The sequence below is a fragment of the Acipenser ruthenus genome, chromosome 6 (genome assembly GCF_902713425.1).
Source record: "Acipenser ruthenus chromosome 6, fAciRut3.2 maternal haplotype, whole genome shotgun sequence".
Classification (NCBI taxonomy): domain Eukaryota; kingdom Metazoa; phylum Chordata; class Actinopteri; order Acipenseriformes; family Acipenseridae; genus Acipenser; species Acipenser ruthenus.
Genome location: NC_081194.1, coordinates 34,198,087 through 34,342,265, shown reverse-complemented (window position 1 = coordinate 34,342,265; position 144,179 = coordinate 34,198,087). Strand labels below are relative to the sequence as shown.

The 144,179-nt window shown below is 39.9% G+C and overlaps 2 protein-coding genes across 2 annotated transcripts; one reads left to right on the top strand and one right to left on the bottom strand.

Annotated features, from left to right (window-relative positions):
• Positions 1-35,591: 35,591 nt before the first annotated feature.
• lin9 (lin-9 DREAM MuvB core complex component) lies at positions 35,592-107,705 on the top strand. Its single transcript, XM_059025953.1, has 15 exons — positions 35,592-35,718; positions 36,784-36,816; positions 50,679-50,770; positions 70,173-70,277; positions 77,720-77,850; positions 78,313-78,438; positions 79,124-79,281; positions 86,866-86,999; positions 87,191-87,316; positions 99,325-99,426; positions 99,517-99,597; positions 100,572-100,697; positions 104,647-104,829; positions 105,185-105,282; positions 105,770-107,705. The coding sequence occupies exons 1-15, from the start codon at positions 35,592-35,594 to the stop codon at positions 105,873-105,875; spliced, it is 1,728 nt and encodes a 575-aa protein (XP_058881936.1). The 3' UTR covers positions 105,876-107,705.
• Positions 107,706-116,629: 8,924 nt separating this feature from the next.
• On the bottom strand, positions 116,630-119,274 carry mixl1 (Mix paired-like homeobox). Its single transcript, XM_034910705.2, has 3 exons — positions 118,774-119,274; positions 118,363-118,580; positions 116,630-117,547 (listed from the first exon to the last, which is right to left on the bottom strand). The coding sequence occupies exons 1-3, from the start codon at positions 118,874-118,876 to the stop codon at positions 116,825-116,827; spliced, it is 1,044 nt and encodes a 347-aa protein (XP_034766596.2). The 5' UTR covers positions 118,877-119,274; the 3' UTR covers positions 116,630-116,824.
• Between the last annotated feature and the right edge of the window lie 24,905 nt (positions 119,275-144,179).

Genomic DNA, 144,179 nt, shown 5'->3' with positions numbered 1-144,179 from the left:
ACAATACTTAGTTTATCATATGAAAAATAAAGGAAATATAGACATATGGACTTAAGTTTTTTAATGTATTTCTATAATAAAACCAAACAAACATCTGGTGTTTTGGAAGATTAAAAAAAAAATGTATTGCTCTGACAACAGGTCAAACATAACAGGTTAATCAATCATATAAATTAATACAATACCTAAGCTAAAGTACATTACTAACATATTTAAGTTAAATTAATACAAAAAATATTTTCACTTTCCTGTTCCAATCACATGCTGCACAATTCCCAGCTAAATCTTACAAAATTAAAGCAATTTCCAATATTATTTATCCTAAAATAAACTGTAACATTCCAGAATAGGTTATGAAGGCTTTACTTTGCTCCACTGAATTGACTATAAAGCAGAGGATGTCAAACTTAAAATTACACTCTTCACGTGTGTATTTCAGGCAGAAACAGTACATAAGTAGACATTGCTTTTTTTTTCTTTTTCATTTATTTTTTTATCCCTGCCATTGTAGTTTCTTTGCAATAAACAAAGTGGCAAATTACACATTTTCATGAAGTAATAGCATTACTGTTTTTTTTTTAAGCTGTGCATGCAAGTGAAAACTGTCAAATTTAACTTAAATTCTTCAAAAAATATATGTGGAAAAGGGGGCGTTGTACAAAGAAAAAAAAACACCATTTTTATTTTTGTTTATTATTCTCCTCATAACAGAAAACAGGATCAAAACAAAACGTTGATCACTATACGTAGCATTTACCTTGCTAGCCTGGCCTATCTGGAAAGTGTGAAGCACTTTTGAGTGATGTGCATTACCTGCAGCTGTATCCCCCGATTCTGACTCGCTTGCCAAATCTGAAGCATCACTTTGTTGTTGGTGGTTTTTATGTTAATCCCACACATCACTTGCCATTTTAGACACAGATGTCGATTTTTGGCTTCGAATTAATGTGCAGCATGTTTGTAAGAATATTCAGATAGTTTCACTGCACTAAAGAAAATAATACTACTACCGCTATTTTTATATTGCACGAAGCCTTCTCTCATTGCTCAACCAATGAGGCACTAAAACTAAGCAAATGGGCGGAGATTTGTGACGCATGCCAAAATGATAGCACATCAGAAATAAAGCTTGGCCAGTCAGCTGACTTGTTCTTGTATTCGGCTGCCAAAAAAAAAAAAAAAAACGCTTGTTAGGGGAAGCAAATACCCTGTAGATTACAGTGATTTTATAATCTTGCGTATCAGCAATTTCAGTTTTTGTAATGAAGAACAGCTGACGCTTGACGGGCCGCCTATTGAAGAACCCTGCCATAGAACATCGGTCCCTCAGTGACTGTGTGATGAAAGCCTGATTAGGAGACAGCAAAACACAATCCAAATATTTAGCACTAAAATCATGTATCACATTATCCAGCAATGTATGTCAATAATGATTGATTGAACAATATTTAGTATAACTGTTAGACAGGCTGATCAACATAAAGGGCCTTATTTTCCCCATGTGCAAACTGCCCATCTAATTAATTTGCTTGGAGTAGGCAGTTTGCACACAGGGGAAAATCAAGCTCAGAGTTGAACTGAAGTTGTCCAGATATCATGAAGGCCTAGATATTTACAGTTTATATTCAAACATGGCAGAACTACCATTTTCAGAGTATAGAGGTAAGTATCCTTACCACAAATAAATTAAAGAATGCATGCAAAGCTACTAACTTTAGGCTGCACACATACCTGACTTAGCAATGAACTCCAGCTTTGGTATCTTTAACTACCAAACACTGCCTGTACTTATATTAATTAAAACATACCAAGGATTCTGAGGGTCTGGTCCAGTCAGGCTTCTCATCAGATTGTTGTAATAAAGGCAAGGCCACTGCTCTAACCAGAGATGAAAGGCCTTGTCTTGGAGATGGTGGTGAATCCCTGCTTCCTCCACTGTTTAGCTTCATTAAGTAGGGCCTCCAAAGTGGAGATAGACTCTGGTAAGCCTGAAACATTAATTTGTGACTTTGAACACTTTGAATATATAATCTATTGTTCATGAGTCATTCCATCTGTACTGCATGTCTTACGTGATATGCCCATGCTTAGCCATATTATTTCATATTCTAAATTAATGTTAGAAAGCCAAATAATATCAAATGAATGCTCTTATTGGTATAATATTTTTTTTAATTATTCAAGCTACCTTTCAGCATGTGCAGAGCATGTCTGAGTGAGGCACTTTCTTCTTCCAGATGCTGAATTCTCCTGTCTTTCTCTGTGTCTTGTCCCCCTTCTTTATGGCTGCTCTTTTACTTTATAATATCAACAAAATATATTTGTTAAAAATAATGCAGTTGAATTTTTCTTACCTAGATAATTTTTTAACAAGCCCAGAATGAAGGTGTTTTCATAAGCCTTTGTATAAAGAAGGTAGTGCCGTTATTAAGTCATATGAAACATATTCATAGGAAACAAATTCCATTAGTTGTATGACATAGCTAGCAAGGTTGTACCACCACTGTCAAATGAGCATTAACTAACACTACATACATTTACTATCATACCTGATTGTTCTGTGCATTTTTATACCTCGCCAAGATGTTTTTACTGGAAGTGAAAGCACAATTGGTCACAGTCGTCGTCTTCTTCTTCTTTGGTCTTATCTGTATAAAAATAATGAATATCTTACACAGTATACAGTATATGTGATATGCATACACAATCATCCATATCATGTAGCTGGGCACGATACCTCAGGTAGGTGTATAATTTGCCCGGTGCCTATATTTTGATAAATACCCTGCAATATCTGTTAATCACTTAAAATAGTTTAGTTATAAAGAAAAAATGATTTTACATTGTTTACCTGCTCTTCAAGCTCCTCCTCCCTTGAGTCCATGTTTTTTGTAATTTTCCATCTCTGCCATTTTCCCATTTTCTCATTTGAGACACTGATGTTTTCACCCCTTATGGCCTTTTCTCTCATCGCGACAAGCTGTTCCCTGTCATCTGCAATGAAAATAATGTTTTAATAACCACATATTGCATAATGTAAAAACATTGACAATAGGCCTAAATTGCTATTATTTAATTGCCAATAAAATTGATAACATTTTTCAACAAACCAAATCTATGAATTTTCCCCAAATGGTCCGTCAGAGTACAGATCTTTTGTGAAGGGAAAAATGATGAGTCAAGTCAAACTAATTTTATGCTAATTTTCAAATACATTCTCTCAAGAAAATTCCTCAATCAATTAAAATACATATGTTTTCCATTATGTATTAAATTAAAATAAGCGTACTCTTTAATTTTGAGGCAAATGAGTAGCCTAATTACATGTACTTAGTAATTACTTGTACATTTTAATAATAACAATATTAATCTAGGTTTTAAGTTTTTTTTTCCCGTTTTCTAATAGTGATAGTGCCCTGTCAATGACATTTCTTAACACGATAGATCCCATGTTGTTATAAACTGTCTAGACCAAATGTCTGTATATCCCCCTGAGGAAGATGTTTTATGGTCGTCGAAATTACTCTAACGGTATTGGAATGTATGTCTGCGCGTGGTCTTCCCGCCACCAAAGTCACCAAAGCTCACCTTTCTCGAGGTCACTATCTGACAGAAGGGTAGACTGATGGAGAATAATGGCGAGAAATATTCCAACTTCATACAAACGTATTTATCTGACGATACAAAATATGTACCTAGAACAACCGAACTATATCGCAAGTGCCCTAAGATTTGACAGAGAAACGGAGAAGACTGGGAACAGCATGAGTTGTTCTCAGCCCATGGATGAAGACCGTCGCAGGGACAACCTCTGCCAGGAAAATGGCAAGAACAAGTAAGTGAATTCCTTGTATAACAGTTTTCCACTTTCCCGAGAGTAATTGTTCAGACCTGCAGACTAATAGTTTACAAAGTACAAATAAGTACAAATAAGTTTAAATGAAGACGTGCAGACTGTCATGGGCAGCATGTGTGAGTAAAAGTGGGGATGTACAGGCCCGAATTAAGGTATTTGGAGGCCCAGGGCTATTGACATTTCAGGGGCCCCCTTGGAGACCCCCCCAATAATAGTGTACAAGCAGCTGATAGTCCGCGCTCTGCGCTCATGCACAATCTCATACAATACCAACACAACCATCAATCATGTCATTCGAATAGGCAGTGGACAGCGTTACCACTCACATCAAGTAGCTATGGCATGCAAAATATTATGGTAGTCGGCACTACCACTAGCACTCATTACCGACCGCATCGTTATGAATTAAATCAACGCTAGTTGTAGTCGGTGGGACCACGTTATCAGGCACTGCAGCATGATATGACATTAGACAAAAACATAGTGTAGTCAGCGCTACACTAATCGTGTGGCCTACAGTAGGCAAGTAGTTGGTGCTATTCTCAAGTCTCCTTAACATTACAAAGTATAAAGACACATTTGACTTACCATTGCTAGATTTTATGCTTTCTTGCCTTCAAACTTGAGAATTCCTTAGTAATGTCCGTGAAGTCCAGTTGGCGAAGCAGGTCATGTTCAATTGACATGAGACTTAACTGATTGAGTCTCTGTTGCCCCGTAGTGGACCTAAGCTGGTGCTTAATCAGTGCCAACTTTGAAAACGACCGCTCACCCCCCGTGTTTGTGACCGGTAAGGTGAGGAAAATCCTCAGTGCAATATCCACATTTGGAAATACAAATTGCAGCTGTTTCTTCCGCAGCATTTGGAGCAAGTTCCTTGGAGATGTGTCAATTGTGTCCTTTGAGAAATGAATGAACTGTATCAATTCATCAACAAAGTCCTCCTGTAGATCATGGAGGCTGTGTGTTCCAGTGGTTAAAGAAAAGGGCTTCTAACCAGGAGATCCCCGGTTCAAATCCCACCTCAGCCACTGACTCATTGTGTGACCCTGAGCAAGTCACTTAACCTCCTTGTGCTCCGTCTTTCAGGTGAGACGTAGTTGTAAGTGACTCTGCAGCTGATGCATAGTTCACACACCCTAGTCTCTGTAAGTCGCCTTGGATAACGGCGTCTGCTAAATAAACAAATAAAAAATAATAATCATTGTGATACCTCACTTGTAATTTGCGGGCAGCCGTGCCTAGTTCATCATTAAACAGATACATTAGATTTGTCAAAAAACTGAAGTGGGCGCATGTTTCTTTGTATGCGTCGTGCCTGTGTTTTAATTGGTGTTCAATTTGTCAATCATTGCAAAAAACACCTCAACATGAAATTTGTCTCTTACTGACAAAATGTGGTCTGGCTCCACTGACTCATCTGATTGACATTTTCTCTCAATATTGTCGACTCTTCTCGCCCTTGAACTCTTGTGACACGTTATCTGACATGTCCTTTGCTTTTTCCTCAGATGTGTCAAACTGCATACGCAGGTCCTCAACAAAATCAATGAGGAAGCTTACTAAGTTCACTGCTGTTACCAGGTCTAGATCTACAGCCTGGAGGGCAACGCTAGTGGACTGAAAGCACTGAAGTACTGTATTCCAAAATATGCATAGAAAGGCCGTTTCTAGCTTTGTCATTTTATTGAAAAGGGACTACTCATCAGCGCGTGTGCTAGAATTCTGTGTTGTATCCTCTGAAAGGTTTTTCAAGGACTCCTGAATATTTGCATAATTCAGACAGGTCTTTGAGTGTCTCCACACGCTTGTTTTCGTTTGGGTCAAGTCCATCTTTGATCAATTTCCAGTGGCGGGGTGACGCAGAGCAGAAGTTGAAGGTGACTGAATAACACGGAAAAAATTGTTTGCCTCCATGCAGCAATCCACACTGCTCATTCCCACTAAATTAAGAGAGTGAGCTGCACAGGGAACCCAGTCTGCTAGAGGATTCACCTCTTGTATGCACAATCTCAATCCCTTATACGTTCTGGACATGTTACTGACATTGTCAAAACACTGTCCTCTACAGTTCTGAAGATCAATGTTCATGCTCTCTAAAACATTTGTGACTGACTGAAAAAGTGATTCACCCGTGTGGCTAAGGATTGGTAGAAATTTCAGGAAATGTTCGTAAATCTGGCCCTCCTGTGACACGTCGTGAATAACAAACGTCAACTGAATGGAAAAATACTTCGCCTTTTGCACCTGAAGTATTATTTCAGCTAGTACCCTCTGTCCCATTAAAGCAACGAATTCCTCGCAGATAGTGGATGATAAATATGAGGGTCCCCCTTCCCTTATTCACATACTTCCTCATGTGTTCAGCTAGAAAAGGATCGAACTGACTAATTCCAAAATTCCAAGATAATTGCCATTATTGGGGTAACCGAAGAGTTCATTGTCTCCTCTAAAGGCGAGGACGTGCTCTGCCAGAAACTTGATCATAGAAACACCCCGCCTGAGTACCTCACTCCAGTATGCCTGTTCCTCTTGACACTGTGTTTTAAGCACAGCATCTATACCATTGATCTGAGTACGTGCAATCCATGTTAGCATTGCAGTTCGGTGGGAGCTACTAGCCTCATGCTCCTCTACACCAGCATTTGCATGTTTCCAATCACTGAGCCCCGAATCGATAAATGCTGATGAACGTGTCCCCTCTTGAAATAGCCGACAAACGAAACAATACACATTGCCGGTGGAGGGTGAGTAAAGGAGCGACTTTTGTGGCACTCCCCGTTTTTGAGGGTTAATGTGAATAAAGTTTTTGAGAGGCATCTGCGTTGAGTTTTGTAAATTCTCTCTGAGGTGGAAAAATTACTGTCTTTATTCTGGCAAATAAGGGGGCCCTTGCTCACCCAGTGCGATCTCACCTCCTCAGTTATCGGACCCCAACATGCCGTATCGGAGCTAGCAATAGCATTATCTGTTTCGTCAGTTTCTCCCGCCTTTCTCTTGCAGTTCAATGGCTCGCTCTCATTTTTCTCTGCTGTTGTGGCTGTGCACTCAGCGCTAACCGACTCAGTGCTCTCTGCTTGCTCCTTTGACTCATGTGGCTCTTCCTCACTTTCATTCTTCTGACACTGACTTTTAAAGAATGTAGTTAGTTTTGGGGTATTATTTATAAACTCCTCGGCTTTAGCTAGTTTGAGTTTAGAGACTTTTTTTCGCACCGCTCTCGTATTTCCGTGACATGTTTGCCGCTAGCTACTCGGCTTATTTTAGTTGAACACCAGTGGGTATAGCTAGCATAAGATTTTTTTTATTGCGTCAAATAACTACGGCATGCCAAAAGGACACAAAATGTTTTTAAAAATAGACAAATTGTTTAGTTTAGTCCATGCTTTTTTATTAGCCAACCGTTATCAGTTTGACTTTACGGGGATGGCGGGGCCCCCCTAGGAGGCGGGGCCCTGGGCTTCAGCTCATGTAGCCCATTGGCTTAACACGGCCCTGGGGATGTACGGTAGGAACTTTAAAGCATCTTTTTATGTCCATCTGTCTTTTTAGATCCCGCCTCCCTCTTCTTATTTTATGTATCTTTCTTTTGAGAGGGAGGCCTAATTAATTTTGTAGCGATCTGACAGGATATTTGATACTTTGTAGCTGGTCTGCTTAGCTTATTTTAAAGTTGAACTGGCTACAAAAATAATCATGAAAAAGAACAATTGTCTATAATGCTGTAAATTCTGTTATAACATATTGTGTAGCGCCCTCAAGTGGTAAAGTTAAGTTAAGGTTATGACCAGATGTGCGCACTTGAATGAGGAAGTATTGCAATGTAAGCTACAGAATAAACCGGTTGAGTTATGTTCCAGTAACAAGGTCTCTGTGAACTTATTTCCCTACACTAACCCACGCATCAGTATATTACAGTCCTTTTGTGCGTTAATTATGAAAGAATATTGTATTTCCCAGCTCCTGTATCCCTCCTATTGGTGCTACTACATTAGCTGTAAGCAGTGCTGCTGCTCAAGAGGATGGATCATCAGGAGAGGATCTGGAACTTACTGATGAAGAAGATGCCATACAAGAACTTAGTTATGCAGAATTCCCAGACTACAATGACCCTGTAAGGAATTAAGTATATATTTGACCTTTTTTGCCAAACATGATGCTAAGTGCCAATCTCTTTTGGATGCTAGGATTAATCTGAGGGGTTTCTCTACATGTTTAGGTTGGAAGAGATGACTATGATGTGCCTATGACACATGAGGATGAAGATACTAACCACATGGAACCAAATGAAGCCATGGAGGTAGTGCTGCCATTTATAATGTATATACATTTTCTAGAATGTAAGATTATTATCACTAGTTCTGTGTTACAAGATGTAAATGTTATACCTGCAGGAAAGCATTGCGATATTAGCAAGGGCTGATTTTGGATATAATTCATAGCATTTATTTCTTGCATAGCACAATGATGTATGGAGCATAAGTAGTAAGTCCCTGAGAAAAAGCACAATCCATAAAGAATATCTGCCTTTTTTTTTGGTAGCGTACCAAGTGATCCCCTTCACTTAACACAGGTTATATATATATATATATATATATATATATATATATATATATATATATATATATATATATATATACACAGTGCCTTGCATAAGTATTCACCCCCCTTGGACTTTTCCACATTTTGTAGTGTTACAACCTGGAATTAAAATGGATTTAATTAGGATTTTCTGTCACTGATCTACACAAAATAGTCCATTATGTCGAAGTGGGGGAAAAAATCTACATATTTTTCAAAATTATTTACAAATAAAAAACTGAAAAGTCTTGATTGCATAAGTATTCACCCCCTTTTGCAGGATCCAGATGTGCAAAGCTGGTAGAGACTTACCCAAAAAGACTCACAGTTGTAATTGCTGCCAAAGGTGCTTCTACCAAGTATTGACTTAGGGGGGTGAATACTTATGCAACCAACAAATGTCTTTTTTTTGTTTAACTTTTGTGTCACAATAAAAAATATTTTGCACCTTCAAAGTGTTAAGTATATTGTGTAAATCAAATGGTAAAAATCCCAATTAAATCCATTTTAATTCCAGGTTGTAACACTACAAAATGTGGAAAAGTCCAAGGGGGGTGAATACTTATGCAAGGCACTCTATATATATATATATATATATATATAATTTATTTTGCAGGAAGACCTGTTTGATGAAACGACTTTTGATGCCAACAGCCCCGTGTACAATGGACCAGACTTGTCGAAGGGACAACTTCTGGCACTGCTGATGGCGTTTTCATACTTGACATACTTGATTTATTCAATACTGTAGCACCAAGATGTGTACCAAAAAAAATGCTTTTTTGGATAAGGCATTTTTTAACCTGACTGATAAAGCAGTAGTCCACTTTTATGCCTAGAGTGTTTAGGATATCTTAGTTGAGATCCAGAGAACGACTGTCAAGCCTGTAATTGCACTGTGAATAAACAGGAACTAGTCAAATCAGCAAACTACTTTTTGGTTATACCATTAGCTCCACAGCTTAAAATATCTTGCGCCAAACATCGCTAAGGTCTCATTTTCGACCTGATGCTGACATATGTGACATAAATACCGGAAATCTGTACAAAGAGCAGGGAGAGTTTGTTGAAAATCAAGACAACATCACTTTTTCATTTAACTGTGATAGTAGCCCTGGGTTCAAATCTTCACAGTACTCAATATGGCCTATTTTGTGCACAGTGAATGAGTTGACATTGAAAAACAGACGTAGTAATGTTGTGTTGCATACATTGTGGTTTGGAAGACAAAAGCCATGCACTGACACATATCTTACTGTTTTCAAGAAGTTACTAGCAACCCAAGAATATGGAGTAAGTTACAACAGGAATAATTCTGTCATAGCTACACAACATTCCTATGGGTTAATATCTTCTTTTGTGGTGGTCCCAATAGCATGTCAATGTTTAGAAGAATGCTCTTGTTCAGAGCTGCTAATATTTTACCAGAAGTTAGCCAAGGTGCAGAATCAGTTCACTATTTATGATTCTGTGTGGCAAAGTGGTGAGTGAATACAGGTGAGTGCAATGCAGAGTGGATACAAAACAGACAATGATTTCCAGGTGCAAGGTTGTTTACTGATTTAATTAACAATGTCCAGAGCCTTATGGCAAACACCTGTAAATAATAATGATGGAGTGATACAGCGGCGTGTATCACTCGGTATTTGTAAATCCCCGGGTTTGACCTGTAACCAAAAGTCCAGTTTTACACACCAACACTAAACACAAAACACAAACACAGTTCCTAGTGATAGTGAATGAGTGCAAGTGATGTATTACAGTTCTCTGTGAAATGCAGGGATGAAAGTGATGTCTGGGTTTATGCTGGCTTTCGCTATAGTTCTGGATTGTGCTACTGGTTGTCTATTAAAAAACAGAAGACAGTTAACAAATACTAACAAACACAAGACAAAACTCACGGTTCATGATACAGCAACACAGACTCCTTATAGGTTTAAAACACTAACCATTTACCAAGGAACTCGCTCATGACCCCTAGGTTAAAAAGCACATACGCTCCTCCAATCCTTGGATGCTACACCGTTTACCATCTCGGTCATTGAGTTTGGATACCGTAGCTCCGCCCCTTACCTAAATGACCAACTTCCACCTACCCTATGGAATAAATTGTCGTGCCATATAGTTAAGGGTACTCTGTTCCTTTTACACAGTGGCCTCACAGGTAGGGAGGGAGATCTAACACCAAGAATCAAAAGTTCTTGGTTCAGGTTCAGAACACTCATGTACATCAAAAGAAATGGAGGCAAAATGCATGCTTTTACAACATGACAAACTTCTCCACATTGTTAAGATGCTGTTTGTTGTTTGAAATGGACTAGAGATGGGTGACCTCTGAATAAGGATTTAGCTTTTTACCAGTGACATGCGGTGAACATTAACCGAAATTGAAATGATTTGCTTTTGCTTTATTTCAGATTTGTTGTGTCTTCTGTGCCTGGTGAATTGAAACTGGTGACTGTGTTTCTTGCGGATAAAAAAAATACACTTAATTTATAATTTAAGTCCCCTTTATTATAAGAAAGTTGCTTGATCTATATATATACTCACATATAGGGCAAATAAACTGTAGTCTTTACCCTATAATTCACAGAGAAGGTATATATTTCAGATTTAAAGAAAATGGGTTTCACAATATCAATGATTAGCCTGAAATCAATTAACATAATTAACATCTTGTTTGTTTGGCAATTAACGGATTATTGACAAGTATTAACTGTTTTAAGCGATCTGTTGGTCTGTAAAAGTTTAAAGGGTTGAAATTTGACGATCCCCTGAATGCCTACCTTGTTAATGTTCACGGCACGTCACTGCTGTTTACAGTGGATAATGTACCAAGGTTAATACTGTGTGCCATTGGAACTGTTTTTACATAGGGTATAAACAACACACAAGAGTACTAATGGACACATTAGTTATGTATGTTGGAGTTCATGCACCAAGCTCTCTTGTTGAAGAATATTCTCCCTTCAGCTGTGACTGCCTATTACACTTCCCTTTCTATGATGTGTAATGTAATATACATGTTTTTTCCATACCTAAATTATTACTTTTGTGTCTTCTGTACTGATTATATTTTTATGTTTCTTTTTTGTTCTGGACATTTTTTATAAAAAAATAAAACTGTGGGCAATGAGTGAGTTGTGTCAGCTGTTTAGGTCTAACATAAATGCTGAACTGATGCTTATACCGTACAACTTGTCTTAATAATTCACAAAGATTCTAGATATTCTCTGTTCAACCTGTGCTTACGAAGATATGCCAAGTCTAAACATGTTTTGTATTTTACTGGATAGTATCTTCTTTATATAGCCTCTGAATTGAAGCTGTGTGGGGTTGTAATGTTGTAATGTATCCATATTTGTATCCATATTACCTTGGCAAGCAATTCGTCAAATTAAAGATACTCTACAAACAGCCCAGAAATGACTTGCTTGATTTGTATTAATCTGGTTTATTAATGGAATTACCACCCTCCTTTTGAGTGCATAACGTTAAAAAATGAGACATGCTATATAAACATTATTCTGTTGAGTGTTATTTTATTTTTTTCCAAAAGATGCAGTTAATAGTATAAATAATATGCTGTGTGGCAATAATTTTTTTGTAGGAAATTGGTATACATGCAGGCTTTAAAATTATAGTATATATATATATATATATATATATATATATATATATATATATATATATATATATATATATATATATATATATAAATATAATCTGTGCGTGTGAGAGTGTGTATAATGTATCCACTGTGCACAGGAGTGTTCTTGTGCAACTAACTAGCACCGGTAATCATAATTTATACACAGGCATATCAATTTCTTATCTTTTAATGAATGGCGCTGGTGGAGAACTGTAGTGTACTGTAAACTTCCCTGTGATCGGTTTGTCCTCTCTATTAATAATATATATGTGGAAAATTTAAACAAAGCATTATTAATATTATTTTTATTCCGTCGTCTGATACCAGCTGCAGTATATAAAAGTTGTAGGCTTGTCGACCACCAAAACAAACAAAAAAAAGGTTCTACCTATTGCTAAGGTGGCCACATATTTTTTTAGATTTCAACAACAAACAAAAAAAATAGGTTATTATTAACAGTTTTTACCTAACTTAAACATATCGAAAATTAAAATATATAAAAAATGATTTAAAACGTGTAGAAATGCTTTTTTATGCACCAAATCCTGCTACCCTTTCCTTCTCGGCGGCCATCTTGGATTTAAGTGTTGCACTCTACTGACTTTAGCTTTCTGAATTAAAAAAAATAAAATAAAAAAAATCTAAAAAAAAAAAAAAATTAAAGAAAAAGTTTACGCTAAGCTTGGTCGTGTTTTTCAATTGAAAGTTAGTTTTTCTTTTAATGCAACAACCTGCCCCTAAAAACGCACCTCACCCAAGTGTCAGGACTGCCCAGAAGGCGTGGCACCTACAGACACGTGTCTGTGCAGTAAATCTGTACTGAAAAAAATGGGTTAGGTGTCATTTTTAAATGCAAGGGTTTTGTTTATAATGTATCGCAACATAACATATTATAGCTTGTTTAAAAGCGTTTTTATTTGTCTGTTAAGAAATTATAACTATTCCAGTTTTGCAATATGTGTTATAGTGTTTGTTTAAGGTTCAAAAGTCATCATAACAATGTTTTACATGTTAAGAATTTGTAAAGAGTGCATTTGCCACTGAAAAGGCAGGTAATGTGATTATTTGTATATAAATAAAGTGTTTAGCATTTTTAACTTATTAATATATTAATCTAATTTAAATTTGTGTAAATTGTTACACAATTGCAACTTTGTAATTTCTATAAAGTTGATATATTTAAAGCATAATATATAATTTGGTATCATATTTGTTGCCGTTGTGTAGTTTAAAACAACAATGGTTAAAATAAATAAAACAATTATTTAATTAATATTCAAATGACCACTTTGTGACGTTTTGTTACATGTTTAAACTACCGAGCCTAAAAATATTCAACCTACACAGGAGATATGAGCTCAAACGGCAGTCTAATGACAGACACACACACAAGCATATGTCAGATCTATGTTATATCCCCATTATCTATAGTTTTTAACTGTTTGCCTATCAACTACTGTACTAGCGTATTTTAAATGACCGCGGCACTGTTTCACCCCCCCGTACAACGATAGGCAGTTTGTCTAAGCTTAATTTCACGCATTTTATTTCTATTTTAAATTAATTCCCTTACGTTCTAGACCATTTTTGTTTAAAATTTAAGTTCTTGATTTTTTAAATTAAGGATGAAGTAGTGATTAAAATATCACAAAACGCATATTTCAGGGGTCGATCATTTTGTCTAGAAACGGCAAATACATATTTCGTGTATAACTCCATTGCTCAAAATCTGTACATATAAATTATCATTTACATTTTTATAATTTAATAACTTTAATAAATGTAATAACTCTATTCCTAATTCCGTACAATAAAGTATTGCTCTGCTGCGTCCGAATAGTACTCGCTGATGGAACGTTGGGAGCTCCTCTCCCCATCAAAACAAAGACTCTACTGAGCTGTTTAAAAAATTACAAGCTGGCGAGGAAGTGCGTACAATGTTAACGCCTTAATATCTAAAATGTCGACCATGATTGGCTCTTGATTTAAATTACGTTTTATTATAGACACCTTCAACAACCAATAGTTTAAGTGTCAGCTCGGCCCTGATTGGTTTAGGTGTTGAGATCATCGCGTAAAGGAAAAAAAACGGAAAAAAACGCCCTTCTGTATGACGTACATTTTAGGGCCTACACTGACAAAAAGTTTAGACTGTCTACTTTTAATTTATTACACAAACATGAACCAAAATCGACCAGGACTCATCAACCGTGAGTTTAAAAAAGTGTAGAAAAATAAAACTCGGTGCCGCGGACCCGTTCGAAATGCATATTTTGCACTATCAAGACAACAGGTGGTGCCCTGGTGCGTTGTTTTGAGATCACTACAAGAAAGCACTACGAGCAAAAATAAATTACATTGCACATGTTATGTCTTCTTCAGTTACTATACTATACTGAAAATGTGTGTTTTAGGTTTAATTTAATGTTTTTATTCATTTTCTACCAGTTTGAATATGCTTGAGACCGTATTATTTTCAGAAATGGCAGTTTTTAAAGGGAAATAAAACAAAAACCGTCAAAGTATGAGTATGATGAATGTTATTTATGTTTACCGGAGTATTTATACTTCTACAAAATACAGAAAGATGGTGCTTAACTGATTTGTATTTAATTGTACAACGAGTTGAAAACTGCCAAGTTCATGAGTATCAGACAGCGCTCTGAGCAGTGTGGCCATATAGAGGCAGAATTGCCAGGTGCATCTTTGAGCCACTCTACTATTGCATATACTATCAACAGCTACAAAATATATTTAACATCCTGTTGTGTCTGCTGTTCGCTTTGAGTTTCCTCTGCATTCTCGAAAAGTGCCCTGATCACATTAACTGGATTTGCGCAGTGTCTGTGCCCCCAAGCGCAGCATCTGTTTAGTAGCTGTCACTCCTAGAATTGTAAAGTTAACAATTCCTTAACTTCTTCCGGTCTCAATTGCTACCTTGTTCTTGATCAACCATTGTTTTTGAAAACAATGAAAGCGTGTAACACCGACAACAAAATACCCCACACTTCCTATACAGTCACGTGGGATGTTGACTTTCAATCCACGCCCACTATAGCTCTTCAGTGCCGGTGTCGTAACCGATAGTGCCTCCCGGAGGTAATAGATAGCTGGCTTAAACCGTGAACTCTGCCTTTTCTTCCGTCCCTGTCGAATCGGTGCATCATGGGAATCCAAAGAGTTCCGGTAGCGACTTATCCCCTGTATAATAAGAAGATGTGCATTTACATCTCTTTTTAAAATGATCAGCTTGTACTTCTTAGCTGTATCAATAGTTGTTAATGTGTTTTATGTATGTTTTACTTATATCCTCTTAAACTTTATATTTGATTTACGGATATCAAAAGATCATCCCGCAGATAAATGAAACGGGAGAGATTATTTTTTTCAATACCTTTTACAATTTTTAATGCCTCGTAGTCTTCTTTGTTCAAGACCGAATAGATTCAGTTATTTTATCCTGTCTGCATAGGACATGCCTTTTATACCCGGAATAATTCTGGTATAAAAATACTATTTTTTTCAATATTACCACAACCTCCGAGGCATACTAGTTATTGTCTATCCTTGACAACCAAACCACACCCCAGTCTTGACTGCTCATGAATATGCATGACAGTGGCAATTTCTGACAGCACTTCGGCGATAAAGAGCTCTTGTCAGGCCAGGTGAAAGCATCGATCGTAGAAATAACACGTATGTGTTAAGGAGGGGTGTCTCTAAATAAATCTAGGTGAATCGTGTTTAAAAACGCAAAAGAGAAGGCTTGGAATAGGAAATGAGGCAGATTTTACATTACGGTAAATCGATAGGGAAAAGTCGCTACCGGAACTCTTTGGATTCCCATGATGCATCGCCTAGGCACGGACGGAAGTTGCAATGTTAAAGACTCGCCAACAAAAGAGAGTTCGGTCCGCCATCTTGGATGCTTATAGGTCTGCCGCTGAGAGCGCTGTAACCAATGTAAACAGGCAGATGCAGGCAGCTTTTTTCGGGGTTTTATTTATTTAGCTTCAATAAAATTGTATTTTTAAACGTGTATATGAAACTATTAAATTATTCTCCAACTGTCGCTATGTCTAGTTAATTTATCTATTTAGTTGCAAAAGCAAAAATCAAGATATACACATAGCCTACGAGACATAGCCCCCCTAGGATAATGTAGCTATGGTTGTTACTCTTTGATGTCTTTCTCTTTCTATCTACAGACAGAATTCCTCAATGATGTAATAAATCTCCTTTTGTTTATAAATTTTATATAATTAAACCGGACATTTCGAGACAGGACAGGATTTTAAATGAAATAAACATTGTTAATCCTTATCAGTTTCTAAATGAAATCGCGGATATTTGACAACGAGTGAAGCTTTAAATTAAGTTTTATTAAGAATGCTTTCCAGTGTTCATTTATAGCCTATATATTCTAATGTTACATAATTACATTACAAATATATATATATATATATATATATATATATATATAAATATAAACAACAGCTCTGAAACAGTTCAAATTACTGTTTGCAATAACACTATTAAAAATGCATTAAAAATATGTTGTTAATTGCAGCACATTTCTAAACCAGACACAGAAATGAATGCTTGCTGAAATCATACATTTTTATGTAATTACATACATGAAATGAATGTAACTGTTTATTTCTAATAGTACAACATAACAGAAGCAGTGTTTACAACATATATATATATATATATATATAACATAAGTACTCAAACTAATTATCAATGTACACATGACCCACCCTTACGAGAAAAAAAAATATATAGCATTCCTATAAGATCCTATAGGATTTCTATAGTACCTTATAGTATTCTTATAATATCCTATAGGATTTCTATAGTATTGTCATTTGTATTACATTGTTCTGTAGTATTGTATAATACTTACTATAGAAATCTATAGTAGTTTATAATACCACTGTAGAATCTTATAGTACTTTGGGAGTAACCTATAGTACTACTAGTAATATTATATAGTACTATTGGCAAGTGCTCTAGTTTTATAGTAGGCCTAATATTATTACTCTACAGATACATGTAGTTGTACTCAATTAATGTTCAAAAACAGATTCCTGTAACCTAGTACTTAGTCTACTTAGCTGTAGCCTACTACTAGGCCTATATTCAAAGTACTGAAATACAGTAACAATCATTTTTATATTTATTCAAATATATGAATAATCATTTTTTTTATTTATTCAAATATATGAATAATAGTTACTCTGAAATGTTTTACAGCATTTATATTTTTTAAATAATATAATATGTTATACAATAATAACTTCAGGATGTGCGTATGGTCTCTTGTTGTTCCATGTTCTGTTCTAAAAACTGCAAACTGATAGAAATGCCTCTCACTACTGTCTCAATACTAAGAAAAAACAGTTCTGTTTGAATAACTTTTACAATATTTATTTTTACAGATTACAGACGTTTAAAAATTTAAAAAGTTACATTAAATTGTCATCCATCAGTAGTAAAAAAGTACAATACAAAGCACAAACAAAACACACAATGCATGAGAAGCTACAATTGATAATTAATAAATGGTTTGGTAACGTATACATTCTCTCACACTGTTTTTCTATACAATAGATTCTTACCAATGCTTTATCTGTTGTGAAGAACTAAAATGTGCAACTTCAGAGCGAGTAAATTTAAGAGGTAACATGGAGAAGTCTACCTTTGCCAAATAATAAACAGGACCTAGAGCAGAAACTTGTAATGATTGATTAGATGCCTTAATAGGTTCAAGCACTGCATGATGTCCAAGGACATGCTACTAGATAATGGAGATCCCTAACAAAGAAATTCAGAATAGGATTCAATTGGATTCTATGGGATTTTGTTACAAGATCACCTATTTGGTTGGTTGGTGCAGCGATTGTGTTTCAGAATATACCCAGATATTTAGTGAGAAAACCATGCTCGGGCGATAAATTGAGCAATAAAGACATGACCCCACTGTGCACTTTATCCATTGTGAAAGTTGACTAAATAAGGGTTGTTCACAATTAGGGGTTCATTTTATTGCAACTTATGCACTGTGTAAGCTTCTATATGCATGAGTTTTTCTCTTATGACAAAAAATATATTTTAAAAATGTGTATTTATAAAGGTCCAAAAAGTCCTGAACACCCAAAATTAATCCAGTTCACATGTATTTGGAAGTGGCTGCAACCAAACATCTGCCTGTACACATTTAATTTGTATTTCAGACAAGAAGTGTGCTGATGTTCTTCCTGTTTTTTCAACCTTGTTTAAGAATTTTTTTGATGTCAAGCCTAGCCTTCTATTAACATAAGGTACATCAGAAAGTACTTTATAGGGCTTTACAATGACAAAAGGCATGAGCTGGCATTCACAGTCAATATCACACATACAATTTGGTTTGCACAGCAAAAGCAAATGTATTTCACAAAATTCTCCACTAATTAATAGCACATTAGAATTGCATCTTTTCTCTGCTCTTGTGTATTGTGTGGTGTTGTGTACAGCATTGTTGTAAATAAATCTGTCAAATGATTCTGCATTCTTGTTAGCAACTGTTTGTTGCAGAAGTTCTTCTATGGCAGCTTGAACAGAAGCAGTCATACAGAGCGATGTTGCTTTGCCTAACGTTAAAAGGCCGTCTTGACTTTTTTCTCTCATCAGTCTCCTGTCAGTGAGTTTAGATAAGAAATTTCCAAATTCAGAATTTGGCTCATAACCGGCAGCACTGAGACGATGAGGTATATCCCTCCAAAGAAGAAAAATGTGAACGATTTGTTACGGAACAAACTGTGTACCTTTGTACAATGACTTCAGTGTGCCATTGTTATTTTCGAAATTAGAGGAAGATGTTGCCCACAGAGGTCCCACAGTGATATATGTGCTGACTTGATCTCTTGCTGTGAAATTCGTTCTTGAAGAAGAATATGCAGGTTGTATACCAAAATGAAGAAGTGGTCAAGAAAAAGTGGTGGAAGAATGCCAGGAAGAATAACTAATGCATAAAATAAAAGAAATGATCTCCATTCCGAAGCTTTCCAATATTTCCGCGATGCAAGTGAACGTGGTGTTCTAGTAATTTCGTGTGGGGGCTTTATTTGCAATAATTTGGAATCTAATTGCCTGATCTGCCTTCCGATGTACCATGTCTGCATGCAATTTTGTGGGTCTAACCACAAACTGACAAACTGCCTGGTGACACCGAATAGAACTGAATGCATATAATCTGGGACAAATCCAGATATTATATTAAACACTGGCATTAAAAGAAGTGTGCTTACTCCTTTCACACCTTTTACTGGGGAATTTGATTGGAGAGCCTCAACAGCATTGTTCTTGAACTGTTCCGCTGTTCTTGGAACTTGTAATTCCTCTTTATAAGGGTATATGCGTACATAACCCCTTCCCTTTTCTACTACTTCACCTGGATGCAAGCACCAATCACATCCATATTCTCCATTAAATTGTTTTGTGTTACGCAGTAGTGGCCTGGCAACAGCATCAGAGGAACACACAAGACAAAAAACCTTGGACTGATGAGAGTTACCAAAATTATCTTGCCACTGTATGGGAGTGCTAGCAAGATCACAGCACTCCTCAACAAACGGCTTCAAAAACGTGTCCAAACGTGGCTTTTGTAAACCAAACCACAAAGCTGCAATCATTACATTTTATTTTCTTTGTTTTGGTGTCAGTTCATTCACTGTGAACTGAAGAGGCCATATGGAGTAAGTAGAGGACTTAAAAATAGGCAGACCATCACAGTTCCACATTAAGGTTAAATCTTCCTTACCCAAATTGTGTTCTTTCACTAATTTTTGATACATTTTACCATCTACAATATCGTGAACATAACCATCTGGCCGTCTTCGACTTTTATCTAACAAGGTGACCCCATGATTTTCTAATGTATCAAACAGTAGATCTTTGACCCCAATTACCAAAAAGAAATTTCCAAATTTAACACTTGCTTCTTTATTGAAAGGGTTTCCACAGTGTTCACAAGCAACATCTGTGGGTTCTTGTCCCTTGTAATGCAAACACTCTGGACAGTAGTAATGTGCAACACATGACAAAGCTGGATTTCCAAAGAACTTTTGGAAGAGGTATTTAGATGCTGGAGCTAGATGAGGAACATGTAAATTTAGTAGAGACAATAAGTCTTCTAAACCAGCCCCTGTTAAACGATGACGTAGCATGTACAGCATTACTGCCAGCAGACTCTGGCCTTTTGTGATGGATGCCCCAGGGTAAATTGGTTCATCATTCTGTTGAAATCTGCTCTGCAGTGCTCAGAGCTGCTCACGGAGAGCGGAACTGAGTACACCGTTAAGTGTATTGCTCTACCGAGCAGCTCTACTGTTTGCAGGCAATAATAATAATAATAAAATACAATAATTTGTTAAAATAATGTAATTTGTTAGAGCACTGTATAATTATAAGTGAATTATATTATATAGTCTATATTTATAACTATGCTTAATATATTTATATGATTTATGTAATGAAATGTACAAAAATGTCCTCCGCAGCAGAACAAAAATGTATCATTTTGTACATTTCAAAAATCAGTTTTTGTTATGGTGTAATTTAGTCTCTGTAACACTCTCGTTTCTATAAAGGGCAGTACTGGTAGAGCAAGCTAAGAAGAATGTGTACTGTACTAATAAAGGAAAAGAAAGGAAAACAAAACTAGGAAGAGGTCAGGAGAGAAAGCAAGTGCATACTCAGGTAATTTCAATGACAAAAACAATTGGATATGTATGTGCTTGTGTGTTTCTGTCTGGGGGGGGGGGGTACAATTAAATATTTAAAAACATACATATATTTCTTTACAGGCTAAACAAAACAAAAAAATTAAAATCATAAGCCATTCAGAAAAGGAAACAGGAAAATAATTGTGTAAGAAGTTGTGTAGTTTGAACACACCAACCAAGGTACTGTATCCCAACACGGTCCTTTAGCTACATTGGATCAAACTGAAAGTCCAGTAACAAGACATATCAAGTTCAATATGTTTTTTCAATTCTCTTATAGAAGCAAACACAATACTTTGGCGATGTATCCTCATATGAGAGTTGTAGTGACGAAGAACTGTTAACTTATAAAACAAAGTCCCTCCAGAATCAACTTGATGTGGCAAAGGCCCAAATACAGGACCTTAAGAGGGAAAACCAAACACTGAGGACTACCCTATCCCTTATTGATGGTAAGCATATAAATGATATCAAGTCTATGTGTAAGGTAAATGTAATGAATAATTGGTGTTATTAGTTAATAACTATATGTGTATTTGTGCTTGTTATACAGAACTCCCATCCCTCCTTGAAAGGGTGAAAGAAATAAAAATGTTAAATCCCACCCAAAGGTGTACTTCAGAGCAAAGTAAGTATGATTAAAACATATTAATTTGTTAACTCCAGTTGATTGTGCACTATGATAAGATAATAAAATCCTTGTGTTTTACATGGTTTTTTGCTAAATACAATTGACTAGATTGTGATAGTACTTTTTAATTTTTCAACTTAAAGCTTAAAACATGCCCTGTGATGTATTAGTAAGTTTCAAAATTAAAACCTGGAATCCTGTTGTCTGTTACATTGAAAGTGATTTTTCACTTATGTCCATATACTATTTCTCCACAGCAAAACACTGAATCTAGACTTTTAAAAGTATAATGTTTTATGTGGTTTTTTGGGGGGTAAAATTTAGTCCAAATATGGAAAGCCCATGCAGTTTTCAACAGATGGCAAGTCCCTGCTGCCCTCAACCAAGGATGTACAACCCCCACATGATGTACACAAAGTAAAAAACCACAGTGATCCAAATGCAATGGTAAAAATGTTACTACTTGGTATTTCAGAATGACTTTGCTTGGCATTTATGACAAATCTCTAAGAGCATGTATGCAAATACTTTAGAAACACTGAAAAAAAATCTTATAGCCTGTGTATTGCTTTGGCTTAACGTGTTAAGATCTCATGAAGACATAACAACTAATCCTAAACCATGAAAGCCAGCTTTTTTTTATGAATTTGACAATAACAACATGTATTATAGAATATTTAAACATACAAGGGCGACAATCTACTCTAGCAGATGTAGGTTGTGGGCTACAAAAAATGCGCCACCATAAACTATTAGTATTAAAGATGCTACATCATTCCATTTACTGACAACAGTGTTTTTTTTTTAGTTTTGTTTTTTCTAATCTTTTGATTTTTACTTTCTACATAGGTCGAACTAGAAGAAGGGTCGGGGGTCTTTCTAACTAATGCAATAATAACAAGGCTTACAAGGGACCCAAAGAAAATGACACAAGAACTGATGACTGCACTATTTTCCAGAGAAATAATGGCTAAATCTTCCATTACTGGAAAGCAAGCAAACTCTTTTAAAACACTGGATCCAAAACCGCAGCTCAATCCAGCAATAGTGTCAGCAATTTGCTGTAAATTGAAAGGTTTTAATGTAGTCAGTCACAATTTATTTCTTAGTTCTAGTAAAAATCTTGTATACTGGTTATCAAACCAGACACACTACCTGGAATTCTTTTAGTCACAGTTCATGTATATTCATTTGGTTTTTTTTTAAGAACATTGATGAAAGATAGGAATCAAACCAGTTCTGTTGCAGCAAAAAACAAAACTCAATAGCTACATTTGAGTATTTTATTTACTCAGTTTAAAGTTCAAAATACATTATCTGCAATATTTATTGGCTTTCCTTGTTTGTTTTTTTAGTAAAATGTTTAATGTAAAATACAATATATATGTGGTTATAGTTCTCATATCAGCAATTCAATAGAAAATGTAGTTATAAAAAAAGAAAACTGTAGTTAACATATACGGTCCAGTGGTTAAAGAAAAGGGCTTGTAACCAGGAGGTCCCCGGTTCAAATCCCACCTCAGCCACTGACTCATTGTGTGACCCTGAGCAAGTCACTTAACCTCCTTGTGCTCCGTCTTTCGGGTGAGACGTAGTTGTAAGTGACTCTGCAGCTGATGCATAGTTCACACACCCTAGTCTCTGTAAGTCGCCTTGGGTAAAGGCGTCTGCTAAATAAACAAATAATAATATACCTCAGTTATTGCAAATATTTTCTGCATAGTCTTGTAAAGTTATTAAAACACCTTATAATCTATGATTAATAGAATGATTCATAGTTATAGTAATGTTGTTCAAAAACTATAAGAATATTTTAATAATCCTGCTATAGCTATAAACTTTCATACTGCTAAGAAATAAAAATAAATAATAGTAATGCTATAGTACATACATAGTAGAACACTAATACATCCCTATAGGATCTTTACTATAAGATTCCTATAAGATTTTTACTATAAGATTCCTATAGGACTTTTACTATAAGATTCCTATAGTATGTCCCAATTAACTATAAGATTCCTATAGGATTTTTACTATAAGATTCCTATAATAATCCTATAGGAATTCTATAATATTCCTATAAGAATTCTATAGTATTTTTCTATAGTATGTCCCAATTAACTATAGAATTTTACTATAAGATTCCTATAGTAATACTATAGAATTGTTTTCATAAGGGCATAGTGCTTGCTGAACCCCTAAAGATGGTATCACCAACCCCCTCTGATTCTTTAGCTGAAGTCATCGATATGATTGATCATACTCACTGGTGGTCTAGAAGTGATAAAGGAATCTTTACATGTACTAGCACATCTGATGACTTTGCACACTTTACGTACAATCCAGCCTGCAATGTATTATTGTAATGTACTGAATCACGTTGGTTCTATTTGTTTTCCAGAACATATGATTTAAAAAAAAAAACTTAAAAAAAAAACAAAAAAAAAACTATGAAGCAGGTTAAATATTAATATTAATATATTAACATATGTGTTAAACTATGTGTCGCTGTACTCTCTCGTGTGGAACTGTATTTAACGACACTGCCCCAAGTCAGAGATTCACCATAAACCTACCTTTAGGAAGCCACGTTAGTTTTATACCTCTAAAATAACTATCACAACGCTTCCAAATCTGCTGTTTTCATTTCAAAATGTAATCTGACAAACTAATAGGCCTCAACCTTCTTTTTAGCACTGAATAATATGAGGTCGTCTGGTTATCTGTGTTTTCGTCGTGTTTAACTACTTTCCTTTTAAAATGACTCTGAGCACTGTTTAATGTGCTTTGGTTTCTGAGTTAAAACTGAGAAATGTGTTAAATGTGAAATTAATTCGTAAAGGAGAGGCGAAAAGTCGGATGAAAACACAAAACCAGAAGCCCTGATGTAAGGTATGTAACTCGACACGGAGAGGAAGAAGGTATCTCTGAGAAAACTAGAGGTAGTTCGTTTTTATTTATTTATTTTTTCATGTAAAAAAAAACAACCTTCCAACTGAATGTACATTTAAAAAAATACAAAAGCAGCACACTTCTAAAAATCAGTCCATTCATTTTCCCGAAAAACACTACAATACTGTCTCCACTGCTCTGCGCATGTATTCAAAGTTCTGCGCATTCGCAGTTAGCAAAAAGACACTGTCATACGGGGAGGTATTGGTTACGAGACCGGCTCCATGCTGAGATTCCCGTCTTCAGGGCTTCCAAATAGAGTAGTGTTTTCAGCATTTGGGGTTGTTTTAAAGTTCAGACTTCTATAAATATGTTTATGTATTGTGTAAGGAGCACGGGTGAATTGTAAAATAAGTTACTGAGAAACAACTGTTGTGTACTGCTTTATTGTAATGTTGAATCTTTCACTTTAAGAATTAACTAATTGTAATAATCGCTACTAACTAGATGTAATTAATTTTGTTTGAATACACTGAGGAAGGCATCGGGCCTCAACATATATGTGCTTGCCTGTCTGCTGTTTTAAAAAAATAATTTAAAATGAAGAAATAGTCATCTTTTTAAAAATTATGTAGTATATGCAATTTCACTGTATAGTGTATGTGATTTCACAATGTAGTTAATGAGGTTTCAGTATGTACTGTATGCGGTTTAACTATGTAGTGCGTGAGGTTTCAGTATGTAGTGTATGAGGTTTCCGTATGTAGTTTCACAGTGTAGTGTATGAGGTTTCACAGTGTAGTGTATGAGGTTTCAGTATGTAGTGTATGAGGTTTCCGTATGTAGTGTATGAGGTTTCAGTATGTAGTGTATGAGGTTTCCGTATGTAGTGTATGAGGTTTCACAGTGTAGTGTATGAGGTTTCACAGTGTAGTGTATGAGGTTTCAGTATGTAGTTTATGAGGTGTCAATTTGAATTATGCCTGCTTTTGACTGTGCCTGTCATAGTAGTGTCAGGAGAGAGAAGCTTTTTATTATTTTTTTGCCTGAACATAAAATTAATCAAAAATGATTTACTATCTACAATGTCACATGAATGTTTGACAGGACGGGACAGATATTGATTGTGCACCAGATTTGCATAAAACTGGATTATTCAGGTATAATTGCACTTTGCTGCTGCGAAAGCACGAAAGGTTAATTTTTAATTCTGTGAGTGTTTTTTTGCGATTTCTGTAGTAAAATGCAATACATTTTATAGTGTTGTTGTTACCCTGTTTCAAGTTATGGTATTGTAGCGTAGTATTACTGGTAAGAATAGGGAATAAGAATTGAGCTTTGCATGGGGCCAACGCAGGACAGACGCTGCCACTGCACATGACTGTAATCTGATCACATTTTTCAGTAACTGTAAAGGTTCCTTTTTCAGACAAGTAATGGAATGTGGTAATGGATTACACTTTATGTGAAAAAAATAAGTTACTTTTAGTTGCATTTTTTTTTAAAGAAGGACTATGGCTAATACATAACATAGAAATCAGAAAGTGCTTAAATGTTGCAAGTCAAACCTTAAATGTCACATGAACGTGCTTTTCATATCATCTTGCTAGAAAATGGTGTCAAAACAGGCGAAAAACAAACTATTCCTTCCTGATAATGTAGTGCTTAATAGGAGAGATGACAATTATTTTAAAACCTTATACTCTTTTAACAGGTCATTTTTTAAATTTAGACAACAATCCATTGTAATATTTTGCAGTGTAGCACTTTCATATTTTTGTGAACATAAACCATTTCTTGGATCAGTATTACAATTACTTGAATCAACATTTAGGAGAATGATAGCTGGTTTTTGGTGGAATTTCAACCAGGGGAATACTTAATCCACTAACAACCAAACATGTGACATTGTAACAGAGTCAAGTGAAGGGGTGCCAAGTAGTCAGAATACACTGCAATACCAAAAACAAATAAAAAAAAAAATTCAAAGAAAACAAACGATACATAAAGTAAGTCTGGCCTGCTAATTAGGGCAATTAACCAGTGGCAATTAAGCATTCAAGGCAAATAATGCAATATATACTGAGAATCAAAAGAAACATATCACTTATATTTGAGCATCAAAAGAAACTTATCACTTATATTTGGATACAATTCACTAGATGTGATCGAAAAATGACAAACTCTGTTTTAGAGCAGGTGCAGTGACTTTTTATAGTGCGGATTAACAATTGACATCACGAAGATGCTGAAAAATGATCTGTTGATCTTGGGCAGGTGTTGTGACTCTTGGTCTCCCAGTTCGTGGCCTGTCATTGACAGAGTGTGTCTGGTTATACCATCTCGCCAGGTTTGAAATTGCTGGCTGTGAGCACCCAAGACGGCGAGCCACTGGGAGCACAGGATGAGTACCACAGCTTGGATGGCGCCAGTTCACGTACAGGCTGTGCAAAGAGGCCAAACTTTGCTGGGGACACTGAGGGGAGCGTCACATTGGCTTGGACACTCCCGGGGTGGAAAGCAGGCAGGGATTGCTTCTCATCGCACAACAGCGAACCCTACTGGCCAGACACCGAGCACCTTCAGAGTGGATAAGAGGCACTGCTGGTCTCTTTTCTCCAGGATCGGTAGCCCGCCCACCTCTGCTCTGGATTGCTCGGCGTAAAAAAGTGATTCTGGTTTTAGGCTTGTGAGATGAGAGGATGCTCACAAACCCTCAGAACGTCTGTGCTGTGTGGCGACTCGCAGCGATGAGGAGAAAAAACATCATTGGACATTCCAAATTGGGGGAAAATAAATACAAATAAAAATAGTATTTGGTCACTCTAAATTAAAAAAAAATAAAATAAAAAAATAAACCAAAGTGGTACTGTAGCCCACTGCGCATGACTAAACATGTAATATATCAGATCGTAATTTCTTTGGTCTATAGATTTGATACTGAGAGGCATGGTGAAATATTCTAATCACTCTATATATTTTGTCCTCTAAAATAGTAAAGACCCTTTACTCTTGTTCAGACAATATATCACCTTCTTCACTTTTTTCGAGAAGGGTCTGGTAAATAGCTTGTGCTCCAGGGCCTTCCCTTTGTGTTTTCCAAACATCTTCATCTGTATAACAGAATGGGTTATACTTTTTTCCTGCCTTGTTTGTGGCACTGGCACCCCTAAGAAAACTATTTCTGTACTCACGGAGCACGTGACAGAGCATCTTGGGCTTTGTTTAATTTACCCTTCCGAAACTCTATAGTGAAATTAAATTCCTGTAGGTGTAAAGCTCACCGTATGTGTTGAGAGTTAGGGTTTGTGGTATTAAAAACCCACAACATAGCTGAGTGATCAGTGACCACTTTAAATGGTTTGCTTTCAAGATATTGCCCCTGTGGAAGGGTGTGGGAAATCACTGACACAGGAGACAGAAAATTGGGTTTCTAAACACCACTTGGGTGCACGATTTATTTACTGCCACAAGGTGGCACTGTGATACTATTGTTACCAACGATGGTAAAAGTATTCCACCGCTCACCTATGGCGCACATGCAGGTGCATTAAATAATAGACAAAACAGAAGGCACAAAGAAAAATGAAAATAACCACTATTAATCAAAATCTACAAAATAAAGGTGCTGCTACCCGCACGGCCCGGGTCTCTGTCCTACACTCAGAATTTTCCCTTACTTCCCTATACAATCCCTGGGGTCTGCCCATTCATTTCCCCACTACGCAATATTCTTTTCTCTCTTTTTGGTATTTTCTTTTTAATTATTTGGCGGCTCTCTTCCAGCCCCGCTCAGTCCGTCCGTAGCGCCTCCGCTGGACCGTTCATCTAAAAAGGGCAGACCTGAGGGAACAACAAAGTATTTGTTTATTGGCCGAGCAATCCCTTTGATGCCACCCCCAGCCACTTAGAGAGAGGGAAAGCCCACACACCCTCTTCCCCACCTCTCTGTGTCACTGCATTGACTGACAGGCGGATTCCACGGGACTGCCGCCCTCTTCCTGCAGCATCGTGCATACGTCAGACGTACAGTCCCGGTCTCCCGTTACACATCCACCGGTCCATTTGAAATCCTACACCCCCATGCCTTCCCGAGAGAAAAAATCAGCATTTGATGCAGCTTTCCTGCTCGGTGGACAACCCTGAAGGCATATGGCTGCAGAGCCAAGTACCACCGGGTGATTCTGGCGTTGTTATTTTTCATCCGGTGAAGCCACGCTAAGGGGGCATGATCTGTCACCAGGGTGAAGTGTCGTCCCAGGAGGTAGTACTGGAGTGACTCGACTGCCTATTTTACTGCGAGACACTCCTTCTCGATGGTACTATAGTTTTTCTCGCAGGGAAGGAGTTTCCTGCTGATGTACAGGACCGGGTGCTCGCTTCCCAGCACCTCCTGAGACAACACTGCCCCGAGACCTGTCTCTGACGCATCCGTCTGCAGGGTGAAGCTCTTGCCGAAATCAGGACTGCACAGCACTGGCTTGCTACACAACCTTCGCTTCAGAGCAAGAAAGGCCCTCTGGCACGGCTCTGTCCACTGAACCGTATTTGGGGCAGCCTTCCGGGTGAGGTCTGTCAAAGGCGTAGCGAAGCTCGGAATGAACTTCCTATAATAGCCTGCTAGACCCAAGAAAGAGCGCACTTGGGTTTTAGTTGTAGGGACCGGCCAGTCAGCCAAGGCTTTCACCTTAGCAATCAGCGGTCTGTTCTGACCGCTCCCTACTCGATACCCCAAATACTCAGACTCACTCTTCCCAATGGCACATTTCTTTGAGTTAGCAGTGAGCCCAGCCTCCCGCAAAGATCGCAGCATCGCCGCTACCTTACCCAGATGACCCGGCCAATCCTCACTGTGGATAACCACGTCATCTATGTAAGCAGCGGCATACTGCTGATGGGACCGCAAAATGCGATCCATCATCCACTGGAACGTGGCTGGTGCTCCGTGCAACCCAAAGGGCATGGTATAACCCGAAGGGAGTCGAAAACACCATCCTCTCTCTGGATTCTGGAGTCAAGGGTATCTGCCAGTACCCCTTCGTTAAATCCAGTGTCGTCATAAAATGAGCCGTGCCTAGACACTCCAGCAACTCATCTACCCGGGGCATGGGATAAGCATCGAACTTCGATTTTTCATTAACTCGCCTGAAGCCAATACAAAACCGAGCTGACCCGTCCGGCTTATCCACTAAAACAATAGGACTGTTCCAGTCACTTTGGAACTCTTCTATCACCCCCAGTCTCAGCAACTCATCAATCTCCGTTTTTATTACCTGTCTTTTACGTTCAGGTATACGGTATGGCCTCTGGTGAACTGGCGCCCCCAGCTCAACTTAAATGTGATGATGGGCTACTCGAGTCTGCCCTGGGATGGGAGGAAACACATCAGGAAATTCCGTCACCAGAGCCCGAGCCTGACATTTCTGTGTTGGTGTCAGATTATCTGCAATCTGTACCGACCTTATTATCGCCAACACAGAAAGATCCGGTCCCAGGTCTGTGACGTCATCTGCCTGTGCCACTACAAATGCCTCCTGTTGCAACCAGGGCTTCAAGAGGTTAACATGATAAATGTGTTTTTCTCTCAGTCGCCCTGGCTGGCAGATCTCATAATCCACCATCCCAATCCGGCGTGTAACCTCAAAAGGTCCTTGCCACTTAGCCAGAAGTTTCGACTCAGAACTAGGTAATAATAGAAGCACCTTATCTCCCGGCTGAAATGTGCGTAACTGAGCTCCTCTGTTGTACTGTGTCTCCTGTCTGTGCTGAGCCTGCTGCAAATTGTCATGTGCCCACTTTCCGACAGACTCAAGACGTTTGCGCAGGTCCAACACATACCAGATGTTATTGGTCGAATTATCCTGCTGCTCCTCCCACATCTCTCTGACCAGATCGAGCACACCCCCGGGTCTCCGCCCATACAGCAGCTCGAATGACTAAAATCCTGTAGACGCCTGAGGTACCTCTCTTATAGCAAAGAGAAAGGGAGGAATCAGCTGGTCCCAGTAACGCACATCACTATCAATAAATCTACGCAACATGTTCTTAAGGGTCTTATTAAAACGCTCCACCAGACCATCGGTTTGAGGATGAAACACCAATGTCCTAATGGTCTTAATTCCCAAAAGTTTACATGTTCCGCGGATTAGTCGGGACATAAAGTTGGTGCCTTGATCGGTTAGTATTTCTTTGGGGATCCCGACTCGGGAAAAGACCTTCACCAGCTTGTTGGCAACAGATTTGGCTGAGGCGGAGCAAAGGGGAATGGCCTCGGGATAATGCGTAGCGTAATCCAGAATTACCAATAGGTGTGTGTATCCCGCCGCACTCCTCTCCAGCGGCCCAACCAAATCCATTCCAATACGCTCAAATGGAGCTTCCATTAGTGGCAACGGCACCAATGGAGCTCGTGGGGAGGCTCTAGGACTAGCCTTCTGACACTCCCCACAACGTTCGCAAAAACGTCTGATATCACCGTCCATCCCCATCCAGTAGAACCGTGACACAAGCCTCGCTTTGGTCTTATCCCTTCCCAAATGCTCTGACAGGGGAATAGCATGAGTCAATCGCAGCAAATCCTCCTTAAAGGGCTGGGGAATGAGCAACTGGTGACGCACTTTCCCAGTCTGGGGCAATTTCTCAACACGATACAGGAGATCTCAAGCGATTTCAAAGTGAGGGTACGTGCCGACGCGTCTAGGCTCGACCACCCGACCATTAACCACCACTGCTTGGTCAAAGAGCCTGCCCAGCACGTCGTCACATCCTTGCTCGAGTCGGAAGTCACGAGAGTGAGTTAAAAAATCAGCTCCCATGGCTTCCAGCTCGGGATCAGGTCAGTCCAGAGCGGAGGCAACCGAACCAGACCCCTGCGCTAGCTCCGCGGCCTCCTCCCCAATTGCCCCCGCCTGAAACTTCTCGGACCCCCTCCATTGCCAGCCCCCGGCGCTCCCGTTTAGTTTTACGAGGTTTAAATTTATGACAAAACCACTCCGGGTCACGAAAGGGAAAGATCTCTCCAATCACTTCCTCTTTCTTAGCCAATAGGGAGGACGGGGCCGTCAGGGCAGCCAACCAACTCTTGAACTGCCCACAGTCCCATCCCAGAACTAACAGTACTGGCAATCAAGGAAACAACCCCATCTGCACCTGCGTCACCTGCTGGCCAATTTTCACAGTTATGCTAACCTTAGGATAAGACCGGACATCCCCATGAATACACTTAATATGCACCCATCCCAAGATTTGTTTATGCCCCGGTGAGATTAGGCTCTCCTGTACTAGGGACTGACCACACCAAGTCCAAGAGAGCCTGGGTTTTTGTACCATCCACGGACACAGGAATAACAAAAGCCATTTGCTGAAGTGACTGATGTAATTGAACATGCTTACCTGGTCGGCCGAGGTCACAATCCATCACGGGCAATCCTGAGCGATGTGGCCCACCTCCCTGCACGTCCAACACCTCGGTGAACTGGTTTCCCACCCTGGAGCTTCGACAAGAGGAGGAAAGACTGGAGCCATCAAAGAGGCTCGACAATAAGGTGGCCGTGCGAGACCCCAGTCCGACACCACAGCAGCCCGTGGGTCACCCCACCCTGCCCTGGTTCCCGGGCTGGGAACTCCCGCCGACACCCCCCATCCAAGACCCTGTCTACCCCTTCCCCCCAGTCCCTTCGCCCTCTCCGGGGCCAGTAGAGGGGATGGTCCAGTAGCCACACTTCGTCCAGGCAGTCTCGCTGGCGTTGGCTCCACTGCCTGGTACTGCTCCGCCAACTCGACCGCCCGGTCCAAAGTGGCAGGTGCCTGCCGCTGTACCCATAGCTGAGGTCCCGGAGCCAAACACTCCAGAAACCGCTCCTGTCAGTCTGGACATTCACTTTCTACTGCACCACACCATTCACCATGTCACAGTTGGTGTTCAGAAGAGGGATTTGGGATGGACGCCGCTGCATTGGGAGTGATATTGGAAGCACAGGAGCGAAGACACCAGGAGGGAATGGCGACCATGATGGAGCGGATGCATGCCATGTTCCTGGAAGCCAATCAGGGGGGACCGGCGACAGAACCAACGCCACCCTTACCGAAGATAAGGGTGGTAAAAATGTCGCTGGAGGATGATCCCGAGGCCTATTTGGTAGCCTTTGAGAGGCAGGCAATGGCAGCGCAGTAGCCTCGGGATTGGTGGGCTACCCAGTTGGGGCCCAATTTGATTGGGGAGGCCTAGGCAGCCTACCAAGCCTTAACCAATGAAGAGACCCTCAACTATGATAGAGTGAGGCAGGCCATTCTCCAGCGACTCGACATCACGGAGGAAACCCACCGTCGCCGGTTCCGGGAATACCAGTGACCCCCAGGACTGCGACCCCACGTGGTGGCACAACAGCTGGTGGACCACGTGACCCGGTGGCTCTGCCCCGGCACCAATAGTGCAGAGCAAGTCACCGAGCTCATTGCCATCGAGCAATTCGTGAAGGTGCTGGGGCCAGACACGAGGAACTGGGTCAGTCGCCACCGTCCCACCACGCTGGAGGCAGCGGTCAGATTGGCTGAAGGGTTTGAGGACGCTCTACCTGTCGCTCCAGTGGTTGCCCCACCTGCTCCTGCCTCCAATAGACTGCGAGCGGCAACACCACCACCACCACCCCGTGTCACCCCCACTGCCCACGGACCAGCACTGCAACGTCACCCCGTGGGCGGCCTCCCTCCAACACAGTGGAGAGCGAGGGCGACCCCCAGCGGGGTAAGAGCAGAGTACCCCTCCCCGCTGCCAAACTGGCAACGGGACACGCAGGCTCCGTGGGCACCCTTTTGCCCCACATGTTACCGGTACCAGGAGGTCGGTCACCAGGCGTGGAATTGTCCAGCGGCCATGGAGTGTGGGGTGACCTCCCATTACGTCCTGACAGCACCAGGTAAGTCCAGGGGTAATGATTGGGAGGGGCCTTGTGTTGTTAATGTACGGGTTGGTGAGGTGAGCACCCACGCATTAGTGGACTCAGGATGTGGGCAGACTTTAATTAGACAAGCTCTATTAAAGGGGGTACCTTGGTGGTCACGAGGGGTCGTGGTCATTTCCTGTATTCATGGGGATAACAAGGACTACCTCCTCACTAAATTAGATTTGACAGTTGGATGTCATGCCTGCCGCGTAATCGTGGCTGTGGCAGAGAAGCTGCCATATCCAGTTATTTTAGGTCGAGACTGGCCGCATTTTGACAGCATGATTAATAAAACGGTAAAGCCAGTCTCCGGTAAGACCATGGGAGCAGTGGGGGAAACTATTGGTAACACCGTGTAACAATTTTTTATTTTTTTTTGGTTCCTGGGTAGTAAGTGTTATTTCCTAATTGCTTATGCCTCAAAAGTATAGAAAATGGCTACTATTCCCCACAAACTTTGCTTTTGTGACCAGGACAGTGATATTTTGAAATTTACCTATTTCCAATGAGAAAACGGCTGCTCCAAAAATAGTTAAATGGACAAGGCAGTGTCAGGAGGCATTTGATTTGATTAAGAAGCGACTCTGTCAAGCTCCCGCTCTGATTTCACCAGATTTCAGCAAAGAGTTCATCCTGCAGACCGATGCCTCCCACATTGGTCTGGGGGCGATCCTGTCCCAACAAGTTGACGGGGTAGAACACCCTGTTATTTATTTAAGCAAAAAAATGGCTCCTAGGGAGATTAACTACTCTGTCATTGAGAAGGAGTGTTTAGCCATCAAATGGGCTACTCATGCTCTTCGCTATTACTTGTTGGGGCGTTCTTTCTCTCTCATCACTGATCATGCTCCTTTAAGGTGGTTACACACGATGAAGGACAATAACGCTCGGATAACTCAGTGGTATCTGGCGCTGCAACCCTTCCACTACACTGTGAAGCATTGTGCGGGTAAGGAGCATCAAAACGCAGATTTTTTTTCAAGGGAGGGGGGACCATTGGGGAATGTAGAGTTGGCCTAGTGTTCCTTCGGCATCACTTTGAGGGGTGAGATATGTGATAGAGAGAGAAAGGATCGATGCTGTAAATCTCCCTCCTGATTAAAAAGGGCGCTGTGTAAGGGGGAAGGTATGCTGCCTCCTAGATCTACCACCTCGGTGGTAGGTGTAAACCGGAAGGTGACCATATTAGGAGGGGCGCGTAGCTGTGAGTACTCCGGACGATTCCAGTGCAGTCAGCTGCAGGTCAGCCCTCTATTGGAGAAACCAGGCGACGTGTTGACTGCAGGGAGGAGTTTGCTGGGTAAAAAGGGGAAGCAGCTACGTCAAAACCTCCCCTTGCGCTGAGTTAAAAAGCGATCGGCCGGAGCCGATGTTTGTTTTTTGTGATTACGTGTTTTGTGTTTGTGTGTTAACAGAGGAGCAGGAGGACGGGAGGCTGTAGCCAGCGAGCCAGCACATACCCCAGACCACGACCCTCATCGCACAGCACTTCACAGCACAGCGCACGCACCACAAACCCTGGAAGAGAAGAGCACATTTTCGTGCATGGAGGACTGTGGTTATTGGAGTGTGTTTTTGTTGCTTTTGTTTTAGCTGGATGCTGCTGAGTTTTGCCCCATTACCATCGCTGGTACTGGGGCTTATTATTTATTATTATTATTATTATTATTACTTATTTTTCCAAGTGGATTTATTTTATGATCTTTTTGTTTGTTAATTATTAAACCCTTTTTGTTTTTGGGAGAATTCAGTCTGGACATTCACTTTCTACTGCACCACACCATTCACCGTGTCACAACCCCCTAAAAAGTAGACCAAAAAAATACTCCAAAATTAAGTTGTGCCACTCTTGGTGCCCCCATGTGCTAATTTCCAGAATCACCACCAAGCTTTTGGCTCATACAGATGTGGCAAACCTAGTATGGGGCCACGTTGGTTCAGAGTGAAGAGTCTGCAGTGTTTAATATTGGAGGTGTTTAGTTTTTCTGTAAGCCTGTTTGTTTAATATTGGAGGTGTTTAGTTTTTCTGTAAGCCTGCTTATCAAACTATGATTTTAAAAAAGCTCTCGTTCTGCTTCTAGTTCTGAAATTCAGCAACTGCTTTTACTGTTAAACTTGGACTGAAATGTTTAATTTTCTTCTGAAATCCTTGTGATTGCTAGTTACTGTATATAATAATGCGATTCTACCACACTGAAATGCAGAAAAACGTGGTACAGTTAATACGTGTCTTGAAAACAAATACACAATTCGGGTAATAATAATAACAATGTGTGTCACCATTCGAACAGCCCTCTTCTGCAGTCTTTGTCCCACAATTCACTGCGACCAGCAGCCTTTGAAAAAGCGGCGCGGCTCATTCAAGATGGCGGAGCTGGAGCAGCTGCTGGATGAGAGTAAGTGAACAAAACACAGGTTTTTAAATATAAGAAATACTAGTAGATAGCGTTTTCAGTTATAAAAAGCAGACGACGAAAGTACACTGTTTCTTAAAACCGCCCTTGAAATGAAATATTCACGAGAACAGTATTTTGTGATGTGTATGTGTGTTGTTCAGCTGTTCTAGCATAATATAACAAAACAGAGTAAGATTTTTTAATACACAAAATGTAAACATGTTATTACAAAGAAATATGGACATCGAATTAAAAAATAACAACGCTATCAAAGATGACAGGTAAATCCCCTTATCCAGACGGCTCCCAATTCATTACCTCCCAGTAATCGTGAAAACGGATGAACATATTAACATATTTTAAATACACATAATATGCCGGTACATACAATCCTTTGTTTGCTAAATAATCCAGAAGTGTACCTGTCATAAAGTCCTTTGACTGAAAATGTTTACCTAAACCACTTTTTGTTTTAAAAAAAAATCGGTTTGGCTACTGTTTACCTACCTCACTGACTGTCTGTGTCGGTGTAAGAACTAGTAAGATTGTTAATTGCCGTACATGTTGTGTGATTTATTAATCCATGACTTAACAGAAGTTAAACCAGAGTGCTTGTCCTGAAAATATAGCCCGTAATTTTATTGAGTACATCTAGAATTTTTGGTTGAGGTTATTTTTAAGTAAAATAAGTTGGTGACCTCAATTAAGATTTATTTTGTGTTATTTGAGATACTGTCTGTAAGTTATCTATTTTTTAATGTCTAGACTAAGGGTCCCGGAGGGCCATTCCACTAGTGTTTAATTTGTAAACACATAACTACTTCAGGGTCTGGGAAGGTTTCATTGGTTACATTAAACAATTTAGAACAGGGTTGCAACAAAGACTGCAAGGGCCGACTTTGGACATCCCAGGTCAATTGCAACCAACTTGTAGATTTAGTACGGAGGTACGTAGTAAGCTGTGGACTAGCTAATACGGTACTATACCAGGATCATCTTCAGCTGTATACTAATGTACTACCAATTGCAACGAAACATAAAACAAACTTTTTTTTTTTTTTTCAGGCACTTCAGCAAAAGCGCTCGTCAGCCTGAAAGGTAAGGGATATTGACACCGTTATAATGTAGGTTTTGCTTCTTGAACTACTGTATTGTAAACGTTTAAATAGTTAACAATGACTTCTGGTAGTGCTTTACTAATGTTTTACAGACAATTTTAGTAATGTTATTGCACCACATCACAGAACTTTTGCGTGTGGAGTACCACCTATACTAAAACTTACAGTGCCCATTGGAGGCCTTCTAACTTACATTTCACCCTTATTTTACTATATCTTGAAAAAGACATTATGTTGACCATAGTTGCTTTATTTTCATTAGTCATTTTCTTGGATTGGTTGAACAGACATTTAAGAAAAAACGAGTAACTGCTTTATTTTCTTTAAAAACCAAGCCTTATGTTTTATTTAGGAGTGGGATTTGATCTTGTAAGCTAGTTCTTTCTGAATATTTTGAATACATATACTGTAACTCACTGATGGGTGCTAGGCAAATAACATTACTGTGGCCTGTGGTTAGGTCCAGTTCATTGCTTTGTTTCAGTCTTTTCCTGACCTGGAATTTTTTGAACTTTGAGAAAATGGCAGTATCTATTTACCTTAAATCTGGGATGCTTATTGAAGCGGAGATGAAAAGATCTCTGCCTATTGACAGTTTTGTGCTTTTAGTCAGTCCCCCGGCGCTATTGATGTGATCAATGCAGATCTAGGGGGGTGTCCCCATGTTTGTATATCTTTTGTTTTTTAAGCTATTATATTTAACACATTTGTGACAGTTGGTGAGGTTGGTATTATTATTATTATTATTATTATTATTATTATTATTATTAGTATTATTATTATTTACATAAAACAAACAACAAAAAAACTGCAACTAAGGCACAGTTTAATTAACACTTGTTTTTACGTTACGTAACCCCATTGCATTGATGCTTGCAGACGGCTGTCTTGGCAAGTTGCTATTTCATTGGTCCACAAACAAGTACAGTACTGTGAATTAAACCGTATGGTGCAGTTCTACAGTTCACATTGCAGAAAATGGGGGAAACTAATGGAATGAAAGGAAAGTGCTGGCGAAAGCCATATTGGAAAGCCATATTCTGTGCAGAAAACATGTACACATAATAAATATTCATTGCAGTAACTTCTGCATTTTCTTTGACCTAATGTTGATGGAGAAACATGGTGATCCAGCGAATTATAAAATACCACCTGTATTTAAACAAGCATCTTTTGAAAAACAAGAAGTTGCCAGTAGGGCAGGGATGATAGTGGTTTTTTACTATTGATATATCATTTTCATAAAGACCTGATGCATCATTTTTTCATAATGCAAAATAAACAGTGTGTACAGTTGTATGCAAAAGTTTGGGCACCCCTGGAAAAAATGTATGTTACAATAAATCTTTCAGCTAACAGAAGTTGACCTCACCTGTACATGGTACAAAGTTAAACATGACACCTTTCTGCAAATTAATACAGGATTACTATTTATTTTATTACAGATTCAAAATAATAAACAAAGGTGAACATGGCGCGTGCAAAAGTTTGGGCACCCTTTTGGACCATTCTTAATTACTTCTTAAAAAGAGGATTACTAAGGCCCAGAAAGGTTAATTTACTAGTTAGGGCTTCAATTAGTCAGGTGAAGTCAATTCCAGTGTTGAACTATTACTCCTGAGGTAACTTAATACCTTCTAATCTGTCAGACTGTGATGGTTGTTCTGCCTGGTTTCAACAACCATGGGCTCCTCTAAGCAGATGTCTGAGGACTTAAAAATGAAGATAATTGACTTTCACAAAACAGGAGAAGGCTATAAAAAAAAAAAAAAAAAAAAACTCTCAATGCTTCCAGCTAGCAATTTCAACTGTCAGAAACATTGTCAAGAAATGGAAGTTAAATGGAACGGTTAAAGACAAGGCAAGATCTGGAAGACCCAGAAAAATATCACACAGACTTGCCTGAAAACTGGTCAGATCTGCACAACAGAACCCATGGGTCACTGCAAAGGACCTTCAGAACAGTTTAGCTGACACTGTAGTTGTTCACAGGTCCACAGTACAGCGTACCTTACACAGCAAGGATCTGCATGGGAGAGTTGTCAGAAGGAAGCCTCTTCTACGACCTCATCACAAGTCAGCGTCTAAAGTATGCAAAAGAAAACCTTGACAAGCCTGAAGCTTTTTGGAACAATGTGCTTTGGACTGATGAAACGAAAATTGAACTGTTTGGCCACAACCAAAGAAGGTACATTTGGAGAAAAAAGGGTGAAGCATTTCAAGAAAAGAACACCTTGCCAACTGTTAAGCACGGGGGTGGCGCTATTATGCTTTGGGGTTGTGTGGTAGCCAGTGGAACTGGAAATATTGTGCGGGTGAAAGGAAGAATGGATTCAACTAAATATCAACAAATCCTAGAAGCTAATGTCCTAAAGTCAGTCAGGACACTGAAGCTGAAAAGAGGTTGGATATTTCAGCAAGACAATGATCCAAAAACATACCTCAAAATCAACCATGAAATATTTACAAGAAAGGAGGTTTTGGAATGGCTGTCACAGTCCCCAGACTTGAATATTATTGAAAATCTGTGGGGAGATCTCAAACATGCAGTGCATGCAAGGAGACCTAAGAATCTTTCTGAGCTGGAAGAGTGGGGGAAAAAATTCCAAAGGCAAGAATAGAAAGACTTAGCTGGCTACAAGAAACGTTTGGAAGCAGTTATATCTACCAAAGGAGGTGTTACCAAGTACTAAGCGACAGGGTGCCCAAAGTTTTGCATGTGCCATGTTCACTTTTGTTAATTATTTTGAATCTGTAATAAATGCAAATAAATAGTAATCCTGTATTAAAATTTGCAGAAAGGTGTCATGTTTAATTTTGTACCATGTAGAGGTCAGGTCAACTTCTGTTCACTGAAAGATTCATTGTAACATACATTTTTTCCAGGGGTGCCTAAACTTTTGCATACAACTGTAAGTACACATATTTTCATCAACTCTAATCACAAAAAGTAAATGTTTCTCCAGTTGAACTTAAAACTACAGATTTCTAATTTGTCTAGTCACACTGTCGGCGAGGTTCCCCACAAAAAGCTAATAAAACATTAAAAATACTACTGTCTTACCTTAAGGTGTCTTGACAGCAACCGGATTAGAGGGTAAAAAAACTCCCAACGGGGAACAGAAAAATAACTATTTACAAGTCCAACGTAACAAAGTCTGTGTTCTCTCCAGAGCTTATTCTGTTTTTATTCAGAAATATTATGCCATCCACATTCTCCGGTTTCAAAGAACAGAGTTTGTTCACAAGCATCCTTGCTTTGCTGAACACACACACGCTCGCTCGGGACCGATGTTGCAGGGAGACTTAAAGCGTGTCTGGTTATTTTTTCAACCAAATCAGGGGATCTTTGATGTTTAATGGAGTTTCAGAAGCATAAATAGTCATCTCTTGTTGGATTAAGGTTGCTTTTGGTTTTCTTTTTAACAGGTAAGTCCTCTGTGCTGCACTCACTTGTACAGGCACGATTTTCTGTCGTTTTTCGAGGTTGTCCTCCACCAGCCTCACTAGTTTGGAAGACAGTGCTTCAGACACGTGAGCTTTGGCCTGTTCGGATAGGAAATCCAGATGGCAATCGTGGGGTCAAGAAATGACACAAAATGCAGCGGCATAACCTCATTACTTGGGTCATGCAGCTGATGTAAACACAATCGCTGAGACAAATTACACACTAGTTTCTCTCTCAAACCTCTGTGTAACTGGAATTAGCAAATCAGTTGAACTTGAAGAAGGCGGTGTTTCCTTCATCAGGAACTTCAGTCAGTCTGTGTTTTATCCCTGTTGCAAGTGGGTACAAATAACTAGCCGTAATGTTTTTCTCTGTACTCAAAAGTACTGTAGCCAGTTCAAATGGCTGTAGTAGATGTAATATCTTGGCCATTAGCTTCCACTGCTCAGTCGTGAGATCTAAAGTAGCTGCGTCACTTTTTGGTCAAATCTGGGTTTGACAAAACAGCAATACCTGGCCATTTTAATTCAAGAAGACGTTAAAACATATAAACAGTTTTCCATCTTGTTTGTACGTCCTGTATTAACTTGAGTGGTGCTTTTTCTGTGTTCAGCATTTCTGTTTGTTTCCTATTTAAAGCGCTTGTCATCTCACTCTTTAAAATGTGCAACCAGTCTCCTTGCTACTGCCACTAACGTATGGACTTGTCGTACATCCGCCAAGCTTTGCTGAATGGAGAGATTTATATTGTGCCCTGCACAGCTCACACTTGTTACAGTACCAAAAAGTAACACAGCACGCTCGCTTGCGGAAAGACATTGCTCTGCACACGTTGGCCGCGTTGTCAGGAACACAAGCTATTACTTTTGTAGCCACTTCAAACTCTGTGTTTATCTGATTGATCGCGTCTGCTAAATTCACAGCTGCGTGTCTCGTAATTTTCGTGTCGCTAATACTTTTGACTCGAGTTCCCAGTTTTGCTTTGTATGGCAGGTGACTGTGTTTAAAACGCTTCTTGTCATGCTTGTCCATAAATCTGTAGTGATGGACATTGAATTACACTCCTGACTTAAATCCTGACAAAGCTTTTCCTTTTCACGTTTGTGATCCAGTGTAATGAATTTGGAGATTTCATAGCCTGGAGCAAGATTCGCAATCAGATTTTTAAATGCAGCTCCCTCTACTATACTAACAGGTCTGATATCTTGTGTGACAACATCCACTGTCGGGCCTGTTATTTATTTTGCTCTGGCGCTTTTTGGATCAACTTTATTTCCAAAATAAGCCATCACTGAAGGTGTTGCTTCCTTTTTGTTTTTCACTTGTGTTCCCACTATCGTATTAAATGATCGCGCAGGTTGGTGGTATTGCCACAGATGCTCATTAAAACTTCACAAACAGTGCATTTTTCCTTTCCATTTTGTTCTTTTGTGAAAAAAACTTCCAAATGTCTAACGGCATTATTTAAAATTAAATTCACAATTTAATTAGCAAAATATAATCCTGAAATGCAGCCTACCTCTTGTCTAAGTGTGTGTGTGTTTTTTTTTTTTCTTTTAGTCACGCTGATTACTCTGAAAACGTACGTGCTGTGTAGTGAGCAAGGTCCTATTAATGAACTGATGTGTGTGTGTGTGTTTTTTTTTTTTTTTCCCCCCAACCATCAATGGTTATTCCAACGATTCAATGGATCGATGCATTGTCCCAGCCCTAGTTGCCAGACATTTAATTCTTGTAGAAGACAGTAAAAAATCGAGGTCACTTTAAACTTTATTTTTTTATTTATTTTTTTTTTTAACAGAACGTTGTGTTGTTTTTTGTTTGTTTTAAAGTTGTACACAGACCCTTTTAAGTTTACACTTTTTTTTTCTTTATAAATTTAGTCGTTGAAATTTTTTTATTATTTTCTCCCAATTTGGAATGGCCAATTATTTTATTATGCTGCGCTCACCGCTACCACCCCTGCGCTGACTCGGGAGCGCGATGACGAACACACACTGTCCTCCGAAGCGTGTGCCGTCAGCCGACCACTTTTTTTTTTCACACTGCGGACTCGCCATGCAGCCACCCAAGAGCTACAGCGTCGGAGGACAACGCAGCTCTCGGGCAGCTTGCAGGCAAACCCGCAGGCGCCCGGCCAGACTACAGGGGTCGCTGGTGCGGGGTGAGCCGAGGACACCCTGGCCGACCTAACCCTCCCTCCCCCCGGGCGACGCTCGGCCAATTGTGCGCCGACCCCTGGGAGCTCCCGTCCTCGGTCGGCAAAGGAATAGCCTGGACTCGAACTAAGTTTAAACTTATTTTTTATTAAAGTTACATGACAGGTAATTAGTGTTTTGCATTTATTGGCACTTTTCTTAAATTTTTTCCCATGGTAACATAAAATGAAGCAGAAAATGTCAACTTTGAGCTTTAAAATACACATTTACAATATTAAATGCTTAGTATTGCAAATAAGCTCAAACGAGTGGATGATTAGATCAAGTTCAAGAGCTCTTGCCTTGTGTGTGCCCGCACTGAAAGTTTGTGTGGCTTATTTTGTAGGTTCAATTATTTATTATTATTATTTATTATTATTATTATTATTGTTTGTTATTAAAGCTAAAAAAACAGGAGGGAAAGGAAGGTGCCACAAAAACAGAAATTAACAAGAACAATTGAAAGTGTACATAGTTCTTTTAACCTTTAACAATTAAAAGTGAGTGACTTTCTGATGTAAACAAGTTGCATTTGAGATCCAAAAGAACAAGAACATTAAAATAAGATGCTGTACAATATTTATTTCAGCCATTGTGCAAAGGTAAGAAATATATTTCACTTGAAACTAAATGTTACCTCAACTTTATTTGACTGGATACTTGCATCACGTTTCACAGACCCTATTTTACTGCCCTGACTTTTTTTTTTTTATTTGACATTTCCCAAATTTTGCTTGGCAGGTGCTGTTTTGTTCACTCAAGTATTGGCATCTCTGGGTTTGTGAAACCAGCAGTTAAGGTTCACTTATTTGGGATACTGTGGCAAAGTGGTTGCTGATTATGAACAGGTGCAGAGGTGATGCAGTGCAGGAATGAACATTGAGATTTGTAATCCGGTTTGGAAAGATTTATTTTGTTTTATAATCTGGGTCTGGTGACAAAATAATAAGCTCCAGTAATACACAGCAATATGTAAAACCTGGAGTACAGAAAACCGGGATTGCAGCCCTAAATATTAGACACGTTATCTGTCCCACAATAATACTTGCCACAATCACCCATCCCGGTGCGTGCAGTAGTGTTCGTGGTGGGTAATAACAATTTATTATAGTTTGTGACAGTTTTAGTGCAATGGTAATCCGGTTTGGTGCTGACCCAAGGCGACCGCTCCGGGTTAGTGTTAGCCGTCTGGTGGTTCAGAAACAGACAGTTATTAACAAATTACAAAACAAACAAATATTTATTTTAACACACAACTCTGTGTCTCTCATTGTCCAGTCTCAATAAAAACCAAGCAAGGGAAAAGGTTTACAATTCTCAGGCCCCTTTATGCTATTACGCATGACCCCTTGGTAAACTATTTCAGCTGTCTCTATTGCTTGCAGCTGCAACCTCGTTTACCTTCCGGGTCAATACATTCCTGCAACTGAGTCTCGCCGCCTTCCAGGCTGACAGACTTCCAGACCCAGGAAATTAACTGTCAGGCCAGCCCGTCCAAAGACTTCCTTTTTTGCTACTTAGTGCCCTCACAGGTCAGGAGGGAGATTTACAACCAGAACTCATATTTCTGTCACATATCCCACCGCTCAGAGTGGAGCCGAAGGAACACTCTGCTGAATCTATCTTTTCCCTTTACTCCCCCCTCCCAGAAAAAATAATCCGCATTTTGATGGTCTTTCCCTGCACGGTGTACCATATGGTACGTGAAGGGCTGCAACACCAGATACCACCAAGTTATCTGGGCATTGCTGTCCTTCATCGTTCTTAACCACTTGAGTGTGGTGTGGTCTGTGACAAGATCAAATGAGTGTCCCAGCAGGTAGTATCATAAAGAGTCAGGAGCCCATTTAATGGCCAAACACTCCTTTTCGACTACAGAGTAGTTGCATTCCTGAGGTAGCATTTTTTTACTCATGTACAGTATCGGGTGTTCTACTCCATGTACCTTTTGAGACAAGACAGCACCCAAACCTACATCCAATGTGTCGGTGTGGAGATGAATCTTTTGGTGAAATCTGGTGTGATAAGAGTGGGGGCCTGGCAAAGTCTACGCTTAATAGTATCATACGCCCCCTGACACTCAGCTGACCACTCAATTAAATTTGGATTTTTTTTTTTTTTTTTTTTTTTGGTGAGGGCAACTAAAGGGTTAACCACTGTGGCATACTCTGGGATAGTGGCGGTAATAACCGACTGTGATGGGGTGCTAGCTCGCCCCTATAAATTTGTGTTTTGTTATTGTTGTTGTTTTTACTGTTTTCATTATGGTTTTTGTGATTCTTGGGTTGTTTTGGATTGGCAGGGAGGGGGTTAAATTCCTCCCTGTAAAATGCATGTGAGAATGTGGCTGGAGCCTTAAGTGTATAATTGTTAATTATTAGTTAATTGGGCTCCAGCCACAGACTATAAGACAGCTGAAACCCTTTGTTAGAGAGAGGAGTTTTTGGGTGAGTTTTGTTTGTTGGTGTTCTGTGCTGTTTAGTTTTTTGAAAAAGACACTGTAGTGAAGGCTAATGCCCAGCCTACATTTCTGTATTTTGTTTGAACCTTTTTGTTGGCCCTTGTGCCTGTTTATTTGATTATTTTTGTTTAATAAAGACCATTATTTTGCCCCTTCCACTGTCTCTGAGCCTCAAACCTCTGTCATCCTGCCACACCGACTAATCCCCAGTAGTGACGGAGATATTGGGGGTTCATGTATAGAGGCTGTATGCCTCAGAAGAAATGCATGATGGGATATAAGCATATCCCTTGTCAACTGATATACCCCAGTAACAGTAATGATGGTGACCAAATGTGTGCGAGTACTGTTGTGTAAAAATTTGCTTAACATGAACAGTTGCATTTAAAGAAATTTTAAACAAGAAAAGCAAAAAATAAAAATACACTTCAGGTTTGTGTGTTGCACACATGCCATTTAAATAATGCACTGAAAACTTAAAGAAGATCATTTTAAGACTAGGAGGACCGGATATACTCATACCTAGAAGCCCTGCAGCAGTCTTTCTGACGGCTCTATTCAAAACACTGTAAATAGTATAATGAACGGAGAAACAGTCGGATGTAATAGTTTTTTTTTATTTTATTGAGTGTTACATAAACATCTGAAAAACTGAAGAATATAATATATATATATATATATATATATATATATAATATATAAAATGAACATTTTATTTTACAAATCAAAACAAGAAAATGTAAGTAAATAAACATCTGAACATATGTTGGTTTACAACATACGTATTTATAAAACAAACTATAGCAATACATTTTTAACTTTAACAGCAATTGGTTTATCAGATGCGCAAAAGTAACGTAGTTAAACTTTAAACGTTTTACGGAAGCGCACAACAAAATGGTATTGAGTAAGATAATGCGCTTCTCCACGCTTCCTTTCTGCACAGGGCTCAGCTGTTCGAAGTTTTATTTTTACTGCCAAATGCAGGTTGGCAAGTGCTTGCGGCTCTCAGCGGTGTTGCTAGCTTCAGCTGTGGGTACACGCTTGGCAGTTTCTCTCTGTTCCAAATGCTTCTTACAAAGTTCCTGTGCTAACTGTAAAATATATTCTCTCCTTGGTAAATTCTGCTCCGTGCATTCTTTGTAAAGTACCCAATACATTATAAAACACCTGAACAGGCGACCGCCTGGAGCCAGCTTTCACGGAATACTTCCGTGCCATCTGATCCAGAATATTTTGTTGCGTTTTAAAACTCCACGGTACTTCCGATGCTAATTGACTGACCAAAGCATCGCAGCTGGCAAGCAGACGCCAGCCTTTCACAAGGCTGATTGAAAAACAATAGACTGTCAGTCATTCACTCAGGCAGAGAGTAGAGGCTAAACACATTGCAGACTGGTAAATAAAAATAATAAAGTACAATACCGTTCTATATAATGAAAATACAATTGTTTTATGTGTGACCGTCAATGTGACCTGTTTCCGGGCCTTTTAGGTATAATGTAATATATCTTTATTTCTGCACTCCCGTGTTTCATGCTTTGTGAGAATTTAATACATACGGACAGGAAGGTACACAAATGCACAGCCCCATATGTGTTACACGACTGGAGAAAATTACATTTTAAAACCAAAAACTGGCAAAATGACCACCGTGGGGCTTCTAGTGTTAACCCTTTGCGGTCCATTTATTAATCGCGCGTCAGGCACATCAGGTCCAATTAATTTTCACACACGCAGTTAATTTTAGACGCGCTGTTTAAAAGTATTTTTTTCCACAGTCAAACGGGTTTAAATGACCCTGCATATCAACAAAGCACTCGCTAGGCATCTCCAGCTCTGCCCCACCCTTTCGTTCGCTATAGCTTTCACCTATGTAAGAAATTAATAATAATAATAGTCGTACATACCGATCGATCATCTCCTGATCACTCGTTTTATCACCAAACTCCTCAATAATGTGATCCAAGTCATTATTTTATTACTATAACATCTCAAAAAAGCTCTGCAAATGTCCGTGTTCTCTGTGCGCTGATTCAGTCAGCCAACTTGTTTACTTACGACCGCCCCGTTATCTGATACCAGATACCATGTATGACTATTCATGACATACGCCTTTTTTTTTTTTTGCGACTTGTCTCGGCTGCTGTCGCTCTCACTCGGCAATTGAATGGTTTTCTCGGCTTTTTCCGGAGAAAAAACGACTAGAAACCCGTGTTTTGCGTTGCTATAATGATGTCAGACCCAGTCCGACAAAGGACCTGTGAGGAATAATTGCAATGTCGGACCCAGTCCGACAATGGACCGCAAAGGGTTAATGAAGGGCTGTGTGGCAAAGTGGTTTGTAGTGCAATTGTGATGCAGTTCTCATGAATGATACACAAGACAGTTCACGGTGAAAAAGGAGCTCCTTATTTGCTGAAATAATAATACCTGGCTCTACACAACGATGTGTATCGCTCAGGTGAACCACAGGGTTCAGTCCCGAAATAACACACTAAACAACACACACACAAACCTAACATGGTCACAAGTCCAGATTGAGTGTTCTTGGTGAAAGTGGTGATTTACCGGTTTATTTGTGTACATTGGTGAAGTGTAGTCCGGGTGTAGCTACAGCTTCTGGAGTTTAGCCTTCTGTAATGACAAATAAGTTTAAATAGACAACACACAACTCACGGTTTCTTTATAACACAGTTTGTCCTTATAGGTCTTTCCATAACCATACCCAAGGAACAGATCGCTCGGCCACATCCCTTGATATACCTTCAGTCACGCCCCCTTCGGTAGTGAGTGCAATCACGTAGCCTCCAATCCATGACTGACACATCGCTTACAGCTTCTGGTACTGACTCCGCCCCCTTTCTGGATGGAAGACTTCCGGCTGACCCTGGAATGAACTGCCAAACCATCCAGTCCAGGGCACACTGTTCTTGATATACAGAGCCCTCACAGGTTGGGGAGGGAGATTGTTGACTGATTCATTTGCTCTCTGTCGCAGGTTGTAATGCAGCAGAAAGCTCAATAATTAAACAAAAAAGGAAGTGGAAAGGTTATCGTACCAAGGTGAAAAAAAAGCTCTTTTTTGTAATCTAAAAAAATTAAACATTCTCTTTCGCCAGTCAAATCGTAGCGTGCCTATAAAGTTTTGAGTCCCATGAACAGTTTTTTTTTTTTTTTCATTTGTTGCATCTTCTTTAGCAGCCGCTACATTATTTACCATCAGGAGTTTAAGGATTGTTTAATTGCGCAGCAGATTCCATAGTTGGGTGATGAGCTGATCATTTAAGATGTTGCCATAATGAAAAACAGTAATGTAGTGTGAGTTTTGTACTAAAGCAGGGTCGGCTGTTGCAGGGAAAACAACGTTTATTTGTCAAACTGACCAGAAAGGTGAAAACAGAACGCATAGAAATAATTGCGACTGTAATTGGAAAGTGTACTGCTGAGAAACAAAAAAACTAAATATTTAGGGAATTTAAATGTATTGCAGCTTACTTGACTGCAGTAAACAAAACTGCCATTTAACTCAGTTTGACTCTCGGATTGTCTGTCATAGTTGATATTTTCATTAACACAATGTGCTTGCTGTAGTATTTTATATCAAATAGCAGAATGAACACGCTGCAATTTGAAACTTGTTTTTACATAAAAATACATGAGCTGTCTGTGTTAAATGCTGTCAGATCAGGACTTGACTAATGCTGAGCATTGGCGCTGCAGCATGCATTTTCCCATATTCCAACTAAAGGTGCTGTCACCAATTCCACAAACATTTTCAGCCAGTCTTGTATTGCAGGGGGCAGTGCTGAAATAAAGCTCCTTAATTGCACTAATGGAGTATGTTGTCAGACACTGCAAGCAGACCACTACTAATCTAGCACATGCTTAAACCATGGAACAAATGTGCCAGAATGCACCCTTTTTTCTCAGAATTTCCCAATGGGACACATTCTTCCACCTCTTGGCGCTGTGCGCCACCATGAGATCGGTGCCCCTTATTACCTTATAAGTGACGCTTTACTTAAAACTAATTGAAAACCCTTCATTTACACAATAGGGTAGTGGTAGTATGTAGTGTTTTTTTTTTTATGTGATTTGTAAACATGGTTTATACAGTACTGTGCAAAAGTTTTAGGCAGGTGTGAGAAAATGCTGTAAAGTAAGAATGCTTTCAAAAAGACATGTTAATAGTTTATATTTATCAATTAACAAAATGCAAAGTGAGTGAACAGAAGAAAAATCTACATCAAATCAATATTTGGTGTGACCACCCTTTGCCTTCAAAACAGCATCAATTCTTCTCGGTACACTTGCCCACAGTTTTTGAAGGAACTCGGCAGGTAGGTTGGCCCAAACATCTTGGAGAACTAACCACAGTTCTTCTGTGGATTTAGGCAGCCTCAGTTGCTTCTCTCTCTTCATGTAATCCCAGACAGACTCGATGATGTTGAGATCAGGGCTCTGTGGGGGCCATACCATCACTTCCAGGACTCCTTGTTCTTCTTTACGCTGAAGATAGTTCTTAATGACTTTCGCTGTATGTTTGGGGTCGTTGTCATGCTGCAGAATAAATTTGGGGCCAATCAGGTGCCTCCCTGATGGTATTGCATGATGGATAAGTATCTGCCTGTACTTCTCAGCATTGAGGAGACCATTAATTCTGACCAAATCCCCAACTCCATTTGCAGAAATGCATCCCCAAACTTGCAAGGAACCTCCACCATGCTTCACTGTTGCCTGCTGACACTCATTCGTGTACCGCTCTCCAGCCCTTTGGCGAACAAACTGCCTGCTGCTACAGCCAAATTTTGACTCATCAGTCCAGAGCACCTGCTTCCATTTTTCTGCAGCCCTGTTCCTGTGTTTTCGTGCATAGTTGAGTCGCTTGGCCTTGTTTCCACGTCGGAGGTATGGCTTTTTGGCCGCAAGTCTTCCATGAAGGCCACTTCTGACCAGACTTCTCCAGACAGTAGATGGGTTTACCAGGGTCCCACTGTTTTCTGCCAATTCTGAGCTGATGGCACTGCTGGACATCTTTCGATTGCGAAGGGAAGTAAGCATGATGTGTCTTTCATCTGCTGCAGTAAGTTTCCTTGGCCGACTACTGCGTCTACTGTCCTCAACGTTGCCCGTTTCTTTGTGCTTCTTCAAAAGAGCTTGGACAGCACATCTGGAAACCCCTGTCTGCCTTGAAATTTCTGCCTGGGAGAGACCTTGCTGATGCAGTATAACTACCTTGTGTCTTGTTGCTGTGCTCAGTCTTGCCATGGTGTATGACTTTTGACAGTAAACTGTCTTCAGCAACCTCACCTTGTTAGCTGAGTTTGGCTGTTCCTCACCCAGTTTTATTCCTCCTACACAGCTGTTTCTGTTTCAGTTAATGATTGTGTTTCAACCTACATATTGAATTGATGATCATTAGCACCTGTTTGGTATAATTGTTTAATCATACACCTGTCTATATGCCTACAAAATCCCTGACTTTGTGCAAGTGTACCTAGAAGAATTGATGCTGTTTTGAAGGCAAAGGGTGGTCACACCAAATATGGATTTGATTTAGATTGTTCTTCTGTTCACTCACTTTGCATTTAGTTAATTGATAAATATAATCTATTAACATGTCTATTTTTGAAAGCGTTCTTACTTTACAGCATTTTTTCACACCTGCCTAAAACTTTTGCACAGTACTGTGTGTCTGCAAACTGATTGATTTTTTTGTATTTCTGTTGCAGAGGGAAGTTTATCAAGTACATGGAATGAAAAACACACCTTGCCAAAGACCCCAAACACAAAGGGAAGGAATTCCTTTTCGTCTATGGAAACAGTAAGAAATCTTATTTTTCCTCACTATAGCTACACACTTTAAAATTTCAGAGGCTGTCTGTGCTGCCTTATGTGCACTGGAAAACAAGTAGTTTTACAACATATTTAGTTCCTGGTTGAAACAAACATCTGCATTGTTGGATGTACTAAAGCAGTGGTTCCCAAACTGGTCCTGAGGACCCACTGTCCGAGGGTGCATCTTCATTTAATAAACTTTCTGCCTGCCTTGTTTTATGCTATAGGCAGTAGGGCTGCACGATTTGGATAAAATATCTAATTGCGATTTTTTTGGCCAGATAATGCAATTGCGATTTATTAATTGCGATTTTCAAACACTTGTGTGAAAACTTCAAAAATGCAATCAGACATGGTTAAAACAAGTGTCAGGGTAGAGAACATCGCTTCTAAATGAGATCATAGGAATAAATACATACTGTGCTAACTGAATACAAAACCAAATCTTTTCCAACATTATTTTGATGTTAAGAAATTAAATTAAACAATGTCCACCAGCTCCTGGTTAGTCAAACGTTTGTTTTGACTGCCCCTGAACTTCAGAGAATATCACAGACATTTGCAGAGCTTTTTGCGGTGTTATAGTAATAAAATAATGGCTTGGATCGCATTATTGAGGAGTTTGGTGATAAATCGAGTGATCAGGAAATGATTTATCGGTATGCATGACTATTATTAATTTATTGGCATTTGTGAAAAATATAGCGAACAAAGGGTGGGGCGGGGCTGGAGATGCAGTACTGAGTGTACTGTTGATATGCAGTGCATTTAAAACATGTTTTACTATGAAAAAAAAATACTTTTAAACAGCACGTCTAAAATAAACTGCGCGTGAAAGTAAATTTAACCTGACACGCGCTGAATAAATGGACCGCAAAGGGTTTAAACATTAATTAATTAATAACATTATGAGTTTCTATTTTCTATTACTATTATGAGTTGAGTTCTTAAATAACCTAAGATAATATTATTCAGGCAGCCATAGGCTGCAGATGGAATAGGAAGCTTATGATTGTGTAATTATGTATGAGTAGGCTCAATTATTATAATTGAAATTATAAAAGTTCCTTAAAAACATGTAGCCTAACACTTACCGATTGCAAGCTGCAGTCTGTGGTCAAAACATTGGAGCCTGGTCCAGTAATACAATGCGATAGCCTTGACCACGTTTGCCCCGTTATCAGTAGTGATGCAAACTTGCTTCTCCTCTTTTCAGGCCCCAGGTGGCTAAAGCCTCTCTCATTGAAGAAATTAGTTGTGTTGCCTGTAGTTGTCGCAACAACTCGGAGGCACTTTTTGCACAAGACTTGCGTTTGGGTAACATCAGTTGGTTTGAAGCCGAAATACTGCCATATGACAGAGGATGCACCCTTCTTGGCCACCAAATCAACGCTCTCCTCGGCAGCACTCATTTTTCCAACAAGCCCTTTCTCTTTGCTCCTCACCATCAGCGTCTAAAAGCGCGCTCTGTGGGGACGCTTGTGATTGGTTAGCATGTGCTTGCCACGCAGAGAGTGTGCATTTGATTGGTCAGCACCCTCTGTGCATGTAGACACTGAATGAACGGAGTCTAGCGCATTTCATTGGAGGAGGTACCGTAGCATAGTTTTTGTTGTTTTAACGGAGTGTCAAAGAAAGGAGAAAATCGCAGCCTCTTGCGATATGGATATTGCACATGTCAATATTGCAGTTTCGATCAGAATTTGATTAATCGTGCAGCCCAAATAGGCAGGTATCTCTAAGGAGTGAAACCACTGGGACTAAAATATAGCAGCAGCAGCATTACTGCGGCACTTAATGACTGTCAAATGGTTTTCTATACTGAATTTTTTGCCATAAAACTTCTGCTGTAAAAGTAATTTTAGAGGGAAGAAAAAGAGATGAGTCTCCTATTAAAAATAACACATCTGCAATAATATCTTGATGGAATGCAGAAAATAACTTAACGATGTGACAATGAATTTACATGAAGCAAGTCAGGTATTTGGTGCATTTTCAAGGTTAAACATATTAAACTGCATGAATTTCACTTTGCATGTCAGGCTTAACATCAGTACCAGTTTTCTATTAACCCCTGATTATTGTGTTTAGACACTAAATAGCTTTTGTTTAAAGGGTGCATCCTTGTTTTATGTTATACAGACATGTTTTGCAATGATGTATTCACTGGTTGCGTTAATGCAAAATGTTGCGTCCTAGACTTCAAAATAAATCCATTGGACGGAAAAATATTGTCTTGCGTTCACGGGACGCAGAGAATGGGAAAGGGATGCAGACATGCATATTCGTAGTAATCTATTACACTGCAGCAAAATTAACATAATACTTGCTTGTTCTGGAATATAACAGGCTTGATTTAAGGCAGGGGTAGTCAACCCTGGTCCTGGAGTACCACAATCCTGCAGGTTTTGTAGGTATCTCTTAATCATCAATCTCTAAATACCTGGAACACATGGTAATTCTAACCAATTAAGCCAATCATTGAATCAGTTAAGGCTTGGGCAAAACAAAAACCAGAAGTGTCTGTGGCACTCCAGGACCAGGGTTGCCTACCCCTGATTCAACCCTTGGGGACCTATGTCGGACCATGTCCGACATTACAATTTTACCTTTCCAATCCAATATCAGACCCTTTCCGGTCCAATATCAGCCTTTTGAGATGTTATAGTAATAAAATAATCACTTGGATCGCATTATTGAGGAGTTTGGTGATGAAACGAATGATCAGAAGATGATTTGTCAGTATGCACGACTATGAAGATGAGAAATACAGCAAACAAGTGGTGGGCCAGGGCTGGAGATGCAGTACTGAGTGTCCTGTTGATATGCAGTGCCTTTTAAACTTGTTTTACAGTGAAAAAATACTTTTTAAACAGCCCGTCTAGAATAAACTGCGCATGTGAAAATAAATTGGACCTGAGACACGCTGAATAAATGGACTGCAAAGGGTTAAGGTACACTCCAGTCCTGTAGGTGGCAGCAATGAGCCTCATATTTGGCTTGTGCAGCAATATTAAGGATATTTACTTTTTAGACGTTTCTGGTGGCAGACCAGTGTCTGTGACAATATGGCGAAGCAGTGTGTGTGTGTGTGTGTGTGTGTGTGTGTGTGTGTGTGTGTGTGTGTGGGGGGGGGGGGGGGGGGTTGCTAAGAAGTCGGCATCTCCTGACTGTACAACACCTCCTAAGAGAACACTTTGCCTTTGGAAACACACTTTGGGTGAAACTGATTTTTCCCATTGTAAATGCTCCGGCTAAAGAAGCAGGACCTTTGCTTAAAAGAACACCTATAGCGATTCGTTCACAATGGATACAGGACTGTTTTGTAACCTGATAACTCATTACACTATGTAACACAATTTTTGTTCCTGGGTAGTAAGTGTTATTTCCTAATTGCTTATGCCTCAAAGTATAGAAAATGGCTATTATTCCCCACAAACTTTGCTTTTGTGACCAGGACAGTGATATTTTGAAATGTACCTATTTCCAATGAGACAACGGGTGAATTTGTGTTTCTTCGTTCACATAAAGTCAGAAAAAAACATGTGAATCCAAATTAACATGTATTTATACTAAAGTAATACAAAAATGACTACAAAAGATTTAGAAGTGAGTAGTTTTTCGAGATTTACGATTATCCTGTAAATCACTTTCACGAATCATCCCCCAAATGTAGTCTCCCATCATGTTCTCGTTATACTGTCCTTGGTAGCGGCGTTCAAAGTCCAGTATATCCTGGTGGAAGCGCTCGCCTTGCTCCTCCGAGTACGCTCCCATGTTCTCCTTGAATTTATCAAGATGAGCATCAAGGATATGGACTTTGAGGGACAACCTACAGCCCATTGTGCCGTAGTTCTTCACCAGAGTCTCAACCAGCTCCACATAGTTTTCGGCCTTGTGTTTGCCCAGGAAGCCCCGAACCACTGCGACAAAGCTGTTCCAAGCCGCTTTCTCCTTACTAGTGAGCTTCTTGGGGAATTCATTGCACTCCAGGATCTTCTTTATCTGTGGTCCAACGAAGACACCGGCTTTGACCTTTGCCTCAGACAGCTTAGGGAAGAAGTCTTGAAGGTACTTGACGGCTGCCGACTCCTTATCTAGAGCTCTGACAAATTGTTTCATAAGGCCCAATTTGATGTGCAGTGGTGGCATCAGCACCTTCCGGGGGTCCACCAGTGGCTCCCACTTGATGTTGTTCCTCCCCACAGAGAACTCGGTCCGCTGTGGCCAGTCCAGCCTGTGGTAGTGCGCCTTGGTGTCCCTGCTGTCCCAAAGGCAAAGATAGCAGGGAAACTTGGTAAAACCGCCTTGGAGACCCATCAGGAATGCCACCATTTTGAAGTCTCCTATGACCTTGATGCCATCTCAGAAAAATGCAGATATGTATCCACTTAGGCAGCTGGAACTAAACTGAACTAGTGGGCTAAAGGCCCCTGTATTTATACTACTATTTATATTACTGGAAAGTTCTAGAAGTTACTCTAAGTTTCCTCGGAACTGAATCTATCTGGAATGTTCTGGAAAATAGGTAAATTTCAAAATATCACTGTCCTGGTCACAAAAGCAAAGTTTGTGGGGAATAATAGCCATTTTTCTATACTTTTGAGGCATAAGCAATTAGGAAATAACACTTGCTACCCAGGAACCAAAAAAAATAAATAAATAATTGTTACACGGTGTTATCATCAAACTTAAATTAAAATGTCTTTATTCAGTCTTTTCAAAAGCGACACATCATTGTGATAGTGTCTTGAGGCACACCGATTGGTTTAATAAATCTGATTGGTTTATTAAATCTTTCCAGAACTGCCGTCATGTCATTGACTCGTTTTTGTATTTTGATTTACACAAGTGTACCTCATTGCTACAAAATGGCATGTAAACAACGGCGAAATGCTCCGCTGTTTTTTTGTAGCAAGAGAGTTGATAATTGTTTGCGCTCTTGGAAAAAAAACCTCAATCAGATGCAAGTCACAGAGCAATTTTGATGTTTCCCGTTCTGGTGAGTTACTTCACCATTCCTGTTTAAATAACGTGCATGTCTTTAATACTGCTGCTGCATTTATTTGTGTGTAGGGGTGTGTCAATTTAGTTTGACAGTTTATTAATGTTAGTTTTGTTTTTATTATTCTAGTTTATTAACACACATACTTCAGTTCATGTCTGTGGCGGAGTGTCCCGCCCCTATTTATTATTATTTGTATTTTTGTTTGCGGCGCGGGTAAAAGCGCCGCGTCTTTTATTATTATTTAAAAACCCCGTGAGGATGCATGGCTGATCAGCTACTGATTACTTAAATAGCTGATCAGCCATGCATCCTCACGGGGTTTTTAAATAATAATAAAAGACGCGGCGCTTTTACCCGCGCCGCAAACAAAAATACAAATAATAATAAATAGGGGCGGGACACTCCGCCACAATGTCATATGTTGATGCACATGCATCATAAGTAATACATATTTATTTATTGATTCATATTGTATCTGGAGACTACTGTACTACAGTGACCAAAGCAGTAGTAATGCAAAAAAATGCAAACGAAAAATAGGTTCTTAATTCTGAATGGGAGATGAAGTACCCGTGGCTTGTTTATCGAGACGGCAAAATGTACTGTGGTGCGTGCGACAAAGCTGCTGGGCAAAAAAAATGCATATAGACGCAGATGTACAGATTTTCAAGAATCCTCACTTAAGACAGACATGGCGATGCTGTTATTGGAATACCGAAAGATGAAAACACACGTAGATAAATGCAACAAAACCCTGCTTAGAATCCTGTCTCGTCATGGGAACTGTCTACTGTTAGTATAGATGAGCAAAGTGACTGTGTTCATATATTCATATATGTTCGTATATTTATACACAGACAACGATTGTTAAAATTGATATAGCATAGAGTTTAAACATGTACCAAAATGCCCATCCCTGGAGTTTATTAGCTTTTGTTAACTGATCGTTTAGTATCTGATGGATGGGATGGAAAATTTTGGGCTTGTGCATTTCAGGAATGCATGAACAGAAAAGCTAGCACAACCTCTGTGTATTTGCAAGTAACATTTAATATCAAATCTGTCATTTCAATTTTGACAAATGAAAAATGTTGGATTAACCGGGTCAAAGTGAACTAGTATTCATATACAGTAAAACTTGTTAAATCCGAACATCAAGTTGATGCCCCCCGTGATTTCCCGAGCTGAATTAAAGCATTCTGCAAAACACGTCTGTTGCAGGCAGAACTAACTTTGTTGCTGGTATTTAATAAATTGTTCCTATTTTCAAAGATGCTGCTCCCAGGGTTCTCTCCAGGAATTTTTAAAGCTGGGCTGCAGAACATTATAGCCGGTAGGACTTAACAGATAAATAAACTTGCCTTACCTTAAATATATAATACGACAAAGAATTTGAATAATGTGTTGTCTTTCATTGACTATCTGGTTGCTCTTTATGTTCTATGTTTTCTTTTTCATTACTGTTTATTTTGGTAAATTACCGTTCTTATTTAGGCAATCTACGATTTGACTGGGGAAAGATTAACGCAGGTTTATTGGCGTTCACAAAATAATCTTTTCACTTCCTTTTTAGCTTAATTATTGAGCTTTTTGCTTCATTTAAACTGTTTTCTTTAAGTTTTCAGAGCATTTTGTTAATGTGTGTATTGTTTTTTGCTGTTCTACATTTTTTGAATGCAAACTTTTTTTTTGTTACACAACAGTACTCTCATGTTTGGTCACCATCATAACTGTTGCATGAAACAGATTGTAATAATCCAGCACCTTTGCACTTTAGGTATACATGTCAGCTGACAAGTGTTCTGCTGATATCCCATCATGTCATTCTTATTAAAGGCATACAGCCTCTATACATGAATTGTTGTGTAAAATTAGATTTTATTTTTTTCCACCCAGCAACGTGCAAGTGGTCTGCTAGAAGCGCAATCAATCCTTATTTTTAAAGGCACAATAGCGTCTACAAGACGGGCGGATCGGGTTTTTTCAGCCGGGCGGCTACAGCCACTTTGCCTGGTGGCCCACCTGGCTGAAAAGGCCTGGGGAGAACCCGGCTCCCCTAGGCATTTGGATTGCAATGTTTTACCGTGTTCTATATTTAATATGTGTCTTTTTAAATAGCCCCAACATTTAATTTTAACCTTATGGGATAAACCATTACAAAGATTGTGATTTAATTTCCTGAAAGTGCTGTTGTACTGATTTCTGTATGTTACAGTGGTTTGACTTGTACAAAAGTGGCTGACAGCAGTGACATGGACAGTAATGGTGATATACCGTATTATTTAGAATTAACGCCACCCTCGAATTAACGCCTCACTCAGATATCAGCTTTTTAATAGAAGCCGCCCTCGAATGAACACCGCTCTCAATAATGAAATGTGAAGGTATTTTTTTATTTTCTACCCCTGCTCAAAAAACAAATGCGCAACTCTGCCTATGTACGTGACACCCCCGAAGAGACTGCAACCTCAATCCAGCATGTAATACAAACTAATGTACACCCACCTTAGTAAGCAAATATTATTTTATAGTACAGTCCCGACAGACAACCCAAGATGAACTACTTGCAGCACAGCAGTCCTTCACGTCCCTTTTTTTTCCAGCAGAGTTCAGTGCCAACACAGCAGAGGATAAAACAAGGGCTGTCTGTTTACCTCGTCGTCAGCTTGGATGGTGAAAACTAAAACTCAGAGGAACTTGGAGCTTTGCTAGTCACTCTAAGTGCTATCCGAAAGCTGGCTGAAGATATATTCTTGTAGGGGGTTTGGTTTTGTTTTTTATTCAATTTTACTCAGTCCTGTACGATTTTTATATATATATTTTATGCTCATATATTGGAAAACCATATTTTTTTATTCTAATACAGTTGCTCAGTTTTTTATTAACAAGTTATAAAACAAATTCTCAAAGATAGGTGTCAATTATTGGCACCCCTAAAGATTCTTATAAATAAAATCAAACAATTAAATCTGCATTAGCATTCTACTATTTTAAGTTCATCTCAGTCTTAAGGAACTGTATTGTGGCCTTCCATGGCTTCCTGTTTCACTGGGGTATAAAAATGAGGTAACATGCATATGAAATCCATTTGTCATCCATCACCATGGGGAAAGGCAAAGAACTCACAAATGAAAAGAGACAAATGGTTGTTGACCTTCATAAATCAGACAATGGGTACAAAACAATAGCTAAAAAACTAAATATACCACTTGCCACTATTAGGGCAATAATTAAGAAGTTCAAAACCACTGGAACAGTGGTAAACTTGCCTAGTAGAGGCAGGTATCTTGCCCCCACGCACAGTGAGGCAGATGGTTTGGGAGGCAAAGGGAAATCCAAGGGCCACAGTTGGAGAATTACAGAACATGGTTGCATCTTGGGGTCACCAAGTCTCCAAATCTACAATTAGACGCCACTTCCATGCCAATAGGCTATTTGGAAGCGTTGCCAGAAAAAAGCCTTTATTGAGAGCAACCAACAAACGTAAGCGCCTGGAGTTTGCTAAACGGCGTTGGCACTTTGATTGGAACTGGGTGCCATGGTCAGATGAGACGAAAATAGAGCTCTTTGACCACGCACACCAGCGGTGGGTTTGGCGTCGAAAGAAGGATGTGTGTGCAGAAAAGAACGTCGTACCTACTGTAGAATATGGTGGTGGATCTTTGTTATGGGGCTGTTATGCTTCCACTGGTCCTGGGGCCCTTGTTAAGGTCAACGGCATTATGAACTCTACCCAGTACCAAGATATTTTAGCCAAAAACCTGGTTGCCTCTGCCAGGAGGTTGAAACTTTGCCTCAAGTGGATCTTCCAGCAAGACAATGACCCCAAGCACATATCAAAATCCACGAAGAAATCGTTAATTGATCACAAAATCAACATTTTGCAATGGCCATCTCAGTCTCCAGACTTGAACCCCATTGCAAACCTGTGGTTTTAATTGAAGAGGGCAGTTCATAAGCGCACACTGAAGGATAGCAAGGATCTGGAAAGATTCTGTATGGAGGAATGGTCTAAGATCCCTCCCAGTGTGTTCTCCAATCTCATTAAACATTATAGAAAAAGACTCGGTGCCGTTATCTTTGCAAGGGGAGGGTGCACGAAGTACTGAAAACAAGGGTGCCAATAATTTTTGGAAATAAATTTATAATTTGAGAAATGTGTAATTTTGGTTGATTCCATTGAATCATTAATAAAGTCAAATGTATTCCACATGTTGGAAAATTACAGTATAGCTCAGTACTGGTATTTATTTTATACAGTCTTTTTTCATCTTTATCAAGGGTGCCAATAATTTGAGGTGACTGTATATGTATGTGTGTGTGTGTGTGCTTATATATATATATATATATACACACACTATATGCATGTAAATTATTATTATTTATTTCTTGGCAGACGCCCTTATCCAGGGCGACTTACAATTGTTACAAGATATCACATTATTTGTACATACAATTACATTATTTTTTACACATTATTTTTACATACAATTAGGCTACCCATTTTTATACAGTTGGGTTTTTACTGGAACAATCTAGGTAAAGTACCTTGCTCAAGGGTACAACAGCAGTGTCCCCCACTTGGGATTGAACCCAGACCCTCGGCTCAGGAGTCCAGAGCCCTAACCACTACTCCACACTGCTTATATTATGTGAAGATTGGAAGTAAGTTTTAGGTTTACAAATAATCCGTAGAGTGGAATGTCGCATATCCGACCATCATCATGTAACTGCCCTGATCAATTAACCGCCTTGCTAAATAAATAAATATTAAAGTAGGCTACGAGAGTAATGACATTGCTGGCAAATGCAGCTTCCGCGGTGGAAACAAAGAAAGTGTTATAGCAGCCAGCCAGCAAAAAATGTCCCGATGTTTAAAGCAGTTTGCGTGGTGTTTTTGTTCATTAACCTATATTTATGGATGTGTAAATGCTTTTTCTATAGATGTTTGCAAATCCGACTTTTTCACATTCACTTATACCCCAGTCCACAGGGAGTCAGATATGCGACGTTGTACTGTATAATAATTAGAAATGATAGCAGAGGATGCTGAACTGGAAAATGCTGCCAATCTCTCTGTTGGGCAGATTTTTTATGGAAGTTTCCCAGCCAAGAATAAAGAAAAGGAGACTCTCCCTCTCTAAACTAGGAGTACTATCATTGCCTGTTCTTGAGAAATATTATTTGGTTGCAAGGCTATATTCGGTGCAATACTGGATTTTCAAAAATGTTAATACCCACATAATCTGACCTATTCACTCCTAACTGGTCCCAAAAATGTTTAAGCATTTCAATAAAAAAAGCTATTTTTTCATACACTAAATGTCTGGTATAATTTGGGCTTCTAGTTGTTATGTTCCATCTCTCCCTCCCTTTTAAACCTTAATTAATAGTTGTTAAGCCTTAACTGAGTACCAGATTGTTTTAAATTAACAACACACTACTAGAAACTAACGCAGTGGAAATTAACAAGCTGAATTCAACGATTAGAGACAGAACGAAATGGTTCAAATAGAATCAGGTGAGATCAATGCACGTCGTTCGTTAATTCAGTCAAGATATGAGGGTAAAAAGAAACAACTTCTTTTGGTAATTTAGTGTTTGATTAAGAAAGTGAATCGGCTCAAAATATGTTTAAAGGGACATCACACGATTTAAAAATAAAACCCAAAAACTAGAAGCCCTAGGTATGTTTAGGATTAGACAATGACTATTTAAAACTGGACGATATTCCGTCCACAAAATGGAAAAAGCTTGGTATCAACACTGCAGGACATCTCTCAAAATGACTGTAACAGGGTGAGGTGCCCTGTACATTGGTTGTTTACTTTTAGATCGGGGTCCCCCTCTGCCCCTGTGTTATTTTGTATTATTATTATGATTTATTATTGTATATATGTCGGCGAGCGCCGTATGTTATTGTTTTGGTTATTTTTAAAACGTGTCCTGGCAGAGGCGAGATCGGTGCTCGTCCTCTGCCAGGAGTAATAATTAAAACTCGTGCAGAAGGTGGCCATCTCCCGAATTAATTAGGTGATTTAATTTGTTGCTAATCGGGAGATGGTCACCTGTTATAAAAAGCCTGCAGATCTCCAACTCGGGGTGGGGGATAGAGAGGAGAGAGCGAGCAGAGAGACTGAGAGCGAGCGAAATTTACTTAAAACGAAACTAACCAAGGATAGGGTCAGTGAAGGCGATTGCCCAGCCTGACCGATGGTAGTGTTCGTGATTTGTTTTGTTAACCCTTTTATTTTGCTCTGTGAGCGCAAGTGTTCTTTTGTTTAAATATTTATTTTATTTTTGTTATTAATAAAAACGGCAGCCAGCCGATTCTTTCTTTTGAACTGCAGTACTTCCCCGGTGTCAGTTTTATTTTTCCCTTCCTGCTTCTGCCTGACGTCAGACCCTCGGTCATTCCTGTCACACGTGGTGTCCTGCGTGGGATCGCAGCGCCTCCAGGACGCAGGCAGAAGAGGGTACTACATCTTTTTTATTTTTTTTCGTTTTTTTGATTGTGGTTGGAGGAAGAAGGATGGGAGGAAAACGGAGGATAGGGAGAAGGATGAGCTGCAGACAGCAGCAGCTGCAGCCCGGGTGTTACTGCTGCGCTGAGCCTGGGCATTCCAGGACCAACTGCCCCTGGTACCCCCTTGGACAGCGACCCCAACTATGCCCCATCTGCGGAGGTGAGCACTACGTGGCCCGCTGCCCTGTCCATCAGGAGCAGGGGTCGCCTCAGTCTCCACAACCAGCAGGGGGAGGTAGACTGCTGCTCCCACCGCCCCAACAACAGCGGCCACAACAGCAACCACAGCAGCTGAACAAGAGGTGGTGGTCCAGGGTGCCAACTAAGTTTGGACCCCCGGACTGGGCAGCTGAACAGGAGCAGTGGAGGAAGGAGGGGGCTCCTATATGCGGCGCCTGTGGCGAGTTTGGGCACGTCAGGGAAGACTGCCCTTACGGGGACCCCCAGTTTGAAGAGGCGTGGAACCAGGGTCTGGTGGGGGACGCTGCAGAGTGGTTCTGGGCAGTGGACCAGACCCGGTCATCTCCAGCACCCAAGAGTGAGGAGCCCGAACGTCCTGCGCCTGAAAGGGAGGAGCCCGAACGTCCTGCGCCTGAAAGGGAGGAGCCCGAACGTCCTGCGCCTGAAAGGGAGGAGCCCGAACGTCCTGCGCCTGAAAGGGAGGAGTCGGTGCGTCCACAGCCCAGGTACCTGCCAGCAGAGGGAGAGTTCCTGCTGGTTCCGCCTCCACCTCCTTGGGAGGACTGCATGTCGCTTCCACCTCCGCCAGCAGAGGGAGAGTTCCTGCTGGTTCCGCCTCCACCACACTGGGAGGACTGTGTGTCGCTCCCACCTCCGCCAGCAGAGGGCGAGTGCCTGCTGGTTCCGCCTCCATCGCCGCCACCAGCAGAGGGAGCATGCCTGCTGGTTCCGCCTCCATCGCCGCCACCAGCAGAGGGAGCATGCCTGCTGGTTCCGCCTCCATCGCCGCCACCAGCAGAGGGTGAGTGCCTGCTGGTTCCGCCTCCATCGCCGCCACCAGCAGAGGGTGAGTGCCTGCTGGTTCCGCATCCATCGCCGCCACCAGCAGAGGGAGCATGCCTGCTGGTTCCGCCTCCATCGCCGCCACCAGCAGAGGGAGCATGCCTGCTGGTTCCGCCTCCATCGCCGCCACCAGCAGAGGGAGCATGCCTGCTGGTTCCGCCTCCATCGCCGCCACCAGCAGAAGGAGCATGCCTGCTGGTTTCACCGCTGCCTCCTTCGCAGCCAGAAGGGGAGGAGCAGGAGCTGCCTCCTTCGCAGCCAGAAGGGGAGGAGCAGGAGCTGCCTCTTTCTTCACCACCACCCGAGGGAGAGGAGCAGGAGCTGCCTCTCCCTTCACGACAGGATGGACCGAAACAGAAGGTTGGCGGTCCGCAGCTGCCCTTGCACAGGCTGCTATAACGAGCAATAGGGAAAACCGCTGGGTCGCAGCGGCTGAGAAGAGGGCCAAACCTAGCCCCAACGCTGGTCCTGGCTCCCCTCCTGCAATCGCCTCCCAAGGGTCCGCTGCCGCCGTCGCCTCCTGAGGGTCCGCTGCCGCCGTCGCCTCCTGAGGGTCCGCTGCCGCCGTCGCCTCCTGAGGGTCCGCTGCCGCCGTCGCCTCCTGAGGGTCCGCTGCCGCCGTCGCCTCCTGAGGGTCCGCTGCCGCCGTCGCCTCCTGAGGGACCGCTGCCGCCCTGTCGGGCATCGCCTGGGGTTGCCAGCCGCTCCGCATCGCCTGGGGTTGCCAGCCGCTCCGCATCGCCTGGGGTTGCCAGCCGCTCCGCATCGCCTGGGGTTGCCAGCCGCTCCGCATCGCCTGGGGTTGCCAGCCGCTCCGCATCGCCTGGGGTTGCCAGCCGCTCCGCATCGCCTGGGGTTGCCAGCCGCTCCGCATCGCCTGGGGTTGCCAGCCGCTCCGCATCCCCTTGGGCTTGCCAGCCCCTCCGCATCGCCTGGGGTTGCCAGCCTCTCCGCATCGCCTGGGGTTGCCAGCCGCTCCGCATCGCCTGGGGTTGCCAGCCTCTCCGCATCGCCTGGGGTTGCCAGCCGCTCCGCATCGCCTGGGGCTGCCTGCTCCGCATCGCCTGGGGTTGCCAGCTGCTCTGCATCGCCTGGGGTTGCCAGCCGCTCCGCATCGCCTGGGGCTGCCTGTTCCGCATCGCCTGGGGTTGCCTTTTGCTCCACACAGGGTGCAGGGTGCAAGGGAGAAGTGGAGCTCCCGCTGCCGCCTCTATGGCCAGGGGCTCCCCTCCCAAGTTCGCCTCCCGAGGGTCCGCTGCTGCTGCCGTCGCCTCCCGAGGGTCCGCTGCTACTGCCGTCGCCTCCCGAGGGTCCGCTGCTGCTGCCGTCTCCTCCCGAGGGGCCGCTGCCGTCGCCTGGGGTTGCCAGGAATCCTGCTTCGCCTGGGGTCGTCGAGGGTCCTGCGTCGCCTGGGGTCGCCAGGGGTCCTGCTTCGCCTGGGGTCACTACACTATGGCCGGAGCCCCACGGAGGGGAACTGCCGGCCATGAAGAAAGGGGGGGAGGTCAGGAGACCAGCTCCCCCAGCCGCACTTTCGCGGCAGGAAACACTGTGGCCAGAGCCCCACGGAGGGGAGCTACCGGCCACGAAGAAGGGGGGGGAGGTCAGGAGACCAGCTCCCCCAGCCGCACTTTCGCGGCAGGATAGTGTGTGGCGGGAGGCCCTGAAGAGGGAGCTGCCGGCCACGGAAAATTGGAGGGTGCCGGACCTCCCACCATGGCCACCCCCATGGACACTGTGCTTCCCCCTCTTCCGGGACTTTGAGACTGAGGGGGGAGGTGGCCGTTGGGGCCATGTGTGCATTGCACAAGGGGGGGGATATGTAACAGGGTGAGGTGCCCTGTACATTGGTTGTTTACTTTTAGATCGGGGTCCCCCTCTGCCCCTGTGTTATTTTGTATTATTATTATGATTTATTATTGTATATATGTCGGCGAGCGCCGTATGTTATTGTTTTGGTTATTTTTAAAACGTGTCCTGGCAGAGGCGAGATCGGTGCTCGTCCTCTGCCAGGAGTAATAATTAAAACTCGTGCAGAAGGTGGCCATCTCCCGAATTAATTAGGTGATTTAATTTGTTGCTAATCGGGAGATGGTCACCTGTTATAAAAAGCCTGCAGATCTCCAACTCGGGGTGGGGGATAGAGAGGAGAGAGCGAGCAGAGAGACGGAGAGCGAGCGAAATTTACTTAAAACGAAACTAACCAAGGATAGGGTCAGTGAAGGCGATTGCCCAGCCTGACCGATGGTAGTGTTCGTGATTTGTTTTGTTAACCCTTTTATTTTGCTCTGTGAGCGCAAGTGTTCTTTTGTTTAAATATTTATTTTATTTTTGTTATTAATAAAAACGGCAGCCAGCCGATTCTTTCTTTTGAACTGCAGTACTTCCCCGGTGTCAGTTTTATTTTTCCCTTCCTGCTTCTGCCTGACGTCAGACCCTCGGTCATTCCTGTCACAATGACACACTGTCCTTTAACACATCAGTCACAATACAATATAGCAAAGGAACTCTTTCAGTTCTTTTAAATAAGACAGGTCCTCAAAATTACCACAATATAGCTTACACACTAATAGGGTACGTCCAGTTGAATAAATATGATTGCTGCATGCTAAACCATAAAAAACATATTTAAAAAAATGAAACTACAGGGCGCAAATAAAAACATGCAATATAGTATCCTGAAGATCTTTTATGATGATAAATATAAAGACCATACAGACATCACAGATCACAGAAATAAGAAACAAGCAATAAAATAGACATTAAAATCAGACAAAATAGCAGTTCAAATAAAATGTATGAAATAAAATAAAGAACGGAAGGCTTTATATTATAGCCTAGTAAAAACAGGTGTGTATTTGTAAACACCGATATGATATTAAACCACTTTCACTTTGTATTATAAGCTTTCACAATTATTTTCAGCAAATCAAGAGATCTTGCTAGGAACACTGATGAGGGAGGAAGTTCCTGTTGTGCTGTTTTCATCGAGTTGTCAGATTGTGTTTAGTCAGTTTTGGAAGGAAAAAAACAAGGTCAGCTATTGTGCTTATTTTTACTTAGTTTTATTTTAGAAATGTCATAACTGAATTGACACATGTTATGTGATAACATTCTTAAAAAAAAAATGCAATCGCCCTTTAAAAACCAGTTGCCACGTCAATTTCAGTAGGCTACTGTTTGGCCAGAGAGCAGACACAGTACAAGGAAAAAATGTGTCGAACATTAAACGATTTTAAGTATTAGTGAGAAATACAATAGGCTACTATTCAAGATAAATAAGACATTTTAACCATAGATTAAAAAAAAAAAAAAAAATACTACAATACACACGGGGTGAGGTGTACCCCGTCAGTCGGGTAATCCAACTACACTTTTTTTATTGGTCTTTTGAAAAAGGTATAACTAAGCAAATTATCAGTAAAATTAAGCTCAGTTGGAATGAAAACCAGGGGTTGGGAACCACTGTACTAAGGGACCAGGGTCGAAAACTACTGCAATCAGCTATCTTGCTTTGTGGTGCAGATAAAACAAAAGCAGCAAAATATTTATGAAGTGTTGATGGTCCTTTATGACCAGGATTAAAAAATATCCTTAACAGACCCACAGAATTTGTGCCTGAAGTAACTTGCATGATCATCCACATACAAAATATGCTGTTATCTTGATGGATCTCGCTGCCGCATTGCATGTAACCAGTGCTGTGTGTTATTAGTATTTCGTCACAGCCCTGCCATTTCATACCAAACTTCTCGTTTTGCATCTGGCTTACATGAAAAGTAGCTGCATGGTCTTTTGTTTTGAACAGTTTGTATTGTTCTTGGCTCCATATCCTCTATCATCGCTGAGTGATAAGTCAGCATCACTGTCACTGGTATCAGAATCCTCCAGACCAACTTCACTCCTGTTGCTCGTTCTAGAAAGACCACATACTTTGCCATGTTTAGCTTTTGCTAAAAACTATATAAACTACAACTAAACTAGTAAAACTAAAAATAAAAATAAAATTAAAACAATTATATTTGTAAAAGTTTAATGGCTTCCCACAATATATCTGTCTTCTAAACGCCCACAGGTAGATTGTAATCGGTACATGACATGCAGTTGGATACAAATGTCACCTGACCCTCCCTTGACTTTCATTGCACATTCCACAGTACTAGCACTGCCTTCGAGAATGAAACCTGAAACGCTAGACTGAGAAACTGATCATAGAATAGAAATGGAAACTTGACGTACACAGGTATGGCATGGTACTTTAATTGTGTTTTTATTTGATGTACGTCATGGTGTTGAAGTGGTTAAACTACACTGTAATAGTGTTCTAAAAATATATAATTTATACTTGTGCTGTAACTAAGAAATTTACACTCCTAAAGCTTGTTTTGAGTGCTTCTGCCAAAAAGCACTTATTTCGAAACTTGACGCCTGATGTCACTAGGTGAAAACATAAACCATAAACTTGCATGCATAATCAAAACGATCATACATACAGGCCTATTTCGCAATGTCAAAAATACATTTCACCTCAGATAGACACAAGGGAATGCATTGCATAAAGTACTATATTCCGTGAAAGTAAAATCAACGAGTTGTCGGCACACAACGCAATGATCACTTCGTACAACAGGGAACACGGAGTCTAAAGATTTTGTTTGGTTTCTGGCAGGTACAAATTTTATTTTTTCTCTTTTGTAAGATATTGGTACACAAGTTCACACACACGCAGACTATGAAGACAATCATCAAGTGACCATTGATTCATTTTCCTGACAACAGCGGAACCATTTATAAACTGCAATACTATTTTTTTTTTTTTTAAGCCAGTCTTAATTAAACAATTTCGTACTGTTTACTTAAAATACATTTTTAAATAGCTGCATCTATAAGGCACTTCCTACAGATATAAAAATGGTTACCATAGATTTTTTTCTTACCGTGTGCACTATCCACTGTGCATAATCAGTTCTCTGCAAGTAGTGCATTTGTTTTTTCAGATGTCAGATATTATCAATTTATTATATAATATACCGTTCTCAAAAAATCCATGGCTCAAAACTACCTAAAGAAAATAAACATGAGCATGGCTTTCATATTGCTGACTTAATAAAAACAATAACGTCAGAGTACTATAAACCAGTACAAACACATTGCGTGCTCAAGAGTTCTGATGCAGAAATCAAAAGAATGAATCCACTCATCCAGCTTTTTTAGGTAAGCTTTTGATTTTCAATTGTATATTTAAGGTAATGCTCATATGCACATTACTAGGTAAGGGCGTCTGCCAAGAAATAATAATTATGTGCAGTTCGCAAGGCGGTTAGGCCTATTTCACTAAATCGGGAAAAACATTAGCGTTTATTTCATGAATGAAGTTGAAGAGCTATACGTGACCATGCAAGTCATCTCGGCCCTGTAATATAAACAATGCTTAATTTTTTTAAGTGGATGGGAAACGGTAAACTCTATTTGCAAAGCTATAAATGGTAAAACAAACCACATGCAGAAATACATTTTCTTTTATTATTGCCATAAATGAACTGCTAGTCAGGGTTAACTGTATACACAAACAACATTCAGAATTGCCGACCTGCAGACAAGCGGGCGTGTCGCTCGCATTCCTCATGCCAGGGTGGTTTATTTTCTCCTGCTGGAGGTTCAAAACGGTTAGGAATTGGGCCTCAAACCACTTATTCTTCCTCCCTACAATTTCTTTCATCCACAGACCCGCTGTCCTTCTTGTAATCCCAGACTACTCAAAACATCAGAAATTCGTAATGATTGCTTTCACAGACTGAAGCCATGTATATCTTTCCTCTGTTCCTGGTATGTGTTCCCCCAGTGACGTCCCGCCAACTTCGTGCATCTCCGGTGCGTTGTCGGTATTTTTAGATAGTTTTACTATGCTTAGTGCTCTAAAATTGATCATGGAGATTTAATTTCTAGCTCATTGTGAAATTAAACCAAGTACAACCCCAAAGCCAAAAAATGATTTTTTTATGCGAGATATGGACTTTAGGTGCAGAGGTGCTGGATTATTACACTCCGGTTTCATGCAACAGTTATGATGGTGACCAAACCTGTGTGAGTACTGAAAAAAAAAAAAAAAAAAAAATGGTTAAAATGAACAGTTGCATTCAAAAAATGTAGAACAGCGAAAAACAGAAAGATGTGCATTAACAAAATGCCCTGAAAACTTAAAAGAAAACAACAATTTAAATGCAAGCTCAATAATTAAGCTAAAAAGGAAGTGAAAAGGTTACCTTTTTGTGAACTCCAATAACGCTACATTCTTTCCCCAGTCAAATCGTAGAGTGCCTAAATAAGCATGGTAATTTACCATAATACAGTAATGAAAAAAAAATGTAGAATATAAATCGTAACCAGATAGTCATTGAAAAACAACACATTATTCAAATTCTTTGTCGTATTATATATTTAAGGTAAGGCAAGTTTTTATTTTTCCCTTAAGTGCTCCCGGCTACAATGTTCTGCCGCCCCGGCTGTACAGAATTCCTGGGGAGAACCCTGTATGTATATAAATCCACCCATTTGTAGGTCCCCACTAAATATGCAAATGTGATCTGCTCGTCCTAAATTCTGGTGGTTTTCCTGAGCTATAATGGTATTTCAAGTTGCTCCACAGAGTGAGGTAGGTAAAAATAAGTTTATCTGCCCCTACAGCTAAAACTACTTTTGGAAGGAATGTGAACAACCAGGACTTGCTATATTATGGACATCAAGGGACTGAGTAAAAAACTTTTGCAGTTGGAGCAGTTCAAAAATATTGAAAAAGCTTATGTTACTGACTGCAGTTATCTTGTTTTCCAGCCAACCAGAAGCTCCAAAAGAAGTCGCTTGTTTTATGAGGAGGATGACAAACCGATAAATTCAAGATCTCCAAGAAGAAGTCAGAGAGTTACAATGGTGCCCCAGGTCTGAGTTGCTGAACTTGCTTTTGATTCTAGGGAAGTGGTTTATGCAAAACCCATATTTATTTAAATTTATTACAAACTGAATAAGGCCTACTATTTTATTACCCAGTACCTTGTGGGCTAATCTGGGTAATAAAAGTAATGCTGGCCCGTTCGCCCGAGACTAATTAAAACTGATGAGAACTAGTTTGTCTGTGTCTCAGTAGTCCTGTGGGTGAGTGCTTAAAGTGTACAGATATACTCTCGCGTTGACAAGATTGCGTTTTATCTATTAAAAAAAAATATATATATATATATATATATATATAATATATATATATATATATATATATACACAGTACTGTGCAAAAGGCAGGTGTGAAAAAATGCTGTAAAGTAAGAATGCTTTCAAAAATAGACATGTTAATAGATTATATTTATCAATTAACTAAATGCAAAGTGAGTGAACAGAAGAACAATCTAAATCAAATCCATATTTGGTGTGACCACCCTTTGCCTTCAAAACAGCATCAATTCTTCTAGGTACACTTGCACAAAGTCAGGGATTTTGTAGGCATATAGTCAGGTGTATGATTAAACAATTATACCAAACAGGTGCTAATGATCATCAATTCAATATGTAGGTTGAAACACAATCATTAACTGAAACAGAAACAGCTGTGTAGGAGGAATAAAACTGGGTGAGGAACAGCCAAACTCAGCTAACAAGGTGAGGTTGCTGAAGACAGTTTACTGTCAAAAGTCATACACCATGGCAAGACTGAGCACAGCAACAAGACACAAGGTAGTTATACTGCATCAGCAAGGTCTCTCCCAGGCAGAAATTTCAAGGCAGACAGGGGTTTCCAGATGTGCTGTCCAAGCTCTTTTGAAGAAGCACAAAGAAACGGGCAACGTTGAGGACCGTAGACGCAGTGGTCGGCCAAGGAAACTTACTGCAGCAGATGAAAGACACATCATGCTTACTTCCCTTCGCAATCGGAAGATGTCCAGCAGTGCCATCAGCTCAGAATTGGCAGAAAACAGTGGGACCCTGGTACACCCATCTACTGTCCGGAGAAGTCTGGTCAGAAGTGGCCTTCATGGAAGACTTGCGGCCAAAAAGCCATACCTCCGATGTGGAAACAAGGCCAAGCGACTCAACTATGCACGAAAACACAGGAACTGGGCTGCAGAAAAATGGCAGCAGGTGCTCTGGACTGATGAGTCAAAATTTGAAATATTTGGCTGTAGCAGAAGGCAGTTTGTTCGCCGAAGGGCTGGAGAGCGGTACACGAATGAGTGTCTGCAGGCAACAGTGAAGCATGGTGGAGGTTCCTTGCAAGTTTGGGGCTGCATTTCTGTAAATGGAGTTGGGGATTTAGTCAGAATTAATGGTCTCCTCAATGCTGAGAAGTACAGGCAGATACTTATCCATCATGCAATACCATCAGGGAGGCACCTGATTGGCCCCAAATTTAGTTAGTTCTCCAAGATGTTTGGGCCAACCTACCTGCCGAGTTCCTTCAAAAACTGTGGGCAAGTGTACCGAGAAGAATTGATGCTGTTTTGAAGGCAAAGGGTGGTCACACCAAATATTGATTTGATGTAGATTTTTCTTCTGTTCACTCACTTTGCATTTTGTTAATTGATAAATATAAACTATTAACTCTTTTTGAAAGCATTCTTACTTTACAGCATTTTTTCACACCTGCCTAAAACTTTTGCACAGTACTATATATATATATATATATATATATATATATATATATATATATATATATATATATATATATATATATATATATATATATATATATATATAAATAAATAATTGAGGGTTGTTTTTTTTTTTTTTTTTTTTTTTGAAAGCCCAGTTGCTTTAACACAACACACTTATTTGGTAGGTTGATCTTTAATCAGTGTAAAATAAATATATAGATTTAAGGGATGATTGCTTAACTGTCTTATTACGAACGTATTGGTATTACAAGATTTAGTGCAACATTAGTACAACAATTTTATATGGTCTGTTAAAAGAAATGTAATGTGAGGAAATGGTTATTCACATGAGCTGTTTTGTATTTTGACATTTTTATACTGTTTTGATGTCTAAAAAGCAGATGGAGTTTATAATACCGAACATTTAAACTACGACGATGAATAAAATTAATTGCATCTTTTTGAAGTGTAAAGTCATTTTACAGAAATTTGGAGTTGTATATCTGGTTTCGACCCCACACCACAAAAGAAAGATGATGATTCACAAACACAAGGAATATGACAGGAGGCAGCGCACTTTAAGTAACTTAAGTAATTTGACTGGCTGCAGTAAGTCTACTCCTTCAGAGAATAAAATGTACTGCAAGGTTTGTGTCCCATATGACAAAAGCCACGCCCTTGCAAAGCATGTACGACCGTATTCTGATGATGAATGGAGGTGTGACTTGGATGATTAAATGTGGAGAAAACCTACAGAAATTCTAAACGGGCACAGGAGTGTATGCATGCTATTGTGAGGACCCAGTGTCTAGCCCAGTAAACCAGAATGGCAACTGCTAAATATAATCGGTTCTGCCGATTTTTTTAGTTCCATTACTGAGGCAGTGATATGCTATGTGAAGTATGCTGTCAACAGTGTTCTCCACACAGACTTGATTGGGGTTTGCAGTGTGGGGAAGGCAGATGCAGAAACCCAATAAAAAACATCTACATTTCTAAGTGTTTGTTTTTTTAGGAAAATACAAATTTAGCCTAATTTTTTGGGGACCCCAACAGCTGTTGTTGGTTTCAACTCAGGAACTTCACAGAAGGACTAGCAAGTTTCAAAAGGTAGTAGTCCATAGGATTATTACCACAATTGTGTTGGTTTCTAACCCTGGCTAATGAATTGCCATCTATATACACATAGTTGTAGTCAATCTTTTGTAGCAAAGGTTTTTGCTTTTGTGGATGAGAAAGTTACAAGAAATATTCTAACATTATTTATTTCAGCAATTTTGTTTGCTAAACTCCAAAAATGCTAATTTCAAAAATATTCATACCCTGACAAAGAAAATGAAATGAATAGCTAGTTTAGGCACCTTTAGCAATAATTAGCTCTTTTAAACAATTTGGATATTTGTCAATGAGTTTTTGGCATGATTGTTTAGTGATTTTTTTGACCATTATTCAACGCAGAATTGTTCCCGTTCATTTAAATTCCAAGGACTTCTTCTCTTGTGCACAGCCTTCTTCAACTCATACCAAAGATTCTCAATCGGATTTAGATCGGGACTTTGATTAAGCCATTCCAGAACCTTGATTTCATTCTTCAACCATTCTGAAGTAGGTTTTGATGTGTTACTTTGGAAAGTCCAGTTGCGCTTTTAAACCAAGTTTTTTGTAGCGGAGGGTTTCAGACGATTGGCCAATGTCTTTTGGTATGCTGTGGAATCTATTTTGCCATATATTGGAACTAAATTTCCTGTGCCATTAGAGTAAAAACAGCCCCATAGAAGGATATACAGTGCCTTGCAAAAGTATTCAGACCCCTGACCAATTCTCTCATATTACTGAATTACAAATGGTACATTGAAATTTTGTTCTGTTTGATATTTTATTTTAAAACACTGAAACTCAAAATCAATAATTGTAAGGTGACATTGGTTTTATGTTGGGAAATATTTTTAAGAAAAATAAAAAACTGAAACATCTTGCTTGCATAAGTATTCAACCCCCACACATTAATATTTGGTAGAGCCACCTTTCGCTGCAATAGTCTTTAAGTCTTTTGGGGTAAGTATGTACCAGCTTTGCACACAGTGTCGGAGTGATTTTGGCCCATTCTTCTTGGCAGATTTGCTCCAGGTTGTTCAGGTTGGTTGGACGACGCTTGTGGACCGCAATTTTCAAATAGTGCCACAGATTCTCAATGGGATTGAGATCAGGACTTTGACTGGGCCACTGTAGGACATTCACCTTTTTGTTCTTGAGCCACTCCAATGTTGCTTTGGCCTTGTGCTTGGGATCATTGTCCTGCTGAAAGGTGAATTTCCTCCCAAGCTTCAGTTTTTTTAGCGGACTGAAGCAGGTTCTCTTGCAGTATTTCCCTGTATTTTGCTCCATCCATTCTTCCTTCAATTTTAACAAGATGCCCAGTCCCTACTGATGAGAAGCATCCCCACAGCATGATGCTGCCACCACCATACTTCACTGTAGGGATGGTGTGTCTTGAGGCATGGGCAGTGTTAGGTTTGCGCCACACACAGCGCTTTGTTTTGGCCAAAAAGCTCCATCTTGGTCTCATCTGACCACATCGCAGCTGGGTCACTCTCATGCTTTCTGGCAAACTCCAGACGTGCTTTCAGATGGTACTTTTTGAGTAACGGCTTCTTTCTTGCCACCCTCCCATACAGGCCAGTGTTATGCAGAGCTCTTGATATGGTTGACTGGTGCACCATTACTCCACTCCCAGCCACTGAACTCTGTAGCTCCTTCAAAGTGATTGTTGGCCTCTCTGTGGCTTCTCTCACAAGTCTCCTTCTTGTTTGAGCGCTGAGTTTTGAGGGACGGCCTTTTCTTGGCTGTGCTTGGGTGGTGTGATGCAGCTTCCACTTCCTGATTATTGATCCAACTGTGCTCACTGGGATTTTTTGTACCCTTTCCCTAATCTATGCAATTGTATTACTTGATCTCTAACTTCTGTAGAATGCTCTTTGGTCTTCATTTTCCTTCAGATTCACAGCCTGACCAATGATCCTTCAACAGTGGGGTTTTTATCCAGAAAATGTGACAGCAACTTTAATGGTTCACAGGTGGAGGCCAATGGTAAGGTAATTGTGTCCTCGTTAGGGCAATTTCTTTCATCGGTGTAAACTGGGAGCTTCCACAGCACAGGGGTTGAATACTTATGCAAGCAAGACATTTCAGTTTTTTATTTTTCTTAAATATTTCCGAACATAAAACCAATGTCACCTTACAATAATTGATTTTGAGTTTCAGTGTTTTAAAATAAAATATCAAACAGAACGAAATTTCAATGTACCATTTGTAATTCAGTAATATGAGAGAATTGGTCAGGGGTCTGAATACTTTTGAAAGGCAGTGTGTGTGTGTGTGTGTGTGTATATATATATATATATATATATATATATATATATATATATATATATATATATATATATATATATATATATATATATATATATATATATATAAATTTTATTATGCGCGTTATAGGCCTACTGGCGAAATGGCCAAGAGACAGTTGGTGCTTAACACATACGGAATTATTTTGGCCCTAAACTTTAGCATTTTTGGTCATAGAAAAGACAAATTTCACATATTTTATAACGTTACCTTAGGCTATTTTTTTTTTTTTGTTAATTATGCGTTTTCGTTTCACAAATCTTCTGCGCACAGTATTTTTAAGCACAACTATAATAGCCTATATTTCAACAGTCACTGCCGAAGCTTATTACTTATTCTTCCAGAAGTAATGATCGGGTGTAACAGGGATACAAGGTTATATTTGCGCCGGGCCATGTTTTATAACAAGCCTGATGATGTCTCCAGGCTTTACTGTGAAACTGATTGTAACCAGGGAGGGTGTGAGCGCATTCTACTGGACTGGAGAATAATGGCACGGGAGTTTAATTATGAAAAACACAAGTGTAAACAAACAAGTAAAAAAGATTAGCCTGTCGTCACACATGTCATGGTAATACAAAATGCATTAATTTACTGCGTATTGGTATTGCGTCTGGTCAGGGAAGGGGGACACACGGGCGCGTTAAGAGATTTTCAGCGGGACATTTTTTATTTCAGCGGGGCATTGGCGCAATGGCGCGGCCTAGCGCGAACACTGATAGATCATGGTCATCTTAAGGGTAAAATTCAGATTTATTATTATTTTGTTACAATAAAGGTGACAAATTATGGTTAAATGTGATTAAAACTAGTTTAGCTGTGTATTTGTTTGACACACACGAACTATATATATGTATAAATGGGTAATTGTATGTAAAAAATCTGTATAATGTGATATCTTGTCAATTGCAAGTCGCCCTGGATAAGGTCATCTGCTAAGAAATAAATAATAATAACTTAAACCATCAATGTTTTTTAGGATTCAGCCTATATATATATATATATATATATATATATATATACAGTATATATATATACAGTATATATATAATTTTTTTTTTTTAAAGCATCACAATAATATTCTACTCGCAGTTCATTGTTGGATTTAATGTAGCATCGTCTGTTCTGCTGCACACAACTTTATCCTATTGTTTTCAGATATTAAAAAAGAAAAAAATGTATAATAATAATAAATAAAACAAATCTAAACACCGCTCTTTTGAGACATATTTACTGCATGATCGCACGTTACACAACACTGGGAAAATTACTGTCTCAATGTACTTGCGTCATGAGTAAGCGCGCCTGACCAAACAATTAAATTCTGTGCTGCAAAAAATTTGAAGCACGAATATCGGTGTACGTTATCGGCTAAAATAACACAAACTGCCGATAGCAGATTTGTTTGTATGTATGTATTTATTTATTTATTTATTTATTTATTTATTTATTTATTTCCATATATCGGTGCCATGCCGATAGGGTACCGATTTATCAGTGCACCCCTAATATATAATTACATACAGGGATAGAAGTTAACTTGCCTGCCTGGAAATTAGGGAGCAAAATGGTCTTACTCGGTAGCGGTTTATTAAACTAAATTTTTTATATATAATTTAAAAAATAAACAGGTACCGTTTAATAGACTGAATATCCCAAACTATCACATAGTACGCCTGTATTTAAATCGAAAAGCATTTATTGAAGCCACCTTGTGCTCAACTTAGTAATGGAACTAATGCAATTCGTTGTCAAAATGTATTTTGTTTTATCCTTAAGTTCTATAAGAATGCAACCATATATGTCATCAAAGCATTTGATACGCCATTGTACGGTTAACCAGGTTATGTTTCAGCGATGCATATTAAGTGCTTCCAAAATTATTCTCATCTGTCTTCAGTTGCGTTCCTTTGAAAAGGGACGAGACTGACAGTGATGTGAACCAATCACATGACAGAGATTGACTATTACCCGGTAGTGTAAGGATGATAGGGCAAGTGTTCAGTCTCTTTTTGCTCCTATGATGAGGCCAGAATTTCCAACCACTGATACCTACCTACCTACCTACCTACCTACCTATCCATCCGACGGCGGTGGGACCAGAGCAAAGTCGGACATACAAAAAGTTGGATAAATGAATCTAGTAGTACAGCTGTAACAATTACTATATTCACAATTATTGTTTTGAGATTCAGCTTTTATTAGGGAGATCCCCCAAATCCCATGTTTAGAAAGATAGATTCACGGGTACCGCATGCTTTTTAGTTACCTGTTTTTTGGCTGTGTACTTTTATTTTTTTATATATATAAATTATTATTTTTTTCTTTATTTAGAAACTTGCAACTGCTGCAACACCAGATAAAAAAGTATCACAGAAGATTGGGCTCAGATTGCGGAATCTCCTCAAACTTCCAAAAGCGCACAAGTGGTGCATCTACGAGTGGTTTTATTCTAATATAGACCGGTAAGCGTTGTCCTTGATAGGATACTGATTATGGGTGATTGTGTCAAGTTGCTGCTTTTATTCTTGACCAAATCACTACCATTTTCAGGGAGGCTATGATGTAAACTACTTGTATAATCACTTATAACTTGATGAATAATGATGGCAAAGCCAACTTGATTGAACAGTTAAGAACATTTTGTCTTCTAGGTCATGGTAAAGAAGAAATAAAATTGCTCCAATTTGTGTAATGCTCCTTATGGAATAAATCAATCAGTGTTTATAAAATGAAAAACATGAAGTAATCTTAACAGGCATTTTGCACAATCTTTTATTTTGTTACAACCCTGGGGCTTGGTAAACCATTGGACAATAGTATGTTTTTAGTATTGTTTATTAAATTATTCAGTCAATTTTAAGGTGTTGCGTACATGTTTTTAAAGCCTTAATGTATTTATTGATTCAAATATATTTTGTTGACAGGCCATTATTTGAAGGGGACAATGACTTCTGTGTTTGTTTGAAAGAGTCGTTTCCAAACCTAAAAACCAGAAAATTGACCCGAGTAGAATGGGGGAAAATCAGAAGATTGATGGGAAAACCAAGACGGTAAGGGACTTGCTTGTATTAAAATAGTACTGTGTAATACAAGTTGACTTAAGTTCCTGAACATGCTACAATACAACAAAAATTGTTCATATAAAACAAATGACGTCAGTTAATTATTGAAGGGTCCTTAAACGCTGATTTATCTTCCATGAATCTGTCAATGAATCAAGAAATCACTTGAGCACTGTGTAATCCTGTACATTAGTGTGCAGGCTTGCAATTGGCTCAATTAAAGAAGGTCGGAACCCTGGTCCTTATTACATTTTTGCAGTAATTGATATATTCAGTTAACAACATTGGAGCATATTACATTTAAAAAAAAGAAATAATAAAGAAAATTCATCCGCATTCTTTGCCTCAATTGCCTCAATTGTTTAACCAAAATTGTAAATGTTGATAGAGCTGTACAATTTACCATTCTAAGTAAAACAGCTGCTTGGATTTGTGTACATTGCTGCTTTTCTTAGACTATGTAGAATAGCAATGTGCACAAATCCAAGCAGTTGTTTTGTTCACTTATTTCACTTTGAATAGTAAATTAGCTCAATCAACACCAAAGACCACCAGATTGTCAGCACCTGATTTCTGTGGAGAGCTCAATTCGAGTAATCTGTTTGTGCAGCTCTTAACGTTAATGCATCTATAACCTGCCTCCTTTTTATGAGTATTTTCTGCTGCCATGTAGGTGTTCAGCAGCATTCTTTGCAGAGGAGAGATCGGCATTAAAGCAGAAACGACAGAAAATCAGAGTACTGCAGCAGAGAAAGGTCACAGATGTGTCACACTTCAAAGATCTTCCAGAAGAAATCCCACTGCCTTTAGTAATAGGGACGAAAGTGACAGGTGAATTAATATTTTCGTGTTTTGAAACTAAGGCCAGTTTCAGACGGGTGCTCCAGAGGCATGCCGAAAGCGTTTCGCACTTATTCCAAAGGTGTCTTAAATAAAAATTGCATCGTAGACAAATGATGACATATGGTTATTATAAAGAAAAACTCATTTGTTTGAGAACAGTAGGCCTACACAGCACAGTTCGTGCGTGTCAAACAAATACACAGCTAAACTAGTTTTAATCACATTTAACCATAATTTGTCACCTTTATTGTAACAAAATAATAATAAATCTGAATTTTACCCTTAAGATGACCATGATCTATCAGTGTTCGCGCTAGGCCGCGCCATTGCGCCAATGCCCCGCTGAAATAAAAAATGTCCCGCTGAAAATCTCTTAACGCGCCCGTGTGTCCCCCTTCCCTGACCAGACGCAATACCAATACGCAGTAAATTAATGCATTTTGTATTACCATGACATGTGTGACGACAGGCTAATCTTTTTTACTTGTTTGTTTACACTTGTGTTTTTCATAATTAAACTCCCGTGCCATTATTCTCCAGTCCAGTAGAATGCGCTCACACCCTCCCTGGTTACAATCAGTTTCACAGTAAAGCCTGGAGACATCATCAGGCTTGTTATAAAACATGGCCCGGCGCAAATATAACCTTGTATCCCTGTTACACCCGATCATTACTTCTGGAAGAATAAGTAATAAGCTTCGGCAGTGACTGTTGAAATATAGGCTATTATAGTTGTGCTTAAAAATACTGTGTGCAGAAGATTTGTGAAACGAAAACGCATAATTAACAAAAAAAAAAAAATAGCCTAAGGTAACGTTATAAAATATGTGAAATTTGTCTTTTCTATGACCAAAAATGCTAAAGTTTAGGGCCAAAATAATTCCGTATGTGTTAAGCACCAACTGTCTCTTGGCCATTTCGCCAGTAGGCCTATAACGCGCATAATAAAATTTATATATATATATATATATATATATATCTATATATATATATATATATATATATATATATATATATATATATATATATATATATATATATACACACACACACACACACACTGCCTTTCAAAAGTATTCAGACCCCTGACCAATTCTCTCATATTACTGAATTACAAATGGTACATTGAAATTTCGTTCTGTTTGATATTTTATTTTAAAACACTGAAACTCAAAATCAATTATTGTAAGGTGACATTGGTTTTATGATCGGAAATATTTTTAAGAAAAATAAAAAACTGAAATGTCTTGCTTGCATAAGTATTCAACCCCTGTGCTGTGGAAGCTCCCAGTTTACACCGATGAAAGAAATTGCCCTAACGAGGACACAATTACCTTACCATTGGCCTCCACCTGTGAACCATTAAAGTTGCTGTCACATTTTCTGGATAAAAACCCCACTGTTGAAGGATCATTGGTCAGGCTGTGAATCTGAAGGAAAATGAAGACCAAAGAGCATTCTACAGAAGTTAGAGATCAAGTAATACAATTGCATAGATTAGGGAAAGGGTACAAAAAATCCCAGTGAGCACAGTTGGATCAATAATCAGGAAGTGGAAGCTGCATCACACCACCCAAGCACAGCCAAGAAAAGGCCGTCCCTCAAAACTCAGCGCTCAAACAAGAAGGAGACTTGTGAGAGAAGCCACAGAGAGGCCAACAATCACTTTGAAGGAGCTACAGAGTTCAGTGGCTGGGAGTGGAGTAATGGTGCACCAGTCAACCATATCAAGAGCTCTGCATAACACTGGCCTGTATGGGAGGGTGGCAAGAAAGAAGCCGTTACTCAAAAAGAACCACCTGAAAGCACGTCTGGAGTTTGCCAGAAAGCATGAGAGTGACCCAGCTGCGATGTGGGAAAAGGTTTTGTGGTCAGATGAGACCAAGATGGAGCTTTTTGGCCAAAACTCAAAGCGCTATGTGTGGCGGAAACCTAACGCTGCCCATGCCTCAAGACACACCATCCCTACAGTGAAGTATGGTGATGGCAGCATCATGCTGTGGGGATGCTTCTCATCAGCAGGGACTGGGCATCTTGTTAAAATTGAAGGAAGAATGGATGGAGCAAAATACAGGGAAATACTGCAAGAGAACCTGCTTCAGTCCGCTAAAAAAACTGAAGCTTGGGAGGAAATTCACCTTTCAGCAGGACAATGATCCCAAGCACAAGGCCAAAGCAACATTGGAGTGGCTCAAGAACAAAAAGGTGAATGTCCTAAGGGTCGCCCAGTCAAAGTCCTGATCTCAATCCCATTTAGAATCTGTGGCACTATTTGAAAATTGCGGTCCACAAGCGTCGTCCAACCAACCTGAACAACCTGGAGCAAATCTACCAAGAAGAATGGGCCAAAATCACTCCGACACTGTGTGCAAAGCTGGTACATACTTACCCCAAAAGACTTAAAGCTGTTATTGCAGCGAAAGGTGGCTCTACCAAATATTAATGCGTGGGGGTTGAATACTTATGCAAGCAAGATGTTTGTTTTTTATTTTTCTTAAAAATATTTCCCAACATAAAACCAATGTCACCTTACAATTATTGATTGAGTTTCAGTGTTTTAAAATAAAATATCAAACAGAACGAAATTTCAATGTACCATTTGTAATTCAGTAATATGAGAGAATTGGTCAGGGGTCTGAATACTTTTGCAAGGCACTGTATGTGTGTGTGTGTGTATATAATATATATATAAATATATATATATATATATATATAGTGTGTGTATATATGTGTATATATATATATATGTATATATATATATATATACATACATATATATAAATTAAATATAGTGTATGTGGTTTTATACAGCACTGTATATATGCCTACAATACATTTTGCATTGAGAAAACACCACTGCATTTGGATTAAAGGAAATTATTATGTAATACAGTTCACGTGCAGCATGGTTTTGGTAAGTAGCATTTTCTAAACCATATAATTATGTGCAGTATTAAAATAAGTTAAAACTATAGCAAATACACAAAACCAATGAAATACATAGTTGAACCTTGAAAAAAAATGAAATACAGTACCTGAAGCAGATATACGTGTTTATCATATCAACAACACCAACTTGTGTTGTAAAAATAAAGCAACAGTTGTTTTTGAAAAAAATATTTATTTACTTGGGGGCTAAATGAAAAATGTCAAGATAATAATGCCTTTTTTGATATGGAAATTGTCAAAATAAAGGGAAAGCTGGAAGAATTTTCCAGTCAGGACAACGACATTTAAATACTACTACTATTAAACTGTATCTCTTGGTAATGTGGTTTCTTCTAGCAGTTTTCAAACTGGGGGTACACGTACCCCTGGGGGTACGCGAGAAATTCTGAAATGGCGGTTCTGAAACGCATTTTTAGTACCACTTGCCAATCTATTGCAAACTTTTGTCATGTAATCAACGTTTAATCGCCAACACCAGACTGATGTGCTGTGACAGAGCGTTCAGTGCACACACGACTAATTTACATATTAAATATGTACATATTTTTAAGCCCTGTTTTAAATGTCATATAAACAGTTGGATGGTTACTGCAGCCTGTCTTTGGGATACAAAAGACTTTTTTTACTTTTTTTTTTTTTTTTTATATTTTAAAAAACTAGTCTAACTCATTTTATTTCCTGTGTGCGTTCATGCTTGTAAATCGATATTTACTTTTTTCAATGACCCGATTAAAGTTCATTTTAACTTAAGTACTATTGGTTCATTTCAGAATACAGAATGTATGGCCAGTCAGAAGCCGAAGTATTGTCATGCGGTCTAGTTTGACATGCTGTTGCGTCTGGTGTGAGAGTAAGAGTTTTTAGCTTTCAATCCAGTGAAAAAATATGGCTTGTTGGCTCAATACTAGTACATTACTAGCAAAGGGCGATCAAGACGAAATACCGTCAGATTAAAAATGCCAAAAATGTCTTGCGACTGAAGCTCTCTCCAGTTTCCCTGCCATCATCAGTGATTTGTGTGGTAACAAGCAGGGACATCCATCACACTGATACTAGGTAAGCGTTTTATTATTATTTTTTAATTAGCATCAGTACTGTATGTTCTAGTCACCATTAATTTAAAAATGCCAGTAATATGTTTTCATAATGAGGTCAGCTGTAGAGATGTGTGGATAGTGAACTTTTCTTTGCCACCTTTTCTGTAATTTTATTATCATGATTGCCATTTGCCATCACAGAATAGTCCAGTGTCATTTGAGTGATTGAGGCTAACACGGAAGCTTTGTTGATTTTAATTAGGATTTAAAATAAAATTATGTTGATGTTCCTAACAACTAGAAACCTGTTTTGAGGGACTTTTTTATCCAAAAGTAAATATAATATATATATTTTTTCTGTTATAATACTGTAACTTTTTTATAATTGTATCTATCGTACACTCCAAGGCTTGTACGTTTTGTTCTATCATGTTATTGTACAGACCTTTTTTTTCTCTCTCCGATGGGGGTATGCGGTGGACTACATTTTTGGAAAGGGGTATGCAGTTTAAAAAGATTGAAAACCCCTTTTCTAATGTGATTTGGTACAATGAATGTCCTCTACTCCGTGATACACCAGCGTCACTGATACAATTCAAAATATTTTCCCCAACAGTGACAGTATTGTAGAGACACCTTGGTTTTATCTACAGCTTTACAGTTTTATTTTTTGTTCTTCAGAGCTCTGTTGGCATATTTAAAACAAACAAAAATAAAAAATGGTGGTTGATTCTGAATCATCAAACATATTGACCCCCTCACTGAAGAAAATGTCCCCCTAAAATTAAGAGGGGGACACATTGACCCTCAGTCTGTAAGTCCTGGAGCAAACACTGATCTGTCAGCCGCACTACAATCTAGTCAACGGGGCTATCTCCCTTTTCGGAAACCATAATGCTAAGGACAGATCAGCGAGCAGATTCCCCAGGTAGAAGCACGATTTTCGGTCAGTTGAAAAAACAGAGCTCTGTGCTGCTGCTGGGAGTTGGGCTACGAGACATTTTATTTTTACAGCTGCATTTTTATTAAGTCGAGCTACAAGAACACGAATCACAGCAACTCCATTTAGTTAAAAAGCCCGTCACTGACAATTACTGAGTCATTGTATTGTTGTTTTATTTCTGTTTAGATTTGCCTGAATGTATAAGAGGATCAAAATAAATTGCTCAGATGAAACGAACAGAAGTCTGCATTCACATTAATATTTATTTATTTTAGTAATATGTATAAATAAATACAGTAATTAAAATGTAATGTGTGCTAAATCACAATACATGTTTTTAAATGGTTTGCCTTAGGTCTATTACTCAGGATTTTTATTTTTTTGACAATATTTAAGAAGTTCTTAAGAAGAAATTTCAGATTGTAAGAATAATTGAAGAATTAAACTTAAGAACAATCTTAGGAAGATCTTAACTATTTTCTTACGAACTTTAAGTTTTGTCTTAAGAAGACTTTCAAGAATTTGGCCCCTGCCCCCTGCTCCTCCATGGGCTCTGCCACGATTGATTAGTATTGTGGGATACACGATACTGTTTAGCATATCATTTGTGTACATTAGCATTAATTACAGCTTAGTTCAGTTTGCCGCTGGAGCTCCTTATGAAACCAAGGTGCACCAGAGCTACTTGGAGCAGCAGAGGAAGGCGTGCTAGTGGCAAAAGAGCGTTAAGGCAAATTTAATTGTTTCAGGTGGCGCTCTACTCATGTACTTAATTGGGAATTTTGTGCTTGAATTGAGTTCGGCACGCCTCTAGAGCATCCGTCTGAAACTGGCCTAATCCTCTGCAAAAATATTCTGATGTTTTTCGGAATATAGTCTTCCAAAAAGTAATTCCGCTATCAAGTCATGTAAACCAGTTTTCTGAAAACTTACTCCAGTAGTGTACTGCACATGTGCAAACTTTGACATCATTCCTGCACATGTGATTATTAAAGCTACTATATCCATATTTCCAGCCAGAAAACCAAAAACACAGCACCGAGCACACAGGGACTTGGTACCTGAACCATGGGAGTTGGGAGAACAACAGTTTTATTTTGTCACGTTCCCTTTTCAGTGCATCTCAACAGATCAAAGTGTTGGGGACCTATATATACATATTTATTAAACATTTGCTAGATTGACAATCTTATCCCAATTGGCTAATGCTGACCAACAATACAGTAGTACTTGTAAATATTACAGCCCAACAACTTCAATTTTTTAGATCGCAAAAGATTAACAAAACATTATCTAAAAAGCAGCAATGCATGAGGAGAAAGGAAAGTGATAACTATCAGTTTTGCTTGGCAAGTTATAAAACAGCATCTTGTGTAAGGGTGGAAATAAAGATTTTGGATTATATAATATGTAGTCCAAGGAATGCTTTTCTTTTGTATTTATTTTTACGAAACAAAAACTCAAAACAATTGTTAATATCAAATGTTTGTTGATATCAAATGTCAGTCACCAATCAGTTTACACAGATCCATGTGTTTTAGTTATGGATAGTTATATTCATTTAAATAAGTGTTACCGCAAGGAAGAACTGCTACCTGTGACTGGTAAAACGTTTAGTGACCAGTCACAATTCAGAATGTCGTCATTTGTGCGACACCTGTCCATTCTTGAAGCAATACACGTATACATAGTTATGGAGAATAGGCCTTTGTGAAAAAGTAAAAATAGCAAAATGATAACTTTCTTTCGGAAAATAAAAGAACATAGTTTATAACCATTTGTTTTCAAACGTCGTAATATTCTTATTTTGTAACATTTCGCTGTTATAATTAAATTAATATTTTACGCAATAGTTCTTGGCGTAACTGGAATTATGCTTTCTGCACTTTGTGCCGTGTGTTCATTGAAATAAAAAGTCTATCAGAATCGTCATGGATAAAAGCAAAATAAACAAATACTCTCCTCCAGGAGCAACAAAAGGCTTATTTTAGGCGGTGAATAACAATGCTAATGATAACAATATAGTTTGTTTTAAGTATATGCCATGTTTGCTGACTAACTTTGCTTTTTAACAGCAGTTAAAGATCACTCTTTTTTTTTTTTGTAAAATTTAAAATATGAACTATGTACTGTAGTGAATGTGTGTTTTTACATGCGTACAGAGTACCAGTAGTTTTAGTGCAATAGGGATAACCGTCAGCATATGAAATATTGGACCAATAAACAGAGAGTACAGCAATTAACATGTGCAGACTTGCAGGAATCTGATAAAAAAAATGAGGAACTCAAGCAGATCTAAAAAAATAATAATAATAATTGCCATAATACATATTGTTTAGAGATTGCATCAAATCAAGTTACGGAAAAATCTGAATACCTGAACCCACTTAAACGTACTGAATGAAATACCTTGGTTGTCTTAAACCAGAAAATCAGATTGCCTTTTGGTAAATACAGTATAAGATGCAAATGTGCTTAAGTTAACAATTCTGAATATTTTGAAACCTAGATAAAATGGATGGGCAATAACCTTCATTTGTCGAGGGTTTGGAAATAATAGATGGCTGTGTGAAACACTTAACTATCAAAACTAAACTGTCTTCCTTATTGACTGTACTAAACTGTCCTCCATGTCAACTGTAGCTCGACTGAGAGGTGTACATGATGGGTTGTTTACTGGACAGATAGATGCTGTTGATACCATTGCTGCTACCTACAGAGTAACATTTGACAGGAATGGCCTGGGAACACACACTGTTCCTGACTACGAAGTACTTGTAAGTGCCTTGACTTTCACTTTTAAATTTGATTTATTTATTTATTTTTATTATTTTTTTTCTTATTTGGATAGGTAAGAAGTTTACTATTTTTTTGGAATGATGGTTTGAGTCCAGCTAAATTTAAACATTATTCTTTAAATTTGCTTTGTCCATTGGACTTTAAATTTTTGTTTTTTCTTTTTCCCCAGAGCAATGAACCTCATGAAACAATGCCCATCTCTGCCTTTGCACAAAAACAGCGGCCTTCCAGATTCCAGACCTTCATGACTCCACCCCACATGCCTTACACACCCTCTGCCCAGTCTCCTATCACGGTAGGTTAGCTTTGCTTCTGTATTAGGAAAAAATATATATTTGGTGTGAAACTTTAATCTTTATTTGAGCATCTTAACTGTCCTCCTTTTAATGCTTGCAGAACTGTCAAGTTTGGTTTCTGCTTGTATACTGTTGTAAAGACATAAGTATTGCTTGTGTTTGTTTTATAATAGTGGAATTGGGGGAGTCTCTTTGATTTACTCCCGTTGCAATATGTAATAACTCTGTTATTACAATATCTAGACTGCAGTTAATTTGTTGGGCCTTCAACTAATAAAATACAATAAATTTTCATCATGGTTTCTATTTTCTACCTGCCAACATAATACACGATCAACACTTGGGACATAAACTTTTATTAAGCCTAAAAATAGCTTTTATTGCTTTATATTTTTATATATATATATATATATATAAAGTGAATATATATATATATATATATATATATATATATATATATATATATATATATATATATATATATATATAATATTGTTTGTTTGTTTTCTTACAAATGTCGCAACTACTCAAAATCTGCTTTTAACTATTAGGGGTGCAATGATTCACTAGTATGTACTTAAGGTTTGGTTCAATCAATACACTGTCAGCCATACTGCTACAACATGATATGAATACACTCACTGTCCATGACACAGCATGTTAAACGTTTAAAGCACAACATCTTCTATAAAAGCAGATTAAGTACAGCAATTATGTTTTCTGTTTTTTTTAAATTAGATTTAATGATATCTAATATGTACATGGTATATGTAAGTGTACGGTGACTACCATTAATTAAGTTGTGTGTTCTCTTGCACTCACTTTGCTCATGGGCCTGACACAGCAAAGCGTCTGAGAAATACACTGCATTTGATTAGAGGTAGTTGCTGAACTCTTGTAAACCATACAGAAATACTAATTTTAAATTTGCACTGCAAAGACGGCAGTCTCAAAAGAACAAGTGTCAAATCAAAACAAAGATAAAGAAGAAACTTAATCAAGCGTGGCATCATTTTGGTTATCTAAATGAAAAAAGAAATGAGATTGATGTTGCATGCAATTTGTAAAATATGTTGCAAAGAAATTAACTATACTGAAAACGAAAACAATCTTTCCACCCACTTGAGAAGACGCCAAGATATTAATGCAGATTGCAAATCTACCACTCAGTGCCATCAGAGTGTTCAGTACAGCAGGCACTAGGGTTGGAACAATAATTGATAATCACGATAATTTAATTGCATTGAAAAATTATCGATAATCATAATTATTGTCCGTGACCCAATGAAGCAGGAAGCGGCTCTGCATTGAGCAGTAAGCGGCACTGAACTGTCTGCGTAAGTAAAACATGATTTGTGTAAGCACTGCGTGAGAAGGTAAGCATTGATTTTAAACAATATGCTTAGGCTTTTAACTTTACCTCATGGTTTCGTTTTGATAAGTTGTACACTGGTTTTCTAACATATAAACACAAATATTGTTTATAAAATAAAAATAAATGCTAGCTCACTGTAAAATTACTGTAGAAAAGTGGAACTTTTGACTATTAAACATTTTGACCCAGGATTTTTTTTTTTTGCACATACATTGAATGTAATTGCAAAAAGAAAACCAAAAAAAACATATGGCAAAAGTGTAATATAGCCTAAACGTGTGTTGCATTTGGTACTTTATTTTAAACTACAGACATGAGTACTATACTAAAGCCTATGCACTGCATGGGGGGAAAAATAAGCGAGTGCTCAGCACCCTCGTGTATATATCTTTATTAAACTGTCTGCATACAAGCAGCCATGTGCAACTCAGTATGTTCCTAATAGTATACAACTCCTATATACAGACACACACAAACCTAGTTTGAGTGTTTGTTTTTTTTTTGTTTTTTTTTAATGAAAGTTCTCGAATTAACAAATGTTTAAATAAGAAAAAAAAAAGTGTGTGTGTATATATGTATATATATATATATATATATATATTATACAGACGTGCTCAAATTTGTTGGTACCCTTACAGCTCATTGAAATAATGCTTCATTCCTCCTGAAAAGTGATGAAATTAAAAGCTATTTTATCATGTATACTTGCATGCCTTTGGTATGTCATAGAATAAAGCAAAGGAGTTGTGAAAAGAGATGGATTATTGCTTATTCTACAAAAATATTCTAAAATGGCCTGGACACATTTGTTGGTACCCCTTAGAAAAGATAATAAATAATTGGATTATAGTGATATTTCAAACTAATTAGTTTCTTTAATTAGTATCACACATGTCTCCAATCTTGTAATCAGTCATTCAGCCTATTTAAATTGAGAAAAGTAGTCAGTGCTGTTTGGTATCATTGTGTGCACCACACTGAACATGGACCAGAGAAAGCAAAGGAGAGAGTTGTCTGAGGAGATCAGAAAGAAAATAATAGACAAGCATGGTAAAGGTAAAGGCTACAAGACCATCTCCAAGCAGCTTGATGTTCCTGTGACAACAGTTGCAAATATTATTAAGAAGTTTAAGGTCCATGGAACTGTAGCCAGCCTCCCTGGGCGTGGCCGCAAGAGGAAAATCGACCCCAGATTGAACAGAAGGATAGTGCGAATGGTTCTTTTTCTACCAAGGATAACTGCCAAAGAGATACAAGCTGAACTCCAAGGTGAAGGTACGTCAGTTTCTGATCGCACCATCCGTTGCTTTTTGAGCGAAAGTGGGCTCCATGGAAGAAGACCCAGGAGGACTCCACTTTTGAAAGAAAAACATAAAAAAGCCAGACTGGAATTTGCTAAAATGCATATTGACAAGCCACAATCCTTCTGGGAGAATGTCCTTTGGACAGATGAGTCAAAACTGAAGCATTTTGGCAAGTCACATCAACTCTATGTTCACAGACGAAAAAATGAAGCTTTCAAAGAAAAGAACACCATACCTACAGTGAAACATGGAGGAGGCTCGGTTATGTTTTGGGGCTGCTTTGCTGCGCTTGGCACAGGGTGCCTTGAATCTGTGCAGGGCACAATGAAATCTCAAGACTATCAAGGCATTCTGGAGCGAAACGTACTGCCCAGTGTCAAAAAGCTCTGTCTCAGTCGCAGGTCATGGGTCCTCCAACAGGATAATGACCCAAAACACACAGCTAAAAGCACCCAAGAATGGATTAGAACAAAACATTGGACTATTCTGAAGAGGCCTTCTATGAGTCCTGATCTGAATCCTATCAAACATCTATGGAAAGAACTGAAACTTGCAGTCTGGAGAAGGCACCCATCAAACCTGAGACAGCTGGAGCAGTTGGGCCAAAGGAAGAGTGGGCCAAACTACCTGTTAACAGGTGCAGAAGTCTCATTTAGAGCTACAGAAAACGTTTGATTGCAGTGATTGCCTCTAAAGGTTGTGCAACAAAATATTAGGTTAGCGGTCCCATCATTTTTGTCCATGCCATTTTCATTTGTTTTATTATTTACAATATTATGTTGAATAAAAAATCAAAAGCAAAGTCTGATTTCTATTAAATATGTAATAAACAATGGTGGATGTTTATTTCCGTTTTAGAACGGAGACCCCTCCGCCCATGTGCAGTGTATTTTGTATTTGTTTTGTTTTATGATTTGTTTTATTATATGTATGACGGCGAGCGCCGCAGGAATAATTATTTATGTAAAGATGACGGCGTACCGCTGTGTTATTGTTTTGTTTATTTTTAAAACGTGTCCTGGCAGAGGCGAGATCGGTGCTCGTCCTCTGCCAGGAGTAATAATTAAAACTCGTGCAGAAGGTGGCCATCTCCCGAATTAGGTGATTTAATTTGTTGCTAATCGGGAGATGGTCACCTGTTATAAAAAGCCTGCAGCTCTCTAGCTCGGGGTGGGTGTTAAAGAGGAGAGAGCAAGTAGAGAGACGGAGAGCGAGAGAATTTATTTAAAACCCGAAACTAACTAGCGTCAGTGAAGGCGATTGCCCAGCCTGACGGGTTGTAGTGTTCGTGATTTTGTTTTTGTTTACCCTTTTGTTTTGCTCGGTGAGCACAGTGTTTATTTTTGTTGAAATATTTATTTTATTTTTGTTTGCTTTAAATAAAACGGCGCCCGCGCCACTGCACCGTACCTTTTGTTTTTGTTGTGCCTTCTTCTGGTCTGACGTCACCACTAGCCATCCCTGTCACACGTGGTGTCCTGCGTGGGATCGCAGCGCCTCCAGGACGCAGGCAGAAGAGGGTACTGCAGCTTTTTCAGTTTTTTTTCGTTTTTTGAGTGTGTGGAGAAAGAAGGGTGAAGAGGAGGATGGGAGGAAGAAAGATGAGAGGAGAGAGGAGGAAGAGCTGCAGAAGGCAGCAAAAGCTGCTGCAACAGCGGCCACCAGGGGTTGTTGTGGTGGAGGAGTGGTGCCCTGGTTGTGGGGAGTTTGGCCACACCGTGGCCATCTGCCCCACCCAATACCAGGGAGAGGAGTGGGCTGCCCAAGCGAGCCAGGACCAGATACCCCGGGGGAGACCCCAGAAGCGGGAGCTACCAGCCGCGGGATGCCATTCTCCGGGCGGTCATGCATGACTGCTGGTGCCCCATCTGCGGTGAGCGGGGGCATTCTCCACTCAACTGCCCTCTCCTGTCAGAGGGGTGCCTGCTATGTCCATTCCCACCAGCAGAGGGAGAGTGCCTGCTGGTCCCATCACCACCTGAGAGAGGAGACCTGGAGAGGGAGACTGAGCGTCCACAGCCCAAGAGGGAGGAGTCGGTGCGTCCACAGCCCAAGAGGGAGGAGTCGGTGCGTCCACAGCCCAAGAGGGAGGAGTCGGTGCGTCCACAGCCCAAGAGGGAGGAGCCAGTGCGTCCACAGCCCAAGAGGGAGGAGCCAGTGCGTCCACAGCCCAAGAGGGGGAAGGCCGAACGTCCACAGCCCAGGTATCCGCCAGCAGAGGGAGAGTTCCTGCTGGTTCCACCTCCGCCGCCCTGGGAGGACTGTGGGTCGCTCCCACCTCCGCCAGCAGAGGGTGAGTTCCTGCTGGTTCCACCTCCACCGCCCTGGGAGGACTGTGTGTCGCTCCCACCACCACCAGCAGAGTGAGCATGCCTGCTGGTTCCGCTTCCACCACCGCCAGCAGAGGGAACATGCCTGCTGGTTTCCCTGTTGCAGCCAGAAGGGGAGGAGCCGCCTTCGCTGCCAGAAGGGGAGGAGCCGCCTTCGCTGCCAGAAGGGGAGGAGCCGCCTTCGCTGCCAGAAGGGGAGGAGCCGCCTTCGCTGCCAGAAGGGGAGGAGCCGCCTTCGCTGCCAGAAGGGGAGGAGCCGCCTTCGCTGCCAGAAGGGGAGGAGCCGCCTTCGCTGCCAGAAGGGGAGGAGCCGCCTTCGCTGCCAGAAGGGGAGGAGCCGCCTTCGCTGCCAGAAGGGGAGGAGCCCCTGCCGCCTTGGCCGCCTGAAGGGGAGGAGCCCCTGCCGCCTTGGCCGCCTGAAGGGGAGGAGCCCCTGCCGCCTTGGCCGCCTGAAGGGGAGGAGCCCCTGCCGCCTTGGCCTTCAAGAGGAGAGGAGCAGGAGCTATCTCTACCTCCACCACCACCACCATTGGGAGAAGCAGAGCTCCTGCTGCCTCCTTCATGGCCAGGGGCTCCCCTCCTGCCGTCGGCATCGCCTGGGGTCGCTACACTATGGCCGGAGCCCCACGGAGGGGAACGGACGGCCATGAAGAAAGGGGGAGAGGTCCGGAGACCAGCTCCCCCAGCCGCACTTTCGCGGCCGGAGATCATGTGGTCTGAGGACCACGGAGGGGAACTGCCGGCCATGAAGAAGGGGGGGGGGAGGTCAGGAGACCAGCTCCCCCAGCCGCACTTTCGCGGCAGGAGATTGTGTGGTCAGAGCCCCACGGAGGGGAACTGCTGGCCGTGAAGAGGAGGGGGAAGGTCAGGAGACCAGCTCCCCCAGCCGCACTTTCGCGGCAGGAGATTATGTGGTCGGAGCCCCACGGAGGGGAACTGCCGGCCATGAAGAAGGGGGGGGAAGGTCAGGAGACCAGCTCCCCCAGCCGCACTTTCGCGGCAGGAGATCGTGTGGTCGGAGCCCCACGGAGGGGAACTGCTGGCCGTGAAGAGGAGGGGGAAGGTCAGGAGACCAGCTCCCCCAGCCGCACTTTCACGGCAGGATAGAGTGTGGACAACAGATGTCCCTACAGCGAACACCTAAAGAATATAAATAAACCAGACTATCAACACTGTTTTTATAAAGTACAGTATACAAAAGCTAAACTAAGCATGTGATTGTTTATTGGAGCTTTATAGTGCATACAGTGGTAGCCACAGCCACCTATAACAATTTTACAGTATGGTATGCTACTCTTCGCAGTAAAACTGAAGTCCATGCGATATGCTGGTTTATTAACCGCTAGAGGAAGTTATGACTAGAATCTGGTTTGTTACAGATTACTACTGAAAGTGTTTTGCCAACGGATGCCACATGCAAAAGCTAGTGAATATCAAAAGCGCAAAGTTTTTTTTTTATACTACTGTACGATTTGGTAACCGCTTGAATTAACATAAGTTGAACAGTCTGTTCGGCTGAACGTTGCCGAATGGTTAAAAAAACAAACTTGTTGTTAAAATGTGTATGCACATGACCGTAAGCAGAGCAAATAAATAAATATTGTGCTCATCCAATTCATGCAACCTACACATATATATATACACACACACACAATGAAAGTAGAGTCTCTACGGCACTGCAAGCGTTCACATTTCTTTCAGCCAAACTATATTTAAATGGATTACCAAACAAAATGCATCATTTTGTTTCAAAGAGGTTTAAATACTTGACTCTTGCTTGTTTTATATTCTCAAAATCTCTTCATTGGTTTAAAAAAGACACAATTGTAAAACAAACAACATGTTTCGATTCTACGGGTCTTCATCAGGTATATTAACACCAGCAGAATACATGAACCCCAGTTTCTTTCAACAGTTGTGATGGTGACCAAACGTGTGAGTACTGTTGTGTAAAAAAAGTAGCTTAAAATGAACAGTTGTTTAGGAAATGCAGAACAAGAACTGCAACAAATAAAATACACTTGAGGTTTGTGTCTTGCACACGTTCCATTAACAAAAATTAAAAAATAAATAAACAATAATAAAAAACTTAATTCCTCCCCAGTCATTTTAAAAATTTTAGGCTACATATCATCTTGATAAAGTTCCCCCCTTATAAATCTTTTGGTTTACGGTACATGTAATACATTTCTTTATATTTTCTTTTGAAAAGTAACAGGCTGCCTTAAATTCGGGCCAGTATGATATTCAATGTTTAGAATAGACACAAAACCTAATAAGTTTGTCAGTGCAGGATTAACTTAAGGGTCCCCATCATTTTGTGTTGCACTTATACCATTTAAGATTACAAAATAGACTACTCCTGATCATAAATAGACATTTAAAAAGTAAAATTGTTTCATGGGGGTTGGGAGTTACCACTTGTCAGTTTTCAGATTCACTGGAGCTGACTGCCTGTGTCTCTTTAAGCAGTTGTAATTTTGTACAACAATTCTTTGTATTTGTGCACTTGTTTTTGTTTTAATACATTTAACATCTCCTCGAATAAACATTTCTCTTACTTCCTGTCCCAGTAGTAATTATTTTTAAATTGTCAGCTGTGCTGATTCGATTTACACCTAGTTTACAATACTTAGGTTGTATAAATGAATGTATTTTGTTTTGTGTATGAATTAAATAATGAGGACCTAAAGTTTTGTTTATCCTCCAACACAGCTTTGTTAATTTTGGTGGTGTTTTGGGAAAATTAGATCATATATGTGAATTTAGTTTTAGGGAAAAAAGGGGGAAATAAATGGGCAATTCAGTCTTAGTAGTTACTAACAAAGCTTCATCCTTAGTACTGACTAAAGCTAAGGATCAGCTAGTCCCCAACTTGTTCTGCACTAACTTAGTATGCAGCTGGGGGTGATCCTGAGACCAGTACTGTACTAGCAAGTCTGCAACTTAGTACACAGCTCCGTACTAACTCTGCAAGTTCTTTGCAATTGATCATTTGACCGTGATTCGTATTCTAGGGCATCTATTCAACCTTTATCAAACAAACTAGCCTAGCCTAAGAGGTCCCTGCCATCTGTCACAACTACTTTAAAAATAAATAAATAAATAAAAATCACAACCCATGTGTTGGGGTATATCGTACCATTGTGAACCCAAAGATACAGACCCAATGGCTCCTTGGCCAGACAAATTGGTCCCCAAATCCAATTGTTGGGTCCCACTTTTAGGAGCAAGTTGGTTGCTATCATATTCAGCTGCTTAAAATACAACAACTTGTTAACACTACAGTGGTACTAAAACATTGTGTAATCTACGCAGCTGGTGACTGCAATGAAAACAGGATGTTTTATATTTTTAGATATTTTCAAATCCTTATTTTTCGCTAGCAGTTAATGGCAGGTGTTCTACGGCAATCAAGTAACTGCACTACTTTTTTATTTTAATTCCCTTTTAATGTGTTTTTTTTTTTTTCCTCCGCAGGTACTTCAGTAACACATTGCTCTGGCTATGTGTTAGGGAAGGAGTACACTTTTCTAATTTGTCTTAAGTACTTGCATGCTTTCGCCGTTCTTCAAATGGTCAGTTTGAGAAATAAAATCCCTTTTCTCTGCACCAGCTGATCCTGCTTTTGTGCAAAATTAACAATACATTTAATGTTTTTCATTATGGTAACGTCTTGGTTGCTGTGCCTGCTTTTTTTGGCTGAAGTGATATCGCCTCATCTAACTAGGGAAGCTGGTGCGCAAGTAACCGAGTATATTACTGGGATGGATGTAACTGCTAAAGAAGGAAACTATTTGTTTATTAAGGCACCCTACGATTTGACTGGCAAAAGATAACATTGCTTTATTTGGAGTTAACAACCTTTTTGCTTCTCTTCTGTGACAGGATTATGGCAAGACAGACTCAGAAGCCAGGAAACTGTGCACTTTAATAAACAAAAACTTTAAACAAAACACAGGAACAAAGTAACAAATAAACAGGCACACAGGCCAAAATAAAGGTTTAAACAAACACAAAAACATAGGCTGGGCAGCGCCTTCACTGAAAACAAAATGTGCAGAAACACAGTAACAGAACAGTGTACACTTACCAAACTCCTCTCCCCAAATGGAGCCTTGGGCTCTCCTTTTAATGCGATGTGGCTGCTCCTAGTTAGCACGTAATCATTCAATTAAGGAGCAGCCACATTCTCACATGTTTTTGGCAGGGACAGGAATTAAACCCATAACTACCACCAAAACACTACACTATGCCACTGAATACATGTTTTACCTTATTTATTTTTAATTTTGCTGCATTTTCAGCCCTTTTATAATTTATTTTCTTTACCCTTAGTGCATTTTTTAAATTTTTTTTGTTCTAAGTTTATTGAATGCAACTGTTCATTTCAAGGTACATTTTTACACTACAGTACTCTCAATCGTTTGGTCACTGTCACTCCTGTTGCATGAAATTTGAGTTACTGTATTTCATTCTCTGCTGGTGTTGATACAGCACCTCCTGGTCTTCCAGAAATGTTGTATTTATTTTACAGACAGACGTCATAGTGCATTCATAAATACTGACACATGCTTTTTTTAGGTAACAGTCGCCAATGGCGCCCAACCGCAAAAAATGTTTTAGTTACAGGGGTGGCCAATTCGTATCGCCCGACGCCCGGGACAACAAGGTTTGTAGGACGGACAAGTTTTGCCTTTATACTTTTCCCGTCGGACAAGTAGTTTTTATTTATTTTTCTTATGTTCTCTCTGTTGCTAGAAAGGTACGCCGGGTATATTTGTAGAGATCCACGCAAGTTTCAGAAAACTGAATTGCAGAAGTCTAGTACATACACAAACATTTTAAAAAGTGTTTACGTCCCACCCCTATTACTTCTGATTGGCTAGCTGTGGAAGAAGCTGATCTTCTGTTGGTTACAAAGAAACCCAGAAATGGCTGCCTGAAAGCGAGAGCCTCTGTCAAGACACACCCTAGTCTTTTTTTTTTTTACGGTTTTTGTAAATGAGCAAATAAGTTATACTGCTTTCTTAATGCATGAACCCGACATTTAAATGCATCAATCTAGTAAAGTTACAAAAAAAAAAAAAAAAAAAACCACCATAGTCGCTAAGGTATTGGCGGATTTGAAAATCATGTTGTGTAATTATTTATAACACTTCGTGGTAAGTCAGTTTCACAAAACTATTATTAGTATTATTATTATGTATTTCTTAGCACAGGCCCTTATCCAGGGTGGCTTACAATTGTTACAAGATATCACATAATTTTTTCATACAATTACATTATTTGTTACACATTATTTTTACATACAATTACCCATTTTATACAGTTGGGTTTTTACTGGAGCAATCTAAGTAAAGTACCTTGCTCAAGGGTACAGCAGCAGTGTACCCCACCTGGAATTGAACCCACGACCCTCCGGTCAAGAGTCTAGAGCCCTAACCTCTACTCCACACTGCTGCTATACTTGTTGGGAATATGTTTAAAAAAATGTAACGTTTACTGTTTAGAAGCATTTCAAGACAAACTTTCCCTGTCAAATGATTTTTTTTTTCTTTCAGTTTGTGTTGCTAACTTAGTTTGATATTTACCATATTTACATATATTTATATTTAAACGCTATATTAAATAAATATATTACTTATTTGTTGGACATGCACATTCCATCGATTTGTGAAACTATAAAAACATTAAGATTGACATGTTTATCATAGAAATGAAATGCTTAATCAATAAGGCATGAGAGGGCATGAATGGGTTGTGCTGGATATTGTCACTTATTGATGCGTTAACCCTTTGCAGTCCATTTATTAAGTGCGTGTCAGGCGCGTCAGGTCCAGTTTATTTTCACACGCGCAGTTAATTTTAGACACGCTGTTTAAAAGTATTTTTTTTCCACAGTCAAACAGGTTTAAAAGGCCCTGCATATCAACAAAGCACTCGCTAGGCATCTCCAGCCCCGCCCCACCCTTTCGTTCGCTATAGCTTTCACATATGCTAATAAATAAATATTAAAGATTAATATAAACTGGAAGCTATGACAAGACACCTTGATGTCTTCAGTATCTTCCATGACAGCAGGTATTTTGACAAGTGTTTTCTTTGATTTTGGTGGCGCAGTGATATGTGGTTTGCACAGGTGCAGTGATTTACCTTTGTTCCTAAGTAGTTCCTAATCCTTACATTTGTGTTTTTTTATTGTAACGGGTTGGAACACTGATGGATCAATCAGCATGCAGCATTCTTACAATCTGTTTTATAATTATAGCACTATTAAGTAAAATAAATATATCAAAGAAATAAACAAAAGAAAAAACATAATTTATGTCTGCAGTATTTGATAGTACCTACTGTAAATATTGCGTGCATTTTGGCAGAAAACACACGTTCTTTATAAATATGGGGTTAAGCAGTTACAAAACTAAAAACGTCAAGAAAATCTGAATATCAACAAAAACTAAACACCTGTACATCAGAAGTTGAATTCAGCTTATAAAGAAAGAGTGGAAAAAAACAGGCAGAAGCTATTTTTATATTTGTATAACTCCCAAGTATTGTTGCTTATAGTTGGACTCTTAGTATGTTACTTAAATGTACTAGCAAATGTGTTCCATACTGCACTGAATGAAACATTTCCTTAAAGTATGTTATAAATTTGTTGAGGTGAGGTTGGATCACAGGGAACCTTTTGTGAATTTAGTGAACCAGTCAAGCTACAAGGCTAGACACACCCCTGTTAATCACCAGTTGATTGATTGTGTTCACTGTTAAATTAAACCAAAATCCTACTAGTCTACTTTTTGTGTGTGTTTTGTGCAACAGGGAGGGGGCAAGTATTTAAGAAGGACAAGTAGATTTTTCAAGCATTTTGTCCCTTGGACAACAAGTCTTGTTTAGAAATTGGCCACCCCTGAGTTGCATTTGCGAGTTAGTCTGGAGCCCTGCTAAAACACAACTAAATGTAGTACCATAACTTTTTTTTTTTTTTTCTTTAGGATAATGATCCCTTACTGGGACAGTCGCCTTGGAAAAGTAAACTAAGTGGTTCTGAAGGAGACACCTTGGGTGGCTTTCCAGTAAAATTTCTTGTGCAAGTCGTAAGTTTTTTTTAGTGTATCTTTTTTTTATTTTAGTTTTGGTTTCCTATAACAAACTGAAGTTACTCTTTCCCCCCTTTTCTTTCCCAGACAAGATTATCCAAAATCCTCATGAGCAAGAAGGACCATATCAAGCAGTTAAAAGAAATGAACACGGAAGCTGAAAAACTGGTTAGTATTTTTCTCTTTAGAGGCATTAGCAAACATGCATGCATTTTGGTTTCATACATTGTGGGCATATTGCATGGGTGCAAGCTGTAATGTTTTAGATTCTCTCACTTCAGAAATACACTCCCTGAGGTTGGTTATTATAATCCATGTTTTTTATTTCATCTTGTGCAAATCAATATGTATTTATAAAACTGATCATTTTCTTTGAACTGCTATAGATACGTCAATGATACAATTTTCTCGTGTTCTCCCCAATTTGGAAAGCCCAATTCTTTTCTTATTTCAACCTGGCTCACCGCTGCCACCCCCGCGCTGACTCGGGAGAGATGAAGACAGACACACGCGTCCTCAGAAACGTGTGCCGTCAGCCGTCGTCTTTTCACTCTGCAGGCCCGCTATGCAGCTACCTCAGAGCTACAGCGTTGGAGGTCCACGCAGCTCTGGGCAGCTTACAGGCAGGCCACAGGCGCCCGGCCACTCCTACAGGGGTCGCTAGTGTGCGGTGAGCTGAGGACACCCTGGCCGACCTAAGCCCTCCCCACGCGGGCGGCGCTCAGCCAATTGTGTGCCGTCCCCTGGGAACTCCCGTCCACGGTTGGCAGTGGAATAGCCTGGACTCGAACCGGCGATCTCCAGGCTATAGGGCGCGTCCTGCACTCCACGCAGAGTTCCTTTACCGGATGCACCACTCGGGAGCTCCCCAGCATTGGTTTTCTTCTTGAAACATGGGAACAAAATAAAAGGGAATAAAGTAATCTTTTGAGTTCCCATTACAGAATAAAAAAGGTGGTCAATGGGTTACTGTATGTCGTACAAGAGACGCAAGGTATTCCAGTATCCGATGATATTTGCAATTTCCAATCTCTGGAATGCATCATTTGTGCCTCCAGTATAATAAAGTAGAACATTTTCACATAACCAATACTCCTGGGGTTATTCTTTTAACATTCGTACATACTTTTACTGCTTGACAGAAATCCTATTCAATGCCAATTGGTATCGAGTTTCAGAAGAGGTATGCCACCATTGTCCTGGATTTGGAGCAGCTCAACAAAGACCTGAACAAAGTTTTGCACGAAGTTCAGCAGTACTGCTATGAGGTGAGATTGTACAGAAGTATGGAAATCTGAAATTGTTTTAAGCTTTTTGGTGGTATTATAAATTGAATGTTACTCTTTTTCTCATTATCCCTTTTGTTTTAAACATACAACAACCAAATTTGGTTAAATTCATTGGTCGAATCTAAAATGCTAATGGTTTCCAAGACCCTGATTTTAGCTCCAATCTACTTAATGTTAACTTGGGTAAGGTATTCCCAAGATGAATTGAAGTCTGTGAAACCATTTCTTGGTGTACCGCTAAGAAAATATATAGTGAAGCCTTAAGCACTGGATGTTGGTAAATGCTGTTGGATCCTGATCACTTACAAATAAGTGTAATCGGTTAGTGTTGTATGGAAGATGATTTCTAAACGTCTTCTATACATTTATAAAATGTATACTATTGATTTTAGATATGGCAAAAACTGTGCCCAATTGTGACTATTTATTACTATTTATAGTATTCGCCACTGAACATGTGAATTTAGGTACTACTACAGTGGGTTCCATAGAAAGCACTGTTTTAGGAGCGGTGCATAATACTGCAGTGCAACGCCGGGGGCTGATCAGCTGAGTGGGGACTTTAACAAAATAAATAAGACCGTGGTAATAATGATCTAATACACAACTATTTATTTTGTTTTATTATTGGATAAAATCTAAATCACTTTTAATGTTGGTGCACATAAAACACATGCAAATAATGGTTATTTTATAAATGCCTACTTTAGTTAATGCCTACTTAGCAGAAATTAAATAACTAAATCTAAATTGAATAAAAATAACTTTTGAAAAAAAGGATGTGTGTTTTTAGACATCCTCGTCTTCCTCGTCGGTCGGCATCTCTCAGACAAGCTTTAAGGAGGTGTATGTGAAGGCTTGTGCTTTTTTATTAACGCTATACCACTAAATACGTGTGTTCCTTTTTGCTTGCATGGATACAAAACTTAAATATTTAAATATGCTATTCTAATACTCTATTTGGACATATAGTGTGTGTTTGATATGACAATTCAAACAAAATCTTGATGATCATTTAAAAGCTAAATCCACCTCCGCAGTAGGATCACAATAATCCTGGTTTTTGGACAAAAGTAATCCTGATCTCTCAAGTTCTGAAAAATCCAATTGAAACATTTAATCGTGATTAAAAGTGCGACCGGATTACCAAAACGAAATCTGCATCACAGTAATCCCGATCGCATTTCGATGTTTTGAAAAACCCAATTGCACAATATAAACTCGGAAATCCGATTTACCAAGGTTTTGAAAAACCAGCCCCTGAAGAACCACCAGATGGAGGGTTTTTCTTTAGAACTTACACCCCTGGCTGTACACCATATGATATTGTTTCAAATCATGTGGCACTGTCGCTTTTTAAACAGTAACTGAAGCTAACTCTAATACGAAATATACATTGCCTATAGAAAGTCTACATCCCCTTGAACTTTTTTCACATTTTGTTGTCAGTGCCTGAGTTTCATGCATCTAAATTATTTTTTTCCACTTATCTACACACCATACTCCACACTGTTAAGGGGAAAAGTTTTTATAGAGAAATTATATATTAAATACAAAACTGAAAGATCATAATTGGATAAGCCACCCCCCTGAGTTAATGCTTGGTGGAAGCACCTTTTGGCAACAATTACAGCTCCGAGTCTGTTGGGATAGGTCTCTACCAACTTTGCACACCTAGATTGGGCAATATATGACCATTCTTCTCTACAAAACTGTTCAAGCTCTGTCAAGTTCCTTGGGTAGCGTTGATGGACAGCAATCTTTAAGTCATGCCACAAATTTTCGATTGGATTTAGGTCGGGGCTCTGACTGGGACACTCAAGGACATTTACCTTTTTGTTCCTTAGCCTCTCCAGTGTAGCTCTGGCTGTATGCTTTGGGTCGTCATGCTGAAAGGTGAACTTCCGTCCCAGTTTCAGCTTTCTTGCAGAGGGCAGCAGGTTTTCCTCAAGGACTTCTCTGTACTTTGCTCCATTCATTTTCTCTTCTATCCTGAAGTGCCCCAGTCCCTGTCGATGAGAAACATCCCCATAACATGATGCTGCCACCACCATGCTTCACAGTAGGGATGGTGTTCTTTGGGTGTTGAGTTTGCGCCAAACATAACGCTTTGCAAAAGTTCAATTTTAGTTTCATCAGACCACAAAACTTTTTGCCACATGGCTAGTGTTTTTTTGCATAGTTCAAACAGGATTCAAGGTGGGCTTTCTTGAGTAATGGCTTCCTTCTTGCCACCCTACCATACAGGCCAGATTTGTGGAGTGCTTGGGATATTGTTGTCACATGCACACTTTGACCAGTCTTAGCCATAAAAGCCTGTAGCTCTTGCAAAGTTGCCATTGGCATCTTGGTAGCCTCTCTGATCAGTCTCCTTCTTGCTCGGTCATTAGGACGGCCTAATCTAGGCAGGGTCTTGGTGGTGCCATACACCTTCCACTTCTTAATAATCGTCTTGACCGGTGCACCAAGGGATATTCAAGGCCTTTTGATTTTTTTTTAATTTTTTTTAATATACCTATCTCCTGATCTGTGCCTTTCAACAACTTTGTCCCGCATTGTTGAGTCTTTGCTTTGAAATGCACTACCCAGCAGTGGGAACCTACAAGAACTGCTGAATTTATCCTGAAATCATGTGAATCACTTCAATTTAACACAGGTGGAGGCCACTTAATTTGGTGTGTTATTTTGAAGGCGATTGGTTACACCTTAGCTAATTTAGGATTGCTATTACAAGGGGGGTGGACACTTAACCAATCAAGCTATTTCCGTTTTTATTTAATTAATTTTCTACAAATTTCTAGAATATTTTTTCACTTGGAAGTTGTGGGGTAGGATGTGTAGATAAATGAAAAAAATATATATATTATAATGCATTTTAATTCCAGGCTATAAGGCAACAAAAGGTGAAAATTTTGAAAGGGGGTGTAGACTTTCTATAGGCACTGCGGGCGGGCGGGCAAGCAGGCAATATCAGATTTACTCTTACTTTGGCTAGAAAACAGAATTTTATATTATGACCAAGATTTAGACACACATTTTCCCTGTTGGGTTATATTCGAAAGTTAGTACTACTACTATGACGACTAATAATAATAATGGGCAAATTATTATTAATCCCTGTCGTAATTTTCCCAATGTTTATTTAACATATAGGCTGAAGTAAAACTCTCTGAACCCTTTATCATTAAACTTATTGTTTTTTTGTATTTCTATTAGAGTGAAATTTATGCATTATTATTATAATGGGGACCCAATGTATCTACATCCGACCCTGGGACATCAATTAGTTCTGCAACACCTGTCTTCAAAGCAAGAGTGGAGAGGGAAAGTAACTTTATTTTACCTGGTGCAGGCTGTGGTGGGGGATGGTTTTGGGACTTGTATACCTGAATAGAAATGATAGGGATTAAAAGTTAAAGCTAATGGAAGTAAAAATGGTAGCCTGATAGCTATAAAAAATAAAATATGGGCAGCAGAAAGCTTTTTTTTTTTTACTAGTATAATTGACAATCAACAAATTCCTTTTAAAAATACATTGGCCTAAAAATAAAAACAGAAACCTACGTTTGTAAATCCAGTACCCAAGAGGAAGGGGAGTATTAAACAAATCCTAAGCAGAAATCATCGTAAGGAAAAAGTGCGTCCAGCCCATTCAATTCCATAAAGCTCTTTGTGTCGCTCCCTGCTGGGAAAAGTAGCTTTTACACTTCAAGCTGCACCGTGTGATAACTGCGGTATACTGTGCTGTGCCTCGAGGTACTGCATATGTACTGTGGTAGCGTGGAAGTTTTACATGGAACCCACTGTAATAAAAACACAATGTGATGGAGCATTATATATATAAGTGCTGCATTCCAATCTGGAGCATAGATTCTATTTTTCAAAATCAGGGTGCAGAATAATTCTTAATTCTATGGTGTCTTAATAGATCGCTCCAGAGCAGGGCATGCAACCTGCAGACCAGCCGACAGATTTGCGGAGAAAATGTGAAGAGGAAGCCCAAGAAATGGTCAGACAGGCAAACACTTTACCAAGTGGGCAGCACTGTGTCCGGAACGAAAGCCTCACGGATCTTATTTCTGGGCTTTCAGCTGTGTTGTTGCAGATAAAGGCAAGTGAAATGTGACTTTATGGGAAAGTTTTGAGGGTATTTCATTCTAAATAATAAAACCAGAAGTAGTGAGTTTAATTGACTGGGCAGAGGATTCATAAGGTGATTTTTTATAAAATTCAAAGGCAATTCTAAAATTTTGAAATAAATGTATGTAATTCAACAAGGTCAAACGTGTCGTCATATTGACTGTCGCCAAACACAACACACGGTCAGGATCGTGTGAAGCAGCTGTTCCAACTTGCATTTTGGCTCTTGCCAAAATAATATAAAATATACAATGGTTATACAGTATGGTCTTTTCATTATCATTAAGAACCCTGCCATTCCTAATTTAATGACATTTTCTCTGCAGTGCTTAGCTGAAGGGGGAGACTTGAACTCGTTTGAATTTAAGTCACTGACGGATTCATTGAATGACATCAAGAGTTCAATTGATGTTTCAAATATCAGGTGGGAACATATCTTGCTTTCTTCTAGCTTTTAAATGCCCATGTGTAACCCCATGTAGGCAGTAACCCTAGTTAATGCCTAAATAAATGCTGCAATATCAAGGTACACACATGATAGAAATGCTAGTGTACCACTAAAAATTATAACATCAGAAAAACCTAAACATGCATGAAAACTTAATATTAAAAGAAATGTATGCTGATTTGGACAAATTTCTGGTGGCCTTTTAATGCAAGGTTTCTACAACACAATTTGAGACAGAATGCAATCCTCCTCTCTCTCTCTCTCTCTCTCTCTCTCCTCTCTCTCTCTCTCTCTCTCTCTCTCTCTCTCTCTCCTCTCTCTCTCTCTCTCTCTCTCTCTCTCTCTCTCTCTCTCCTCTCTCTCTCTCTCTCTCTCTCTCTCTCTCTCTCTCTCTCTCTCTCTCTCTCTCTCTCTCTCTCTCTACTTTGATTGCTGGTATTTTAATATGTGTTTGTTTTTCTAGTTGCTTCCAGAATAATGTAGAGATCCATGTTGCACACATTCAGAGTGGTTTGAGCCAGATGGGGAATCTTCATGCTTTTGCTGCCAATAACACCAACAGGGATTGATTATTATTTTTTTTAACAATGTATGTTACAGTAGAAGAAACAACCTTGAAAATCTCTACAATGTAAATATCTCTCATAAAAGTACCCACATATCCACACATGGACTTTGTTTTAACGTTAATAGTTTATACTGTTCAAAGTACTTTGGCATTAATACATAGACTTGGGGTATTTTATGTATCTTGCACACTATGTGCAAGAGTTAATTTTTTTGTGGTTTTTATATTTTAAAGGCTTCAGTCTGGGTTTTTGTTCTGATGGCTATTCAAGTTTTCTTTTTTGGAGGTTTAGGGTCAATGAGTCTGTCCTTTTGTATAGTAATGATTGATGCATCTGATTGTGTAAAAGTGGCTGTTGCAAACATTCAGTATAGGAAAGTGTATTAACTTATGGTGTATTTATGTTCTCTGCAATCCACTAAAATGTTTTTTTTTTGTTTTTAATTTTATCTTTTACTGTGGAAGTGAAATGGAATCCTGGATATGAAATTAAGATGTCTGTCTTCACACAGGTTCTAGGCCCCATGCTGGCCGGGGCTGATGGTTTTGTGTTTTGCCGTCCCCTTCCCCCTCCATCAATTTGTAAGATTTAACAGAAATCTGGTTCAATCACCACTGTCCGTGATATAAATATCCTGGGTTTTTTTGTTAAGGGTTTGGCAACAGCACTCAGTTACACAAAAATACATCAAAACAGACTGCTGATGTTATTTATATGCTGTACCCACTGCAGACTCTCAAGGCAAAAAAAAATCTTGTAAATCTTATCTTTTAAATGCATTGGCTATCCTTGTCTTAAATTCTTAATTTGTTAATCTACATTTTTATGAAACCACACATTTCTTTAAAAGCGGTAGCTTCATATGAGAAACTGTATTCACATGATTGTGATTCTCCTATGATTCCAGCTACTAGGAAACTATGCAGACATATCACAGACAAGCTGGATACAGGTCTACATATGAAGCACTGATTTTGAAGAATTTTTTTGTTACTATGTTGCTTTCATAACTAAGATTGAGACAATCATAGCAAGTATCAATGCAACCAAAGTAGAACTTACTAAGTTTAAATTGTGTTTTTAGTTCAAGATTTAGCAAAACAAATGTGTTACATGCATTAAATGCTTCAAAGCAATAGTGTGGTGATGTTGTTTTCATTGAGATTTTATACCTGCAGTATAATATATTGAAATAAATTCTTATAAAAAAAAAATACTGCATATTTTAATGTATTCAATGTTATATTTTTGTGGTAGCAAGGCCTTTTTTTAAAATTTAAAACAGCTAAATAACATTGTGCTTTTTGTAATGTTTATCTAAATAATAATAATAATTGAACAGATTATTGTAAAGTTTGACGTGTAATTACTTTCAGGTTTAAAGCTTATAGGGTTTGTTGTGGAAATATTGCTTTTGGGTGCTTCTAATTTGGAGGTGACTTTTATAGTTATGGAAGTACATTTAAAAAAATGATTTCAACTAGCAATTTGTGTACATGGTTATTTAACAAATGTACTTTTTTTCCCCCTATTTTTTAATATAAAGTGGCGTCTTGTAAATCCAGCACTGCTAGGTTTTCTTCCCACCCCCCCGGACTGTTCATTTGCTGACGGACTGTTTTGTAAATTCAAAGGTTGATTTCAGAAATATGTTTAGCCCCAGCCATCAATGTATTAACATATGTATCTGATTTTTATATAGCACTGCAGCAGAGTTCAATGTACAGAATGTCTACAAAACCTTGCACATTGCTGTCTCAACAACTTGTTTGTACATAAAGCTCATTTATTCATGCAGTTATTTTAAAATATTAAACCGTTAAATGTTAATGTGTGATTTACTTGCTTTTTTTGTTTCCTTACCTTGTATTCATAGTATCTGTTAAAGAAACTATGCAATCTGTAGGAGACTTGATTAACTTAATTTCAGTTGACTCCTAAATTGACAATACAAGCAAGCACAGTCAAATTTTATTTCATATAGCTTTGACATTGCCATCTCAACATGCAGTTTTAACCCTTTGCTGCCCAGCATCCAATATATTTGACATTGAGAAAATAGGCATTAAATACGGTAGGTATGGGAACATACCCAGGGTAGTAAAGTACAGTATTAACAACCAGAAAATTGAACTTTCTCTTGTTGTATTATACATTCTTATAAAAAAATAATTTTGGGATATTCAACTTTAAGGAACATGTCTGTTTTTGTTTTCTGAAACAATTTAATACAAATGAAACAAAGTTTTAACTAGCGGTAGAAGGATAGCGTTATTACCCATAATTGTCTGTTTTAAAATACATTTCCCACCATATTATTAGTTTCAATACTATATCTACTTTACAATACCTCAGTCTTGATCTGTCCACTTCCTTTCATTAAGTGCTCTTTCAAGCAGTTGCTCTCTGTCTATTAGAAGCCAGGTTAAGACCACACAACTCATGACAGGCTATTGAATTAGCACACTGCTTCTGACTTAATTTATTAAAATGCATAAAAAAATTATACGTTTCTGATGGTACATTTTTGAACATATCTTGTCCATGTTGGTTGGCATCTACTGGAGTATTCAAAGCTTAGAAAAAAATAATAATTCTTAGACTTTTTTACTAGAATTACCAGTTTAGACAAGTCCATAATCTGCTAAAGCATAATTATAATTGAAGATACAGATTTATTATAATTAAAGTTTAACCCTTTGCGGTCCATTGTCGGACCTGGTCCGACATTGCAATTATTCCTACCCTGTCCGACATCATCAAAAAAACGCAAAAAACGGGTTTCTAGTCGTTTTTTCTCCAGAAAAAGCCATTCAGTGGCAGAGTTGGAGCGACAGGAGCCGAGACAAGCCGATTAAAAAAATAAATAAATAAAAAAAAGGCGTATCTCATGAATAGTCATACATGCCCCTGGCATTACATAGGGGCGGTCATAAGGAAACAAGCTGAATGGTACTGTATCAGCGCACAGAGACTATCACGGACATTTGCAGAGCATTTTTGAGATGTTATAGTAATAAAATAATGACTTGGATTGCATTATTGAGGAGTTTGGTGATAAAACGAGTGATCAGGAGATGATCGATCGGTATGTACGACTATTATTATTATTATTATTATTTTTTATTTCTTAGCATATGTGAAAGCAATAGTGAACAAAAGGGTGGGGCGGGGCTGGAGATGCCTAGTGAGTGCTTTGTTGATATGTAGGGCCTTTTAAACCCGTTTGACTGAAAAAAAAATACTTTCAAACAGCGCGTCTAAAATTAACTGCGCGTGTGAAAATAAATTGGGCCTGACGCGCCTGACACGCACTTAATAAATGGACTGCAAAGGGTTAATAGTTTTTGACGTGTTTTAATATACTTGTTATTTTCGATTAATAGTATCGGAACATTTGGCCAATACATTGAGTGTTAATTATGTGCACAGTCTTGCAGCACACACTGTTCTAGTTTGCTTTGTGACTTGAACCATTTGTATTAGCACACCTAGTGGTATAGTTTAGCTTACTGCAGTTGGTTCCGTGGTGGCAGCCCTATAAATGCTGCTGTTCAGAATTCCACTGCAAATGAGAGATGGTTCTAATCCTGGTTTGACAATAAATATTGGATTAGAAGTCTGCATACTGTGTAGTATTAATAATAATACAAAATTAAATCAGGACAAGCATTTAGTGAACTTTAACCACTTTTGTGATAAAATAAGCAAAATACATAATGTATAGTAATTAATAAATCTTTAAAAAAAAAAAAAAAAAATTAGAAGTATCCGTCATGACAAAAGAATTGAAACCTTTGCTTTTATTATTTTGTGTGTCCTCCTTTTGCTTTTATTACGGCATTCAGACATTTTATGATAATTCATAACCAGTGTGTTAAATCTTGTTGGTGAAATGTGGGCCCATTCTGTCTTGCATGTTTCCTTCAGCTCAGACGGATTGGATACATGGTGCTTGGCTACAGCTTTTTTCAGATCAGTCCAAAGCATTTCTATTGGATTGAGATCTGGTGATTGTGAAGGCTGTTCCACAACTTATCTTTTGATTTCTACAAGAATTCCAGAGTTGACATAGCTGTATGCTTTGGGTCATTGTTGTGTTGGAACATTGTAGAATGTACTGATACATGACTGCATTCATTCGATCTTCAATCATATGAATGTCTCCAATCCCTGAACTGCTAAAACACCCCCATGTCAAGATCAAGCCACCTCCATGTTTTAACTAGGTTTTCTTCACCGGAGGCCCTTTTTTTTTTTTTTTTTTTTTTTTTTCTTCACACATACTGTGGTCCAGTTTTGGGGAAAAATTGTATTTTAGTCTCATTAAACCAGATAATTTAGTTGAATGCTTCAGATTCCTGTTAATATTTCTTGGCAATTTTTTAGTTGGTTTGTTTTATGAATTTTCTTTAAAAGTGATTTGCAGTGGGGGTCAGTCGTGTCACAATCGCCTGTTTTTACAGTCAATGATGCCCATTATAAACAAATTAGCAAAGTTTGTAAACACTTTTTTTAAAAAATGTTTTATGGGCTTAATTACTAAACATTCACCTGAAAAAACCATTGCACAAATTCTCATTTGCAGTAATGCCTGGCCAAGAAGGCTCACAATTTGCAGCTTCATAAAAGTAAAACAAACACAATGTCATAGACAAATTCACAATAATAAAGAATACTTTTTTTTTTTTTTTTTTAAACTCACGTATATTGTATAATTTAGAATGTAGGTTTTGGTTTTAATATCAAATACATTTTTTTCATAAATAAAATAAAATAATTTTAGATACAGCTACAGTTTATATGGGAGTCCTAGCTGGAAAAGGTTTGAGACACTGATGTTGGGTATGTGTGTTTCTGTCTGTCTTGTTTTAGTGTATCAATTCCACTCTTCATAAGCACAGCAAGCACAATAGTGTAGCATGTCACACAAGAGGCAGAAAACGTGAGAGGCTTGGTTCTTTTCAAACGCTTTATTGAGATGCTGCCTCGACACACAAGTCTCCAGCTCGGTCAGCAACACATGATTCTGGGCACAGACCCTTTTTATAGACTTGTGCATTACAGTAATCAATTCTTGAAGAAACAAAGGCATGTGTTAGTCTCTTGGTGTCAGATAAGGAGATAATAGGTCTGTTTGGCTATGTTTCTCAAGTGATGGAAGGATACTTTAGAAACTTCCCTAATATGAGACTCAAATGATAAATCAGGATCCAAGAGAACCCCCAAATTTTTTTATTTCAGTTTTAGGATTTGATAAAAGACTGCTAGGGTCAAACTCATGCAATCTTACATTTTTTAGTTGGTTATGGGAGCCTACAAACATAACCTCTGTTTTATCTGAATTCAACATTAGGAAGTTTTGAGACAGACAGCACTTGATGTCAGCAAGGTAAGCAGCAAATAACACCCTGACAGAAGTATCACCAGGTTTTAAAGACAAATACAGCTGGGTGTCATCCGCATAGCAGTGGAAGTTCACACCATGTTTCCTGATGATATCACCCAATGGTGACATATAATGAAAATAGCAATGGACCCAGAATAGAACCTTGTGGAACACCGCAATCAACTTCCCCAATAGAGACACATTGATACCTATCGAATAGGTAAGATTGAAACCAGGATAAGACAAGGCCAGACAGTCCCACTAAGTATTTGAGCCGATTTAATAAGATGGAGTGGTCTACGGTGTCAAAAGCAGCACTTAGATCAAGAAGAATTAGGTCATTTACAATTTTGACAAGGGCTGTCTCTGTACTATGTGCAGCACGAAATCCAGGCTGAAATTTCTCAGATACACCATTTAAGAGTTTGTACTTGAAATGCAACAACCCTCTCTAAAACCTTGTCTAAGAATGGAAGATTGGAGATGGGCCTGTAGTTATTAATGTGTTTAGGATCCAAGTTGTGTTTCTTGAGCATTGGCTTTACTATAAGTGCTGAGGGAACAATACCGGAAGAAAGAGAACTATTTATAATTTTTAAAATGTGGGTAATTATAACTCCAAGAGCATTTCTTAATAATTTTGTAGGAATGGGGTCAAGAGAACATGCTGTAGTTCTCATGTGTTGAATCAGAGCTGTCAGCTCTTGAAGGGTAATCAAAGAAAAAACCTCCATAGTAGCCTTAGAGGCACTAATAGGTAATACTGTACAGCAAGCCTCCTCAATAGAATATGTTTGTGGAATCTGATTTCTAATGTGTGGTATTTTATTTTTAAAGTGTTTTAAAAAGTCATTACTGCTAGGAATAAAACCAGTGTCAAGGGTGGAACTATTTGGAGAAGGATTATTTAATTTATCAATTGTAGCAAAAAGAAATCTAGGATTACACCGTGTAACAAATTTTTATTTATTTTTTTGTTCCTGGGTAGTAAGTGTTATTTCCTAATTGCTTATGCCTCAAAAGTATAGAAAATGGCTATTATTCCCCACAAACTTTGCTTTTGTGACCAGGACAGCGATATTTTGAAATTTACCTATTTTCCAGAACATTCCAGCCAGATTCAGTGCTGAGTAAACTTGGAGTAACTTCTAGAACTTTCCAGTAATATAAATAGTAGTATAAATACAGGGGCCTTAAGCCCACCAGTTCAGTTTAGTTCCAGCTGCCTAAGTGGATACATATCTGCATTTTTCTGAGATGGCATCAAGGTCATAGGAGACTTCAAAATGGTGGCATTCCTGATGGGTCTCCAAGGCGGTTTTACCAAGTTTCCCTGCTATCTTTGCCTTTGGGACAGCAGGGACACCAAGGCGCACTACCACAGGCGGGACTGGCCACAGCGGACTGAGTTCTCTGTGGGGAGGAACAACGTCAAGTGGGAGCCACTGGTGGACCCCCGGAAGGTGCTGATGCCACCACTGCACATCAAATTGGGCCTTATGAAACAATTTGTCAGAGCTCTAGATAAGGAGTCGGCAGCCTTCAAGTACCTTCAAGACTTCTTCCCTAAGCTGTCTGAGGCAAAGGTCAAAGCCGGTGTCTTCGTCGGACCACAGATAAAGAAGATCCTGGAGTGCAATGAATTCCCCAAGAAGCTCACTAGTAAGGAGAAAGCGGCTTGGAATAGCTTTGTCGCAGTGGTTCGGGGCTTCCTGGGCAATCACAAGGCCGAAAACTATGTGGAGCTGGTTGAGACTCTGGTGAAGAACTACGGCACAATGGGCTGTAGGATGTCCCTCAAAGTCCATATCCTTGATGCTCATCTTGATAAATTCAAGGAGAACATGGGAGCGTACTCGGAGGAGCAAGGCGAGCGCTTCTACCAGGATATACTGGACTTTGAACGCCGCTACCAAGGACAGTATAATGAGAACATGATGGGAGACTACATTTGGGGGCTGATTCTTGAAAGTGATTTACAATATAATCGTAAATCTCGAAACACTACTCACTTCTAAATCTTTTGTAGTCATTTGTGTATTACTTTAGTATAAATACATGTTAATTTGGATTCATATGTTGTTGTTTTTTTACTTTATGTGAACGAAAAGACAAACAAATTAGCCTGTTTTCTCATTGGAAATAGGTAAACTTCAAAATATCACTGTCCTGGTCACAAAAGCAAAGTTTGTGGGGAATAATAGCTATTTTCTATACTTTTGAGGCATAAGCAATTAGGAAATAACACTTACTACCCAGGAACAAAAATTGTGTTACATAGTGTTATTTAATAATTGGCACACTCTTGATTCAATGTCCTTAGTTTTTGCTCCAGGCAGGCAGGTAACAGTTCTGTTTATAGGGTCTTTACAGCTAAAATCACTGTCAACGTGGCGAATAATTGAGGCGCCTACTAACAGGGACCTCTCCCCTATTTCCAGTCAACGCATCGTCAGTGTTGCTCAGAGCTTGGAATCTGTTAGATAATTTGATCTCTGTATTTTGACTACTTATCCGTCTCCTCTTCCTACCTTTTCTAGCGTTCACGTAACCCTCATTCATCTCTTGCCTTTCAACTATAATTATTTTCTCAGGTCCCTCTACACACATGCTTCTTCAGGCTGTGGTACTGAGGTGTTGAATGGAACAGCCTCATTAAAAAAATTAGAATCAGTGATTTTGTCGGTTTCACCCTCAGTATCCAACACTAGCCAAGTGTTATTAATTTTGTTAAAACTGGTTTGAATGAAATGTTCATGATTGTGTATGCTTCTGAGAGTCTCTATTTGTTTTTCAAGATCAGCAATAGGGACTGAGTAAAAGAGCACTTTTTGCAAATAAAATCTTCCACAAATTTTAGAGCACTAACCACCAAATACATTTCACAGGACTTACAGCTTAATGCACGCATATCAGAACCCATGATGGGAGGCGATAACAGATGGAGAGGAATTTGGAAGGATACAATAATAAAATAGAGCGAAAAAAAAACTGGTGATAGATGCCTTGACACACCTGTGGCCGAAGCAGCTGCTGTATGCCTTCTCACCCCTCGCCATGCTCCTGCTGTGTCTGGAGAAAATCAGACAGGACCGGGCCAGGGTTCTATTAGGAGCTCCTTATTGGCCCAGGAGACTGTGATTTTCAGCTCTGATGCAGCTCCTGAGCGGCCAGCCGTGGAGCCTGCCCGAACGTCGCCACCTGCTCAGTCGGGGGACAGGCATCCCAACTCACCAAGCCTATGGCTCTGGGTCTGGCCCTGAACAGCAATATTTGAGCCATCTGGGGTTTTCCAACAGGGTTATAGACACCTTGCAGAATGCCAGAGCAGCGTCCACGTGTTCCCAGTATGGGTACAAGTGGGGCGTTTTTTAGACGTGGTGCTTGCCTGAGGGCTTTGACCCCACAACCTGTCCCATGGCAGTTGTACTGTATTTTTTCAGGACCTGTTTAATGAGGAGAAATCCCCCTCTACATTAAAGGTCTATTTGGCATCTATTTCAGCTTGCCATGTTAAAATTGACTCGATCTACCCAGGAGCTCACTGCTTGGTGGGGCAATTTTTTAAAGGGGTACAGAGGCTGCGCCCTCCCCTTAAGGACAATGTTCCTCAGTGATAGCTGAATGTGGTGCTTAAGGCACTCATGAAGTTCGCCTTTGAGCCCCTGCATTCAGCTGAGCTGAAGCATCTGTCTTTTAAGACAGCATTTCCCCCAACCCCAGTCATGCGGAAGAGCCTACTCCAACTCTCGGCACAGAGCCAACAAGAGAGGACACTTCATCCACACTCGTCTTTATGCTGTCAAATGATGAACAGGACATTTATGTTCAGGAACAGCAGGACCCCATCTTGGCTGAAGTCATACACTGGAAAACAGAGGAAGGCTGAAGTACCATTGGCACATGAAATACAAAGATCCAGCTTTAAAGAAGCTGTGGCAAGAATTTCACAGACTTACCTTTCATAATGGCTTACTGTGCCAAGCCTACCACACTGCTTCCTGAGACACTGTCTACCAGGACATAGTGCCTCAGTGTTTAATAGAGGAAGTGCTTTGGTTCCTACAGGGTAACATGGTTGCACTTAGCCTATATTTAGTTATATACAGTAACTTAAATTTGAAGTGTGTGTATTTAAGAATACGGTACTTGGCGAGCTGTGTGCAGTAAATACGGTACAGCAGAGCTGTCTGGGTGCTGAAAGACAAACTGAAGTACACACAGTGATGCACTAGAATAAAGAGTAATCTCTGTCTTTAATTACTGATCCCAGCTGGGAACCAAATGTAATCACCCAATGTCTGTGCAGGACTCTGCACAACCTTGCTACTCTCCCACGTGTCAGAAAAAGGGGGTATATACTTTTGTTTTTATAATTAAAACAAAAGTAACGTGTGTCAATCGGTGCAGCACAGAATTCAAACTAAGCTGCAGCAGCCTGCTGCTTTGCCGTTTTCTGATCGAAATGTTTCTGCTGAAGAGATGTGGCTAGCTTCAAGAAGAAATCTCTCCTACTGATATTCTCCACGGTGCATTCCTTGTACAAAACGAAATAATTGATGGCTGCCACGTCCATTAGAGATAACAACAGGCTTGTATATAAAAATAAAATAGAATATTGTAGGTGATAGTCAAAATAAAAATAAGTATTGTAGGTAGAGGGGATTATAACTTTTTTATTTTTGTGATCCTGCCTTTCAAACGCCATCAGGGTATTTAATACATGTATTTAGCAAGAGTCAAGAATGGGCAACTGCGTATATTTCACACATGCAGAGTAATTTAAATTTTAAATGTGAAAACTGTCAAATATATATATAGCCTAAACGAAGACTAGCACAAGGAAAGGTGCCCCTATGAAGACCCCTGCTTTATGGAGGCTTTCGCGAGGGCTGAGGTGGAGTCACCGGACAAGTGGCTCCACCTAAAGGCCCAAGACGAAGACGGACCCCTCTGCCTCTCAAGTCATCTGGGAAGGCGGTTTAGACACCCTACTTACAGGCCTGGAGGACCAAGGTTAGTGCCTCGCCTGTAGAGAGTTCAAGCATCTGACGGTGTGCTGCCCCCTTCAGGGTGAACAGGAGTTGCCACCTGCCCGAAAAAGGACAAGGAGGAGTGCCTAATGCCGTCACTCCTGCCGGAGTGCCCCGTGCCGATGCCAGCGTTCACCACTCCCAAGCGTCTGCTTTATGCTTTCCCGCCACTGGCGTTGCTACCACTGTGCCTGGAGACAAGACAAGAACAGGCTTGAGTACTCCTAGGTATTTAAGCTTTGGCAGAAACATGTCTGATCTTAAACCAAACAAAAGGAGTATTTGTTTTTTCAAAATGTTTTTTTTTATTATTATTATTTAGACTCATTACAGCATTAAACAGGGACATTAATTAATAAAATAAAAAAGCAAATAATGCAGCGCAATAACAATTAAAAAGCAACTATTTAGAAAACAGGCTTGGTATAAACCTTTGCATTATATAACAATGCACATACATGTCTAAAGCATTCATTGTAGTCTAAAAAACTTTACTATTCAATAAAATACAGATATCGGTTAGCAGTTTACATGAAATTGACAAAACCAGAAATTGTACCACTTTCCCAATCAGAATCTGAATCAGAAAACCTATCCTTCGAATCTCCATTCTTGGGAATGGGAGAGAAATGTCCAAAGCTACATGGCCTGATGGATTCCAGATGCATGCCGTGTTGCACTGGGCAGACACTCCTTTTAGGTGAAGACCTGGCGTTGGTAGGAGTGGGAATTGGGGGAATCACAACTTTCATTTCAGGTCCTATGGTTTTGTTGGGGGGATAGTTATCATATTCCACCATGGAATTAGGCTGGACTTTGTTGGCATTCCTCCATGCAAGATCCAAGGCTTTTGGTGCACTCTTAAAATTAAGAATTTGAGCAACAGCCTTGTAATGAAGAATATTGCTTTGGAGGCCATCGCTCGTTCCTGCGATAACTGTATTCTCATGAAAGGGTTTCTCCTCTTCTCTGGCTGAGACTTTGTTGTAAACGCAGATAAGGGAGTGTGCTGCATTATGATGGTTTCTGGTGATGAGTTGCTCCGGCTGAATGTTCTCGTCGGTGACATTTGACAGAGATCCATAACCATTTCTAGTAGTTACATTGGAGTGACTGTAGAAATCCTGAGACGGGTTGTTCTCGAGCTGAGGGAATGGAATAGCACTGTGGTTAGGGCGGGACTGTGCTCTTTGAGAAGGGGACACTGTTGTCTGCCGACGAGATTTTGCACGTCTATTCTGGAACCAAACCTATTAAAAAAATAAAAAAGATCAATTTAATATTTAAAACTGTCCATTAGTCCATAATACAAATTATATTTATATCGGCTACTTGCAGAGAATGATCTATCAAAAATAAATACAACTTTTCACATCTGATCTGGAATATATATATATATATATATATATATATATATATATATATATATATATGTCATTCGTGCACAGATAATTTTATACACCTTCTTTAATTTGAGGTGCTATCCATAAGGAGATTAAATGTAGTATCACGTGTCTCCGCTACGACAACGTTACTGCATTTAATCCTGTACTTTTGAGTACTGTAAACTGTCAAGTGTTATTTAATCTGTAGTATTTTGTATTTAATTATATCCTGATCTAACTATCACTGACACTGTTATCTGCTCCGTTATTGAATCGTATTTTGTCATACTTGTACTTGCTAGAACCAAAGTCATTGTATTTATCTTGCTCTTAATTGTATTATTACTTGTACTGTGATTCTTGAAATGTATTTTTGTTTACGACTGTAAATCGCCCTGGATAAAACTGAGTTGATCACTTTGTTTATATGATGACCGCATAAAAAGAAGTTTCTGACGAGTGTGCTACCAAACCTGTCTGCGGCTGGAAAGAAAACTGGTGATCAATTTTTTTCAGTGGGATCATCCAGTTGATATGACATCATTAACACCAGCAACAGAACGCAACCCCAGTGTGAGCTGTCATACTGAAAGGAAATCCACAACAAACACAATGCATTCTCATTTTCTTTCTCTCTCTCTTTCTCTAGTGCAAATATTACAGTACAAATGGTAACTTACTTGAATTCTGGATTCTGGGAGAGAGGTGAGTTCTTCTAGCCTCTCCCTCAGATAGATATCGGGATACATAGTCGAGCTAAACACGTTTTCCAAAACTTCTAGTTGCTGCTGCGTAAAGTTGGTTCTCTTTCTTCTGTGCGTCAAGAAAGCCATGTTGTCAGCCATCGGAACTGGAGCACTGCCGTTTTCAAAATAAGATCTGATTGTCCCACTGAATTCTAACGAAGAAAATTGAAAAGTGTACACAAAACTGTTCACTAACATAATTTTAGAAGCCAAGTGTTACTTAGCTGTATGGATCTAAGGATATTTATAATTACCACATACATTACATACCGACTACATTTAATTTTAAAACATTTTGTGCACAATGTATTGAAGTATAACCCTTGCTAACTGTGATATATTTACCTGCTTGTGGGATATTGCACCTAGTGTCTGAATTGTTGCAGGAGTAAGTATTGAACGAGTTCTTCATATCCCCAACCAACAGCACATTATGAACTAGAGACATGAGCGAGTTGTTGCTACCTCTATCGTGTTTGCTGTCTGCTGACGTCCTTTCTGTGGTGATCTGGATGAACTGTGACACCTGGCCATTTCTGCGTCCTATCTTATACCACGATGCAATTTTCTGATCAAAGCCAACTTCCAGGTGTGAACGCGTACCGATTCCCTTCGACTGGCACTTATATAATAGGACTTCTTGGTATCAGACACTGTTCTTCCGGGACCTTCTGATCTGGATGGCGGTGTGATTTTCAAAAAAATCTTATTGATTAATATGATTGAGCTTAGCACCTCAGATGCACCCAAAGCGCAAATACACACACTATCATAACATTTTCTTTGGTGTAAGATAGGGCCCCGCTGCCGAATAAACAACTTAAAAGATTGAAAATAGAGAGCCGTTAGAGTACAAGTAGAAGTATCAGAATTAACAAGGTTTACCCTGTAGTAAATTGTTCACAAATTAGATGTAGTAGTTATATAATGCATACTGTAATTATAAATACGATGTTATCAAATATGTACTAACATCTCCAAAATCAAAATAACACTTAAAATGATATGAGTGAACAGTGTTGTATAACGATTAACTGATCTATATATTGTAGGTTACTCTGGGTCCTTGCTTAATGTTATGTGTGTGTGTGTGTTGTGAGCTACTTGACCATTGCACAATACAAAGTTAACCTGTGTTCCACAAATGGGTCTGTAACTATTTTTCTTCATGCATAATTCCTGAAGCGGCGCGATCACCTACATCAACCTCTCCTACAACCAGGGATATTGTGAACGCTTACCGATTTCAAGTGGTAACGTTTTTCAATAGCTCTACTTGTTTGAGCTAAATATTTCAAAGCCGACCCTGTTGCTGTCCCAGCTTTTGTACATTCATTAACGGGTGAGCTGTATGCTTAAAATCAGAGCTACAGTCTGATATGTGGAAAAAGGTTTAGTTTGTAAATAGTTCCTAATTCATTTAACTAAAAGTAAACGAAAACATACTCGTCAGCTCGTAACTTTATTCCTGCTTTTTAAAAATGATTTCAATACAAACATACAGGCTAGTTACGTTTGATATATCAATTTGTATAATAATGTTTTGCTTCACAATGAACTTCATAGCAAAGTTTGCAGATTACATTCAAAAGCACCTGTTTTACCTGTTTAGTTTGAATGACTGTGTTAAAAGGACATTTTATAACAAATATCTGCAGCTTAGTTTTGCTCAATTTCCAGGTATAACAGATTAAACTACCAAACTATCAGAAAAGGGGTAAATGTATACAGTTCGGGGTTCGCCAATTTGCGACTCGAAAATTCATGAACTACCATACCAAAGGAAACAGACTGAAATAATATGTTTATTGGGTTAAAACAGATTAGCTAATGGGTATTTAACACTTATTAAGGCAGTCTATGCTAGGGTCTCTGATCGGTTAACCCTTTTAGTTATACAAATTAACGATTTTAGTTGGAAAACATTTGATAAATACCATTTTAAAACCATATTTAGCGAGAGATTTAATTTCGTTAAATCATAAAAATTGTTATTAACGTACAAAACGTGAATAACTCGTTGTGCTCAGTTAAAAACTTAATAAGGCCTATTACATTTTTTTGTTATAAATAGTTCAATTTTAAATATTACAGTTTTTACTTTCGTAGTTGTTCTTCTTTGTAATTTAAATTGGATCTACATTTTTATTTGTGTGTAGAACATACCTTTCCAGAACTTTGCAACTGACAATCGAAGGACCAACATCGTTTAAGATCTTGACGATTTACGTCTTAAGTTAAAACCAAACATAACTCCCGATTTTACAGAATCAGCACAACACATGCCTACTGTACAAAGTGGTTGCTGGAGGGTTTATTGAAAACAATCGAGTACTTTTGCATGGTGATCTTTCGACTGACGGGTGATATCATGACAATTAACTACATATCAAATCACCCCATACACAAACTGGCAATACATTATATAAAGGAAACGTAAAACCTCTTTAACAAAAGAAAAAAAAAACTATTATTGTGACAAAACATGCTGTAGGTTTTTTATTAATATTTTTATGTTATTATATTATGAAATTGCTTAACATGTAGTATTTCATTTGAATACACTATTTCAATTTCCACTCAAACTTCAGATGTCTATGCCCTATTTCATATCTATTTTAGAATGTACAGGTAATATAGTTATTAAAAAGCCCCTACTCTTTAGTAAAGCATTTTACCATGCTACAAAGTTGCTATTGAAGTTATATGGTTACACACTATATTGTAACAGTAAGGACTAGAACTGCCTGTTAGAACAACTTGCAAAATAGGAGGCTGTGTAGTCTAATGGTTAAAGAAAAGGGCTTGTAACCAAGAGGTCCCCGGTTCAAATCCCAGCTCAGACATTGATGCATTGTGTGACCCTGAGCAAGTCACTTCACCTCCTTGAGCTCCATCTTTCCATATATATATATATATATATAAGATTTTATTGATGGTGTATGTATGAATGATTGTATGCAAACTGCTTTGAGGGGGTTCAGTCTGGGTTAACCCAACTAGCAGACTGATGGCACACTTTCTCTAGAGCCAGCCAGTCCCCAGACATGGTGCTTTGGGGCACTGTGCAGAAGGAGGTGGCATCCTTGTGAAATGTGAAAACATAAAGACTAAATTCCAAAGCAGCTCAATACAGCTTTGGCCTGCATGAATTATCCATCCATCCCCCTCCCTCTCTTAACCCATCATTACTGTCAATGAGAATCCTACCTGCTAAAGTGCTGTAAATGATTTGATAGATTGAGTAAGTGAAGGTACTACCTTGGAGATGGAAATACTTTGGGCAGGCTGGGCGTGAACCAGCGACCTTGCACACCGCAAGAGTGTCTAAACCACAATGTGAAAGAGCCAGGCTCGTTTGAATCTGTGGTTTTAGAGCTTTTAACCTCATCTCATCTCACCAACAGGGGACTGGACAGAATCTGTAATGGCAGTGTATCACACAACACTGCCTGTTAAATTAGCATGCACCAGAGTGTGGTACGACTGATCAATGGAAACACAGTTACAGACAGATAAAGAGGTGGTAGACACCCAAACTGAACTAGACAGAGACCAAGCCATCCACCCTGATTGATGGGAAAGGACACCTGGAGATAAGGGTAAAAACACCCAGACAGAGACATACTGACCTGATAAGAAGGGTTATACATGTTTATGGATCGGCCAGAAAGTTAAACACCTGGATACACCTTGATAAGTATGTTACAGACTCTCCATGAATGAATCCAGACAGGCATAGACTGCTGAATTAGATTTCTAGATTGCATGGGAAAACAGTTAGATTAAAAGATCCCTGGATGCATCTCCCACAAAGCATGGTTACACCATAGCTTTACAGCAACCTGCCATGTACTAGCTGAAGTTTGTACATGATTGAATGCGCTAGAAGGCATTCTGATATATTTTTTTTATTTTAATGAGGTCTCTTCATGGTTCCCTCACTGTTTACTTGTGCCCTGGCTATGACAATATACGTGGCCTTCAATCACATTCTGCTAAAGCTATTTCTATAATCGGTTACATCATGGACATGCACATGCAGAATCCTATTATCATGCTACATTATTATATTTTAGTATAATATTGCTTTAAATCTATATGGTTAGATTTTTTTAAATGTGTGCTTTAATGGTTATTTCTTACTTATTTTGTAACATTAACAGTGATTTTTTCATATAAAAGGGTGCTAGTAGTTTTTTTTGGCAAATTCTAAGAAACTAAGACTAATGAATTAGCCAAAACGTTGTCCACTTTACTTACTTTTAGTTTGACCTCAACATTTCTGATTGAGTTTTGGAGATATGCTTCTTCCAGTGCCAGGCAGTGATAAAGGGCAAGGGAGTACCTCCAATACTGTTGTCAATTAAGACACTAAGAAGTTTAGAATATGTTAAGGAGTTTAGACAGTGTTAGTGTGTCAATTTACACATTTAATTCATTACATTGAAAGTGTATTTTATCAAAAGTTTACAGTATTGGTCTAACATTGCTTTTCATTAGGGGAACTCATTTTTCAGACATTGTATGTTCATCAGAGCACCACCTATAGCAGACAACAAGACATACCAGATAGCTCTGCCTTCCCTTGGGAGTTGGGACCTTCTGTAGCATTGCCCTCCATCCCCACATGCGTCTCCCTCACTTTTTTTAAGCACCCAAACAAAAACTGGTGACTTTCAGACTTTGAAAGTTTCTTGTTAATATATCATGAAATCTATTTTGAGGGTTAAACCCAACCCCCTCTGATTTTATTTACAAGCAATGTTGTTGTTTTTTCATGGTTAAAAAACAAATTAATTCAGCTACTGTGCTCACATTCTACAATAGATGCCCTGTGTGATTATAGTTAAACACAGTATTATGTTAGGGATAAACAATGATACGTGTTGAATCTGGAAATATAATTCACTGTTTCGATTGCCGGTAGTTAATTCGGAGATGGCCACATGTATATAAACATATCTGTGTGTGTCTGTGGTAGGTGTTCGAGGGGAGGAATGTATATGTGAGAGAGAGCCAGAGATAGCGAAAAAAAAAAAACAGAAAGTAAAAAGATGACAATTGCTACGCGTGCTGGAAGCACCAGCACAATACTGTTTATTTGGTGTCCGTGTTCGTGATTTGCTTTTGTGCAAACCTTTATTTTGGCCCTGTGAGCAGTGTTTTTATTTTTGTTTCTATAAAAACGGTGCACCAGGAAAGAAATGCAAAAGTAAAAACGTCTGTGTAATTGATGGATACTTACTAAGTGATGATGAAATTGCTGTCCAGAATATATGTTAAATAAAAAATAGAAGGGGACATGAATAATGGAAATGTGTTTAATTTGAAAGTTTTAGCAAATTAAGTTTGTGTTAGATTTGGCAGGGCTAGATGGTTAGAATTCCTTCCTTGCCTAACCAGCATGTGGCCAGGTGTTTATTGACTAACTGAATATCAATTAACCTTGGCCACATGCCTTTAAAAAGGAGCTGAAAAGCCTCTGCTTTCTTTACCAGCTGAAAGCCTCATGACTGTGTAAATCCAGAGTGAGTGAACCAAAACCGAGGACCACCCTGTGTGTAACCAGGATCCTTGGACTTCAGAAAAGGGATTAATTTAGGGGATTTTAATCCCACACAACTTTTATTTAGAGTGTGTGAAGCCCTGGGAACACAAAGCCAGTTTGTGGCTTGGAACCTCATTTCAGGAGACTAGGTTTCAAGCCACAGCATGGCACACCTGTGGAGACTTGGGGAGACTTGTGGTGACATTCCAACTAATCACAAGACAGTTTTTAAAAGGCAAGACATGTAATTTGATTGGATAATGAAAATATTCAGTTAAAAGAAACCATAGCAGCAAGATGGACACTGAAAGTGCAGTAGTAATTTCTTCAGTTTTCATTACTGCTGGAGCACTGCTCCAACAGAAAAAAAAATAAAAGGAGAAAATGGGCAAGACAGTGGCTATTACGCAGAAAAGAAAAAGGCTGCTACAGTACTCTGGTAAGATAGCTGTCTGAGGAGGATGGATGTGGTTATAAAAGTTGATCAGAATGGACCAGAGTACTTTCAGAGATTTACTTCAGATGGTAGAAGGCCTGATGATAAAAAAAAAAACAAAAAAAAACACCGGAATGCGTGAAGCCGTCTCACCGGGTGAACATCTCACAATCACATTGCAGTTTCTGGCGACTGGTGAAAATTTTGGTCTTTGGAATTTTCTTTTAGGGTTAGCCGTAAGACTATTTCAAACATAGTAACTGAAACTTGCAAAGCAATTTATCAATGTATAATTTTCTTGAAAATTCCTGAAGCTGAAGAGGACTGGAAAACCATCAGCACAAGGTTTACTGAACTGTGGCAGTTTCTCCACTGCATTGGTGCGCTTGACAGCAAGCACACTGTGATAGAACCGACACCAAATTCAGGGTCATTTTTTATAATTATAAGGGTAGTCATTCAGTGGTGTTAATGGCTCTTGTGGATGCTGACCTTAACTTTATATATGTGGATCTGGGCACAAATGGTCGCATGAGCGATGGAGGTGTGTGGGGGAAATGTGGACTGCGTTCTGCTTTAGAGAACTGTGCGCTGCACATTCCATCAGCACAAGTTCTACCTAGGAGAGAGACCCAGGGTCCATACGTTATAGTGGCTGATGAAGCATTTGGGTTGAAACCATACCTAATGGCGTGTGTTCAGGAAAGCCATTGCCCTCTCTCCCGAAAAAGCTGAACACATTACCTTAGCAGCATGTGCTTTACATAATTTCCTAAGAAGTACCCCAGCTGCAAGAAGCCTATACACTCCACGAGGCAGCATTGACTGCAACAACCTTGAGACTGGCCAAATCATCCCTGGTTCCTGGAGAAATGACCCAGTCCTCGAATCAATGCACTCTCTTAGCAGAACTCACTGCAACCATGCTGCTGGTCCTGCCAAGGAGGTTAGGGAAGAATATAAGAAGTTCTTCAATTCTCCTACTGGATCCGTTAGTTGGCAGCTAAATGCCATCTGAACCGAGTAGAAATGTAAAGAAAATTCTGTAATAATTTTATTTTTAATCAATATGTAGTGTATTACATATTTATAGTAATTTTTCTTTTCAATTATATATATAAGTGCCTTGCAAAAGTATTCAGACCCCTGACCAATTCGTGGGCTAGTCGACGAAACACTGAGGATGGAAGGTGCCCACTTGAAAACCCCAGAGATGTACCCTACTTAGCTCAATCCAGACGGTTGTCATGCTGATGCACTGGGGAGGCCGCACTGTGGTTGATCCCCGGAGCCAGCATCGCAGCCGTTGTGTGTGCTGATGCGCCAGGGAGGCAAAATAAGCTGATCCCTGGAGCCAGCATTACACTTCAGCCATTAACACCAAACAGAAGGATATCTACATCATCATATGGAAGGAAACGTAAATGGATGGAGACACATATGGATCACATTAGTTTACTGTAAAGCTACGTCTTAGTTGGTGCTTATCTTGGCGAGAGCCGAGTTCAAATCAGCATGAAGTTTTAACATCTACTCTCGTGTAATGGAAATCATATTACTGAATTACAAATGGTACATTGAAATTTCGTTCTGTTTGATATTTTATTTTAAAACACTGAAACTCAAAATCAGTTATTGTAAGGTGACATTGGTTTTATGTTGGGAAATATTTTTAAGAAAAATAAAAAACTGAAATATCTTGCTTGCATAAGTATTCAACCCCCCCACATTAATATTTGGTAGAGCCACCTTTCGCTGCAATAACAGCTTTAAGTCTTTTGGGGTAAGTATGTACCAGCTTTGCACACAGTGTCGGAGTGATTCTGGCCCATTCTTGGCAGATTTGCTCCAGGTTGTTCAGGTTGGTTGGACGACGCTTGTGGACCGCAATTTTCAAATAGTGCCACAGATTCTCAATGGGATTGAGATCAGGACTTTGACTGGGCCACCGTAGGACATTCACCTTTTTGTTCTTGAGCCACTCCAATGTTGCTTTGGCCTTGTGCTTGGGATCATTGTCCTGTTGAAAGACTGAAGCAGGTTCTCTTGCAGTATTTCCCTGTATTTTGCTCCATCCATTCTTCCTTCAATTTTAACAAGATGCCCAGTCCCTGCTGATGAGAAGCATCCCCACAGCATGATGCTGCCACCACCATACTTCACTGTAGGGATGGTGTGTCTTGAGGCATGGGCAGTGTTAGGTTTGCGCCACACATAGCGCTTTGAGTTTTGGCCAAAAAGCTCTATCTTGGTCTCATCTGACCACAAAACCTTTTCCCACATCGCAGCTGGGTCACTCTTATGCTTTCTGGCAAACTCCAGACGTGCTTTCAGATGGTACTTTTTGAGTAACGGCTTCTTTCTTGCCACCCTCCCATACAGGCCAGTGTTATGCAGAGCTCTTGATATGGTTGACTAGTGCACCATTACTCCACTCCCAGCCACTGAACTCTGTAGCTCCTTCAAAGTGATTGTTGGCCTCTCTGTGGCTTCTCTCACAAGTCTCCTTCTTGTTTGAGGGACGGCCTTTTCTTGGCAGTGCCTGGGTGGTGTGATGCAGCTTCCACTTCCTGATTATTGATCCAACTGTGCTCACTGGGATATCCAAACACTTGGATATTATTTTGTACCCTTTCCCTAATCTATGCATTTGTATTACTTTATCTCTAACTTCTGTAGAATGCTCGTTGGTCTTCATTTTCCTTCAGATTCACAGCCTGACCAATGATCCTTCAACAGTGGGGTTTTTATCCAGAAAATGTGACAGCAACTTTAATGGTTCACAGGTGGAGGCCAATGGTAAGGTAATTGTGTCCTCGTTAGGGCAATTTCTTTCATCGGTGTAAACTGGGAGCTTCCACAGCACAGGGGTTGAATACTTACACAAGCAAGATATTTCAGTTTTTTATTTTTCTTAAAAACATAAAACCAATGTCACCTTACAATAATTGATTTTGAGTTTCAGTGTTTTAAAATAAAATATCAAACAGAACGAAATTTCAATGTACCATTTGTAATTCAGTAATATGAGAGAATTGGTCAGGGGTCTGAATACTTTTGCAAGGCACTGTATATATATATATATACAGTGCCTTGCGAAAGTATTCGGCCCCCTTGAACTTTGCGACCTTTTGCCACATTTCAGGCTTCAAACATAAAGATATGAAACTGTAATTTTTTGTGAAGAATCAACAACAAGTGGGACACAATCATGAAGTGGAACGAAATTTATTGGATATTTCAAACTTTTTTAACAAATAAAAAACTGAAAAATTGGGCGTGCAAAATTATTCAGCCCCCTTAAGTTAATACTTTGTAGCGCCACCTTTTGCTGCGATTACAGCTGTAAGTCGCTTGGGGTATGTCTCTATCAGTTTTGCACATCGAGAGACTGAAATTTTTGCCCATTCCTCCTTGCAAAACAGCTCGAGCTCAGTGAGGTTGGATGGAGAGCATTTGTGAACAGCAGTTTTCAGTTCTTTCCACAGATTCTCGATTGGATTCAGGTCTGGACTTTGACTTGGCCATTCTAACACCTGGATATGTTTATTTGTGAACCATTCCATTGTAGATTTTGCTTTATGTTTTGGATCATTGTCTTGTTGGAAGACAAATCTCCGTCCCAGTCTCAGGTCTTTTGCAGACTCCATCAGGTTTTCTTCCAGAATGGTCCTATATTTGGCTCCATCCATCTTCCCATCAATTTTAACCATCTTCCCTGTCCCTGCTGAAGAAAAGCAGGCCCAAACCATGATGCTGCCACCACCATGTTTGACAGTGGGGATGGTGTGTTCAGGGTGATGAGCTGTGTTGCTTTTACGCCAAACATAACATTTTGCATTGTTGCCAAAAAGTTCGATTTTGGTTTCATCTGACCAGAGCACCTTCTTCCACATGTTTGGTGTGTCTCCCAGGTGGCTTGTGGCAAACTGTAAACGACACTTTTTATGGATATCTTTAAGAAATGGCTTTCTTCTTGCCACTCTTCCATAAAGGCCAGATTTGTGCAGTATACGACTGATTGTTGTCCTATGGACAGAGTCTCCCACCTCAGCTGTAGATCTCTGCAGTTCATCCAGAGTGATCATGGGCCTCTTGGCTGCATCTCTGATCAGTCTTCTCCTTGTATGAGCTGAAAGTTTAGAGGGACGGCCAGGTCTTGGTAGATTTGCAGTGGTCTGATACTCCTTCCATTTCAATATTATCGCTTGCACAGTGCTCCTTGGGATGTTTAAAGCTTGGGAAATCTTTTTGTATCCAAATCCGGCTTTAAACTTCTCCACAACAGTATCTCGGACCTGCCTGGTGTGTTCCTTGTTCTTCATGATGCTCTCTGCGCTTTAAACGGACCTCTGAGACTATCACAGTGCAGGTGCATTTATACGGAGACTTGATTACACACAGGTGGATTCTATTTATCATCATTAGTCATTTAGGTCAACATTGGATCATTCAGAGATCCTCACTGAACTTCTGGAGAGAGTTTGCTGCACTGAAAGTAAAGGGGCTGAATAATTTTGCACGCCCAATTTTTCAGTTTTTTATTTGTTAAAAAAGTTTGAAATATCCAATAAATTTCGTTCCACTTCATGATTGTGTCCCACTTGTTGTTGATTCTTCACAAAAAATTACAGTTTCATATCTATATGTTTGAAGCCTGAAATGTGGCAAAAGGTCGCAAAGTTCAAGGGGGCCGAATACTTTCGCAAGGCACTGTACATTGTTATTGAATCTCAGCCAACCAGAGCCGCTCCCCCCCCCCCCCCCCCCCATAGTAATGGCCCCCATTGTTCTTGGGTACTGTGTTCTGTAAGCGTTCTTTTGTGGGCTAGGATGAAGGCTTCTAGCATCGCCCTGCAGGTCCAGTGTGCCTAACAACAAATGTTAACAGAACATAAAAAAACAATCACAGAACACTGTGGCAAAGTGCCCCGCCCCTGTGTGCATTTGTGTGTTCTGTGTTGTGTATATGCGTGCGTATGTTAATGTTGGTGTATAGATTGGTACACGGGATATAAACGGGTCTGTGTTTCACGTGTATTTAAAGTGTAGATTTGTATTTAGGCACGAGGAGAGCACAAATCACTTCACGTGCTGGTTAAATGTAATATGTGAGCACGGGGTTGCACAGAATTAATTCACGTGCTGGGATTCAAGTGAATAATTAATTAGTAATTGAATCCCAGCACAACAGTATAAATAGGCACATTTTTAGTCAGTCAGGGTTGGGTGTTCGGAAGAGGAGAACGGGTGAGAGAGAGAGGAGAAACTAAATAGTGTTAAATCATAATTATAAGTGTTTTGTACTCACCGTGTTTGTTTGTCTCCGTGCACCGTTTGTTAAGTGTTTAGTCGTTTTGTCTGTCTGTTTATTTTGGCGTCAAGTGCCGTGTCCTGTTTTGTATTCCATTGTTTAAACCTTTTATTTGTTAATAAACGCTGAGTGCAGCCATTGCACTCAGCTCATCATCACCACCGTCTGTCTGTGTTTGAATTCCTTCCTGCTTCCGGTCTGACGCCACCCACTCCGGCCGTCTTTGTGACACGTGGTGTCATCGTGGGATAGCCGCGCCTCCAAGCGTCAGACCAGGAGGGGTCTGGATTTAAAAAAAAAAAAAAAAAAAAAAAAAATATATATATATATATAAAGGATTTCAAATATTGTTTTTGGGGGAAAAAAAAAAAGAAGAAAAAAAGTCAATGGCAGAAGACGCCATCAAACTGCGGGGCTGGTTCCTGGAGAATGCTGGGCTGGAGGCCCAGTCTCTGCCCATGGTCGTCCGGGCTCTGTGGATGATGGACTGTGAGAGATGGGAGGCATATCAGGAGGAACACACCCCAAACACCTTGGAGGAAGGTGTGGAGTTTGTCCTCAGCTACCTGGAGGCAACCATAAATGGAACAGCAGCCCAGGTAGCAGGACCACCAGCAGAGGAGTACCTGCTGTCCCCATCTCCACCAGCAGAGGGTGAGTACCTGCTGTCCCCATCTCCACCAGCAGAGGGTGAGTACCTGCTGTCCCCATCTCCACCAGCAGAGGGTGAATGCCTGCTGGTTTTGCCTTCACAGCCCAAGCGGGAGGCAGAGACGGATAAAGAGGTGAAGGACAGGGAGGAGGAGTGCCGCCTAAGGGCCAGGCATCCACGGCGATGTAACAAGCCATAGCCGGGGTGCCTCCTCTGCGACCAGGATCACCTGTTCGCCCACTGTCCCTTCCGCAGTTATGGGGAGGAGCCTGAGCGTCCACAGCCCAAGCGGGAGGAGCCTGAGCGTCCACAGCCCAAATGGGAGGAGCCTGAACGTCCTACGCCTGAGTGGAAGGAGCCCGAACATCCTACGCCTGAGGGGGAGGAGCCCGAACATCCTACGCCTGAGTGGGAGGAGCCCGAACGTCCTACGCCTGAGTGGGAGGAGCCCGAACGTCCTACGCCTGAGTGGGGGGAGCCCGAACGTCCACAGCCCAAGAGGGGGGAGTCGGTGCGTCCACAGCCCAAAAGGGAGGAGTCGGTGCGTCCACAGCCCAAAAGGGAGGAGTCGGTGCGTCCACAGCCCAAAAGGGAGGAGTCGGTGCGTCCACAGCCCAAAGGGAGGCAAGTCGGGGCTTCCACAGCCCTGGGACCCAAGCCACCAGCAGAGGGAAAATGCCTGCTGGTTCAGCCCCAAGAGCCGGAAGGGGAGGGGTTACAGGCTCAACCCCCTGAAAATTTTTGGGGGGGAGAAGGGCAGGATGCTGGTGTCCCCCAGCAGCCTCTCGCTATGCTGCTGAAGGCAGCACGGCGCGCACATGCCCAGCCGCCACAGCAGAGGGAGCCAGCACCGCCAGGAGCAGAGGAGCTGGAGCTGCCTCTGCCTCCACCACCACCAGGAGCAGAGGAGCTGGAGCTGCCTCTGCCTCCACCACCGCCAGGAGCAGAGGAGCTGGAGCTGCCTCTGCCTCCACCACCGCCAGGAGCAGAGGAGCTGGAGCTGCCTCTGCCTCCACCACCGCCAGGAGCAGAGGAGCTGGAGCTGCCTCTGCCTCCACCACCGCCAGGAGCAGAGGAGCTGGAGCTGCCTCTGCCTCCACCACCGCCAGGAGCAGAGGAGCTGGAGCTGCCTCTGCCTCCACCACCGCCAGGAGCAGAGGAGCTGGAGCTGCCTCTGCCTCCACCACCGCCAGGAGCAGAGGAGCTGGAGCTGCCTCTGCCTCCACCACCGCCAGGAGCAGAGGAGCTGGAGCTGCCTCTGCCTCCACCACCGCCAGGAGCAGAGGAGCTGGAGCTGCCTCTGCCTCCACCACCGCCAGGAGCAGAGGAGCTGGAGCTGCCTCTGCCTCCACCACCGCCAGGAGCAGAGGAGCTGGAGCTGCCTCTGCCTCCGCCACCGCCCGGAGCAGAGGAGCTGGAGCTGCCTCTGCCTCCACCACCGCCCGGAGCAGAGGAGCTGGAGCTGCCTCTGCCTCCGCCACCGCCCGGAGCAGAGGAGCTGGAGCTGCCTCTGCTGCCCGTACCTCCACAGGGAGTACGGTGGCCGGAGCCCCAGAAAGGGGAGCTGCCGGCCACGAAGAAGGGGGACGAGGTCTGGAGACCACCTGCCCCCGCAGCTTTTTCGCTGCAGGACGGGACCAGCATGCTGTCAGCCGTGCCACTACCGGCAGGGGTGCTGACAGCATGGCCAGCCATGGGCCCACTGAAGCCTCCCTTCCCAGCCCGAGACTTTGGCCTGGACTGCTGGGTATTTAAGGGGGGAGGTGGCCGTTGAGGCCATGTGTGCTGCGCACAAGGGGGGGTATATGTGGCAAAGTGCCCCGCCCCTGTGTGCATTTGTGTGTTCTGTGTTGTGTATATGCGTGCGTATGTTAATGTTGGTGTATAGATTGGTACACGGGATATAAACGGGTCTGTGTTTCACGTGTATTTAAAGTGTAGATTTGTATTTAGGCACGAGGAGAGCACAAATCACTTCACGTGCTGGTTAAATGTAATATGTGAGCACGGGGTTGCACAGAATTAATTCACGTGCTGGGATTCAAGTGAATAATTAATTAGTAATTGAATCCCAGCACAACAGTATAAATAGGCACATTTTTAGTCAGTCAGGGTTGGGTGTTCGGAAGAGGAGAACGGGTGAGAGAGAGAGGAGAAACTAAATAGTGTTAAATCATAATTATAAGTGTTTTGTACTCACCGTGTTTGTTTGTCTCCGTGCACCGTTTGTTAAGTGTTTAGTCGTTTTGTCTGTCTGTTTATTTTGGCGTCAAGTGCCGTGTCCTGTTTTGTATTCCATTGTTTAAACCTTTTATTTGTTAATAAACGCTGAGTGCAGCCATTGCACTCAGCTCATCATCACCACCGTCTGTCTGTGTTTGAATTCCTTTCTGGTCTGACGCCACCCACTCTGGCCGTCTTTGTGACAAACACTCACACAAAGACAACACGCAGTCCAGTGACCACACACCCCTGCTTACGCCACAGTTCTGATTGAGAGCTCTTAGCTGTCAGTCTCACGCTCCGCAACACAACACAGACGTTCACTGTTAAATTATCTTGTCTATAACCCAGGATTTGCATATCACAGGACAGAAGAAATGAGTAAACTCTATATCCCTTATCTAGAAGTGGGTAAACGCTATATTGCCCAAATTAAAAGTGGGTACACGCCATTTACCTGTGTATACTCTCGACCAACACCACTGCTTTGTGGGTATTTGCTGATTGACCCAGAGGTTGAAGTTGAAAACGGTTTTCAGGTGTCCAGGTTTTATTGCAGTTTACAGGCAGCTACCACTAGTGTACAAGTAATGGTAGCCCTGGTCCAGGAGGACATACACCCACTATCTCGTTTCCATAAGCAGCCAACTTGAGTCGACTGGAGTGTGCTCGAATTGGTCTGAATTCTCTTAGAACTTGAGTTGTCCTTCAAAAAAGGAGGCATTTACATGCTTTTCCGAGTTACCCAACTTATCATGGGGGGGGGGGGGGGGGCAACTTGAGCAGGTTCCCGTGTTCTGTGGTTCATGGAAACATGGTACAAGTGTGCATGAAACTAATAAATTACAAAAAGGCAAAACAAACACAGTGGACAAAACAGCTAACAAAACAAAAGCTGGTGAAACACTGGCAGAGCGCTGCTCCCACGATAAGTAAGGTGACCATATGGCTCCATGTTCAGCGTGACGGTTTGGGACAGTTCAGGCTTTTCAACTCACAACCCAATGCATTCTGGTACGTTTTACCTGTCAACCCAGTGTATTCTGGTAAGAGAAGCAGGACTACGCTTACCAGAATGCATTGGGTTGTGAGTTGAAAAGCCTGAACTGTCCCAAACTGTCCCGCTGAACGGGGCCATATGGTCACCTAAGTATAATGGAGATCCCGCTCTAGGAACCTTCTCCCTAAAGCTCTGGGAACACAAAGCCACTTTTTCAGCAATAGTGGCTTGAAACCAAGTTTCAGGAGACTGGGAGACTTGTTTTCAAGCCACTTTTCTGTATCAAAACGAGTTTGATTTTTCATGACGTCACCAAGAGAATAAATCATGTGACTTCGCTCGCTTCACTATTTTTAAATTTAAATTAATGGCGGCTGGAAAACCGATTTGGGACAGTGTAAGAGAAAATGTAATCATTTATTGGTTTCAAGGTAATTTAAGAAGCAGGTTCACTTTAAATTACACCACTGTGTTTTAAATGTGTAAGTTTGCTACTTTATGCTGTGATTCATTTGATAAATCAGCAAATCGCCGTTTATTCTTTCCAAAATATTTTATGGAATCCTCATCTGGGACCCTCTGATGTAAAGCCCAAATAAGTTCAGTAGGCCTGCACTTCGTATTACTGTAAGTCAAGCATCAATTCACCAGAAAAAGCTTGCCAACACAATGAAGATACAGACAATTCCATTTGTAACTGGACCAAGTTACGTAATTTTACACTGTAACGTAGAATTAGCTATCTCTTGTATGCATTTTGAAACTTGTAAACCGTGTAACTTATGTACCACGTTGTCTTGTGTGTCAAATAAATAAATAATTGTATGGAAATTTATTCGGACGTTATTATAAATTAATCTTCATTAAAAACACTTGAACCGAAAACAATGCGGCGCTAGTGGGAGAGCGTGACAAACAACTGACAATACAAAATAATTACGTTATTAAAAAAATATATGACCAAATATTATTTTTAAAAGACTTTGAGTAAACGTCGCCATAAATACAACGCGTGTACATACCCTGACTAATGGAGCTTTTGGAGTTCATAATTCTCTAGTTCATACCGCATCTTGTTAAATGCAGAAAACAACATAAATGTAACAGTTTTAATCACTAGATGGCACACTCGAGAATCTCGATGATTGCGCATCATTCACAAACAATGCCTTAATAGTCCTTAATTATTGAATGTTCATAACATAATGACCGGTTGGCGGTGTGCACTGGTCTGATTGAGATAATTAACGTTAAAAAAAAAGTTTTACCCATCAGTTTCATTCATATATGACCCATGTGAGATATTTAATAAATAAGTGTTATATATTACATATATGTAAACTTATGATCATGTTTTCAGGAAAAAAAAAACATTTCTGGGAACGCTAAATGTGCTGATTACCACAACAGAGACAAAATAAGTAATGAAATGGTGTGTTTGGCAGGGCAATTAGGTGCTGACTGAATTATTATTATTTATTTCTTAGCAGACGCCCTTATCCAGGGCGACTTACAATTGTTACAAGATATCACATTATACATTATTTCACATGCAATTACCCATTTATACAGTTGGGTTTTTACTGGAGCAATCTAGGTAAAGTACCTTGCTCAAGGGTACAACAGCAGTGTCCCCTCACCAGGGATTGAACCCACAACCCTCCGGTCAAGAGTCCAGAGCCCTAACCACTACTCCACAATTAGGTGCAGAGGAGTCATGTTTACTGGTATGTTTATTTCTTTGTGAAAACAGAGTTTTACTTTACAACGCTAGCTATCGGTTTAAAAGTTTGTCTTAATAAGAGTAAGCTTATTAAGAACTTTCACCCCAATTTTATATACCGGTATATCAATTTGTGAATGTTCCTTAGATCCAATTACCCAACATGGTACATTGTCAATAGATGTTCATTACAAACTATTTAACATAATATTAATGTACACCACTGCAACCATTGCAACTCATAGGCCCCATATGCACTCATTTAGTTACCGTATTTAATATACAAAATTGCTTATTATTATACAGAAATAAAAGCCAAATGGAAGAGCATGCAGAATGGAAGTGGAAGTGATGGCTATACAGTTAAATGGTGCTACTACAAAAGACTGTCATTTTTAGCAGATGTGTATGAGCCCAGAGTTAGCCAAGAGTTAGTTCTTAGTAATGAACAAGGGGGTGTATGAAGACTCTCAGTTGTCAACAGAAGAGGCAGAGTGTGGGACCTCTTCTCAGAGAGCATCATCTCCAGCACCAACTCCTAAAAAACAAACCAAAAAAAAGACCTGAAGACCTCATTGATGCAGCTCTTAATGCTTTAGAAACAGTGAATACCTCAGTGGTGGCACTTGCAAGATCCCAGTGTGAGGCCTTTGAAAAAGAGTCTGTATGAAAGAGAAAAATAAGGCAAATAACTGAAATCTGTACAGATTTATTTTGTGAAGAGTAATTTAAGTAATTTAAATTATGCTGGTACTAAATTGCACATTATTATTTTTTATTTGTTCTTTACCATTTTTTTAAATTAAATAGATATCACCCCCCTCTTACAATGTATTTTATATAATGCTTTAAAATGTAACAATGTTGTGTGTGTGTATGTGTGTGTGTATATATATATATATATATATATATATATATATATATATATATATATATATATATATATATATATATATATACAGTGCCTTGCGAAAGTATTCGGCCCCCTTGAACTTTGCGACCTTTTGCCACATTTCAGGCTTCAAACATAAAGATATGAAACTGTAATTTTTTGTGAAGAATCAACAACAAGTGGGACACAATCATGAAGTGGAACGAAATTTATTGGATATTTCAAACTTTTTTAACAAATAAAAAACTGAAAAATTGGGCGTGCAAAATTATTTAGCCCCTTTACTTTCAGTGCAGCAAACTCTCTCCAGAAGTTCAGTGAGGATCTCTGAATGATCCAATGTTGACCTAAATGACTAATGATGATAAATAGAATCCACCTGTGTGTAATCAAGTCTCCGTATAAATGCACCTGCACTGTGATAGTCTCAGAGGTCCGTTTAAAGCGCAGAGAGCATCATGAAGAACAAGGAACACACCAGGCAGGTCCGAGATACTGTTGTGGAGAAGTTTAAAGCCGGATTTGGATACAAAAAGATTTCCCAAGCTTTAAACATCCCAAGGAGCACTGTGCAAGCGATAATATTGAAATGGAAGGAGTATCAGACCACTGCAAATCTACCAAGACCTGGCCGTCCCTCTAAACTTTCAGCTCATACAAGGAGAAGACTGATCAGAGATGCAGCCAAGAGGCCCATGATCACTCTGGATGAACTGCAGAGATCTACAGCTGAGGTGGGAGACTCTGTCCATAGGACAACAATCAGTCGTATACTGCACAAATCTGGCCTTTATGGAAGAGTGGCAAGAAGAAAGCCATTTCTTAAAGATATCCATAAAAAGTGTCGTTTACAGTTTGCCACAAGCCACCTGGGAGACACACCAAACATGTGGAAGAAGGTGCTCTGGTCAGATGAAACCAAAATCGAACTTTTTGGCAACAATGCAAAACGTTATGTTTGGCGTAAAAGCAACACAGCTCATCACCCTGAACACACCATCCCCACTGTCAAACATGGTGGTGGCAGCATCATGGTTTGGGCCTGCTTTTCTTCAGCAGGGACAGGGAAGATGGTTAAAATTGATGGGAAGATGGATGGAGCCAAATACAGGACCATTCTGGAAGAAAACCTGATGGAGTCTGCAAAAGACCTGAGACTGGGACGGAGATTTGTCTTCCAACAAGACAATGATCCAAAACATAAAGCAAAATCTACAATGGAATGGTTCACAAATAAACATATCCAGGTGTTAGAATGGCCAAGTCAAAGTCCAGACCTGAATCCAATCGAGAATCTGTGGAAAGAACTGAAAACTGCTGTTCACAAATACTCTCCATCCAACCTCACTGAGCTCGAGCTGTTTTGCAAGGAGGAATGGGCAAAAATTTCAGTCTCTCGATGTGCAAAACTGATAGAGACATACCCCAAGCGACTTACAGCTGTAATCGCAGCAAAAGGTGGCGCTACAAAGTATTAACTTAAGGGGGCTGAATAATTTTGCACGCCCAATTTTTCAGTTTTTTATTTGTTAAAAAAGTTTGAAATATCCAATAAATTTCGTTCCACTTCATGATTGTGTCCCACTTGTTGTTGATTCTTCACAAAAAATTACATTTATGTTTGAAGCCTGAAATGTGGCAAAAAGTCGCAAAGTTCAAGGGGGCCGAATACTTTCGCAAGGCACTGTATCTGTTCAACTCCACTAAACAGGGGCGTTTACCTACTTTTTATTTACCACTATACCACTGCCACACAGTAACAGAACACCCTTGTTTCAGGAGGAGTTTATGTGGAAATTAAGCTTGTGGAGGACTATTGGGTCAAATCGTAGAAGGGAGATACATAGGACCTGAATAGTACACAGTCTTTACCCTGGAATATAAGGTAGGCATTAAAAAATGATTTAGGTATTGCTGTTGAAATGAGAATGAAAAACTACATCTTCCAGATTGCTGTAAATCTAGTTTGTGAATAATATATTTAAAGTAGGGCTATGTTCAAAGGTTAGTTCGCTAGCCAGGAATTCGAAGGTACAAACCTTTGAAGGTTCATCAGGTGGCATTCATGCACTGTGTTAACAGAAACCATTTGACAATGTGTGAATAGCCTAAAATGTGACTGTGACTTGCTTGGAACAATGACTGTTAAATAAAGCTTTGTTTTGCTTAAGTCAACTGCAGTTCTTCTAACTGGCAGCATTTAGCTGAAATGCAAGCTTACTGTATATATGGCAAGCAGCATCAATTACGTGTATAACTACTATCTTATATTTGATTGAAAACCCTATTATCTTACAGGTAATCCATATAAATGACTTGTCTTTGTATTAAGGAAAAGCTTTAATCATGAGCCTGGGAGGTTACACAAGTGAAATTTCACAGGGTAAACTCTCAGAACAACAGTTTGCAACGTTATTTATACCTCATTATAATTGCACGATTAGTACCACTTATTGGTTAAAGTTTGCTGCATAGATGTGTAAGTCCATTTGTCACTTGGTGATTGGTGCTGCTTCTGCCGCAGGGGCTGTCTAAGACAAACTTTCTAAAAGTTCTGTTCTTGGCTCCGGTGTTCTCCCTCTGTCCTTGCATGCAGCTTATCAGGTACACAGCCCGCGGTTGGTTTCGGCTCCTAGTGTTTTTCCCATCACATGTTATCTGGTGGCTGCAGCTGGTGTAATGTCTATATACACACCCTAGTTAATTGTTAGTTTGTTAAGCTTATAATCCCTACTTCAGTCCCTCCTGTTATTCCTCCAAAAGGTTTAAACCCTATTTGGGGGAATAAAACTTCTTACGGTCGAGGGTCGGACCCGAACCCTGGATCTGAGTTACAGCCCTAATGGGCGAGTGCCAAGGGGGATAACTACAAAACATCTCAAACACTTCAATACCTTATGTCAAAAATACAGCAGGATTACTTAAAGCTCTTCATGGGAATACATGAGGTCATTTACTTACTAGTTCCTTTACTTATGCAAAGCGTACAAACTTAAATTTCGACTCAGGTCCCTCCTGTCGATGGTCCATCCCATGGGAGGAGTGAAGCGACGGGCTGGGAGTTCCCGGGGCCCTGGACAGATTTCAGCAGCAAGGCAACATGAGCACAGAAGCGGGTAGAAACTGCAAGTTACATTGGTGCTCCTCCCAGGGTGGGCAGTCGAGGTCAGGACACCTGAAGTTGGTTTGTTGTTCCGGGACGTGCCTGAATTGACAAGGACATAACACACACATATATACAAGTTAGTTAACAACGACCTTCCCCTGCAAGTGGTTCCCGAGCCCGAATGGTCAAGTACAAAATTTGTAATGTTCTAAGCTTAGAGCGGAGTTTCTTATATAGCACTAGCACCAACAGGAATGGAAGTATCGCGCTCTTGACGACCACCGCCTGGACTTCTGCTGTTCGATACCCTTGGTCTACTTGCTGAAGTGTGTCGGTGATGTGGATGTATTGCATTTGGGCATGGTGTATGTGTTGTTTGGCTTCTGCCACCATTTTCTTTATTTCTTCCTCTAATGCAGTCAGCCCCTGAATCAGTTCATCATTGCTGTGGTGCCATGAAGGATCCCAGGTCAGATTACCTCGGAGGGGGTGTGCAGTAGAGACGGCGCCCCCCAACGGTAAGTATGGCACGACGGGGCAAACCTTCCCGTTTATCTCTATTGAGTTATTAGGCCCTGCAATACACCACATTGCTTCATTCATTTGTAACAGTTCAATATGCCAGGGTTGATCAGTGACTGTGAGCTCGAACCTGGTGAGGCTGGCCATAGAGTCGGTGGAGCAGGTGCAGAGCACCTCCTGGTCTGAGTGGGTGCAACAATCCTGGGTGTACAACGTTCCCTGGGTATCAGTGCTAGCAGGCGCATAGCGTCCATTGAGGCAGCCGCCTCTGTAGAAATCGGCTCAATTCTTCATTGTGAAGACGAAAAAAAAGATAAAAAAACGTCCCCACTTTATTTTTTAAGCGTGTAAAATTGATTATATATATATTGTTTTTAATTTCCTCACATTACTGTGATCTCGGGCTGTACAGACACTGCGGTATGTAAAATTCGAGCCACAAAGACGTTTCTCATTAGTCAGTTTCCCAAGTTACTCTGTACTCTGGTTTACAGTGCAGCACTAACATGAAACGGAGAAAAAATTATGACCAATTACACATTTCTTTCTAAAGAAGCCAACTCTTGGTAAGAATCAATGTCAAGTGAATTTATCATTTATATTGTTGTTTTCCCCCTGCGCAATGTGATATTTAGCTGCAATACGTTTTGATAAACCTTTTTTTTTTTCATGTAGAATGTTTTAACGCCAGCACAGCAAAAATCCAAGTACCTGTTTTTATGATGACATTAAATGTGTAGCTAAACCGGGATAGCTGGCTGTATGGTGCTGTGTATTTGCATCTATTGACCCGGCCTGTGCGCTAGGCAGCACCAGGACCTCTGCGACCGCGTCCCCCCGCCTGAAGTACTGTACTACGTCGATTTATATTGACAAAAGAATATTAGAATTGAGTGAGAAACTGTGTAAACGTTCAAAGGAGATCTAGCGTTCAGAGGTGGGAACATCACATTATTATTAGTGCGGCTTGCGAAGCAAGAGTCCCCACTTTAAATCATCTTCTTCTTCTTTGGCACGCTACTCCTCTTACACTGTTTAAGCTAGAAACGCCATTCAAACTTTAAAACGTGTAGACCGGTCTGGAATAGTGTGCTTGTATACAGCTTTTTGATATATTTTATACTTTTTAAACTATTAAGCTTTTTGTCCTTTTTTGTCCATCTTCATTCACTTTAATGGGACTTTTTTCAACATTCTAAAGCTCCCCATTGTTTAAAAACTCCCAGACTTCCAACATTCTATTTACTGTAAATGATGTAACTTTTGACACAGATCAGCTACTTTGACCACTTTCCCAACAAGTAAGACAAAAAGTTAGAGCATATGGAATCTTCCTCTACTTCTCTGCTATTCAAATCTAAAATATAGAAAAAACAGAAATAACTTTTACCAATCAAGTGGTACAGCTTTTGTAGTAACCGCATCAACTAAATTTTCTCTAACATTCTATAATCAACTGAAATTTTGACCACTTTCCCAACAAGCTAGACAAAAAGTTAGAGGGTATGACATCTTCCTCTACTTCTCTGTGTGAGACAGCAGGGAGGGGGTTAAAACCTCCCTGCAGAAAAACATGTGCGCAAGGCACATTTTTGTTTTGTTTAATTGTATTTGTTAATTGTTTTGTTGATTGTTAATTATCACCTGCACCTGGCTATGATTGAAAATTAGAGCCAGGTGCAGGGTTTATAAGGCGAGCAGTCAGTCTGCTCTGGGCGGCTGCTGAAGATTGTAGAAGCCCGATTGTGCTGGTGTGTGGGTACTTTTGAAAAAAAAAAAAAATAATAAATAAATAAATAAGAAGGTGGTAGAGTGAAGCCTTTTTTGTGTGTGTGCTGTTCTGTTTGTTTTGTTTTGTTACAGGTAAACAGCTTAGCTGTCCTGTCTAGTTTAGGGTCCTGTTTTGTTTAGTTATTGCTCAAAGAAGAGCTAGGTGTTTGTTTTGTTTATTTTGTTTTTGTGTTTCATTAAAAATTGCGCAACCGCGCTTTAAAAAATCCATTCCTGTGTGTGTTGGGTCATGTTTTAAAGGGGCAACGAACCGCCGTGAGGGCGACTCTTTCACATCTGCTATTCAAATATGAAATCAAAACAGAAATAACTTTTACCAATCAAGAGGTACTTCTTTCAGTAGGCTACTTCCCACTGTTGAATTAACTGTCATAGAACTTTGAGAAATTTCAAATTATAGCACATTCTAAGCATGAGACAGTTAGTAAACAATGTGACTTTTGACACAAATCAGCGACTTTGACCACTTTCCCAACAAGTAAGACAAAAAGTCTTCCTCTACTTCTCTGCTATTCAAATCTGAAATCAGTTCAAAAATACCTTTTACCAATCAAACGGTACATGTCTGATGAAATGTGTGATCTAACTGCCCCACAATCCAAAGTAAAAAGGTTGATATAGTAGTCTATCAAAGTATTCAGACCAATTATTTTACTCAATTTAACTTTGAGTGTATGTAACTGCTTTGCTTTAAAAAGTAAAACTTTTTAAACTTCTTCCACTACCACAAAAAGAGCTAAAGCAACCCCCACAACTTTACTTGTAAAGTTACCATCTAGTTATTATTATTATTATTATTATTATTATTATTATTATTATTATTATTATTATTGTTAATAGTTTTGGTGAATACCTTGTCAAAGTACTATAGAGTCATACAAATATTGTACACGAACAGCCATTATATGGCTTAAACCCAGCCGTCAGAGTCCAGAGCTCTAACTACAACTACCACAGCCAGGGCCGGATTAACCTTTTGTGGGCCTGGCGCCAAACAGATTTGTGGGCCCCCATTTGTGGAACCATTGTAAAAGACAGGGGATCGACACAGAAGTTGTCTTTGACACATCACATTTTTGCGCGCCGCTTACATTTTTTTTTTTTATCATTTTCTAAGTCACTTGTTCCTTGATGTTTACTCTCCCGCTCTGAAACAGTGCATGCACAGGCAATACACCGGTGTAGTACTACACTCAAAACACACTACTAGTCACTTTCAAAACACTCTCAAGCTCAAAACACGTTGCTTTTTATAGTTATGGTATTACATTTTTATTTTCCCCAAACGTTTTTCAGCTAAAGCGAACTGAATTAACTAACATAACAATGTACTAATAGAAACTGTAACCGTACAAATGTACTGTATATCAAAATACGGAGTTGAAATACAAAGCAAACAAAAAATAAAAATTACCAAAATTAACTATACACAAATAAAACAGTACTACATGCAGAAACACACACAGACGAATACAGTAAATTGGAATCTATGGCTAATGGATGCCTTCTTTCAAGCATACTGGTTTGAGTTCCTTTACTTCAAAAACAACAATCATTCTCAAGGGATTACACATTTTTTTCACTATACAACATGTTTTGAATATGTTATCTTGTTGAATACAACTTTGTTAATGAACAAAAAAAAGTTTAATTAATATTATAACAAATAGTAACATACTGATGTACATACTGGTAGAATGTGTCTATTTTGTGGCTCACCTTTATCGTTTTTTTGTGTACCTTGTGTTTGTACATTAGTTAGCTACCTGTAATGAAAAAACGCTGGCACTGTCTCCGAAAATTAGCCTTTCTTCCATCTGGGTATTTCCCGTTTGATAAATAACTGAATATTTCTTGAAAGTTGGGCTCTCCTTTTCCACCAGTCACAGTGTCAGCACCAGTCCCAGCAGTGTCAGCACCAGCCCCAGCAGTGCAAGCACCAGTCCCAGCAGTGTCAGCACCAGCCCCAGCAGTGCAAGCACCAGTCCCAGCAGTGTCAGCACCAGTCCCAGCAGTGTCAGCACCAGCCCCAGCAGTGTCAGCACCAGCCCCAGCAGTGCAAGCACCAGTCCCAGCAGTGTCAGCACCAGTCCCAGCAGTGTCAGCACCAGTCCCAGCAGTGTCAGTACCAGTCCCAGCAGTGTCAGCACCAGTCCCAGCAGTGTCAGCACCAGTCCCAGTGTCATCACCAGTCCGTGTCAGCACCGGTCCCAGTGTCAGCAGCAGTCACAGTGGGGGTTTTCTGACCCGCTGTATTCTTGGTAAGCTAGAAACTTACGTTTGCAATACTCCTGCACTGTTTCCTTTGTGCCCTGTGTCACATCGCAGACCTTGCTCCAATCGGCTAACCCAGCCCCGAGGGCTACCTTCACTGCGGCCACTAACAGTTCTATCTTTTCTGATTGTCATCTGCGCTCGGTCACATAGGACACATTGTCGTATTTTTGATCTAAACGTTGCCATTGTGGTTTGGTGCACTTGGATTTGCACAACACATAGATGTCGCGGACATGCATATTATGGACCTCAGTTAGTTCGTCC

Coding starts and splice junctions, on each gene's coding strand:
- mixl1 (XM_034910705.2), bottom strand. CDS start 118,876: ATGTCTCTAGTTCATAATGTGCTGTTGGTTGGGGATATGAAGAACTCG. Junction 118,581..118,773: donor GTGCAATATCCCACAAGCAG/GTAAATATATCA, acceptor TTTCTTCGTTAG/AATTCAGTGGGACAATCAGA. Junction 117,548..118,362: donor TCCCAGAATCCAGAATTCAA/GTAAGTTACCAT, acceptor TTTTTTTAATAG/GTTTGGTTCCAGAATAGACG.
- lin9 (XM_059025953.1), top strand. CDS start 35,592: ATGTGTGTCACCATTCGAACAGCCCTCTTCTGCAGTCTTTGTCCCACA. Junction 77,851..78,312: donor TTTTATTCTAATATAGACCG/GTAAGCGTTGTC, acceptor TTTTGTTGACAG/GCCATTATTTGAAGGGGACA. Junction 87,000..87,190: donor TTCCTGACTACGAAGTACTT/GTAAGTGCCTTG, acceptor CTTTTTCCCCAG/AGCAATGAACCTCATGAAAC.